General features: G+C 37.9%; 1 protein-coding gene, 2 long non-coding RNA genes and 2 other non-coding genes across 5 annotated transcripts; 3 read left to right on the top strand and 2 right to left on the bottom strand.

The window, feature by feature from the left end:
- Nucleotides 1-22,140: 22,140 nt before the first annotated feature.
- LOC141628938 (uncharacterized) lies at nucleotides 22,141-43,403 on the bottom strand. The gene is made up of 7 exons (XM_074442022.1): nucleotides 43,316-43,403; nucleotides 42,529-42,787; nucleotides 41,680-42,006; nucleotides 41,037-41,248; nucleotides 39,947-40,251; nucleotides 38,768-38,828; nucleotides 22,141-22,346 (listed from the first exon to the last, which is right to left on the bottom strand). The coding sequence occupies exons 1-7, from the start codon at nucleotides 43,401-43,403 to the stop codon at nucleotides 22,141-22,143; spliced, it is 1,458 nt and encodes a 485-aa protein (XP_074298123.1).
- A 2,883-nt stretch (nucleotides 43,404-46,286) lies between these two features.
- LOC141627130 (uncharacterized) lies at nucleotides 46,287-55,585 on the top strand. The gene is made up of 3 exons (XR_012536690.1): nucleotides 46,287-46,600; nucleotides 48,816-48,878; nucleotides 55,295-55,585. It is a non-coding gene; the product is annotated as an uncharacterized LOC141627130 (long non-coding RNA).
- A 1,720-nt stretch (nucleotides 55,586-57,305) lies between these two features.
- LOC141627541 (uncharacterized) lies at nucleotides 57,306-60,752 on the top strand. The gene is made up of 2 exons (XR_012537049.1): nucleotides 57,306-57,633; nucleotides 60,572-60,752. It is a non-coding gene; the product is annotated as an uncharacterized LOC141627541 (long non-coding RNA).
- A 3,049-nt stretch (nucleotides 60,753-63,801) lies between these two features.
- LOC141635089 (small nucleolar RNA R71) lies at nucleotides 63,802-63,908 on the top strand. Its single transcript, XR_012539795.1, has one exon. It is a non-coding gene; the product is annotated as a small nucleolar RNA R71 (small nucleolar RNA).
- A 15,704-nt stretch (nucleotides 63,909-79,612) lies between these two features.
- LOC141635838 (small nucleolar RNA R71) lies at nucleotides 79,613-79,719 on the bottom strand. Its single transcript, XR_012540496.1, has one exon. It is a non-coding gene; the product is annotated as a small nucleolar RNA R71 (small nucleolar RNA).
- Nucleotides 79,720-144,179: the final 64,460 nt, after the last annotated feature.

Raw genomic sequence — 144,179 nt, forward strand, 5'->3', positions numbered from 1 at the left:
AGTAATTTAATTAACTCGTATCGTCATACGATCAATTAAATAATCAATTAAGAGTGTTACCCTTTAGGTATGACCTAAGGGGATCAACTGATCACCACCGCATCATACAGTAATGTCAAACTCTAGTCAGCCAATCATAACCGATATATGTGGACCAGTTGACTGTAAATATTACATCCCACATGTATTCTAAAAATGAGATTTAATAATGATATTTAAATCATGTGATCGCACTATTGTTGAGGACACATTTCCCAACAGTACCCATAGCAATTTAACTGTAATATCGACTTAGTGGAGTGCACGCTTCTAAGTTATCTTTAATCTGGTTAAATTTACTCCTGGATCGGAAGATTAGATTAAATAGACCTGCTATGAACAGTAGACTACCCTCACGAGGACGGAAGTTAATTTAGTGGAATTCTAGGATAGAAAGTGGACCGGAAGGACATTTCCTGTATCCATCTCACAGTAGGTTGTCCAGGCTATTTGCAGCTAAGTCGATAGACTACCATGATGAACCGAAATGCTGGCATGCTTTCTCTATTTGATCAACTTATTTATAATTCTCTCACCTTTATTGCTCTTAATTAATTTCTCTTTCCCTTAATCCTTATTTAGTTTAGAAATCAATAATCAAACCCCCCATTTTGTGACCTAATAGACGGACCTTTAATAAATATCTTGTCTCCCTGTGGAGATCGACCCTGCTTATCACTAGCTTCTTTGTTAGTTTTAATTTGGTTTATTTTTGGTACCAAACGACAGTATCAAATTTTGGCGCCGTTGCCGGAGAGGCAATTAGCCTGTTTATCTGTTCATTTCGTCTGTCTTGTGCCTTAAGGGATTTATTCCTTGAGGCATTTCTTATCTTTTTCCTTTAGTGTTGTTTTGATAGGTCCTACAGGTTCTACCTAGACAGGATTCTAGGAGAAAGATCGTCAAAGGAAAGGCTTGAGTAACTTTGATTCTTCTACCAAGATGTCTAGCGTCTCCAGAATTATAGCACAGTTTGAAGCTCGGAATGCAAGATCTAACCAGATGGAGAATAGACGATCTTGGGGTAGTCCACCTCAGTCCCATATTATGGCGCAGCAGGTGGTCCATTGTAAGAGATGTGGTGCTGTGGGAGACGATGCTGTTACTTGTTATGCGGAGAATGACCGAGTCTATGCCTATCGACAATATGGACAAGGTCGTTATGGTTCTCAAAGTGGGGGTTACCCAAACTATTCTCCACTTCCGCCGCAGAATTACTATGTGCCGACACATCCGATTCAGCAGCAAGGCTTTCAAAGTCCTTCAATTTCTTTTCCGCCAGAGCAAGTTCTTCCCTCCACTATCAACAAGGAAGAGATTGCTGAATTGAAGTCTTTAGTGAAGGCACTTGCTCTACAAGTGCAAGAAACTGTGCAAGCCAAAGATGCTTCTATCAAGAGACTTGAGACTCAATTGGCTCAAGTAGTTGCCGAGCAAGATGCTGATATGTATGACTCGGAAATTGATGATATTGTCGAAAATGAAGCATCAAACGAAGACTTCAATGTTGTTCCGTATGAAAAATTCAATCAAGCTAGCTTCAGTATTCGATCGAATGACTTGTTTGAGGAGGAGCTCGATCAAACATATTCTTTTTTTTTATCGAACAGTTTATTCGATGAGGAACTGGATCGAACAGTTACAGAGGCTGTTCGATCGAGCACTGCTGAGGAAAAAGACCTCGATCGAACAGTCACAGGGACTGTTCGATCGAGCAGTTTGGGTGAAGAAAGCTTTCGATCGAATTTATTAGCTATGGACAGTGTTGATTCATCTTTCATGCCTATTCCGTATGAGGTTAAAAAGTGAAATGAAGACCAATCCTATCCGACTAGAGGTATTGCTATTCCTTTAGTTGATTCCGATAAGATTCTTTCTATTCCTTCCGTTAAATCATTATTGCTGTTGTTTTAACGCCTCCGCCCTAGTTTGGGAGCAATTTGGAGGAATGTTGTCGTGTTTCTTCTTATACAGGTCTTGACAGGTTAGAAGACCCGGGAGGAGGATTTGAAGGATTTATCCCGCGTAAGAAGAAGGCGCGAGAGAAGGCTAATAGTGACGTCTATGATGCTGTAAAGAGCCGCTGTTTTTCCGTTGTTGTGCTGTGGAGGCCGGAAGTATAGTTGATAGACGCTGAAGCGACTGCATCCAGTTAGAAGCCTAGTGGTGGGCCATTAATTTTAGCTGGGACCTGTCTGAAACTAGCGTTGTCCGGGAGGCAACCCAGAGTTTTAAAATTTTTAGTTAATTTTTCAAACATTTCAATTTTGTTGGACTTGTAATAATGGGTTTTCAAACGATAAATTGGAACGCTTAGACTTGCTTCGTCAGTTCTTTGGGCGTTTATTGCGTATTTGCAGGTAACTCACGGGGATCACTCGATCGAGTACTTCTTGTTCTCGATCGAGCAACTTCTGCAGGCCATTTAATTCGATCGAGTGCTTTTGTACCTCGATCGAATATTGTTGCTGTGACCTGAGCCTTGTTATGTTATTTGCGACCTCCCTTGTTGTTGGCTGGTTTGGGGAGGTCCCCACTTCGCTTTATCTTGCAAGTTTTCCGCAGCTTCACTCTCTTATTTTCAGTTTGCATTTCCTATCCTTATTTGTGGGTACAATGAGGGCATTATACAATTTGGTTTGGGGAGGTTGTGCATCCATATCTGTGTCTGCATGTTGCTTTTATTGTATTTCTATTATCACGTTTAATTACTGTATGCATTGTTGTTTATTTTTATAAAAAATAAAAAATAGAAAAAAATAGAAAATTTCAAAAAATCAAAAAATATTCACGTTTCATTTTGCATATAGGTTGAGTCGGAACGGTAGATTTTCGTGATGAAACTGCACTTTAACTTGTCATTTTTACTTGAGCCTTTCATCTAATTGACAGTTATTAGTTTAGTCATGTGCATATCTACGAGTTAATGTTGAAAATATAGCTGACTATATAGACTTGACCAGATAAATTGGCAACCTACTTTACAATTTCTAAGTTTTAGAGCCGTATAACTGGTGACATTCATGACCGGTTCATGTAGGAATTGAGAGTAGTACTCCTTGCATAACATGTTTCATCACTTTTGCACTTTTATGAAATTCGATTGCTTGTTGCTTGCATACATTCGGGTTTGTGGTCGGTGACACATGCAGGGAGGTGCTTACAATTTCCCTTTCTTATATTTTCACCCATTTAGCTCCACTTTAACCAAATATAGCCTTTTTGACCCATTAGCTACAACCAAACTTTAGCCTGCCAGTCAAGCTAGTTTAGTGTGACTTTTGTGGTATATTTATCATTGTTGCGAGTTTGGCTCATTTGTTATTTGTACGGAGTTGGTAAGAAAGGAGAGAATGAGGAAAAGAAAAAAAGAAAGAGACGTGGAAAGAATGAAAAAAAACAAGAAAAAGAAATGAAAAAAAAAAAAGAAAAACGTGATACAGAAGGAGAAAAAAAAAGTTAGTTGATTGGAAATAAAAAAATGAGACCTTATTAGAAAAGGGAAGTTAGTGACGGTCTACTCCTCTGTTCTTATTTATATCTTTTTGAGGAGATAGTGTATTGGGTAGTGAGTTTAGTGCCAAAGAAGGGCACTTGTGCTTTATTTTCTAGACTGCTGAGATTCAGATGGTCTTATTTGGTCCTGTTTAGGTGCTAGCTTGACGCTTTACCTCCACATTTCCATAATCTATTTTGCCTTTCTCACATGTAACCTCACTTTCCAATATCATTTGTAAGCCCTCGGCTGTGACGGACATTGTTGGTTGGAATGTGTGTATGGTACTTGAATCGTCTATCATTTTTGTCGCATGCATGTTATGTAGGTCGCAGTTTAGGTGAGTGACTGTTCTATCTTTCTCTCTTACACATTTATATTCAGCCTTTGCTTCATGAGAGAAGAGTGACCCGTGAAAGTCCGATTTTGTTGGTCTTGCAAGGTCGATAGGTGAGCTATATTTATGGACATCATACAACTCGTTTGCATATTGACTGTTGTAGTTATGACTGTTAATTTTCGATTGCATTAAATTAGTTCAAGTAGACAAGTTATAGCTAGCTTTTAGTTTTCATTTCCATTCCATTAGTTTGCATTTAGTTTACTCGAGGACGAGTAAAGGTTCGGTTTGGGGAGATTTGATACGTGCATTTTATATAGCCTTTTTAGTCTTATTCTGCACGTATTTCTATGCATTTTTATAGCGCTATGTATTGCAAAATGCCCCGAATTGGCTACTTTGGTTTATTTAGTCTGAATCGCAGAAATGAACCTGAAAGTGGTGAAACCGTACTCTTTTCGTCCTATTTAGCATGCATATTGAGGAGAGGGGAATGTTAGAACGAGAATTATGCCTTAAAGTGCGTGAAGGGTGGTCAACGAAGCAGTCAAAGTAAACTTGAGAAGCTAATATGAATAAAAGCACTCGATCGAGAGGTCTTGATGTTCGATCGAGTGGTTTGGAGGACACGAGAGGTCGATTGAGTACTTTTATTTACTCGATCGAAATGCTGGAAATTGGAAGTCCTCGATCGAGAAGGATATTTACTCGATCGAGAGGAATAGCTTGATAAGACCTCGATCGAGTGGTTTGAATCCACTCGATCGAGAGGTTTTTGGTTTTATGCGGGCTTAGTGATCCGTGATTAGTTTTATTTCGTTAAGTTTTGTTTTCCCTATTTAAGCATTGGCTAATTAGGTCATTAGTACGCTTTTTTCATATCTTAAAACTCTCTAATCTTTCCTTCACACTCTTTAATGTAAACTTATTCTCTCTTCCTTGAATCTCGTGCTTGGATATTGGATTGATCTTTATGCCGGATTGCTTGAGATTATAATCATTCTCTCCTTATTAATCTTAATCTCATTGTTTCTTTGCCTTAATTCCTGTTTTCTCCTTAATTGATTATGCCTTAATTTAGTTTATGCATAATTATTGTTATTTCATTATGTCTTTGATTAGTACGCTTTATATTATTATTGTTGACGCCATTAGTAATATGAGTAGCTAATTTCTCTTATGTCGGGACTAGGGAATCCATGGTAGGATTGTGATGATGTAGCGAATAGACTGGATGATTTATTTGTGAGAACCTGTACCCATATCAATTTAACTGTAATATCGTCTTAGTTGAGTGCACGCTTCTAAGTTATCTTTAATCTGGTTAAATTTACTCCTGGATCGGAAGATTGGATTAAATAGACCTACTATGAACAGTAGACTACCCTGACGAGGACAGATGTTAAGGTAGTGGAATTCTAGGATAGAAAGTGGACCAGAAGGACCTTTCCTATATCCATCTCATAGTAGATTGTCTAGGCTATTTGCAGCTAAGTCGATAGACTACCATGATGAACCGAAATGCTGGCATGCTTTCTCTATTTGATCAACTTATTTATAATTCTCTCACTTTTATTGCTCTTAATTAATTTCTCTTTCCCTTAATCCTTATTCATTTTAGAAATCAATAATCAAACCCCCCATTTTGTGACCTAATAGACGGACCTTTAACAGATATCTTGTCTCCCTGTGGAGATCGGCCCTGGTTATCACTAGCTTCTTTGATAGTCTTAATTAGGTTTATTTTTGGTACAAAACGACAGTATTAACCATCTTCATCGATGTCTTGATTCTATATAGACTTCAGCATTATCCTGTATTTGGTTTCAGGCTTGGATTCTTGGTCTAGAGTATATCTCGGCTTTTTGCTCAAATTCTTTATTCAGTTTTTTTTTAAAGATAACTTTGACTTTGGATATTTGACATTGACCTACTTGATTGAGCTTTCTTCTTTTGACTCTTTTGTCTTGGATATTGGTCTTGGTCATTTCTCTTGATTGAGCCTTTGTCTTTGATCATGGCTCGTATCATCTTGGATTGGCTTGCTACCATGGATTTGGGGCAGACTAGCACCTTTGGTGTGAAACAGGTTGGTCTTTAGTAACACGGGTTGTTTATTGTGGGGAATGGGCTTGTCTTCCATCATGGATCGTTAACAAGGGAGATGGTATGGATTTGTCCTAGAATCTCTTTGATAGGTTCGTCCAAAACTAGGGTTATAGTGAGGTTTCTGTTTCCAGACATGGAATAGGTAAGGAAATGGACACGGAGTTTCGGGTCCTCTACAACTTGGAATGGAACATTGTTTAAGTGCACTCACATTGACTGTCATGCATTGTTTGTTGTTCGTTTTAAAATGTCCCAAATCAATTCTTGTTACCACAGGAAAAGGGAAGAGATAGGATAGAATAAGTGGATTGAAAAGTGTACTTTTATTGAAATGAAGAATGAATGTATAGACTCGAGAAGACATGTAACTCGTGGGACAGCCCCCATGTTATCACTAGAAATGGAAATGGACGCGAAGAAAGATACTAGAACAATTATGGGACAAAAAGCCTAAGACTCGAACTCGAATTCAAATTCTGACGCGGTCTTAGATTCAGACTTGTAATCATCGGCCCATGCTTGAACATTTATTCTTCTGGCAACTGGCTTTGGCATCTGACTTTGAGCATTCACCCATTTGAGCACCTCGTCCTCATCATTGGGAACACTGGAAGGATAACGGTCAAGAAGAGTTTCCTGATAAATGGTATGTCCATGAGGATTGCCTAAGCTGCCTTTTGGGTTAAAGGTTGAGAGGGACAATTTCCCACTTTCAATCATATCCTGAATGACATGTTTTAATTTGAAACATTTCTCTATATCATGCCCTTTGCCTCTATGGTACTTGCAGTAGGCATTCTCATCCCAGAACCTAGACTTCTTTTCTGGATCTGGTGTAGGACCGATAGGCTTCAACATTCGTTGTTCTATGAGTCTCTAAAGGGCATCGGTGTATGTAATACCAATGTTGGTAAATTTCCTAGGAGGTGTATTCTTCTTGTCGGAAGCCTTTGTGAATGACCTTGGAGAGTTGTTAGGTTTCTTTAACGAAGGCTCCATGAGGTTTCCTTTGTTCGTTTTGATTCCTGGATGAGAAGAACTAGGAATAGATTGCTCACTTGTTGCTTTCTCCTTAGGACTGTCAGATTGAGGGTTTGTCGGGACACTCTTCATCTTGAGAGGTTGGGCATCAAGCTTCTTACCCATTTCATCAAACTGGTTCTCCATCTTAGAAAGCCGAGAGTTTAGATTATCAATGTCTCCCTCTATCTTGGAGAATTTATTGTTGAAGGCAATGGAAAGCATGAGCATTCCACATTGGATATCATCATCTTTGAGGACATTGATTTCTTTATCGTCATGAGGAGCGAGGAGATGAGAACAATCTAGGAATGAGTCATGGTCATGTTTAATGATATTAGACCCAAGAGGGTCGATCTTCTTGGATTGCTTGACGGAAGGTGGCACAGGAAGCTTGCCATCCTCGATCATATCCTGAATAATATGCTTTAGACAAAAGCATTCCTCTGTATCGTGTCCCCTACCTCGATTGTACTGACAATATGAATTGCCCTTCCACCTAGGCAATATCTTTTCAGGGTCTGGGGTTGGACCAATTGGATGAAGTTTTCCCTGGGAAACCAGTCTTTGTAGAGCTACTTCATATGTGGTTCCGAGGTCAATGAATTCCCTATGAGCTCGTCCCGGCCTTCTGGGTGGAGTTTCCAAGAGGTTGACTCCCTTGTCTTCATTGGCCTTCTTAGATGGGCGAGTTGTGTTGAAGCTATGACCTGGCCTTGAGGTACGAGAAGATGGTAAAGGTTTCATCATGTCTATCTTGTTTTCCATATTGATGACACAAGCGCTCAAGTCTTCGACGGTGGCCTGAAGCTTAGTGACTGCAGTACTTAGTTCTTTGACGTCGACAGATAAACGTTCTTGAACATTTTCATTGGAAATTACAGAATTCCTACCGAGAAGAGAATAACGCGCGTTACAACTTGATTCGACATGGGATCACGCATACTAAGGCGACAAACAAAGGATATACGACAAGACGAGATGACTAGACTCTTGACTTGTGAATCCAGGAAATGTCGTGAGTGACTTCTCGTGTTTGGACTCACGGTGTTTGACCTTGACCTTAGACTCCAGTGTTGACTTTGACTGAGTGACATTTATGTGGTTGACTTAATTGACGGGATTATTAACACGTGTTGATTCTAAGATGTGTGTTTTAAGATAGACTTGACTCAAGGTTCGGGTATGTGTGTCCCGAACATGTCATTAGGAGAATTCGAGAGACGGATTTTGGAATGACTTGACGTGTTAGCCTCGAGTGTGTGAGTCGAGGTGTGGAAATGTTTTGATCCTAACTGAATTGGGGTAGGGGGTCCATAATGATGGCATGACGCCTTAGGACTTGACTCGAATTTGAAAAGACCCAAAATGTAAAGGAAGACGGGTTTATAACTCGATAGAGTTCCGACTAGGCCATAGTCGGTTTGAATTTTGACTCTAATTTAGCCCAATTGAATTTACATATTTACATTTGAAAATACTTTGGTTTAAAACTTTTTTGTCTTTTTGGATTTTTTTTTGTGCGGGTTTTGTAATGGGTTTGAGGCCCAAAGTTTGACTCGACATTTGGATAGAGTTTCGGCTTATTTTGCGTTGTTTTGAAAATGTTTACATTTGAAAAAGATTTTATCTTACAAAATTTTGTCATAGTTTTGTTTACAAAAGGTGATCACGTATACGATACATAAACATGGGCATTATAACGGTATGCTGAGTGCATTTAAAGGGTTTTGGCTTAAAAAGGTGGGTTGCCATACCAAGCAATCAAACCCTGGTCTGTGGAGAGGTTCGTGTCCGTGCCAAACAAGAATAAGGTCGGTACCTAGTCCATTTCCTCGAGTAGTGAAAGCCCTTGATACAAACAAGAGTATGTACCACGGTATGGGTGACGTCAATCGCTATCCATCTTTAGGCCCAGATAAGAATTTGGACCGTCCAGACGGGATGATTGGTCGAATGGGTTAGGTTGGGCCTAGGAAGGCCGAATAAAATGACCTAAGAAGGTCAAGTAATGAAAACCGACAACTGTCTCATATAAACTATTCCCTAACCTTGTTCAAGTTTCAGCCTGGGTAACACGTAAGTGTATCATCCCCAGCGGAGTCGCCAAACTGTGGACATAAGCCACATCGCGGCGCGCGTGGACGGCGCTTGAATAAGCGTGCATTTGTGGAGTCGCCACCAATTTTTATGGGAAATTGGAATCGTTCGAATACCTCGTGTCATGTCAAAGTAGTGACATGAACAGTAAGAACTCGTTACCCTTAGCATTCTATGTCTAGAATGACTCTCGTGGATGCCAATGAACACGGATGTTCACAAAGATCTGGAGTAAGGGGTGAGAGTACGTATTAGGAAGTCCTTTTAATGAACATCTAATCCCGCCCGTCTCGATAGCGGCCTCTACTAATGATTGGGGAAGTCGTTCATAGTTGATATGTCGTCGATTATATGCATGCAATGGAACATCCAACGTTTAATCCTAGCATGTGAGATTAGACTATGTTGGTGAACAAAGAATTTAGTAATTAATTACGTCGAAGTTGGAATTTAGATTAATTTACATGTGAAAACCAAGTAAATAAATCATACAAAATAAATACGAAATAAAGAAATAAATTACAACTGATAAACTTGAATTTACGTCATAAACATGCTTAAAAAGGATTTGGAAAGAAAAGAATAAAGAGATCAAAGCAAATAGAAGATAGAAGATATAAGGAAATTAAAAGAAATAGGAAATTAGAAAAAATAAAGAAATTGGAAAAATAAGGAAATAAAGAGAAATTAGGAAATAAAATAAATTAGGAAGATAAAAAAAAGGAAATAAAAAAAAGGAAATAAAAATAAAATAGAAAATATGGAAAATATGTCGAATTATGGGGATAATAAGAATAATAGTCAATTAAAACCTAATTAGAATGCCTACGTCAAAACAAGACGAGTTCAGAGGCAGAAACCACCTCAGAACAGGCGCAACATCTGCTGCGTCCCTTAGAAGAGCCACATCAGTTCATGCGACTGTTCTTGAATTGGTTTATGACTGTGAAAGTCATACTTGTTAATTGTTATCGTTGGTTGTTTGATTAGGATAGATTATTGATATATAACTCGAATGAAAGTGATTTAGATAGATTATATGCATCAGGAACCGTCACAAAATGATAAAAACGGATTGAAATGAATTATTACAAGTTAGATATTATTTACGATGTCTAAAACGGGTTTATATACAAATTTGAGGTTAGAGGCGGAAATTAAAGATTAAGAATTGATGAAGAAAATAGAATTAAAACATATATCATAGACGAAATCAAGGGGCTTGATATGAATGAATCGAGCCTCTTAAATCCGGGTTTGAATAAGATGACGAAAACCTGCAAATATTGATTATAAGGGATTTAAGTCGAGATTAAACGTTATAATTTGAATAGGAATTATTAAGATGTGATTACATATTAAAACGAACAAAAGAAACAAGAAATAAGAAAACGTAGAAAAGTTGCAGAAGATCGAGGAAGAAGAAGAAGAGCGGGAGCAGCAGCAGCCTCTGGAAGAGGCGCAACAGATGCTGCGATCCTTCGAAGAGGCACAGCTGCTGCTGCGTTTCTTCTCGACGTCTGATTTCCACTGTTTCGTAAAAACAGTTTATAAAAGGGGTTTTAAAATTGGTTTCGAGCATGCTTTTGACGTAAATTTATATCAATAAATACAAAATAAAAGTACAATAAATAAAATTGGGATTTTACACCCTCATACTTACATGTTAGCGTCGCGAGATTTAACTAAATCGGTTTTTAGTGGTAACTCGACTCAATCTATGCAAATATGAAAGTGCCCATGAAAAAGGAATTAAAAAGATTGATTAATTATGGTGTAGTGGTCAAATTGGTCGGTCATGCAACGTGACTGGTACTTAGAATGATCCGAGCTTACGTGGTCGATTGATCAAGCACGTAGGTGTAGAAAGCTTAGAGCAAGGTCTTAGAATGCAAAGGGAGAAGAGAAGGGCGAACACTCGCGTGAAAAATATGTGAGGCAAAGGCTTCTATTTATACTAATCATATGGAGGAATTATGATAAGGGTAGAATTTGGAAAGGAATAAGAAAGAAAGATCCGGAAACAATCGACTTAGTTTAAACGCGGAAACTTGGACAAAAAGAAACCCTTGAGAAAAGGCGCAGCAGGTGCTGCGTCCCTTGGAAGAGGCACAATACTTACTGCGTCCTTTCTCAGGTAGGATTCTTCTGCGCGAGAAAATGAGTTTGGCAGCCTGTCGTATTTTAAGCATAACTTTCTCTATAAGACTCGGATTAAGGTAATTATGGTGGATTTGGAAATCTAAGAGAAAGATCTAGAACTTTCTGTGAAGTAGATCTGACCCAAAAAAGTCGTTATCACCTCGTAAAACGGGCCTAAAGGTCGGGTTGTCATTTTAACTAAATGAAATGCACATTTTGTAATGTAAACTTTAAGTTTAGCCCAAAGAAGTGATATGAGACTCGAAATGAGATATACGCACAACATTTTATGACATCCTAACCTTAGGTAGACAAGCACATTGCTTTTTGACTCAGGATTTGACGGTTTTAGGAAATGAAGACAGTTTTTGACCTGGACCCCAAATGAACTCTAATTAATGCCAAAACGACCGTAATGACACCTATATGACAACCATGAGGTAGACACAAGTGTATGAGTTACCGTTTATTAACAGATTTACAAAACGTCATAAAATCGCGACATATGCTAAACATGCGGCCCAATCATCACTGGGTGTTTGGCGGGAGGTGCATAAACGAGGTATCTACACTATGTCAAGCTACTATGGAGGAGGTATGTGCTTATCAAAATTTTAGACAAAGTTCTTATCCACCGGGTAAATTTTCCAATACTTATAACCCGAACATAAAATTTCACCCAAATTTCTCTTACGAAAGCAACAATGTGCTTAACCCTCAACCCCAACAAAATTTTGTGCCTCAACCTCAACAACAAAAAAATGCCTATGTTCACAATGAAGGTTCAATCATCCACCGGGCTATCAAAATCAAAACCACCAACAAAGACCACCGCAACAAAACTTCCAACAACCACAAGGTCCACCACCTAAAAATGCCCAACAAAATGACCAAGGAGGCAAACTTGAAGCCTTGGTGATGCAATTGGCTAAGGGTCAATCCGATTTGATGGCTCACTTACAAAAGAGTGATAAAGCCCACACTACCGCCATCAAGATGCTAGAGAATCAAATGGCTCAACTAGCCGCATCTAGCTCTTCAAAGAAGACCGGCCAACTACCGCCCCAAGGTGCGTAACCACATGAGACCGTTAATGCTATTTCTTTGAGAAGTGGTACAAGTTATGATGGACCATCCATGACTTTGGATGATGAAGTGGTTATTAAAAAGTCTAAGCTTGGGGGAGATGCTCAAAAGAAGGCTAGTGAAGAGCCTTCTATTAAGGTTCGTGTGCCATTTCCTCACCGTTTATTAATGCATAAGAGAAAGAGTAAGCTTGATACCAATGTAGTGATGAGGTGATTGTTGAGAAATAGATCTCTCCTAATGCTAAGGAGGGTGATGCCGTTTCAAAGAAGGTGGATGCTCGCTCCTATAGAGGTTGAGAAGAAGAAAGATGTGAAGGATGCTCCTCTAAGGGAAGTTGTAGAAACTCAAGTGCCGTTTACCCACCGTCTAGCAAAGCACAAGGAAGAGAGTAAGTTTGGTAAGTTCTTGGAAGTTGTTAAAAATTTACAAGTTACCGTCTCATTTATAGAATTGCTTACCAAAGTCCCTTCTTACTCCAAGTTTATGAAGGAAATCCTCTCTAAGAAGCGATCCTTCAATGATGTTGAGACTATTGCTTTCACCAAAGAGTGTAGCGCACTCTTACAAAACAAGTCTCCCCCGAAACATAAAGACCCCAGTAGTTATTCTATTCCTTGCACTATAGGCACATATACCATTGATAAGGCCTTTTTCGACCTAGGTGCTAGTGTAAGCGTCATGTCCTATTCCATTTGTGAAAAACATAACATGGGTGCTTTAAAATGCACTAGTATCACTTTGCAAATGGCGGACTGTTCTTTAAAGCGATCTTTAGGTGTCTTAGAAGATGTGCCCGTCAAAGTTGGTAAGTTTTTTATGCCCGTTGATTTCCTCATACTTGATATGGCCGAGGACTCTCAAACCCCAATTATATTGGGTAGGCCATTTTTACACACCGCGGGTGCGTTAATCGATGTGAAAAATGGGAAGTTGACTTTGGAGGTGGGTGATGACCGGGTTACCTTTAGCAAGAACAACACCATAAGAAGCCCAATGTTACAAGAGTCTTGTAATTTATTTAGCACTGTGGACTCTTCTAATGCCTCTACTACACTTCGATCCTTACTGATGGATCCATTGGAGGAATATATTGGTGTTGATTGTTTTGTTGGTGACGATTCTAAGGGCACTAATGCTAAGAGTGCCAAAAGGAAGGGGGAATTTTCTTGGAAAAGCTTGAAATGGATGCGGAACGTGAAAGGAGCTATGAAAGGAAGCTCGGAAGGTGGCGAACTCAAGGACGAAAATTGATCCAATAAGCTTCTTACGTCGTGCGGGACGTGCGGGACGTTAAATCAGCGCTTCTTGGGAGGCAACCCAAGCTTTTATTTGCTTTTGTTTTTAATTTTCCGCAATAATTTAATGTTTTTCGTAGAATTAGAAATAAATTACTAGACTTGACGGTGTTTATTTTTGTGATTTGTAGGTCATAAATGAAGAAGAGATGAGTCGATGAGAAAATTCACGCTTCCCCATGCACGAAACCCCGTTCGGGGACGTAACTTTCAAAAACGGGACGGGATAAAAGAAATACGGAGGAAGCGAAAAAGTCAACCTGGATTCGGTCAACCCCGATCGGGGTTCACAGGCCCCGATCGGGGTCGTGTGATTTTATTTTTTCGGCTTTTTGGGTGACACGGGTCAGAATAGCATTTTATTCTACCATCTCCTTCAACCCCGACGGTACACTCCTCCTTCCTCTATCATATTTCTTCACTTTTCTTCACCTTAAATCACAACAAAACATCAATTTCTTCATCATTTTTCAAGATTCATTCAACCTTTCACATCATCAAGTAAGTATTTCTCCCATTTCTCTTTGATTTCATCCATTTTAATCAATTTAATCAAGTTTATCAAACCCTAACTCAAATTGGGGGAAATTAATTTTGTGTTTATTTGTACTAGAAATTGATTATATTATGCTATATTGATGTTTGTAGGATTAATTAGTTCACTAATTTGTTCTATTATACTTGTTTGGATGGATTTTGGTTTGCCTTAAGATGAATTTTTGTCTTAAAATTTCAGAAAATGGCACCTAGAAAAGCTCATATCCAAGGTGCTACAAAGAGAAGAAGAGGTGATGCGGAGTCCTCCCAAGCTACGGAGGATGTTCAAATGCAAGATACAATGGAGTGGCATGATCCTACCTTTCCCCGAGTCATCTTCAATAGTAAGAAAAATTGGGATAATTGGGGCATCTTACGCAACAAAGGTATGAAAGCCACTAAGTTTATCAATCAAGCTTCTTAAAAAACATTGGAATTGAGAAAAATGTTAAGACTTTGTTTAAGAACCTTGATATGAAAGCTTGTTACAATATGAATTATAAAACCTTTCCCGAACTCACCCTTGAGTTCTTGAGTTCTTTCGAGTTTCACAAATCAAAACAGCAAAGTTTTATTCATTTTGTAACTTTCCGGTTGTTTAACAATGACTATCGTTTGGATTTAGCGGATTTTGCCGCGATATTTGAATTAAAACATGAAGGCTTGCATATTGACTCACCCGCAAATTACAACCCCAAATTGACTTGGGAATCCATTTCTCACTACCCATTTAATGTTTGGGATCATATCCCTCACCAATTCATACACTACCCAGAAATACGTATTTGGCAAAGGTTCATGGAGTGGACTTTCTTTGGGAGAAATGATCCTCACTCGGTGAGGAGTATTGAGGTTGAAATTTTGGGTGCCTTTCTAAATGTGAATGCTGATGAAAAGTGGGGGTCAATATCCCCTATAACTTTGCAAACCACTTGGCCAAGCAATGCTAAAAATAGTTCTATTGTCATAGGTGGGTTGGTTACTAGAATTGCACATCAGTTATGCCGCTTTAACCAAGAGACCACCGACTTGAGACCTTTGGATGGTAGGTAAAGAGGGGATAGGCTTGACTATGAATACATTCTATCTTGTAATTGGTTTAGAAATTCTCATCCACACATGTTTTGGAAAATTGGTAGTAATGATTCTATTAGACTACCGGAAGAGAAAAAAGAACTAAAGGCCTTAGTCCATACCAAACCCGTAGCAGTAATGCCCTCTTTACACGCCCCACTTACCACTTGCTTCGTAGAGAAGAGACACCCTCCACCGTTGAGCGCCGTCCAAGAGGTCAACCCTCTCAAGCACACCATTCTACCTCCAGCATAGATATGATGGACATGATGCGTGACCTTAGTCTTAATATTATTGCCATTAGTGATGATCAAAGACTTGCATTGCATCCCATTTATGATCATTTTGCTAGACAAGGAGTAATCCGATCCAAGGGACCACACCCATCATTTTATAACTATCCCCCGGGTGGATTTCCTCCTCCTCCTCCTCCCCTTTCTAACCATGATGCAGGTACTTATACTACTTATGCTCCCGATCCGGATTTTTGTGGTTCAGATTTTGGAGTTGAGGCATTCAATGGAGGATATGGAGGATATTGTAGATATGTTGGTGGATATGGTGGTGGCTATGGTTGTTATAGTAGCTATGGAGATGGACTTGGAAGTGGACAAAACATTGGTGAATATGTCACTCCTCTCCAAAGTGGTGAACCAAGTGGAAGTGGTGATGCATCCGGAAGTGGTAGTGGTAAAAAGAAAGGTAGGAAGGGCTTCAACTTTTGACCCTTTTCTTGAATGAATGATGAATGGAAGTGGTAGTGGTAAAAAGAAAGTGGTGATGCATTGTAGTGTAGGTTGCATTTAGAAAAATCTGAAAATTTTGAAAAATTGTGTGTTTTTGCTTGCTTATAGCCTACTTTTGTCATAAAAACGCTTTTTAGCCCTCTTGCTTATCCTAATCATAGCTTATAGCTAATGATTTATTCTTATTTGATGGATAGTTTCTACATGGGGATGTCTTGACATAGTAGGTGGGAGATGGAAAATGAACCGAATAGGCTTGATTTTGACTATTGGCAAGCTACAAAATGGTAAGGTAGAACCTCCTTGGACCGGTACATCTATACCCGGTTTTACTTAGGTGAGTTTAGGTCTCCTTATGGCGTGTGTTATATCAATAACGCACAATTATGGTCTTGATTTCATCTCTTTATAAGCATGCATTCATTTATTTTTAGCATTTTGGAGCCATTCACATGATTAAATTTGCCCTTTTGAACCCCTTCACAAAATTTATCCTTAGTTACATATAAAAATTGCCTACCTTGTTAAGCTAGTAGCTTTGATTAGTTGTGTTTGGTGCTCATTTGGGATTTGTTCTATCTTTAAATATCATTGTGAGCTTGGTCTTAATGCTCTTGAAGAAAAGAAGTGAGAAAAGAAAAAGAATTGGAAAAAAATGAAGAAAAATGAAAAAATGAAGAAAAATGATGGAAATGAATTGAAAAAGAAAAGATGAGAAAGAAAGGAAAAAAAAACATGAAATGAAAAAGAGAAGCATGATTTATATTTTGAAAGAGAAGAAGAAGTTGGTGTAAGAAGTTCTCATGTCTTATTTATATATTTTGGAGAGCATTCTTATGATTTGTAGCGGAATTTTTGGGAATAGTTTTGGGGATTGAGCATCCTTGCATATAGTTGTTACTATCTTGACTTAGCTCCACATACCATAAATCATTTGTTCCCCTTTCTTACCCATTACTTATTTTCCTTCTTCTTACCCTTGGCTTCCTTTACATGCTTGCATTTGAATGTTTTTGGCTTATAGTTTTGAAATGATCACCATATTAGATTGCGGGCACATTCTCATGCGTCAAGGATAGGTGAGTATTTTCACACAAAATGTCCTTTCACATACAAATGAGTTTGAGTGCATCGTGAGAATCCATTAGTCAAAAGATCATGCAAGAGCTTGAAGGTTTGTTCAAAGTCTTCCATGCTACGCCGTCATGTAAATCTCATCCATGTTTTTGTATTATTCCTTATGCCCATGTTGTCTCGCGTTTTGAATCATTACGCTTAGCTTGTTATAGGATATTGCAACTAATGGGATATGGATTCTTGCTTAGGGACAAGCAAGAGTTTAGCTTGAGGGAGTTTGATGTGTCCATTTTATATCTGCTTTACCCCATATTTTTGCTCAAATTTATATGATTATTGCACTAAACTTAGTGATTTTATGAGCTAATATTGTATTCTATTTGTCTTTGCATGTTTTGTCACATTTTGTAGGAAGTTGAGCTTTTAGAAGCATATTCCATCACTTGTGCAAGTAACTAGAAGCAAGGCTAAGTAAAGAAGCAAACATTGGACCAACCTAGAAGTGTTACATGGATTTTCATGCATAAAAATATGGATTAAAATGAGAAATGCAAAATAAAGTCTTATGCAAAGTCAAGCCCATGATTTGAAGTCCAACTAAAGTGGAAATTTTGGATGCTTAGTAAATCTTAGGATGCCAATTGAAGAGCTTAACTGGGTGATTAAACAAGGCATTAAACACCAAACTTTGAAATCCTTGAACATTAACTAGGGGAATTAAGAGGATTGAGCTGGAGAGCCACGACCCCAATCGGGATTGGCATCCCCGATCGGGGTTACCTTGTCCTAGGCGTTTACATTTCAAGTCATAGCTCCCTATAAATAGAGAGCTAGGTCCGATCTAATTAGCATCTTATTTTCATCGTACAATATCTCATTTCTTGTATTCTTAAGCACACAAATATTCTCTTAAGTTTTCATAGTTAGTTTACATTTACATGTTATAAACAATTTCCTTTTTAATACAAGTTCTTATTCAAGTTTCATTTGGTTATTTCATTGTTTTTCAAGTTCAAGTTCTATTCCTTATTCGGTAATTCTAATTTTAGTTTATTTAGTTTACATTTCTATTTTAGTTATTACATAGCTTTATCATTAGTATTTAGTTTAACGTATTTTAATTCTATCACATAGTTAATTCTCATAATCCATAGTTCGCCCTTTAGTCTATATCTTTTATATAATCATGTTTAGAATTTCATACATCATAGTTTGTAGTTCACATTTCAGTATGAGTAGCTAAATTTCCTTAGTCTAGGGACTAGGGAAGCCGTGCAATTATTAATATATGTAAAATGATAAACTAGGTTGATGTAATATTTGATAATTGTTTCTATCACATGTTTGTATCGTCACGATTAGTCTTTGTTTAGTGGCCATCTTCATCGATTAAGTTTGTTAATTCGTTCTATAAGTCGAGAGGCACGGAATCGAATTAGACTAGGTATGTGTAGTAGGACGACCAAATCATAACGAGAGTTCTCTAGGACCCGGTCTATGGTTGACACTAATATCAAGAGGTGGGTGTCTTTAAGCAGGGGGCGAACCCACCTTATAGAATGGTAATGCAGTTGCTACACCAAATGTCAGAAAAGTTTTGAGAAAAGAAGATTTTTGCTACACCATTTATTACTTACTCCGTATTAATTGCATGTAATCCTGTACCATTCTCTGCCTACAACAATTCTAGCGAGTAAAAAGTTGTCCCTGCACTTGATTTCATTATTACTTTTCTTGAATTTGACTCCTAATATTCCACTTTTCATATGAAAAATAATTACCCCTTTGTTTTACCCTCACAGAATTAATTATTAATCTTTGTTTACTCTAATTAGTTTTATTAGCATTTAATGATTGGTTCTTTGTGTCCTTAACTTTTACATTAACTTGTTTGTTTATTTCACTAATTGTGTGAGACGGTGGTGTAAGACGATCCCATTGTGTTTATTAGTATAAAAGAATATCTCTTTTACAAAAGTAAACCGTCTTACTGTATAAATCGTCTTGTTTTATAAATTCTTTGTTAATTAGTTTACATTTCATTGTGATAATCTATCGGAAACGATAAAACATGAAATTTTCAATAGATCTTATTCATGTTTTTTGTTTTCATTAATACAAAGTAGAATCATATGTTCTCTTTACACTCGTGATTATCGAAAACGTAGAACTTATAAAAAGAAAAAAATATATAAAAGTTTTGCTACACCGAAACAAATTTCCTGGGTACGCCCCTGTCTTTAAGCCTAAACAATTGACAATGTTATTTATTCCGAATTTAACATGAACATATATATACAATTGCACGTGTGACCCGACTCCCCTAAACTCCTTTAATCATATATTTTTACTCCCTCCAATCCACACCAAACTCCCCATTTGCTTTTGGGTGGTCTTCGAGGCGACGCTTTGACCGTAGTTTTCGTCCTTTAAACGTATAAATTTTTCACAAAAAATATAATTTTGTGAAAGATATTTTCATAACAAAACTAAATATGTAATTTTTATTTTTCAATGATTTATAGTTTTGAATGAATTAACGGTCAAAATTTTCGAAGTTTGACCTCCAAAAAGTGAATGGGGAGTTTGGTGTGGATTGGAGGGAGTATATCGTTTCATTTGCTAATCATCAAACCAATCACACCCCCCTCTTGAGTATTTGATAAGGATCCATAGACTCTTTACCCTTAACTAGTATAATAGATTTGAAATACTTTAGGGCGTATCTCTTTGGTGTAAATCAATCGACCTCTTAGAATCAGCCTGGACGAGAGCGTGCATTTGACCACCTTTTCCATCTCCTGTGGTGTTATAATTCCTTGATCGCCATGTGTCTAGCTAGGTGACCTCTAGGTTTGGAAACTCAATATTTTTATCCGATTTATCAAAATTCTCCATATTTTAAATGACTGCCAAATAAGCACAACTCTCTATCTACCAAATTCGTCAAATTTTCATATTTCAAATGACTACGAGTTAAGCACAACTTCATAAGATTGTTCATTTACAAATTTCCTATTTTATATGGCCGACTGATTATCCAAATATTGTCCTCGATCACAAGTCATACATAAAATAACAACAAAGCCGTAATTTATGCCTATCACTCTACTCCAAATTCACATGGAATGAATTACACGTCCATCCCATGCAATAAAATAAAAGGCTTTCAAAAGTGGGTTGAGAATCCAAGATCAGTAAAACAAATATGGGGGATAGAAATTGGTGGAACGACCAGTATTAAATTTGTTAACCGAGTGCATGAAATGATGAATTTTTAGCTCAAACATATTCAGGTGACGGAACAATATATAATTTCAAATATACACACATCCCGTGTCGAAAGCTCTCAAAAGATTTACAAGACAAAAAAAAATCCCAGTCAAATTTGCAATCAAATTTCAGAGTAGTCATTTTCTATTTTTTAGACGAGTCAATCTACAGTTACCATGTCTCCATACCTTTTGGGACGATCCTTTCATTCATTTAGGTGAGTGAGAGAGGCACACAATTCTCCAGTATCTTCTAACACCATAGAACCTTCTACCCCACTCCATTTATCACCCTCGTCCAGCATCTAAGAATTCGGGGGATGTACACTAAATTTATAAGGTCACAAAAGTATTTTATTTCTATGGTATTAGTTTTGCTTAATTAGTAGATTTTGTTACTATAAAGAGAGCAGAACTCATCAAAATATAAGTCAAATTCACATGTCAAATAAAAATTATAAACATTCTCCATACCAGAGATACTTCCATAGTATCTATGTCCATTAATTCTACTTGGATCACATTTGGGTCAGACCCCGTCTTTTTCAACATATTTTCAAAAATAATTTTTTTTAATACTCGTTTTAACTATTTTCGAAAATACTCCATTTTTGCATTCATATATGCATCATATTTAGGACATGCATTTGCATTTTAGGTGTCATATATTTTTCACTAACTACTCCAGTTTTTTCACTAACTATTCCCGGACTCCAGTCGACTACTTTGTCATTCATCTTCCAGATTCATCCAAAGTGAGGGCTTTTCATAAAGTCCCATCTTCCCGTAAAATAAAAATTTTGCGAATTTCAAAATCAAAGATTGTGAGAAATTTCAGTCTAATCTTTATGCGAAATAAAATTTTGCAAATTTCCAGCTCATTTCAGTCAATGATTGTAAAAAAAAAAATTCAATCTAATATTCTTGCGAAATAAAATATTGCAAATTTTCCAGCCCTTTCCGTGAAATAAAGTTTTGCGATTTTCAAATCTAGTTTTTTTCAAAATAAAATTTTGAAATTAAACTTGGTCGGCAGGCCCTGAGATGCATCTGATTTCTTAAAATTAAATTTTCTGAACTTTGCCTTTTTACGAAATAAAATTTTGCAATTTTCAAATCCATCTTGGTCGGCAGGCCTTGACATGCATTTGAGTTCTTAAAATAAAATTTTCTGAACTTGCCTTTTTGCGAAATAAAATTTTGCAACTTTCAAATCAATTGGTCGGCACGCGCTCACATGCATTTGAGTTCTTAAAAGGAAATTTTATGAACTTGCCCTTTTGCGAAATAAAATTTTGCAATTTTCAAATCAATTGGCCGAGAGGCCCTGACATGCATCTGAATTCTTAAAATAAAATTTTATGAACTTACCCTTTTGCGAAATAAAATTTTGCAACTTTCAAATCAATTGGTCGGCAGGCCCTGACATGCATTTGAGTTCTTAAAATAAAATTTTCTGAACTTACCCTTTTGCGAAATAAATTTTTGCGATTTTCAAATCAATTGCTCGGCATGCCCTGACATGTATTTGAGTTCTTAAAATAAAATTTTCTGAACTTGCCTTTTTGCGAAATAAAATTTTGCAATTTTCAAATCAATTGGTCGGCAGGCCCTAACATGCATCTGAGTTTTTTAAATAAAATTTTCAGAACTTGCCTTTTTGCGAAATAAAATTTTGCAAATCCTAGTTTGTAAAATCAGATTTTACATTCTACTCCCCTTTCAAAATAAAATTTTGAATTTCTCGGTCGGCGGGCTCTGACACACATTCGAGCTTGTGAAATCAAATTTTGCAGGTTCACTCTTAAGTGAAACAAAGTTTTGCTTGGCCGGTTTCCAGACCAGCTAAACAAAGTTTAGCTTTACCAGATTCAAGACCAGCAGCAAAACAGAGTTTTGCTTTACCAGACTCTAGACCAGCTAAACAAATTTTGGCTTTACCAGATTCCAGACCGGCAAAACAAAGTTTTGCCATGCCAGTTTCCAGATTGGTGAAACAATGTTTACTAGCTTCATTCCAGATTAGTAAAACAAAGTTTTGCTAATCCAGTCCCAGTTTCCAGCTACTCCAGAGAGGTAACATAAGAGGCCCAGGTACGTTTCTTATCCTTTATCTGTCCCGACCAGACTACTTTGACATTCGTCTTACTCAGGCTCGATCAAAGTGGGGGCTTCTGTAGACACCTCAAAATTGTCTACTTGCCTTAAGGGTACCCGATGATGAGGTTAAAACTAAATAACTAAATAAAAATTGACAATGTTGTAATTAACGGCGCTTTACGCTAATTTCTCGAGAAATCACTAATGCCCATAATTTCTTAGTGCGTTATTAAATCAAATTTAATAAGTAAGAATAGTCGAAAGAGTCCTTCCGTGCTACGCATGAGAATGAGAGGATAGTGAATTCCTTAGGTTGATCAAATAAGTAAATCATATCACATTCTTACGTAAGCAATATCATGGTAAATGACAAAGACTATATTGGTCTTTCCGAAACCCACAACTAATCAAATTCTATGTGAGATTACTATAAATACTCTTGTTAAGACGGACAGACAAGGGAAGAGAGCGACACACATAAAATAAGACCAGATCCAATAATTCAACACTCTCTCATATACCGTATCAAATATACTATTCCAGTTTCAAAATCAAACTATACACATTAAATCGTCTCAGTTCCATATAAGCGCATAAGAGCCGTTAAATTACGACAAAATCGAAATTCATTAATAGTCAACATCCAGATAGGTCTGAGGGTACCAATATCAAATAAGTTTTCTTTACTCTCTCTTTTTATTTAATTCTTTTATTTATTTTCTCTATTTATATTTATATATAAATTAACCTAGTTAATTTGCCCTTGTATATAACTTATATCGTCTTGTGTAAAGTTAGTTTTTTTTTAAGTTTCTTTTCTGTCTTAATTTCGTCAAATATATAATATTACAAGTAAATAGTGGAGGCCGTCGGTTTGATGGGCGGTCCGGGTGCCTAACACCTTCCTTCACCGTACCTTTACCCCTGAATCCGCAATTTTTGGTTCAGACCGGAGTGATGGATCAGTCCCCATACCAGGGATCAAAAGGGCATTTTCCGTTAAACTTATTTTTGTATGTCTTTTTATAAAACCTACTGGGGACTCCCACCTCCCTCCATTCTATTATTTATTTTAAAAATGATATTTTTTCAGGGATCTCACAGTGTTACCCTCCATACTAGCATGTGATTAACATTTTTCTATTTATAAAGAACTCAACTTAACATATCAACATGCCCACATATAAACATCCAACATGCTTCATATTGGCTTAGCTTTACTACTTTTAATCACACCATGTGCTACCAATCATGAATCTATCTTATAAACAACAAAGCAAGAATATGCACAATCATATGCACACAAGTACGTCCCATTACCCTGCGCGTTGTGACCAACTCGAGTTAAAAGGATAAGAGTACAAACTTGGGACGTCTCCCAAGCTTGTCACGAGTTCCCTACAACTCAAACCAGGTTCATTTTAATGGACACACCTAAGTTCATTGGTTCATTAGTTTAGGCTCTAAAATCGTCACTCTGATGCCACTTTGTAACACCCCTCATAAGTCGGGAGCCATTCCTCAAGGTCATCTTAATCCATGGAGATGTCACATGACTCGGTTTCCCAAGTTTGTAGTGCAAACAAACGAAGTAAAGAAATTTAACATAGATAAGTTTAATGTTACAATAATTAAGTTAAGTTACAAGTTAAGATATTCAAATGGCAATCTCAATATTACAACCCAATCGAATAAAAGTGGAGTCTAATAATGTCAAAAAGCTAGACAACAAGAAATGGCGATAACTAAGGCGAAGACCGCTCCCAAGCCTCCAAGACATATATGAACATGCAATATGTCAAGCCACTACTCCTCATATGAGCGGAAAACATTATATGGTTTACCACAGATATTTGAAAACGCTTTGGTTAGCTCCAATAATACGAATGCTCATTAATGCATGTGAATGTGAAAGACTAAATGATTATGATATGAAATGATGATGTAATAGTGCAAGTTATCAAAACTCCATAACTCCTCCATATTAAACCCGGTGATGGCATCGCAACAACGTCACCAAACCGCCGGATCGCAGTCTGTAACCAAGTACTAGAGATACACCCGTGGTACCGGACCCGGGCTCTAACCGGATCCCTGCCAGACGTCGTGTCCATCCACACGAGTCTTTCCAAACTCGAATCATTAACGTGCACGTCCCTCTTGGAGTGGGAAACTCTAAGAGGCGACCCAAGTGTAAGACGGTTTTCCAACCGCCTTACGTCTCCTCAACAACAACCAACATGATACTCAAACCATCCATTCACCACCTCCAACATTCACAATAAACCAAGTATGGACAATATACCAAGTAAGACTTTCCACATAATAATGACCTATCTTATGAAAATAATCCACATGTTTACCAATAAGCTAACTAATTAATTGACAAAATTCTCAATTCATGTTATAATGCAACAAGGTGATATCATAATGCCAAATCCACTTACCCAATCACAATACATGAATAAACACCCTACATTAGTATGCCATTAAACCCTAATTACCAATTCATGATAACCAATGCACAAACGAACATCCATATTATCAAATCTAAGTAGGGAAAACTACCTCTTGCTAACCTCCAAGAACTCAAGCAAGCAAGGAAGAAGGACTCCTTAATGAAGTCTCCGTCCACACAAATTATGACTAACTATCACAACAACATACTATAACAATAATAATGATAATTAACCCTTTAGTTTACCTAATTAATTAATCAAAACCCTAATTAAAATCCTATAAGACAACCCACTAAAGAACTAAGGTTTACTAATTAAAGAATAATGGAAAAAGGATAAGAGTATACTTACAAGTGTAAAAAAATGAGCAAGAATAAGAATTAGGAAGAAAATCTCCAAAAGTATGGTGGAGATCTAAAGGATAAGGTATGGAGTATTTTGTGGAATTTTGAGAGATATGGCGATAAGGTTTTGTGAGGAATAAGTGGGAAATCTGAAAAACAGAGTTAAATGGCTAAGGTCCACACAAAAAGCTTGCACGCATAATCATGGACAGCGACACATCACTCGGTCGAGCCAACCTTGGATTGCTCACACCTCATCCTGCCTATTGATGACGAGGTGAATGCCTTGGAAAAGGATACCCAAGACGGGATGTTCGTATTCAGCGCCGCGAGTTTAAAGTGATTACATCAAAACCGACTGTAAAGTAAAGTACATCTGTTCTAAAACCAAAATACAACTAAAGTAACAAAAGTATTATGATAACACGGCGGAAGACTACTATCAGACTCGTGGCGACTCCATCCCCAGCTAATTCGCGCGTATCCACAGTATACCTGCTAGACAACTGCTCACCACCCCCGAATGGATCACCACAATTTTTAAAACATTTAAACGGGTCAGTTACTGATTACACAAAACAAGATACACAAGATACACACGATACAACACAGATAACCCAAACTCCGTCATATCTCCACACACCGGAAAGCAAAATTTCAAAAGAAAGCTATTTCTGTTGATGATTTCATCAATAAGTCCGTGACTAATCTTGTGTACAATTGTCCCTGAAATATTAAGAAAAAAACTATTTTAACGTACTTGGTATAAACAAAAACAGTTAAACGATAATAATTAAGCTGATTATAGAAAAAGAGATGTCTACGCATCAGAATAACAATAACAATAACAATAAGAAAATAAAAATAAAAACAAAAACAAAAATTTAACATTAAAACCAAGGATAAATAATGAAGAGTTAAAATTAAAATGCGTCCTTTTATATAGAGATCAGTGTGTTCTAGTGTATTCCGACACAAACTCTGTGATCCTGATCAAAACAAAGTCTTATAATTATCTTTTAGGTAATTTATAAAAAGTACCTAATTGTTTATTTGTAGAATCATATGTTTATGATAAACATTAGAAGATTAAGATCTATTTTATAATACATGTAGTTTTTATCATATAAGTTTGCCAATTCATAGGACTTCTTTAAATCTTAGGAGACGTTATCTAATAGATTATTTAATAAATTAGCATTTTCTAAAAATTAGACACTCTATAATCGCTCGAAAAAAGTTTTCCTTATTAATGTAGATAGATATTGATGATTATTATCAATAATATTACTATATTATTTATTATTATTATTATTATTACTACTATCTAGCCTATAAAGGGGATTACCTTTTAATCATGAGGATTTTCATCGTACGTATTAGTATTCATTTTATTAGAAAATAACCTGTAATTTTGGGGGAGAACAGAAAAACCCTACTTTTATTCGTCTTATGCAAACTATGGGGAACTAATCCTCCCTTCTCGACTCAAAGTACTATGAAACTTTTATTTAATTAAATGTGAGATCGTCTTAATCCTTTACTGTATTACTTGAGTATTATTTATTCTCCGTTCTAATTATATAATTGTTGTATGTTTAATTGATTTGGCCAATTTATTTCATCCTTCAATCTATTGGAATTTTATATGTTTGAAACCGTAATTTCTCAATTCATTAGATAAAGTTTCAACCTTTAATCCAATTATTTGTATGAGTTTCATCGTAGTTGGGTAAAAGAGGGAATAAATATATAATTCGAACCAATAACCGCGTGTGTTAAATATCGTTGTTTCCGTTGATTGTTATATTCGTTCATGCTATTAGTTAATCAAATCTAGACGTTTAGATTAGATTATTCATTAATTAGGTTGCTTAGTATTGAGTTTCGAACTGAGTAATATATCTAAGGAACATTTAAAACTCTTCTTTTACAACGGGATGCTTAAGGGATAAATTGGGATTAGCAGTCGATGATCAGTTGTTAACTAGTTAGAGGATAAACCTTGACTGGGGACTTTCAGCCATCTGAATTCATCTTATTTACTTATTGTTTTGTCTTTTTAGTCATTAGTTATAATCAATCAATATAAACTCGTCTAAGGAACATTTAAAACTCTTATTTTACAACGGGATGCTCAAAGGATAAATAGAGATTAGTAGTCGATGATCAGTTGTTAACTATTTAGAAGATAAACCTTGACTCGGGACTTTGAGCCATCTGAATTCATCTTATTCACTTATTGTTTTGTCTTATTAGTCATTAGTTATAATCAATCAATATAACACCCCCCCCCCCTCCCCCTTTTCTCTTGTTATTTGTACTCTATAATATTTACACATCAATTACATCGTCTTCTTTGTGAATCGATCCTTATTACCCTATACTATATTAGTTTAAGGTTTTAAGTGTTATAAATATTATCCGACTTTGGCTCACCAGAAGCCAATAAAGCCTTGAAAGTGTTTGTCCGTAATTGAAAGCCTCCATCACTTATCACCACTCTCGGAGCTCCAAACCTTGGAAAGATCATGTTCTTGAAAAGCTTGATTACTACTTTTGAGTCATTAGTTGGGAATGCTACGGCTTTAATCCATTTTGACACATAGTCTACCGCCACCAATATGTACTCGTTTTCACAAGAGGAGGGAAATTGTCCCATGAAGTCTATTCCCCAACAATCAAAAATCTCGATCTCAACAATGTTGTTTAGTGGCATCTCATTTCTCTTCCCAATATTTCACGTTCTTTGACAAGCGTCACAAGATTTGAATAGGAAATGAATATTTTTGAACATAGAAGGCCAAAACAATCCGCTTTTGAGCACCTTAGCTATGATCCTAGATGTAGCTAAGTGGCCTCCATAAGCCTAATTATGTAGTCGATCCACAATCTCCATGCCTTCCTCCTTAGAAACACACCTTCTAAACCTGCCATCACTACACTTCGGGAAAATAAATAGGTCATCCAAAAAATATCTCGTAGCATCATGCTTCAACTTTCTTCTTACTCTTTATCAAGCTCGTCGGGTATGAACCAACTCACCTAATAATTCGCCAAATAAGCATACCATGGCACTCTTGCATTCACTTCCATCAAGCTATCTTCTCTAAGCCATTCATTAATTGGCCCACAATCATCTTTCACCCCATGATCTTCAATCGTCAATCTTGACAAATGATCCGCTACAACATTCTCAGATCCCTTTTTGTCTCTAATCTCAAGATCAAACTCTTGAAGTAGAAGTACCCACCTAATAAGTTTAGGCTTGACATCTTTCTTCAACATGAGTTGGCAAATTGCGGCGTGATCCGTATACACCACAACTTTTGACCCAAATAAGTAAGGTCAAAACTTCTCAATGGCATGCATAATTTATAACATCTCCCTTTCCGTAGTGGAGTAGTTGCATGGTGCTTGCTCAAGGGTCCTGCTTGATTAGTATATGACGTGGTGCCTCTTGTCAAGAACTTTTGCCAAAACCGCTACAACCGCATAGTCAAAAGCATCACACCTAATCTCGAAAGATAGATGATACCGTCGTGGAGTATCAAAGATAAATTTATAATCCAAACTACTACTATAGCTAGTGGCAGTCAGGGTCGAACCACGGAGAGGCGATGCAATTAATAGTTGTCTAATTTTAGCCTAAAGTAACAATTGTGAGGGGGGTTTGATTTGAACAGTTCTATAACTAAAGGCAATCAAATTAAAATTAAACTTAAAACAAATAAATGAGCAGTAAATGAAAACAGATGAAAACAAATATTAAAAGAATGCTAAGATGGTCGGTTCACTGTAGTTTCGACGGCGGCAACTCTAAGTAAACTGTTTTAAGCATGTTGGACGGGAAAATAAAAAGTCCTCTCGGTCCAATTTAACAGGTAGCAACCTTTCGGCCTAAGCTACGGGTCCCTAAATCTAATTAATACTAACTTTCGTTCTTGATTAATGATACTTAAAGCCTAAATTGACTTACCTCTCGATCTTATTAATTTAGTCATCTTAATTAAGTAGTCTATTTCCTTCCCCATCTTTCGATCTGTCGGATCGGTCAATTCCTAAGCATTCAACTAGTCGCGTGCACTCGATTCGTCAAATATAGCAATTAAATTAAATAAGACGCAGCTAATCTAACACGCGGCGGTCGATCGACCATGTAGGTCGGTCGATCGACCAGAGCCCGATAACAGGTCGCCTAAGTCAAAACCGTCTAACCTACAGATCCCCTACATCTTAACACAAAGGATTTAGCTACTCATGATGGTGATAATAACAACAATAAAATTAATAAATAAAGCAATTGAATTCATAATTGAATTAACTAAATAGATAACTAACATGAAACGATAATTTGGCTTTGGGAAATCTAAACTAGTAATTCTAAACTACGGAAGAATTAAAGCAATGAAATTGAATAAAGGAAAAGAGGAATACCGTAAAGAATAATTGAAGAGAAAAGACCAAACTCAATGCCAAAGAAAACATTATTGATGAAAATTAATCTCAACTAATGAAAATAATTAAAATTCAACTTTTGTGTATTGAACCCTAATTAATTCGATATCCTAACCCGATGCCTATTCTGAAACATAGGGTTCACGTTATATAGGAATATAGCGTGATTCTTATTCTTAAAACCTAATTACAATTGGGCTTCTAACTTCTCGTCCTTTTAATTTGCGTCAGATTAAAATAGAGGTCGATCGACCACTATGACCGGTCGATCGACCAAGATGCGCTGTACAGAAGCTTCTGATCATCGTGCTCTGGTCGATCGACCCAATGAATCAGTCGATCGACTGCTTCTCTTTCCTGCAGACTTCTGTTCAGCATTCTGACAGTCTATAGACCGCGTAGGTCTGTCTATAGACTGCTGTAGCTGGTAATCCGCTTCTGAAACTCTCGCAAATCTATCTTTCAGGCCTTGATACGCGCACCAAGTTCGCTTCCCGAGTCAAATCTTCATGTCAAATCCCATGCCAAGCACTTAGGGACGAATTCGGCTCGGATTCCGCTGGATTCTTCACATTTCTGCAATATTACACAAAAACACGAAAGTAGACGGAAATAGGGAAAATAGTAGCATAAACTACCTAATTGAGCTCTGGAATGCGTGTAAAAGAGGGTGTAAAACATCATATTTAGGACACGCATCAAACTTCCCCAAACCAAACCCTTACTTGTCCCCAAGCAAGAACTAGACTCGATCTTAAAACCTAGTGGAACGAGTTCAATCTGAGAGCGAAATGCAACTATAAAGCCTAAACCAGTTTAATGCAACAACTAACAATCAGTTAGCAATATGAATCATGCAAACGAGTTATGTAGTCGTTAAAAACTGCTGAACCGTTAACTATAGAGACTTATCATTATGGACTCTCACGGGTCGCTCATATCACACAAATAAGCATAGGTGAATCTATGTAAAAGATAGAAAGAAGTAATTTTCTAATGACACTCACCTAACTACGACCTATAGAACATGCCTGCAGTTTAATATGAAAATAATCTCTACAACCGTACATATGCATTCCAACCATTAAAGACCATGACACATGCCGAGGTACAATTTGGATATGTGAGGCTATGGGTAAGAAGGGGCTAGATAAATTTGGAATAGAGGATTTAAAGCCAAGCTAAGAACTTACTAAACACCAAATTATAACAACATCCAACTTTCTTACTCAAGATTCAACAATAAAACCGGTGCTAATGATTAGCACTAATCTCACAATCTCCATACAAACTTAATTCCCCAAATGATATTAATCGCAACATGGGAATATAAAATCACCAACTAATGAAGATTCAATCATGTGATTTTTTTTCGAATCATTTCTTTCGCTACTGCAGCAAGCAGTCGATCGACCAAGTGGGACGGTCGACCGACTGATCCTCTTTTTTTCTCGAATCATTTTTTTTCTTTCTTTTTCTTTCCCATCAATCATTTCACCAACATTCTCAATAAGAGACATAAAAACCAAAATGCAAGAAAATATTCCCGAACGACTACCAATACTAGCTCAGTAAGGGTAGGCTAAATATGGAATGTAGCTTATGGGACAAAAAAGGCAAATTTGGCTTTTGTGGGGCTTATGGGTAAAATGGATAAAAGGGAACCTCTTCCACATATGTCAACAAACCACAAACCCGAATGCATACAGGTATTAAGCAGATTAGTTCATATTTATGCCTATTTATGTAACATTTCTTATAAGGAGTACTACTCACATTCCTAAAGAAACCGGTTATGGATGACACCAGTTATAAGCTCTAAACCTCAGAATATAATGTAGTTTGCCAAAAATCTAAGTCAAGTCTCAAGATTCAGCAAATAAATTAACGAAAACTCGTAGATTATGCATATTTGATTCTACTAATAACATGTCAGTTAGCAAGGCTTAGGTATAAAACAGCTGAAAATGCAATGTCATCATTGAAATACTACCGTTCCGACTCGACCTATATGCTAAAATAAACAAGCATTTTTTGGATTTTTTGAATTTTTGAATTTTTTGAATTTTCTTTATATAAGAGGAAAATAAACAACAATGCAACACAAAAATGTAAACGTGAACGCAAAATATAATGAATGCGACGCAAAACCCTTCCCCAAACCAAATCACAGAATATCCCCATTGTGCAAAATCATATAATGAAAGATAAGCAAAGGAAATTGGGATTTGCGGAATTATAACTAAAATTGGCATAAAAGAAAGACTCGGAAACTCACAAGACTTTAAGCGCAGCAGGAAACCTCCCCAAACCAGCGTGAGCTAGGAGGTTTCAGTAGCCAGCAATGCTACCATAAGTACCTGAAAAGAGACGAAAGTACCACGCGTAATTTCGAGAAAGAAATTTACGAAACGCAAAATTATGTGCAAAATAAAAAAAACAGAAGAAAACAGAAATGAATCGGAGAATAAGTGGAGAAAAGACTCCCTCAACTCCACAAATCGACCAAACACAACAGGGGAATGGTCGTGAACAGGTACAACAGCGAAGGTGGTCGATCGACCATACCAGTCAGTCGATCGACCAGGGTGATAGGAACAGAAGCCCCTGGAGTTCCGGCACAGTCGATCGACCACACAAACCAGTCGATCGACTGAGATACCTGCTGTAAGTTTCTGATTTCTTCGAATTAGCTCAATAAATTGAGCTAATGTGGTCTATGAACCTACAAATACACATAATAACGCGCTAAAAATTGCGTAAAACCCAAAGTAACAGTCTAAAGTCTTTAAATCCTAAGCAAACTTATTAAAGCGAAGTCTCGCGCACACCAAAGCAATAAAAAGTCTAACAAAAGCAATAACATGTTTTCAAAAAGTCTTAATCAACTAATAGTTGATCAAGAATGGCCACGGAATGGCCCACTTGCTCGGCTTATGGCTACAAGAGGTAGCCTCTACAGTACTCATTTCCTCAGCTGCACTCCTAACAACTCCGATATCCGCAGAACTCAACGGATCAACATCTCTAACATCTTCCCAATCAATGACCTTGTCTGGCTCGTCAAAATCCAAATCGGACTCCGTCACCTTGACTGGCTCCTCATCAGGCTCCTCATCTGTGCCATAGCTAAGACATCCTAGACCGCCTCTTTGAACGATTGGCTCCTTCGCAACTGGAGTAATATGCGGCTCTAACTTCCCCAAACCAGGCCCTACAACAGTCAAAACAGAGGGATCTTCCTCCAATTTGCTCCCAAACTGGGGCGGAGGTGTTAGGAGCGCAAAAATAGGCATAGGGGCAGGCATATCAGGCAACACAACATAAGATTTAGCTACGTTGCAAGTTACTGGGTACATAGCAGCCTTCTTCTTATAGGTCTGGGCAAAAACAATGGACTGTTTCCCCACCTTAAAGGTCAATGTCCCTGAGCCAACATCTATAACTGCACCAGCAGTGTGCAGAAATGGCCTACGCAAAATGATAGGGATGTGAGCATCCTCGGGTATATCTAGTACAACGAAGTCAATTGGGAAAAAGAACTTTCCTATTTGCACAGGAATATCCTCTAAGACTCCTATGGGCTGGACCGCAGAACGATCAGCCATCTGTACTGTCATGTTTGTGATTGCAAACTTAGTCAATTTCAATTTTTTAGCAAGACTTAAAGGCATAACACTAATACTGTCCCCTAGGTCATACAAGGCCTTCTCAATAGAAAAAGTGCAAATATTACATGGGACTGAAAAACTACCTGGGTCTTCTAACTTATGAGGTGCAGTATGAGTCAAATAGGAACATGACTCCTCAGTTAGTGCGATAGATTGCACAGTATCAAGTGACTTATTTTTAGACAACAGTTGCTTCATAAATTTCATGTAAGCAGGCACTTGATTAACTAATTCTAAGAAAGGAACTTGCACATTTAAACTACGAATAACATTTTCAAACTTGTTAAACGATACCTGTTCCTTTGTCGGCACCAATCTCTCTGGGTACGGGGCTGTAACAAGCAACGTAGCCCTCTCCTCTAGGTCTCTCATACCGGCATCAGTGGATTTAGGCTGAAAATCCGCTACTTTGTACTTGTTGTAATTCGAACCTTCTTCAGACCGTCTCAGGAATGAACCATTAACCATCGTAGGGTCGTACTTTGGAACCGAAACTGACCCATCAGCATTTGGATCTTGCCTCGATAATTTCGTAGTTGTCGTACCCCGAAATAAGTAGTCCCTCAAGTTATCTGAACTGGTCGATCGACCAGGTGTGTCAGTCGATCGACTGATGTACCTGCTGATCGTCTTTTTCTTGCTACTGTTCATTCCAGCCTTTTTCTTACTCGGTTCCGCCTCATCTTTTCCAGTAACATCTTCGACCATAGTGGGCCCATCAAGGGTAGACCCACTCCTCAAAGTAATCGTATTTAGAGTCTCTTTTTGATCCGGCTGCGACGGTAAATGCCCCGGAGCTCTAGTTGCACTTTTGCTTGCCAATTGGGCAATTTGACTCTCCAACATTTTGTAGAAGTCTCTCTAGCTAGAGACTCCTTTTGCAGCAAACCCGATAAATTCTGAACTATGTTTTTCAATTCAGAAATATCGGAACCTTGAAATTGCTGCTGCTGAGGCACATAGTAAGGCTTTTGATATTGCTGCTGCTTATGAGGGGGCACATAGCTTTGCTGCTGCTGCTGCTGCTGCTGTGGACCTGGATTAAGGACATTCTGGTTAGTCCACCTCAAATTGGGGTGGACATTAGAGGGATCGGGATAAGTACCAGTCTGCCTAAAGTGTTGAAAGGCCGCACATGTTTCATTCGAACTAGTACAAGACTCCAAAACATGTCCCTCTCCTCCACATCTTTTGCATGTAAAGGGACCGTCTAAAACTGCATTAACTTTATATATCCCACCTTTTTGGGATCCCCCAAAATCTAATTTGTCAAACCTCGCAGTAAGGGCCTCTATTGCAGCTACAGCAGGAGATTCAGCCGATCTTCTCTGATTTCCTCTAGAATTCCCATGCTCAGCTTTATGGGTGGCCAGGTCATCGATGATTTTCCACCCCTTTGTCTCACCACTATTTTCTTGAAATCTCCCATTAGCTGCAGCATCTAGAACAACTATCTGATCATCATAAAGACCATTATAAAACTGGTTGCACAGAAACCATTTCTCAAACCCATGGTGTGGAATAGATCGCACCAGCTTTTTGAAACGGACCCACGCCTCATGAAAATCTTCATCAGGACCCTGTTTAAAGCTTGTGATCTAAGCTCTAATCGCATTAGTCTTTGATGCAAAGAAATATTTCTTATAAAATTATAGGGCCAGTGAATTCCAATCAGTAATCCCATTGGCAGCTCGATCCAGATCTCGGTACCACTCCCTAGAAGCATCGCGAAGCGAGAATATGAACATCTTCTCTTTTATCTGGTCCCGGGTCACACCTGCTGGTGGGGGTATGGAACAACAGTAGTCAATGAATATCTCCATATGTTTAGCCGCATCTTCATTCGCAGCTCCCCAAAATTGGTTTCTCTCAACCAAGTTGATGTAGGACGGTTTTGCTTCGAATTTTATTTCCGTCCCGACTGGAAACGCGAATCCCTTATAGAGATTCTCAGCTTTTGGCTCGGAGTGATTGGCTATACTTGCTTCTTCAGCCATATCTGGAGATGTAACGGTCTCAGCTGAAGAAGTAGAAATAGGAGACGAAGGTGGATCCTCCTCAAATTACTCGTTCTCGTAGTAACTGGACAGAGTACTCAGCTCTTCCTCTGTCGGCAATACTCTAGATGATCATCTCAACTCACGCAAAGTCCTTTCGATCTCAGGATCTAACGGTCGTAATTCACCACCCTGTGACCTGCGCATAAGAGGAAACTACAAGTAGAATATGAGAAGAGTTTAAGGAACAGATGTCCCTTAAACTAAGATAAAGACTAAAATAAAAACAACTAAAAATTTAAACAATTGCCTCCCTGGCAACGGCGCCAAAATTTGATACCGTCGTGGAGTATCAAAGATAAATTTATAATCCAAACTACTACTATAGCTAGTGGCAGTCAGGGTCGAACCACAGAGAGGCGATGCAATTAATAGTTGTCTAATTTTAGTCTAAAGTAACAGTTGTGAGGGGGGTTTGATTTGAACAGTTCTATAACTAAAGGCAATCAAATTAAAATTAAACTTAAAACAAATAAATGAGCAGTAGATGAAAACAGATGAAAACAAATATTAAAAGAATGCTAAGATGGTCGGTTCACTGTAGTTTCGACGGCGGCAACTCTAAGTAAACTGTTTTAAGCATGTTGGACGGGAAAATAAAAAGTCCTCTCGGTCCAATTTAACAGGTAGAAACCTTTCGGCCTAAGCTACGGGTCCCTAAATCTCACTAATACTAACTTTCGTTCCTGATTAATGATACTTAAAGCCTAAATTGACTTACCTCTCGATCTTATTAATTTAGTCGTCTTAATTAAGTAGTCTATTTCCCTCCCCATCTTTCGATCTGTCGGGTCGGTCAATTCCTAAGCATTCAACTAGTCGCGTGCACTCGATTCGTCAAATATAGCAATTAAATTAAATAAGACGCAGCTAATCTAACACGCGGCGGTCGATCGACCATGTAGGTCGGTCGATCGACCAGAGCCCGATAACAGGTCGCCTAAGTCGAAACCGTCTAACCTACAGATCCCCTACATATTAACACAAAGGATTTAGCTACTCATGATGGTGATAATAACAACAATAAAATTAATAAATAAAGCAATTGAATACATAATTGAATTAACTAAATAGATAACTAACATGAAACGATAATTTGGCTTTGGGAAATCTAAACTAGTAATTCTAAACTACGGAAGAATTAAAGCAATGAAATTGAATAAAGGAACAGAGGAATACCGTAAAGAATAATTGAAGAGAAAAGACCAAACTCAATGCCAAAGAAAACTTTATTGATGAAAATTAATCTCAACTAATGAAAATAATTAAAATTCAACTTTTGTGTATTGAACCCTAATTAATTCGATATCCTAACCCGATGCATGTTCTGAAACATAGGGTTCACGTTATATAGGAATATAGCGTGATTCTTATTCTTAAAACCTAATTACAATTGGGCTTCTAACTTCTCGTCCTTTTAATTTGCGTCAGATTAAAATAGAGGTCGATCGACCATTATGACCGGTCGATCGACCAAGATGCGCTGTACAGAAGCTTCTGATCATCGTGCTCTGGTCGATCGACCCAAGGAATCAGTCGATCGACTGCTTCTCTTTCCTGCAGACTTCTGTTCAGCATTCTGACAGTCTATAGACCGCGTAGGTCAGTCTATAGACTGCTGTAGCTGGTAATCCGCTTCTGAAACTCTCGCAAATCTATCTTTCAGGCCTTGATACGCGCACCAAGTTCGCTTCCCGAGTCAAATCTTCATGTTAAATCCCATGCCAAGTACTTAGGGACAGATTTGGCTCGATTTCCGCTGGATTCTTCACATTTCTGCAATATTACACAAAAACACAAAAGTAGAGGGAAATAGGGAAAATAGTAGCATAAACTACCTAATTGAGCTCTGAAATGCGTATAAAAGAGGGTGTAAAACATCATATTTAGGACATGCATCAGTAGACTCCAATCCGGTGACTTAATTATAGGAGCTGATACAAGTTCCTTATTCAACCTATGGAAAGCATCAAGACAGGAGTCGTCAAATACAAAAGGAGCATCCTTGAGAAGATAAGAGGTCAATGGCTTGGTCATTTTTGAAAATTCTTGGATAAACCATAGAGAGAATCTGACGTGACTTAGAAAACTTCTCAACTCTTTAACATTGGTAGGTGGTTTGAGGTTTTCTATCACGACAACCTTTACGTTATCAACCTCTATGCCTCTCTTGGACACGATGTGGCCGAGCACAACCCTCTCTTGTACCATGCGTTTTTTCCCAATTTAGAATGAGGTTCTCCTCCTCACATCTTTTAAGAACACAAGCAAGATTTGACAAACCATGATCAATGTTGTCTCCATGGACACTAATTAAAGTCGTCCATGACGACCTCCATACTCTTCTCAATAAAGTCAGAGAATATTGCTGTCATACACCTTTGGATGGTGTCAAGTGCATTATAAAACCCGAAGGGGATCCTTCTATAGGCATAGATGCCAATAGGGCAAGTAAAGGTTGTTTTATCTTGGTCATCGGGATGAATTAGGATTTGAAAGAATCCCGAATAACCTTCAAGAAAGCAATATCACTTATGCTCGGCCAAACGTTCAAGCATTTGGTCTATAAAGGGGATTAGGAAGTGATCCTTAAGGGTGAAGGCATTCAATTTCCGATAATCTATGCACATCCTCCACCCGATCACCGGCCTAGTAGGTATGCAAGTTCCATCCTCTTGTTCAACTATTATCATTCCCCCTTTCTTGGGGACAACATGGACATGACTTACCCACTTACTATCGGTGATTGGGTAGATTATACCCGCATCAAAGAGCTTAAGGTCCTCATTTTTGACAACGTCCCCCCATCTTGGGGTTTAGACGTCGTTGACCTTCAACCGCAGGCCGATTCCCTTCCTCTAAGGTAATTCTATGCATACAAAAGCTAGGACTAATCCCCTTTATGTCATAAATGCTATTGTAACACCCCTATCTACCAGAGTGTCTTAAGAAGGCCTATCTTAGCAAATGAAAGTACTACCATCTCGGTTGCCGAAGATAGAGTATATCAAATAGACCATAAAAGAACAATTAATTAAAGTGAATAAAAGTTTAATCGAATACAAACAAGAATACCAAAAATCCAAAACTGAAAATACAAATCCAATAAAAGTGATCGTCTAATGTTGACACAACAGGGCTAGCTAGACTCGGCGATCCTTCCATCCATACCGCGATAAGCTCAATCAACCAAAACCCACTAGATATCCGCTCACCATCCCCCAATGGATCACCGCAGGTTTTGCAATAATGAAAAGGGGTCAGTCAACTGCACAATAAAACATGACTACAACAACAAAAATAAACCATCCAATTCAATCCTGTAACAATACAATCTCTAACCTCCAAGTACGTTATCTGAACCGCAGCCCAGATCCACCAGGTTACCCATCGCAATAGGTACCTACACCACCAGTGAGAGACAATAACCTCGCAACCTAAGCCACACTCATTCTAATGAGTGCACCCAGATCATTAATGTGCACATCCCCTTGTGATGGGAGCCACAAGGTGCGAGCATGGGGGTGAAGACCATCTCCCGAGAATGGCTCCACAATCAATACCAATGATACAAATAATACAAAATCACCACAATACTATCACAATAGGAAATCATACAATCACCATATCACCGAACAACAATCGTACAAGGACTGAGTAGGGAAACCCTACCTTATTCGCGAATTCCAAAAGACAACAATCACGCAAGATAGAACTGCTCCTCTACGAAATCGTCACCTAACAACGATCTGTAATTTAAAATTTAGCTTAAAAGTGGGGGTGTTACATAACCAAATAATACTAATCACAACCAACATCAATCAATCTGTATCCCCCAATCTAACCCAAATTAGGGTTTACATAAACACCTAACGATAACCATAAACTGATTAAGGAAATACTAGAGACTTACCAAAGTAATCAACGCAGAAAACGAGATGCGAGAACTCACAATCGATTGGTCCAGGTTTAGGAATTAATGAAGATGATTAGGGGAGTAGTGAACGTAAATTAGGTTTTGTAAAAATGTTTTAGAAACTGATTAAGCGAAATCTATACTCCTCTAATAATTTTAATCAAAACCGCTGAAATATAATCCGACAGACCGGGTACTCGATCGAGTACATGACATACTTGACCGAGTACGCCCTACTCGACCGAGTTCCTCACGTACTTGGCCGAGTACACCCAAGACAGTAGCCTATCTAAAAACACTCGACGACCCACTCGGTGGAGTATAGCCTACTAGACGGAGTTCACTGTGCCCAGAAATTTATGGCGTTATAGTCTTCTCTCCTTAAAAGCGAACTTCATCCCCGAAGTTCACACCATACCTGTTAGAACCATGCATAATCCAACCTACTAACCACGCAACTAGAAAAGATCAAAAAGAAACTTACGCCCAACCATAACCAAACTATAACCACATAATCAACCTGACCTTTAAACTACCCAAAACATATGCGATTATCGCCCACCCCCCTTAAAAGACAAAGGTTATGACCCCTTAACTAAACATACCTGATCAAAAAGATGTGGATAAGGCTCCCTCATTGCGTCTTCCGGCTCCCATGAAGCCTCTTCAACATTGTGGTTAGACCATAACACATTAAGCAAGATGGTTTCATTGTTCCTTATCTTGCGCACCTTACGATCCAATATCTTCATTGGCACCTCCGCATAAGTAAACGCTTCATTGAGCTCAATATTCTCCACCTCAAGTACATGAGATGGAACACTCACATACTTTCGAAGTTGTGACACATAAAATACATTACGCACCCGATCAAGAGATGGTGGCAAAGCTAGCCGATAAGCTACTTCACCTATCCGATCTAAAATCTAATATGGACCTATGAATTTATGGCTCAACTTCCCTCTCGTGCCAAACCTCATAACGCCGCGCATAGGTTACACTTTCAAAAGAATCTTGTCACCCACCTCGAACTCGATATCCCTGCGATGCAAATCTGCATAACACTTTTGCCGATCCTGAGTTGCTTTCAATTTTTGTCGAATCAACTATACCCGCTAAATCATATCTTGCACCATTTGTGGTCCTAAAACCAGAGCTTCAGCGCTATCTTCTCAACACACTGAACTCCTACATTTCCTCCCGTACAATGCCTCGAATGTTGTCGTTACAAGAATCGTGTGATAGCTATTGTTATATGAAAACTCAATCAAATTAATTCAATCTTCGCAACTCCCACCAAACTCCATCACACAAGCTTACAACATATCTTCTAAGGTTTTGATGGTCCTTTCAGTTTAACCATCTGTCGCAGGATGGAACGCCGTGCTCATCTTTAAGGTAGTCCCCATTAAATCCTGCAACTCTTACCAAAACCGTGATATAAACCTCGCATCTTTATCCGACACGATATTCTTTTGTACCCCGTGAAGTTATACCACATGCTTCCGGCATCCATTAGCCAGCTGAATCTTACTCCAAGTATCTTTTATTGAAATAAAATGAGCTGACTTTGTCAGACGATCGACAATTGCCCAAATCATGTTATGACCCTGCTGAGTTCTCGCTAACCCCCAATAAAATCCATAGAAATCGATTCCCATTTCCATTCGGGCACCTTAAGTGACTAAATCTTACCTAGTGGTCTCCGCTTCTCCCCCTTGACTCTCTGACAAGTCAAACACCTAGTCACAAATTCTGCTATCTCTTTCTTCATATCGGGCCACCAAAACGTCTTCATCAAGTTCTTATAGAGCTTGTCACCTCCCAGATTTACCGAATAAGAAGTGCAATGAGCCTCTATCATAATCAGTTTCTTCAACTCAGCATTATTAGGTACACACCACTTCCTATTGAATCAGACACTCCCATCTGTATGGATAAAAAATCTCGAAACCGTACCTTTATCCACCCCTGCCTTCCACTCCCGAATTTTGGGATCAAGTACTTGTTTCCTTTTGATGTCATCATAAAGTTCGGGTTCGGTGGTCAAATCCCCAATGGTATCTCTCCCTTGCGAATTATATGAATCCCCATCTTATTTATTTTATCTTTCAATTTCATCAATGACATGACAGTGCATAACGAATGCATACTCTTCCTACTCAAAACATTTGCAACCACATTAGCCTTCTCCTCATGATATATGATCTCTATATCTTAGTCACCAATCAGTTCTATCCATCTCCTCTGATGCATATTCAACCCCTTTTGAGTGTAGATGTGCTTCAAATTCTTATGATCTTAAAACACATTAAAGGTTGCCCCGTATAGATAATGCCTCCAAATCTTCAGAGCAAATACAAGCGCACCCAATTCCAGATCATGAGTAGGATAGTTTTCTTCGTATGGCTTCAACTGTCTCGAAGCATAGGTAATGACTTTTCTATTTTGCATCAAGACACACCCCAACCCATTTTTCGAAGCATCAGTATAGAATTCGATTTTCTCAATCCCCTCTGGCAAAGCTAAGACGGGAGCTATAGTGAAACGCTCCTTTAATGTTTGGAACGCCGTCTCACAACTCTTATCCCAACGGAATATGGTCTCTTTCCTTATCAAAGCTATCATAGGTCTAGCAATCATGGAAAAATCCTTCTTGAACCTCCTGTAATATCCAGTCAAACCCACGAAACTCTGAATTTCAGAAACATTCTTCGGTGCTTCATTTTTTGACACCACCTCGATCTTACTAGGATCCACAGCTACACCATCCTTTGAAATCACATGGCCCAGAAAGACCACCTTCTCCAACAATAACTCACATTTGGATAACTTAGCATATAGATGGTTGTCTCGCAAAGTTTGCAATACCAACCTCAAATGCTCCTCATGTTATTTCTTAGTCTTGGAATAGACTAGGATATCATCGATGAAAACCACCACGAATCTATCCAGAACTGGACTGAAGATCTGGTTCATAAGATCCATAAACACTGTCGGTGCATTTGTCAACCCAAAAGGCATCACCACGTACTCATAATGGCCATACCGCGACCGAAAAGCTGTCTTGGGAATATCTTCATCCGCAATCTTTAACTAGTGATAACCTGATCTTAGATCAATCTTTGAAAATACCCCAACTCTACTCAGCTAATGAAAAAGATCATCAATCCTCGGTAAAGGATACCTGTTCTTCACGATAACATGGTTTGGCTCTCTGTAGTCGATGCACAACCTCATACTATCGTCCTTCTTTTTCATGAATAGAACCGGCGCACCCGAAGGCGATACACTAGGTCGAATGTATCCTTTATCCAACAACTCATTCAGCTGATTCTTCAGATCTTCCAACTCTTTTTGTCCCATACGGTACGGAGCCTTTGATATAGGTCCCTTCCCTGGTTTAAGCTCTACACTGAAGTCAATGTCCCTCTTAGGAGGTAACCCTGGTATCTCATCCGGAAAAACATCATCGAACTAACTCACAACCGGTATCTCTGCTGCTGATGGCTCCTCCACCCGAGTATCCCTCACATGGTAAAGGATCATAGGACACCCCTTTCTCAAACATGACTTTAAAGTCATTGGTTCAATCATATTTACCTTGGATTTTACAACATACCCCCGATATGACACTCTAATTTCTTTAGGACCATTTAAAGACATCTTCTTTTGACAACAGTCTATCTTCATCTCATACTTACCCAAACAATCCATCCCGACTATGACCTCAAATCCATCCATAGGAAACTCTAGTGAGTTAACTGGTAAGTCTACTTACCCAACCACCATAGACACCCTTTTATATAACTTATGACATGACACTGACTCCCCCGATGGTAAAAACACATTATCTTTTACCAACTCATACTCCCCCAAACCCATTGTTAAAGCATGACCTCTAGACACAAATGAATGGGTTCCCCCTGAATCAAATAAAATAAAAGTCGGTTTATGATTAACAAGGAAAGTACCAGTGACGACTTGTGCATCATCCTCACCCGCCTGTTTACCCATGATGAATAGTTTACCACTACTCTTCTGCCCTCCCCCTTGTACCATAGTTGCCGAGATAGTAGGCTTGGCCACCGAATTTTGATTCACACTGTTGTTCGGGCGGTGATAGGATCCACCACTGTGGCGGTTATGGCCGCCATAGTTGCTCTAACCTCCTTGATTATTCCATGACCCACCCGGCCTATTACTCACCAGACTCTGACTCAGAGTTTGCGAATGGTTCCCCTGATAAGATCGCGGAAAGCCTCCTCCCCCAGCACTCTTACACTCAAACCGCTTGTGGCCTATCCCGCCATAGTTGAAGCATTCTAAGGTAGAGTTGTTGTTCGTACTCTGATCACCTCTTCCCCACACACGAGATCCCCCACTAAAGCCACACCCACCAGAATAAGCTGTAGCCTGGTTATGGTTACCACGCTTGAAGCTTGATTGGTGCCACCCTCATTCTCAGCTTTTCTTTTCTTACTTCCCTTTTCTTTGGCAACCTTGGCCATGTCAACCAATCTCTCCGCATGTCCTACTCTCTCATAGACTTCCTTTAGATCCGAAATCACTCCATCCGGTAGCTTCTCCATAATATTCAGCGATAACCCCCTCTCGAAACGGAGAGCCAGACTCAGCTGACTTAACTTCGTATCCTTCGTGTAGCGTGCCGTTCATTGAACTTGTGATAGTACTCAGCCACAGTCATACTATCGGTCATAGCAAAAGTGTCAAACTCGGCCCTCAACTTGCTATAGATATGTTCCGGAACGAAGTGGTTCCTCATTGCCTTCTTGAACTTTGCCCAAGGAATCGTAGGTTTACCCATGTTCTTGTAATATTCCCGTGCAACCTCTCTCTCACGGTGCCACTACACCCCAACTTCATCTCTCAGATATAATGCAGCCTATTCCACTTTCATATCCTTTGGACAGTTAACAACTTCCAACACACTTTCCATCACCCGGTGCCAGTTATCGAGCAATTTGGGCTCACATGTGCTTTCATAAGTAGTAGGGTTGAAGCGGGAAATAGTGGTGCTCATCCGGGTTGCATCAACAACTACTTACACTCCCTTCCCTACATTTTATAGGGCCTTAGTGAGTGCCTCTTCTTGGTCGATAATCCTAGCAATCTCATCTAAGCTTATCTCAGAAGCATTGATATATGCAGTAGATCTCTTTGGCGGAATATTGAGCTTTAATAACCAAGACAAACGTAAGCACATAGCCTATGACTCAAAATAAATATCACATCCGGTAAAGAGGTACTCGGTCGAGTACACATAGGTACCCGGTCGAGTACAAGCAACTCGGCCGAGTATACTGACTGCTTGGCTGAGTGTTCAGACTCCAGTAACTGATCAAAATGTCACATAGAGCACACTCGGTCGAGTAATTCAGGTACTCGGTAGAGTACGCCCTACTCGGTTGAGTACTGTCTATACTCGGCCTAGTAGTCATGTTCCAGTAGCTACTGCTAAAATCACAACCCCTCCTACTCGGTCAAATGCCAGGATACTCGGGTGAGTACTCTGCTACAGTCGGCCGATTCATGCAAAAATGATTCCCAATCACATTCCCAACATCATATACTGGCAATTAAACTTCCTATTCACATGCCTTTGTATCCAACTTCTAAAAAAAAGTTTTGAACAATTAAAACATATAACATGCCAACACTAAGTCACATCATATATTTCACACCACTTCCTTCCAATTCAAGCCATAATTCCTCCCAATCACAAATATACACATCCACTCTATTCACGCATATATAACACCCACACACATAACGATCCCCATGACGCACCCCGTTGTGACCGGCTCGAGGTTGTGATGGCAATTTTGCGGTTTCAGGAAGTCTCCTAAACCTTTACGATAGCTCCAACAACTACTACCCGGGTTCATTTTATTTAGACGCCCTATGTTCTGTTTTTTTGGTTCATTGGTTTTAGGTTCCAAAATCGTTGCTCTGATACCACTTTTTAACACCCCCATCTACCAAAGTGCCTTACCAAGGCCTACCTTATCAAATGGAAGTGCTATCATCTCGGTTGCCAGAGGTATAGTGTATCAAATAGATCATAAAAGAACATTTAATTAAAGTGTATAAAAGTTTAGTTGGATACAAACCACAATACAAAAAATCCAAAACTGAAAATACAAATCCAATTAAAAGTGATCGTCTAATATTAACACAACAACTGAAGCTAGCAAGACTCGGCGATCCTCCCATTCATACCGCGATAAGCTCAATCAACCAAAACTTGCTAGATTTCTGCTCACCATCCCCAAATGGATCACCGCAGGTTTTACAACAATGAAAAGGGGTCAGACAAATGCACAATAAAATATGACTATAACAACAACTATAAACCATCCAATTCAATCCTGTAACAATACAATCTTCAACCTCCAAGTACATTATCAGAACCGCGACCCAGATCCGCCAGAGGTTACCCACCCCAATAAATACCTACAATGTCAGTGGGAAACCACAGCCTTGCCACCTAAGCCCCGCTCATTGTAACGAGCGCACCCAGATCATTAATATGCACACCCCCTTGTGACAGGCGACACAAGGGGAGAACATGGGGGTGAAGACCATATCCCGACAATGGCTCCACAATCAATACCAATGATACCAATAATACCAAGTCAACACAATACTATCAAAGTAAGAAATCATACAATCACCACATCACTTAATAACAATCGTACAAGGACTTTGTATGGAAACCCTACCTTATTCGCGAATTCCAATAGACAACAATCACGCAAGCTACAACTGCTCCTCTATGAAATCGTCACCTAACAATGATAACCTGTAATACCCCAAATATTTTTTATATTTGACTTTTATTTGACTTTTTTAAAAAAAATTATATATTATTAAATAACAAGTCCAATTTGTGTGGTGGCATTCTTTATCAAATTACAAAACTCATTTAAGTATCTTTATTATTCAAGACACTAAACCTAACCCTTGGGATATGTTACCAAAAACCAAGAGTTCTTGTTTTGGGCGTAACATTTATCCGCCCTCTTTTTTTTCTTATCTTCACCGATTTTGTTTATGATCGAAATCCCAACTCAAGCTATTAGTCTTTATCACCGCAATTATTTGATTGCCTCATCTTATTGATTAACCGTGATTTTGGAGACTCCACCTATCCTGCCATTTATCAAGTTTTTCTTCCTACTTTAAATTATGGTTGAGGGTTGCAGTGATTCTTTGGAATAATTTTGCAAGTGGAGGTAACACGATTTTACCGATGCTAATATTTTAATTATTGTTCGGAGTTGTATGAATCTATGTTTGTTGTATATGTTTTATGTCATAAATTGATTGTTAAAGATAATATATGGTTAATTTTAGATTTATATATAACATAATAGCTCTTTCAATTTATGTGGTTAAGTTAATTGTTGGAATATGGGTTAAATATGAGTGTGTTAGAATGAAGTTATTGTACAGGGGAAAAGGACTTGGAATTTTAGGCGATTTGCAGTAGGTTCAATTTGGAGTGGTATTATTGTTTGAGGATGGTAAAGGGATTTGTTAATGCTTAGCATGATTGGTGTAATCTAACTATAGTATAATAGGGAGTGTTCTTAGGGGTGGTATAAAACGTTACTGGGTATATGTTTCCTAGTATGATGTATGGAGGGAGATAATCCTACGCCTGCTACCTTCATGTATGAGTTGATTAGTGGCACGGAGTTTGATTGTGATTATGGATCCCGTATTGTATTTAACTTGTTGATTCTTTGACCGAGACACGTGGGTGAGTAGCTTAGAGCTTATACTCTGAGTGTTGAGCATGATTCTTTGAATCTTTCACAATATCAATATTGAAATTGAGATGAATAGTGGTTACTGGTATTGAGTTATTCGGGCCGTTGTGCCGAGTTATGTGTTACGGTCCAGTGTGATGGTTACTGAGTTTATTGAGTTTGAGATCGATATTGAGATGGAAATATTATTTTGCGGTTTTATCCCGCCAGTTCACTCACCCCTTGTCCCTGGCTTAGATTCGACGATGAGAAGACGAGAATTGCGGTGATTCATTTTGGAAGTGAATAATTAGTAAAGTTGGGTAATAAAGAGAAAAAGGCAGAAAGATGTAAGGGTTCGTTTAAGAGTGAATGACTAGTTATTGAGATTGACGTTATTTGCTTATCACAACAAGATTTGTTGTCATTATTTGGTCAACTAGAATATTTGAATGTGGGTGTTGTTTTGGAATTGAGAACGAGAGATTATGATATTAAGAATTTCTATTTGAGTATTGGTATTGGTATTTGTATTCTTGCTAGTTTCAGTTAGTATAGTATTCAAGTTAGTTATCTTTACTAAGCTCGTATGGAATTGATCCATTAATTGAGGTGAGGTAAATGGCATCAAGGATAGTTTGGCGTGTGTAGTTATAAAATTTGAGCATAAGACATGATTAATATATACTCATCTAAATTATAGCAATATTGTGAGACCAAGCTTTATTCTCAATTAAGTGCAATAAATGCAATTGGAATGTTAGGAGTTACTTGTAATGATTATCATTTAATTTGAATGCGACTGAGGATCAGTGTCTTACTTTTTGACTTGGAGCAATGAAAATTATAATTTGGTAAGTTTGTAACCGGAGCATTGAGAGTATATTGCTAGTGTGAAGAGCCGAGTTTTAGATGGATAGAAGTAGGAATATGGTCTTTGAATTATTTGAAAAGAGCTTGGTAAATAATTAGTTAAATTATTTCATAATTATGAACCGAAGTGAGTATATGTGATTTGTCAACTTGAGATCATAATTTGTATGTGACTTCTAAGTCACAAAATGGAATTTAACCAAGAGCTAAAGGTAATGGTTTAGTATGGAGAAGGTGGTGTAGATTTATCATAATTGCTGGAAACATACAACAAAACTCGAGGGAATATCATTACTTAGGAAATATCCTTATTTAGAGTCGGACACCTTGAATTCATATATATTGTTTGTTTTTGTAACACTACGGATTTTCATAAGCTAAATACTCTACTCGACCGAGTAGTGTCAAGGGTGTAGTTTGTTTGGGTTCTGCCGAGGAATACTCGGCCGAGTATGATGAATACTCGACCGAGTAGAGGATACTCGGCCGAGTATGCCCTATACTCGACCGAGTATCCGGTCTGGCGAGTAATATTTCAGCGGTTTGATGCGGGAGTGTTTGGGGTTGTTTTATATTTAAAGGCAGTTTCTAAAACGTCATTTCAACCCTAATCATTTTACGATCTCTCTAATCACTCCCTAATCATTCTCTAATCTCTTTGTGTGTGTAATTGTCGTAATCTTTGCGCATAATCTCTCATCCTACTGTTGGTAAGTTTCATTCCCCATGTCATTTATGTTCTTTTAGGGTTACTGTATATATGGAATTTGGGGAATAGGAGGAATTGTGCAATGTGTGATTGTGTTATATGGTTATTGTATAGGAGAAGACTTCATAGAGGAGCCTTTCTGATTGTTCGGTTTCCGTACTGCTGTTGATTGCTAAGGTATGGTTTCCCTACTCATTTCTGTTTAATTAATTGGAGATGTTGTGATTGTACTGTGTATAATTATTCTTATCTGTTGATCATCGGAGGTTGGGTGTTGTGGAGACGTTGTTGGTGTGGTGGTGTTGTGACGGTTGTGGTGTTGTGACAGCTGTGATGCTGTGTGTGTGGTTGTGGTGGAGTCACTTGCGGGATTGGCTTCACACCCTAGTTCACCCTCCGTGGAACCCGTCACGGGAGGGGATGTGCACATTAAGGGACAGGGATTGTTAGTCGCTCGTTGATGAGCTGGACTATGTGTGGATGGGCTGCGGTCACCCACTGGCGGCGAGGATTACATGTTGCGATGGGTAATCTGGCAGGGCTACACACTTCGGTGTGTGGTCGGTTACTGTGTGTGAGATCGATGATCAGCTGGTGGTAATGTTTGTTGTCTTATATTGATTGAGTAGTACCGACCCCGTGTTGTTGTTTTGTAAAACCTGCGGTGATCCATTCGGGGATGGTGAGCAGATTGTGACAGGTGATACATTTATTGAGCTTGGGGCAGTCATGGGAGAGTCACCACGCTGGATTAGATGACACCATCACGAGCCTTAGTTATTGTTTTGGTAGTTGTTGCCCTTTGGATAATTCCTTTATTAGATTTTGGAGACTATGTAACTTTTATAACTACCGTACATTAATAAATGTGTTTGGACTGTTGCTTTTGATATATACTAACCTCGGGCAACCGAGATGGTAACAACCTTTCATGCTGAGGTAGTTCTAGTAAGGTACCTTGGTATGAGGGGGTGTTACAAAGTGGTATCAGAGTCGACGATTCCGGCACCTAAAACAAATGAACCCAATGAACTTAGGGAGTCTAAATAAAATGAACCCGGGGAGAGTTGTTTGGAGCTACCGCAAAGACTTGGGAGACGTCCCGAAGTCGCATTAAGGCCCTTACGATCTCAAGCCGGTCACATGGGGGGAAACTGTTGTATGTTTGAGTCATGTGAGTTTGATATTTATAGTTTGAATCTTGTGCATGGTTGGATGAAATGATGAAAGAAGTGGAATGTGATGGTTGTTGAAAGATGCATCGAGGATTGTTGACGTTAAACTTTGAGCATGAATATGTTGGCATGTTAAGTGTTGGAACATGGTAAAATATGAAAAGTGAATTGTGAAATTGTATCTGGTTGATATTGAGCATGAAGAATGTGATCATGTTACCTGTTTAATACAATGTTGAACATGAAGTATGGTAGTGGTACATGTGCATATGAACATGATGATTTTAATGCTTGATTGTTGGTAGAAGCATGTGATTAAGGTCATGCGTCTATATATGTGAATGTCGTGTTTAATTTTCATGTGAGTATGATAAGAGTTCACTTGTGTACTGGTTTCTTGGAGTTTTGAGTTGTTGTTGTTGCTTTATGCATGTTCAAATTGTTTTGGTTTAGGAAATTTGATTGGTATGAAGATCGATTACGAAAGGGTTGTCTTAAAACTGTCATAAGTCGAGTTTTAGAAAAGATATTGTTGTGATTCCAAGTTGAGGTGATAGCTTGTCCTCTTACTATTCTAACGATAAGTCACACGCCCAGAATGACCAAGTAACGAGTGAGATATGACTGTTTTACGAAAACTGGACGTTCTTTGAGAATCGCTGCTGATACTCGACCGAGTAGTCCCTACTCGGCCGAGTATCTTTTATACTCGACCGAGTATTCCATATTCGGCCGAGTAATCTCTCTGTGATAATACTGTTTAGCGTCTGGAGTCGTGAACTCGGCCGAGTAGTCTTATACTCGACCGAGTATGGTCTACTCGGCCGAGTATTCCCAATACTCGACCGAGTAATCCTTCTGCGACAATTGAGTTTGCTTCTGGAATCGAAAACTCGACCGAGTAATATAGTTACTCGACCGAGTACCTTGTACTCGACCTAGTATGTTATGTACTCGACCGAGTACCTCATTGGGCGGCCACTTTGAGTCGGTGGCTATGTTCTTACTTTTGTTTTGAGTCGGTGGCTATGTTCTTACTTTTGTTTTGAGTCGTAGGGTATATACACATGTATGTTTTGAGTCTTAACGCATTCTTTTATATGTGAGACGGTCTTGATACGTAAGTTACCGGAAGTTATGACATGGAGAATGATGGCTTATGAGGGACATGTGTTGGGTAAGGAAGACATGTGTTAATGTGGTTGTGAAGGATAGTGGAACAAGAAAAGAGTAGATTGATGAGCTAATCAAGACAAGGAGCATGTTTTGTGGGATATGATGAGTGATATAGTCGTGGGTTGAGTAATATAAAAGTAAGTGCATATGGGCAAGGGTGATGTAAGTGTAAAGAAACGTGAGAATGAAAGATTGAGATGAGGGATACGAATAGTGGCGTATTGGGAGGTGTAAGGATTTATGGAGGGAGACGGTTTGGATTGAGTTGCTTAAGGTTATATGTGATAAAAGGTCGCTATAGAGAGATGGAAACGAATAGTGTATAGTGAGGTCAAGTTATGCCGCGATGAGTAGACAGTGGTTGATTTGGGAATTTGGAATATCAAGGGGTTAGCCTAGTGTGTAATTCCTTGGGAAATTAACGGTATGAGGTAAATTTTTGGTCTTCTAGAGATACGAAAGGGAGATACGACTAATTGAAGAGTAACTGTTAGTGTGTGGACTTGATGGTGACAAGGGAAGTGAGAAAAAGATAAGAGAGGATAAATGATAAGAAGAATGATAAGATATTGATATGAATTAAGGGAATTAGAGTTGTGGAGCTATGGAAAAATAAACAAATTAGTAAAGAGTTAGGTAGGAAGAGAAAGGAGATGAATTATTAATTGGTATTATTGAGTAAAAGGGGGGAAATAAGGATGGAAGTAAGTTGAGAGAATGTTGACCGGAGTTAAGGAGCATGAAGGTAAGAAATTATGGAAATGTACGATAGTCTCACTAGAGGGTGTGAGTTAATGATTATATAAGAGAGTAGGACGACATGTTAGCCGTGAGTTTCGAGGTATTAAGGGAATAAGGAGCTTGTAGAGTGTTTGCACGATCTGAGATTTTGGTGGAGAGTTAGGTAACGATATGATAAAGGATAGAATTGGGAATAGTGTTGAGGTAAATCTTGTTGATGGATTGGATGTTCGTTATTTGGGATGATAACCAAAGAGATAAAACGGATTGTTATATTAAGAAGTGATAGTAAGAGAGTAGTCACATGAAGGATGTTGGTGTCATAGTAGTGTCACTAGTGGTGAGGATGATGTTACTTTGGGGGAGTTAGTTGTTCTAATGAGGTTGATTTTGTGGAGGTGGTTAGTATGTTTAGTTGTGAGGAAGTATAAGATGTGGATATACGAGGTGTTATTTGGAAGTTAGGTGCGATGTTATGGCTACATTTGCCGGAGGGGTGATAATTGTGTGTAAGAGAAGATATGTTAGGAAGGGCACCTGAGTTAAGTCCGGATAAGAGATATTCATTGTCAAGTGGTAACTTACGTGATCAGGATTGACTAGTTGGATGTGATTATGGGTCTATGATGTGTATAAATGTTTGTGTGAGGTTCTGACCTCACGAGAAGCGGTATGGTGTGATAGTCATAAAGTTGTTATATGAATGTTTGTGATATATGTTGGGTACGCCAATCTAATGGAATGAGGTTAAAAAAGTAATAATTTGATTGATCTGGCATGGATAGTTAAAATCGTAGGTGTATTGATGATACATGTATATTCCGTGAAAAGGTATGGATGATATGCATGAGATTCTTGTATGTTTATTCCGTATAAATGTTGTTGTGTTATGGTCGAGTAAAGCGGTTTTGAGTAAGTTCTCTTGTCCAGGAGAGTTATACTAAGTCAATGTTTGTGGGAATTATATGTGGGCGTGATGTTTATCGATGTGGTTGTTGTTCCTCGGGTGGTGATCCGGGCATGGTACTTCGTATTGTGATGCGGACATTTTCGCGCTACGGTGCGGCTGTTGGTGGCGGTGTTGCGATGCCGTCACCGGTTGTGGTGGAGTATACGGGGTGGTTACGATTTGAGTTTCAAAGTACTGAGACCGATTATGCATGATTGTTGTTTTTTCTTTGTTGTTTCTTGTGAGTTTCGATTAGACATGTAGACTGTTGTTTTCTTTGTTGATGTTTCTTACCAGTTTTGGTTTGGGAATGAGGGTAGAGTATGATATGAAAGAGAGTTGTATATGTTTTCGTTGTTATCATGGTATAATGATATTCTGTTGATGGGACACGGATTGTGATAGGTTGTTCTGATAATTTTGATCTTGTTCTAGATGAGGCTTTGGTAGACATGATAATGATCTGATATATGCAAGTGATTCGTAGAACATGTGTGGTAATGATCGATATATGCGAGATGGTTCATAACTCTTTGTTGAGACAGTGAGTGTAGGGTGTTGGGTATTTAGTGTCGTGTTAAGTTATGTATGAGTCTTGCGGTAATGAAAGAAAGGAACTTGAGGATCTAGTGTGAGTGTACGTAACAAGTGTGGATCGTGAATTATGCTTTTGGCGATAACAGTTTTATATAGTTTATATAGAGAGGTATGTCGTGTTGCGGTAATGTGGAAGAGTTAGAGTGTTTGTTATGATCAGGATTGTGTGGTATTGGTTAGATGGAGTGCAGAATGAGTTGAGGTATGAGAACTGTTTAAGTAAGAGAGCCTTGGATATAGGAATAGTAAGTGTTTAGATTATAGGCGGGTATATTTCACATGTGGTGGTGATGAAGATAATGAGAGGTATAGCTAAGGATCTAGTATTAGTGAGTTACGAGGACGTAACATGTGTCTTAAGAGGAGTAGGATGCGGCAAAGAGCGTTTGAGGGTTGTGCATGTCGTAATATTATTGGACGTAGAGTGTTGGTGTAGCATAAGGAATGGATGGGTACATATAGTGGTTGATAGTGTTAAAAGGCCATGGCTGTGCTTGTAGTAGTTCGATGTTTAGGAGTGTGAGAATTTTTCGATAGTGTTCATAAAAGTGGATGATGATATTTATGAGTTCGAGAGTTTTGGCGTTTGGATGATGATGTTGATGAGTGTGAGTAAACTTCGAGGACGAAGTTCCTTTTAAGAGTGGTAGAATGTAACATTCCGTTTTGATGGTTGATCTTCTTTTGTGGATTGTCTTGGTATTGAGTGCTATTGAGTGTTATGGAAGTGAGACAAGATTGGAAACATTATTTTGTGGTTATTCGATAATGTTATGGAGTCAATATCGAGAGGATATGTTATCTAGTAAGCGTGGTTAGTGGAGCTGGTGTTAGGTGTCCATGTTTTATAGGTTGGGTTGGAACTTCGGGGACGAAGTTCTTTTTAAGGGGCGAAGATTGTAACACTACGGATTTTCATAAGCTAAATACTCGACCGAGTAGAGCCTACTCGACCGAGTAGTGTCAAGGGTGTAGTTTGTTTGGGTTCTGCGAGGAATACTCGCCGAGTATGATGAATACTCGACCGAGTAGAGGATACTTTGAGTATGCCCTATACTCGACCGAGTATCCGGTCGGGCGAGTAATATTTCAGCGGTTTGATGCGGGAGTGTTTGGGGTTGTTTTATATTCAAAGGCAGTTTCTAAAACGTCATTTCAACCCTAATCATTTTACGATCTCTCTAATCACTCCCTAATCATTCTCTAATCTCTTTGTGTGTGTAATTGTCGTAATCCTTGCGCATAATCTCTCATCCTACTGTTGGTAAGTTTCATTCCCCATGTCATTTATGTTCTTTTAGGGTTACTGTATATATGGAATTTGGGGAATAGGGGGAATTGTGCAATGTGTGATTGTGTTATATGGTTATTGTATAGGAGAAGACTTCATAGAGGAGCCTTTCTGATTGTTCGGTTTCCGTCATCTTTGTTGATTGCTAAGGTAGAGTTTCCCTACTCAGTTCTGTTTAATTAATTGGAGATGTTGTGATTGTACTGTGTATAATTATTGTTATCAGCTGATCATCGGAGGTTGGGTGTTGTGGAGACGTTGTTGATGTGGTGGTGTTGTGACGGTTGTGGTGTTGTGACAGCTGTGATGCTGTGTGTGTGTGGGGTTGTGGTGGAGTCACTTGCGGGAGTGGCTTCACACCCTAGTTCACCCTCTGTGGAACCCGTCACGGGAGGGGATGTGCACATTAAGGGACACTGATTGTTAGTCGCTCGTTGATGAGCTGGACTAGGTGGGGATGGGCTGCGGTCACCCACTGGCGGCGAGGATTACCTGTTGCGATGGGTAATCTGGCAGGGCTACACACTTCGATGTGTGGTCGGTTACTGTGTGTGAGATCGATGATCAGCTGGTGGTAATGTTTGTTGTCTTATATTGATTGAGTAGTACTGACCCCGTGTTGTTTTGTAAAACCTGCGGTGATCCATTCGGGGATGGTGAGCAGATTGTGACAGGTGATACATTAATTGAGCTTGGGGCAGTCATGGGAGAGTCACCACGCTGGATTAGATGACACCATCACGAGCCTTAGTTATTGTTTTGGTAGTTGTTTCCCTTTGGATAATTCGTTTATTAGATTTTGGAGACTATGTAACTTTTATAACTACCGTACATTAATAAATGTGTTTGGACTGTTGCTTTTGATATATACTAACCTCGGGCAACCGAGATGGTAACAACCTTTCATGCTGGGGTAGTCCTAGTAAGGTACCTTGGTATGAGGGGGTGTTACAGTTTTATTGAAGGAATTATCTTATATAAAAATAGCCACATATTTTCAACCTTTATATTGAACCCCTTGGTTATAAAGGGATTTGGGAAGATGCAGAGTTACGTAGTGAACAAAGAACAATTGGCTTTGATCAATGTTCGTGGAGGTTGTTTGATATTGGGACAGTTCGATACATATACTTGGAAGCATTGACTAGTTTGCACATCATGGAATCAAGGATATAATCTTTGCAAATGTGACTTAAATTTATCAACAATGTAAGAGTGATCCAAGTTTAATAATTGTTAAGTGCTTCGATGACATTTGTTCATTGGGATGGATATTTAGGAATTGGTTTTTATTTTGTAACTTCGGCAATGGTTATCTTGTTCGTTGTTTAGTTGCGTATTTATTTGTCAAGTTATTTATTTGAGAGATGGGTTATCTCAAATCTTAATTGAGATGATGTTTACGGGATTTAGAGTTACTGTATTAGTATTAATTCTATTGTCATATTGTCAAGACCTAAGTTAATAAAATTTATAAGATCAACAATTGGCGATTTACTCGTGAGTTTGTAGCTATGAAATTGCTAGTAGTGTTCTTGTTGGCTCATGATATCATAGGGAGGGTAGCACTTTGCTTTTACAATGAGAGATCAAAAATTGTTATTTGACCTTTGAGCTACAAGGTTATGTCTATTAAGAGTGATAATATGAGTTGATTTTGAGCCGTGATTATTTTAAGTGGGCTTTGTTATTATCTTAAAAGAAATTATACTGTTTTCTTTACGAAATGCCGAGAATTATAGTTTGGCTCATAACCCGCAGTGGCGAGCCGGGCATATAAAAATGCCGAGTAAGATTAGAGTTTGGCTCATAACCCGCAGTGGCGAGCCGGGCATATAAAAATATTTTTGCTAGTCGTATAAGGTATAGTGAATCCTACGACAGCCAGTCATTATATACTCATGTACTCTTGACTTGACCAGTCTTGTTTACCTCTTAGTCTCGAGGAGGTACTTGAATTGTCTTCTCTTCTGACCAACCATTTTGTAGAGACAAAGTTAATTCATTTGTTTTATCATTGGAAATATAAAACTAAAGAATTCTCGTTTTCTGTTCTATTAGTTCTAATGTTTAAATTTCCATGAGGTAGTGTAATGTTACAGAGCTCGGGTTTGTCTCATTTGGGCTACCTATCATGGCGATGGTTTATTTTTAGGTCTTGTGCTGCCGCTCAAAAGATTTTCAAGTCAGAGCTTTTGATTAAAGACTTTATAAAAGTTTTATTTCATTTTGTATAAAGAAAATGTAATTTGTAATGATAGACTTTGTATTTAATTATGATATCCCCGTATTTTGGCAAATTTTAATGTAAAATGTAATTTATAATTTAGCTTAAAAGTGGGGGTGTTACAATTGGTATCAGAGCGGTTTTTTCTTGTTTAGGTGTTGAAATCGTCACATCTTAGCACCACCCGTTTTAACTTTTTAAACTTTTCTTAATTTTTGAGTTGTCATTTTATTCATTTTGAAAAATTTACGTTCGAGGACGAACTTTATCTTTAAGGAGGATGGAGTGTAATTATAGTTTCTTTATTTACTATATCTGAACTTCGAGGACGAAGTTTCTTTTAATTGGGGAAGATTGTAATACCCCAAATATTTTTGATATTTGACTTTTTAAAAAAAATTATATATTATTAAATCACAAGTCCAATTTGTGGGGTGACATTCTTTATCAAATTACAAAACTCATTTAAGTATCTTTATTATTGAAGACACTAAACATAACCCTTGGGATATGTTGCCAAAAACCAAGATTTCTTGTTTTGGGCCTAACATTTATCCACCCCTCTTTTTATTCTCATCTTCACCGATTTTGTTTATGATCGAAATCCCAACTCAAGCTGTTAGTCTTTATCACCGCAATTATTTGATTGCCTCATCTTATTGATCAACCGTGATTTTTGAGACTCCACCTATCCTGCCATTCATCAAGTTTTTCTTCCTACTTTAAATTATGGTTGAGGGTCGCAGTGATTCTTTGGAATAATTTTGCAAGTGGAGGTAACACGATTTTACCGATACTAATATTTTAATTATTGTTCGGAGATGTATGAATCTATGTTTGTTGTATATGTTTTATGTCATAAATTGATTGTTAAAGATAGTGTATGGTTAATTTTTAGATTTATATATATAACATAATACCTCTTTTAATTTATGTGGTTAAGTTAATTGTTGGAATATGTGTTAAATATGAGTGTGTTAGAATGAAGTAATTGTACAGGGGAAAAGGACATGGAATTTTATGCGATTTGCAGTAGGTTCAATTTGGAGTGGTATTATTGTTTGAGGATGGTAAAGGGATTTGTTAATGCTTAGCATGATTAGTGTAATCTAACTATAGTATAATAGGGAGTGTTCTTAGCGGTGGTATAAAACGTTATCTGGGTATATATTTCCTAGTATGATGTATGGAGGGAGATAATCTTATGCCTGCTACCTTCATGTATGAGTTGATTAGTGGCACGGAGTTTGATTGTGATTATGGATCCCGTATTGTATTTAAATTGTCGATTCTTTGACCGAGACACGTGGGTGAGTAGCTTAGAACTTATACTCTGAGTGTTGAGCATGATTCTTTGAATCTTTCACAATATCGATATTGAAATTGAAATGAATAGTGGTTACTGGTATTGAGTTATTCGGGCCGTTGTGCCGAGTTATGTGTTACGGTCCAGTGTGATGGTTACTGAGTTAATTGAGTTTGAGATCGATATTGAGATGGAAATATTGTTTTGCGGTTTTATTCCGCCAGTTCACTCACCCCTTGTCCCTGGCTTAGGTTCGACGATGAGAAGACGAGAATTGCGGTGATTCATTTTGGAAGTGAATAATTAGTAAAGTTGGGTAATAAAGAGAAAAAGGCAGAAAGATGTAAGGGTTCGTTTAAGAGTGAATGACTAGTTATTGAGATTGGCGTTATTTGCTTATCACAACAAGATTTGTTGTCATTATTTGGTCAACTAGAATATTTGAATGTGGGTGTTGTTCTGGAATTGAGAACATGAGATTATGATATTAAGAATTTCTATTTGAGTATTGGTATTGGTATTTGTATTCTAGCAAGTTTCAGTTCGTATAGTATTCAAGTTAGTTATCTTTACTAAGCTCGTATGGAATTGATCCATTAATTGAGGTGAGGTAAATGGCATCAAGGATAGTTTGGCGTGTATAGTTATAAAATTTGAGCATAAGACATGATTAATATATACTCATCTAAATTATAGCAATATTGTGAGACAAAGCTTTATTCTCAATTAAGTGCAATTAATGCAATTGGAATGTTAGGAGTTACTTGTAATGATTATTATTTTATTTGAATGCGACTGAGGATCAGGTCTTACTATTTGACTTGGAGCTATGGGAATTATAATTTGGTAAGTTTGTAACCGGAGCATTGAGAGTATATTGCTAGTGTGAAGAGCCGAGTTTTAGATGGATAGAAGTAGGAATATGGTCTTTGAATTATTTGAAAAGAGTTTAAATAATTAGTTAGATTATTTCATGATTATGAGCCGAAGTGAGTATATGTGATTTGTCAACTTAAGGACATAATTTGTATGTGACTTGTAAGTCACGAAATGGAATTTAACCAAGAGCTAAAAGGTAATGGTTTAGTATGGAGAAGGTGGTGTAGATTTATCATAATTGCTGAAAATATACAACAAAACTCGGGGGAATATCCTTACTTAGGGAATATCCTTATTTAGAGTTGGACGCCTTGAATTCATATATAGTGTTTGTTTTATCGAAGGAATTATCATATATAAAAATAGCCACATATTTTCAACCTTTATATTGAACCCCTTGGTTAGAAAGGGATTTGGGAAGATGCAGAGTTACGTAGTGAACAAAGAACAATTGGGTTTGATCAATGTTCGAGGAGGTTGTTTGTTATTGCGACAGTTCGATGCATATACTTGGAAGCATTGAATAGTTTGCACATCATGGAATCAAGGATATAAACTTTGCAAATGTGACTTAAATTTATTAACAATGTGAGAGTGATCCAAGTTTAATATTTGTTAAGTGCTTCGATGACATTTGTTCATTGGGATGGATATTTAGGAATTGGTTATTATTTTGTAACTTCGGCAATGGTTATCTTGTTCGTTCTTTTATTAGCGTATTTATTTGTCAAGTTCTTTATTTGAGAGATGGGTTATCTCAAATTTTAATTGAGATGATGTTTATGGGATTTAGAGTTACTGTATTAGTATTTAATTCTATTGTCATATTGTCAAGACCTATGTTAATAAAATTTATAAGATCAACAATTGGCGATTTACTCGTGAGTTTGTAGCTATGAAATTGCTAGTAGTGTTCTTGTTGGATCATGATATCATAGGGAGAGTAGCACTTTGCTTTTACAATGAGAGATCAAAAATTGTTATTTGGCCTTTGAGCTACAAGGTTATGTCTATTAAGAATGATAATATGAGTTGGTTTCGGGCCGTGATTATTTTATGCGGGCTTTGTTATTTTCTTAAAATAAATTATATTGTCTTCTTTACAAAATGCCGAGAATTATAGTTTGGCTCATAACCCGCAGTGGCGAGCTGGACATATAAAAATGCCGAGGAAGATTAAAGTTTGGCTCATAACCCGCAGTGGCGAGCCGGGCATATAAAAATATTTTTAGTAGTCCTAGAAGGTATATTGAATCCTACGACAGCCAATCATTATATACTCTTATACTCTTGACTTGACCAGTCTTGTTTACCTCTTAGTCTTGAGGTACTTGAATTGTCTTTTCTTCTGACCAACCATTTTGTAGAGACAAAGTTAATTCATTTGTTTTATCATTGGAAATATAAAACTAAAGAATTCCCGTTTTCTGTTCTATTAGTTCTAATGTTTAAATTTCCATGAGGTAGTGTAGTGAGAGCTCGTGTTTGTCTCATTTGGGCTACCTATCATGGCGATGGTTTATTTTCAGGTCTTGTGCTGCCGCTTAAAAGATTTCAAGTCAGAGCTTTTGATTAAAGACTTTATAAAAGTTTTATTTCATTTTGTATAAAGAAAATGTAATTTGTAATGAGACACTTTGTATTTAATTATGATATCCCCGTATTTTGGCAAATTTTAATTTAAAATGTAATTTATAATTTAGCTTAAAAGTGGGGGTGTTACATAACCAAATAATACTAATCACAACCAACATCAATCAATCTCTATCCCCCAATCTAACCCAAATTAGGGTTTCCATAAAACCCTAACGATAACCACAAACTTATTAAGGAAATACTAGAGACTTACCAAAGTAATCAACGCAGAAAACGAGATGCGAGAACTCACAATCGATCGGTCTAGGCTTACGAATTGATAAATATTATTAGGGGAGTAAAGAACGTAGTTTTGGTTTTGTAAAAATATTTTAGAAACTGATTAAGTGAAATTTATACTACTCTAATCATCTTAATCAAAACCGCATAAATATAACCCAACATACCGGGTACTCGGTCGAGTACCTGACATACTCGACCGAGTACGTCCTACTCGACCGAGTTCCTTGTGTACTCGGCCGAGTGCACCCAAGACAATAGCCCGTCTAAAAACATTCGATGACCCACTCGGTCGAGTGCAGCCTACTCGACTGAGTTCACTTTGCCCAGAAATATGTAGTATTACAGCTATACCCCAAAGCCTTTTTGTGAAATTTAAGGACTTTCAAAAGTGTATTCACTTTGTCATCATTGAGGTTAGCATTTATTATCAAAAGTGATGACTCTCCCTCTCCTAAAAAGGCATATTTAAGGGAGAGGGTAAGGGCTTTAGTTGTACCGTGGGAGGGAGAAATCTCACTACTTTCTCAACCACTTTGTCTTCTAGATCAAGCTTATCATCAATTTCTTCATCTTGAGCTTCAATTTTACGGGCTTTAAATCCATCAAATTCTTCTTCTACCATGTCTTCAACTATCTCATCCATTACCTCAATCCCACAAGCTTGCTCTAGAATAGGCCTTTTCAAGATGTTCGGCAAACTAAACTCGACTATATCCTCCCCGACATTGAAGGATAGTCTACCATTTTTCACATCAATCAATACACCACCGGTAGCCATAAAAGGTTTACCAAATATGATTGGTGTATGATTATCCTCCAGAATATCAAGGACTACAAAGTCGGTCGGAATATAGAATTTACCAACCTTGACGGGTACATTCTCAAGCACCTCCAAAGGGCGTTTGATGGACCTATCCTCAAGTTAGAGGGTCATTGAGGTAGGTAATAAATCATTCATACAAATCTTTTGGGCAATGTTCAAGGGTAACAAACTCACACTTGCCCCTAGGTCACATAAGGCTCTTGTAATCGGAACACTGTCAACCACACATGGATTAAGAAACAACCCGAGTCACCAAGTTTGGTGCGCATTTTTTTGAATAAGACCGCAGTTTATTCTTCAATCAATGCCACCAACTCTTGGTTGCCAAGTGTTCTCTTCTTAGTTAAAACATCTTTTAGAAACTTTGCATAGGTTGACATGTTCACAATTATCTCGGTAAATGGAAGAGTAACTTCAAGTTTTTCTAACATTTTCAAAAATTTGGTGAACTTGAAGTTCTCTTTGAACCTTGTCGCCCTAGAAGGGTTAGGAATGTGAGTAACAAGTTGAGAATTAGGTGATACCTTAAAACTGGCGGTGCCACTTATTACCTTTGAAGAAGATGGTTGCACAAGTACTTCTTCATTAGTATTCTCTACCGGTTCCTCATAAGGTATGTCCTCAACATACCCATCATCATTCTCGGTCAATATAACCTTCCCATTACTTGCTCCCCCATTAGACATTTTACTCTTCTTTGGGTAACTTATCCTAGTGGAAGGAGTTATGGGAGAGCTATCTCGCCCATCATCCATCTCAATCTCTTTCTCTTGGGTTCTAGGTCTACTTCAAGGTCCCTGTAAGGATCCTTCAATTCCAAGTCACTCCTCAAAAGCACCGCATGTGCTTGGTGATTTCATATAGAATATCTTGTGTTTTGCTCTTTCCCAAGCAAACACCAGGTCGTTTAACTAGGTTAGCAAGAGCTTGGGAAGCCACTTGGGCCTCAAGATTTCTTTGGGAGTCATGCATTTGTTTACAAGCCTCTTGAGTTTGTTTCAAGGCCTATTTATTGTTGTTGGTTTTGGTTGCCAAGTCACCAATTAACTTCACAAGATTGTTGTATTGTGCATCTCCCATGGACCCACTTGGTTGAGGTGATTGGTGTTGGTATGGTTGGTTGGCTAATGCTTGAGGAAAGCCATAATTGTATCGAGTGTTAGACCCTTGATTGTTGCCTTCGAACCCTTGGTTATTTCCTTGATTTTGATTGGAAAAACTTTGGCCTTGGTTGTTGTTTTGATCATTTTGGCCATTGCTGTTGAACCCCTGGTTGTTGTTATTGAACCCTCGGTTGTTAAATCCTTGGGTATTGTTGTTGAATCCTTGATTGTTGTTATTGAAGCCTTCATTTTTGTTGTTGAACCCTTGATTTTGGTTCCCAAAATTGTTCCTTGAACCTTGTCTTCTTGCTTGGTTGAATCCGGAAGGGGTCGTATTTTGGGCTTGTGGTTGCAAATGTGTTGGCTTTTGCACGTTTGTGCTCTTGTAGGTTATAAATTGGTGGCTTCTCAAACCCGGATGATAGTAGTTTGAGTTTGCGTTATAAAAATTTGAGTTGTTGTTGTTAAAAGGACCTCTAAATGGTCGGTTTAATGATTTGTTGAATGCTTGGAAAGCGTTCACATCTTGCATGTTTTCTTCATCCCCTATATTGTTGTAGAGATTGTTGGTACACACATCATATATATGACCCATCCTATCACATGCTTCACATGTGGGAGAAAACATTGTCTCCTCCAAAGCTGGACTATTTGAAGTGCTAGCTTGGTGAACTCCCTTCATTGCCATCTCCTCAAAATTCTTTGTGAGAGCATCTATTTTGGCATTAGTCTCTGCATTAGAACTTGAATTATTTTCCGGAGGGTAGTGGCTACTCTTCCTCAACACATCTCTTCTAAGGCCATAACTTGCCTCCGAATCTACCATCTTCTAAATCAAAGCGGACCAATCGGCATCTCCTAGGTGGTAAAATCCACCTCCTGCCGAGGCATTGACCATTTCTTTTGTCTTAGGAAGGAGGGTTTGGAAAAGGCTTGTGTAACATACCAAGCTGGAATTCCATGATGAGGACATTTTAATATCAAGTCTTGGAACCTATCCCATGCCTCTCAAAGTTAATCTCCTTCTTCTTGTTGGAAGGTGGTGATCTCACTACAGAGCATCGTCATTTTTGCGGATGGATAGTACTTGGCAAGAAAAGCCTTGGCTAGGTCATCCCATGTAGTAAAGGTGTTTCAAGAGTGTACATTTAACCACCAGTCGGCCTTGTCTTTCAAGGTGAATAGAAATAACATAAGCCTCAAGTTGTTCTCGGACACTCCATTCCTCTTTATCATAGCCACCTCGCTCCTAAATTTACGTAGATGAGCAGGCGCATCTTCGTCAACATTCCTAAGAAAGCTATCCTGCTCTATTATCCCAAGTTGTGCGGGATGTATTTTGAAATTATTGGGTGCCAAGGTTCCAAAGTTTATCGGTGAAGAGGAATCATCCGGGTTAGGGATGTTGTGGTCTCTTAGGGTGGCCATGTTTTGTGGTATTAGAGGTGGTAAATTTAGTGGTGAATTGGTTCTTAGAAACTCGTGAAAGCAATTAGTAAAACTTGGATCTATGATGTTGTTTGTTGGTTGTTGAGTTGTGGTTTCAAGGTGAGTTTGGGTGGATGTATTTTCTTAGTTTATAGTTGCTTGAGTGGAGTTTCGAACCTTGTTATCGTCCTATTCCTTAAAGCCCGAAAAAGTCTCTTTGAGAGGAATCGTAGAACAAGGCGTGGTTGTTCCTCCTAAACATACAACTTGGCAAACCGTACGTCTCCTAGTTCTTTTAGACACTAGGGTTAGGCAAAAACACACTCACTCTACAAAAAACAAGTTACTAATCAAGAAAACAAACAACTATTTAAGACTAATCCTAAGACTCTTACTCACTAAGTTTACCCTAATGAAATCACCGGTAACGACGTCCTTTTGATAAGTGGTTTAGTCGCATTCCCAAATATCAAACAAGATTTATAAACCCAATTAATAATGTAGTAAAATTCGGAGTCGAATACAAGGATGGGGAGAGGTTACCACTTAAATTGTTTTAAACCTAGTTTAGTTAATTAATAATATTTAATGGATTATTAAACTAAATGATTAGCTAAAAGATGCAATAAGATGCAATAATTAAAGCTAGATTGGGTGTTTCATTAATTAAAAGAAGTTTAGAGTCTTTGGGTTCACTAAGGTAAGGAGAGAGAGAGATACAAATATCAACAAGAATAACTTGGTAATGAATAGAGTCTCGGATTAATTTTAGGATTTTTTGTGAAACACGACCTTTAAAAAAAAGTTTTTTTCCAAACACCGCCTTTTAAAAAAAAGTTTGTAAAACACAACCTTTAATAATTTTTTTTGTCAAACACGATATTTTAGTTGGAAGACGCAACATTTTGCAATGGGGTAACTTTCAGTCGATATTTGGGATAGCAAACGAGGTCTGTTTGAGGTGTTCTTGGACTTGGAAAGGTGGAAATACAAGATTTCCAGGGGTTATAAGCACGATGGTCAAAGGTGGCCTTATGTGGGATTCATTGTTATGTAAAGTAAGGTCGGTCGGAGAAGGTAACTATAAAGCAAGTGGTCATGAGGTTTTTTCGTGTGTCTTTAAATGGGGTTAGGATATTTTGTTTGGTCTAAAATTTGGTATGTAGGTAAAGGGGAGTGTAAGCTAGGTCATGGTTATATTCTTTGTGGTGGTTGTTGGTTGCAATTGGTGGTTTGAGGTGAGTGAATTGATCCACGAAAAAAATCCTACTTTGGTTTTCTAATGATTATTTTTTTACCTCCAATTTACTCCCCTCGAACCACCATACGCAACCAACAAGAACCACAAAAAATACAACTAAGACCTACCCTGAAGTCCTCTCTACTTATATACCAAATTTCAGACCAAACAAATCATCATACTTCCATTTAAAGACCCACGAAAAATCCCATTACCACTCATTTTACAGTTACCCTCTCCGACCAGCCTTACTTTACATGGAAATAGACCCCATATAAGGCCACCTTTGACCTTCGTGTTCATAACCCCTATAAAGCTTGTATTTCCATCTTTCCAACGAGTCCAAGAACACCTCAAACCGACCCGTTTACTATCTCAAACATCGACTGAAAGTTACTCCTTGCAAAATGTTGCGTCCTTCAGCCAAATGTCGTGTTTGACAAAAAGAAAATTATTAAAGGTTGTGTTTTACAAACTTTTTTTTTTAAAGGTGGTATTTAGAAAAAACTTTTTTTAAAGGTTGTGTTTCACAAAAACCCTTAATTTTAATTTCTTAGGTTTACCTTAAGTCGAGGCTAACAAGCTTTCACATGTATTAGCCTAAACTCATCACAAACATTCCATCTAATGATATTCTTTTACTTTCACTCAAGGAATAACTTAGCAAAGAGATAAAGGTTCAAACACTACACCAAATATGGCAATCAATAAGGAGCGTATCACAACGGTTTAATGCATTTAATAACGACACTTAGATTACCGTCTTCCAAATATTGTCGAAAACCTAGACCGCGCTAATAGGAATTATTGTTTCCCTCGAAAAACGTTGTTATTATAATTTGACAACGGCTGATTAACAAACCGTTGTCAAAAACTTTTAACGGTTTCCAAAAACTCGTTATAGAATCACTCTTATGAACGATTGTTAGAAAACCGTTACCAGTTTAAGATATCGGCATTTCGAAAACCGTTACTAAATTAACACCAACAACGGTTTTTGTTACCCGTTGTTATGTTATTATTACGGATTTTTTGTAACCGTTATTATTGTCTATTATGAGATAACGGTGTTTCAATTCAACCGTTGTCAGTATTTGATTAGATTTTTCAATTTGATTACTGCATTCAAAACTGAACTTTAATAAATATTCAATTTGACCAATAATATTCAAATTGACCAAAATAATTCTATAAATATATCTTCATAATGTTTTAGGTCAAATTCTAAATTATCAAACATTTACTCTCTAATTTCTTTCTAAATATCTCACTAAAAAAGATATGGCTGGCGAGCTACAATCACGTTCTCGTTACGTACAGCCTTTTACTTGCATTCTCCATTATCTCCCGGTTCATTATGGTGTGAAGGGAAAGGGTTTAAACCCTAATTTTGGGTGGTTGACGCAAATGCTTCATAACTCTGGTTTCACCGCGGTTAAAAAAGTGTACCCTGTGTCTAAAAACAAGCAAGGTTTTGTAGGTTTCGCTTTTATCGTGTTTGACGAAGCCAACTGCCATGATAGTTTTCGTTACGCAAGAAAATTAGGGGCTAGATTTGCGGGGGAAGATGCGGGAAAGAGGACTTCTATTCGGATGATAAACAACAAGGCTCTTATCTATGGGTTGCGACCTATCTTGATCATCATCTGTTGAAACATTGCAGGAAGCATCACATTCTTGCCACCATGCCTATGTCATGGGAGAGAGAGGCCATTCCACATGCGCTTCCCGGTGATAATGAAGGGCCGATCTACGACTTGCTCTATACCGAAATTCATAATGAGTATCCTAATACTTCATCAGATTCTAATAATTAAGTCTTTAATTATTACCTGGCATTGTAAGTTGTATTTGGATTGTGGTGGTGGTTTGAATTAAAGTTTAATTATTTATGTTTTTTGTTACGTTTTTTGTCACCCCATCCTCTGGAATTCAGAGACAATATCACCAGAAAAATATCAAACTTTTATTATAATGACTTAGGTTTTTAGGAGTACATTAAAATATCAAGCTAAAGAAAAAAAATCGCGTAAAATAGGCGTTGACAAACGTGAAAAAAGCAAATGTGTAGTGTGGAGTTGAATGGAGGGAGTATGTTTTTTGTTATCCCATCCTCTGGAATTCAGAGACAATATCACCATATATATCTCTTTCACCTTCAGCCCAATCCACACAGTCATTTTCCCATTGCAACGGCACTGTCCCCTGCACGGCAATGCGACCTTGGCGGTGCAGAATCGGAAGTAGTAGGAGACGGTCATATTCATTCGCAACCCATAAATATGGGCCTACCCGCTGTTCATCCTGATCAAACCAGAGTCTCGAAGAGTCATTGTTATTGAATGCCCGCTCAAGTTTGCGAGCCTGACGAAAGCATTCCCGCTCCTCACCCCCGCCAAACTCGATGAGGGCGCACCGCCCGAATCCACGATGCGCATCATTGTCCGGGTAGATAGTTTGAACCAAATTCGAGCCGGCTAGTCAGACCTATTAACCAGTCAAGGCTATACGAGAGTATAGCCTTTCCATGCCCGTCCTCTGTATACGGGAGATTGTGAATGATGCACGTAAAGGGTTTAGCGTACATAAATCTACGTTGGGTCCTACAAGAGGTTCATATGATGCTTCATCATCATCAGCGGATGAATAATATGAACCACTATAAGTTGATGAACTTGACGACATAATCGATGTGGAAAATTAATGGAGGACTTAACAAGTTAAGAATTGGAAAGTGCAAACGGTACAAGTTAAGATTGTGAAAATTAAAATTCTACTTATAATGAGTTTGGGTTGTATTGGAAACGTTATAATAAGATAGTAAGAATAATTGGAACCGGTATAATAATAAGATAAGAATTGGAAACTTAACAAGTAAGAATTAGAAAGTGGAAACGGTACAAGTTAAATAAGAATCGGTCAACTCTACCGTGTTAAAAATATTTGCTTACAAATGTTATCAAAAAACCGTTGACCAGTTAGTAAAAACACAATGGTCCAATTACTTAACAAGACTAATGCATGCCTTGTAATTTTTACTTTTTCTGATTCAAAGTTGCAGTATTGCATGTTTGACCATATGCATAACATAAAATGATAACGATTCTTTGTTAAGCCGTTATCATATTACACATATCAACAACGGTTGGACAGAATCCGTTTTAAAAAAAATTGTTTCATTATCTGTGATGTTCCAGTGTTTGTGATTTGACTAATGCATGCCCTGTAATTTTTAATTTTTCTAATTCAAAGTTGCAGTATTGATTGTTTGACCGTATGTATAACACAAAAATATAACGGTTCTATGTTAAGCCGTTATCATATTTCATATATTAACAACGGTTATTGTAAATCCGTTGTCATATTACACCAATAAATAACGGTTTTTCTTATAACCGTTGTAAATACAGATCCACTGTGAAAACTGAAAAGTTTGTGGTTTTACCAATGAATGCCCTATATTATTATTGTTTGTTTGACCATTATTCACCACATGCATGCATGCACAATTAATGCAAGTTTGAATGTAACATATGGATGAAATTAATCTAATTAATTATAGCTTTATTATACTATAAATAGCATCACATTTCCAGTAACAATAAGAATCACTTTATTATTACTAACCTTTCTACTTCACTTTTTAAATAATCTACATATACATACATATCATAATTAAAATAATGTCATCGTCTTGATCATCCGCAATCGCACCTCCTCAGCAATCGGTAACCCGCTATGCCAACCCAATTACGTGCATAATTCATAATCTCCCAGTCATACGCGATGCTGCTGGGAAGCCAGCTTCTAAGTCTCTTATCCCATTGAGGGACATCCTCATTGAGAATGGGTTTTCAAATGTTAGGGCAATCTACCCGGCTTGGAATTCTAGTCGTGGGTTTCTTGGATATGCTCTGATCGTGTTTCGAGAGGATGGTCTTGACGATTTTCGCCAAGCAAAACAACTCGCTGCAAGGTATGCATCACGTGACCATCAAAGGGGTAAAAGTGACTATTATAGCGACCACCCTAGGGATCGTTATGTTCACGCTGGGCCTCACTTATGGGTTGCCACCGCTGAGGATGCTAATCTGATGAGAAGAATCATTCCGTACAATTTTATTAATGTACCGAAATCATGGGAAGACGAAGAAGTGCCTCATTTTAATCCACGTCTTGATGCCGATGTAGTACGCATGATTTATAATCATGTTTATCCTCAGTACCCACCTCCTAGTCAAACTCCTGTTAGGGTGTTTGATTAATGTACTAATTAGTTAGCTGTTTGTTTTTGTGTTTTTTTTTATTTTTTATTGTGTTTCTTTTTTTTCCCGCCGTTGTACTGTTTTTTTTTACGCTATTGTATAATATGCTCATTTTAATATACTGTTCTACTCTTTCTTACATGCAAATGCTTATTAACATAGATTTTAAATAACTTGCGAATAGACAAATGAATGAAACAATAACATATAATATAATGACTACGGTAGTGCATAAAAACCGTGTTAGTTCACAAACACCTCTAAAAATAAATGGAAATTCGAAGAAATTAATAAGATAATTACAACGGTTCTTATAAGTACCTTGTTAAATTATGCAATTGCTGAATAACATTATTGTAAATAACCTTCTTTCTTTCTTTATTTCTTCATTTCTTTCTCTCTCTCTTTTTCTCTCTCTCTTTCTCTCTCTCTCTCTCTCTCTCTCTCTCTCTCTCTCTCTCTCTCTCTTATTACTCAAATTATGTTAAGTGGTAGCTCTTCTTCTTCCTCTATTTCAACAGGGACATGTAATTGCTCAGTTCCGGCAGTATTGCGGAGTTCTTGGACTTTGCAAAATCCGGGAAGAAAGTTTCTTACATGCAAATTCTATAATCCCGAGACTAAAATGCGTGGATGCAATAACTTCAAGTGGGTTGATGAACCAATGGCTGAGTGGCAGAGGAAGGTTATAAATAAGTTAGTGACTGATAAAAAGAGCATGGATATCGAGATTACTCAAGTGAGAAGTATACTATATCAATTTGAAGAATCGAAGCGGGGAAATGACAGTGAAATATTGAAGGCAAAAGAAGAATGCAAGAAGTTAACCATGGATATCGTAGAACTCAAAAATAATGAGGCATGGCTTAAGTTAATTGTCAAATTTCTTCTTCTAATTGTTATTTACCTAGTTTATTATGTATGGTGGTTGTTTGTACTCTTTGTGTAAACTTGTAATCCTTTAATTTAAAGGAAATAAGCAAGATTTTCGAAGAAACAATTGTAATTAGCTGGCATATACCAAATGATGCTTTATTTCTTAACGGTAAAATCAAACACAATAAATATAAAATAAAACGGTTATACCCAAACCGTTGTTAAGGACATATACAGTTATAACGGTTAAGGCCGTTGTTATGTATATAAAAATGATGCTTTATTTCTTGGCGGGAAAATCAAACAACATGAAAATATTACTGACAACGGTTATTTCTGACCCGTTGTAGATAGTATGAATCAATTACGGTTTCAAACAAAACCGTAGTCTGTTTGGGAACAAAATATAACGGTTTTTCTTATACCGTGCTTATTAGTTTCCAGTAAACAAGGTCTTGAAAGTGTTGTATTATTCACACATATATACTCTGAGCTTCCCCCCCCATATAATATTCTCAAACATGGAGCTTCCCCTCTACCATCAGCCTACCCCATCGCCGTCGCAGTCATCGTCATCGTCGCCATTGCCGCCGCCAGATCAATCCGGATTCTCCTCTTTAAAGAAGTAATAAACCCTCCTCTCGATAGATTTGTTTGTTTTTATAAGTATACATTGTTATTATTTGTTTATTAATTTCTGCATTAGATATGGTCCAAAAGCACAAAAGAAATGATGGAAATGTATCAGGCGACGACTCAGGTGATGAGAATAATTTGCAACACACTTCGGATCGAATGCGCCACAGGGTTTCCCTAGAAGCAATAAATTCAAAGATACCTAATCCTTTACAATGGGATAAATATATGGGGCTGCCATATGGTGAGTATGCCGGGTATTTGCGAGTTGGATTGGTTGTTGTGTAAGACAGTATGTGCCTCTCGGTACACCGCGTATCAGTGAACTGAGTAAAATACGGAACAACATGCTAATAAGCAGAATAAAGGTATGTATATACAATAATAAATGTTTTTGCTGAAATTAATTTACTACTTGATATGTGTATTAGCCGAAACACTTGTACCAACTATGCTCATCATATATGCAGTTAGCTTACGTTGTCCCCGAAAAGTATGATAAGTACCTAAAAACAAAGACATGGAAAGCCCTCAGTTCTTAGAAGTTAAAGATGGCTGAGAACCACTTGTTCAACAAGGAAACCGGGGAGATGAACAAGAACCCACCAACAAAGAAGTATCCGTATGTCAGTCAAGACCATTGGGATAGCTATATCGCTTATAGGCAGTCTGACAAGTTTAAGGTAACTTAATAATAATAAGTAAAGAAGTATACTTAGTTTAATGTTTGGTCATGCTTACGTTTCTTGATACAATTTATTTGATGAAGGCTATGAGTGAGAGGAACAAGGCGAACATTTCAAAGAAAAAGACCGTCTTTTACGGTTCCCGAGGTGGTTATAGATTGATTAAGAAGAAACATGTAAGTACATAATTCTTATAGTATTAGACTATTAGGTGTTTTAGTCGGATGTTATATATGTTCATCGTAATCATACATATTTTGAGAGGATATCAATGTGATGAATGAATTATAGGAAAAGCTTGGAAAATTCATTCGTCACGACGCTTGGGTGGAAGGTCACACTTCTAAAAATGGAAAGACGGAAACTGAATATGACAAGGACATTAAAGAGAAAATTGTAAGTTTGAATAAATATGTCACTCCTACCACTGGTAGTCAGAGTTATATAATTGTGTGTTGCTTAATGGTTTTATGTGTATGTAGAGGATCTGTGAGAAGGAGGTAGTGGAAGGAAAATGGAAGCATGATAACGTGATGACATTCTTGCTAGGGCAATCGGCAAAGCAGAGCATCCTGGTCGTGTGAGAGGGGTAACGACGCATGTTGGTATCAGTAAGTATTTTGGGAAAACTACTCGAAGTGGTGATTATTCCAAGAAGGTAATCTATAAATACTGTATTTGAACCAACGTAATTTACAACTATATATGCTGACATTAATTTCTACTACACAGCTACATAAAATAGCCAGGTTGATGATGAGAATGTTGGAAACTGGGGAAAAGCCATCAGAAAAAGAGTTGGATATGGTTCAAGAAGTCATAAAGAAAGCAGATGAGGAGGAGAAGGAGGAGCAGGAGGAGGAGGAGGAGGAGAAGGAGGAGGAGAAGGAGTAGGAGGAAAAAGAGGTAATAATAATATTTATGTCTTATATATATACAATGTGTTATATGATTTGGAAAATCAGTACGTGTTATGTGGACAAGTGTTAATGTACAGAAGGAAGCCGAGGCGGACATGGCAAAGGAGAAGGAAATGGCAAAGGAGACTCAGGTGGGAGCCGAGGATCGATATCAGGCAGTTGAAGAGGAAGAGGAAGCCAGTAAGGTCCTGACACAGGAAGAGATTGAGGTAGTTGATGATCAGACGTTCTTCTCTACACCGAAAAAGGTAATAGCTGCTAGTTTATAATTATTCATCTCAGTACACATTTTTTACTTATGAAATTTATTAAAGGTAGTAAATGTATGTGTACTAATTGATTAAAGCTGTCGTGAAGGGCGATTGCAAGGTGTCTTGTCATCTGTTCTATTTACAGGGGAAACAGAAAGTTGCTGTTGACAGGGGATACGTGTTCGCTTACGACCGACTTCAACAAGTTAAGGTTCATGGTATAGCTCTTCGTCACAATTGCAGTAAAGTGGAAGTGTCCCAATTATATAAAGACGAGTATGGGGAAGTAAAAGTACCATTTACTACTAAGGAGGTCACGTATTTAAAAGAAGCCCTGAGCTCTTAAGTGCAATGGCCTAAAAACCTCATCAATGTTGTCATCCCCGAGGTACCTATACGTAGACGTTAATTATTACTTATTCTTTAAATATATTAGGGTACGAATATTAACACATCGTAAGTACTTTAATCTTTATATTTTCAGAAGTTAAGCAAAGCCATGGCAGCAGCTAAAGCAATTACTACTACGTAACCGGAAGTTGTTGCAGTCAAGCCTACTTATGATTCTTATTATGAATCGTGTGAATATAAGAAAAAAATGAAAACTGCTTCACTGATGGCTTTGCACAACCTGGCTGTAAAGAAGTCACCTAGAGGGGATGTAGTCTGATTAACATTGAAGAGGAAATTATGGGCGCAATTGGTGATGTAGCCAATCTTTGGACCAAGCAATCGATGGAATTTCTCGACCTTGACAATTTAGATGCTGTTCACATTTTAATTTGGATGAAGTAAATTTTATTAATAAAATTATTTAGTCATTTTCATTTTCGAATAATGATGTTTGTTTAAATTATCAATTACAATAACATTCTTCGTTCCATGTGGCGTAATAGGTACTTGAATAATCAGATCGCTGAGTGGAAGGTCTCATTTCACGCCTACGGATTCTTGAGTCCTAAGGCGTTCTCTGTGCACAGAATTTCATACGAAGAACAAATGAATAGTATCGCTCGTCGGTTGATGTCGTCCAAAAAACTATGGCTTGCCCTTAAAATGAGAATATGTATATATAGTACGTGATTATTGTAATGAATCACGGTTCTATAAATTTATTACTAACATGCTTAAATGCGTGTAAATGAACTAACAGTTCAATGTCCCAAATTGAATAGGAAGCATTGGGTGCTACTAGCAATCCAAGTGGAAACAAAAACAGTGTACTGGATTGAATCTCACGAAGGCAAACCCTCTGACAGTTGTGTAAGCATGATAACTGAGTAAGTTTACAACCTTCAATAATGTCATTTGTTATTGTATGACCTGAGACATATATATATATATATATATATATATATATATATATATATATATATATATATATATATATATATGCAAATAATAATGGCATGTGTGTATATTTATGATTTAGTATTTTTGAAGCAAAAAAAAAGATTATTTCCTCTTGGGAAATATGAAAGCGACGCTGTTCCCATTTTTATCACGCTATTTATAAGTGTATTCTTAATAATTACTCGTATCATTTAATTAATGTCGCGAGAGGTTGATTATCTAATTCAACTGATTTGTGTTATTTATATAATAGTCTCCTAAGCACCAGAAGACAAACAATGCGGTTTTTACTTTTGCCAGTCCATGTGGGAAGTTATCCACAGAAAACTATCTACCATTCCGATATGGGTTAGTGTGATTTAAAAACTATTTCAGACGTAAATTGAGTTCAATTCTGTATACTTCCATGTATTATATCTATTTTGATTATGTATATTTTGAATTGTAGTTTCCACAAATACTCAACAAAGCCCCGAAATATTCGCCAGAGGACATCAACCAGATAAGAAATATGTGGGTTAGTTATGTTGTTTCATTAGCGAGGTCTCAATAGTTTTCTCATGCTTTATGTACGAGTGTGTATATATAGATCCATTGTGTATTGGTTTCTTTTGTTTTCTCAATAGCAGTTGTGTTTTTAATCTGGGTTTAATTGATTGTGGGGTGTAATATTTTGATACAGGATTGAATTTTTGCACTGCACAGCTGCTGGAATGCTATTTTTCAGCAGCAGCTGAAAAATAGCATTTCAGCAGCTGCTACAAACGCAGCTGAAAAAATAGCATTTCAGCAGCTGCTAGATAAGGCTAAAATCATTTTTTTTTAAAAAAATTAAAAAAACGATAACGGTTAAAAACAACCCATTGTAAACAATTATTTGACAACGGTTTTATTTAGATAAATAACCGTTGACATATTTTCCCTCTCATTCAAACCGCCAAAAATGTAAGATAACAAACGATAACCGTTGTCGAGTTCAAAACTTTTACAACGATTTATTTAAGCAGAACCGTTGACAAAATTTCATCAATATAAATAGATAACTGTTACATACCATTGTCAACCGATAAATATAACAACGGTTTTGCACGCAATAAAGCCGTTGTTAAATTTTGACATTCAATTAAATAAGACAACGAAATGAACCGTTATCATATATAATATTTAACAACAGTTTTGGAACAATAAGACGTTGTCAATAGTAAACTACGACAACGTATTTGATACCGTTCTTAAGATTTAACAACGGTTCTTGATGTTATATAACGGTCGCTCGTTATTTGTACAACCGTTGTATAAATTTAACAACCGTCGTTGTAATAACGGTCCCGTGTTTCTATTTAAAAACTGTAATTTGCATTATTTAACCGTTATTGGATGTCTTATTAAGCGTAGTGAAACTTTCATTCGAACAATTCATCAAACACCTTTTATGCATGTAGGCAAAGACTCATCAATTAGCTAAATAACCAAATGTCAACAATTCATTATCATCCCTCAAGTTTACCTAAGATTCCCCTAAACCCTAAAATGAAACTACTCATACATGTTTAAGGAAATGTAAATAAATGAGATTGGAGAAAACACAATTGAAATAACAAACAACATAATGCAAACTATTGATATTAAAATGTAAACTAATGTTAAGTAATGAAAATAGAGAAGAAATCATACCAAAAAGATTAAAGGTGAACACTTAGATTGATATAAATGAAGTGAATCTCTTTGATCTCCAAATACAACCCAAATAATAAAGGTAAACTATCCAACTAAACATGATCTAAGCAAATTTGTATAGTAATTAAGGTTTAATTAAGGAAAGATTACAACTTGATTAACAAAGGATTCCAACTTAAACAAAAGAAATTTTAGATATCAGGACTTTTTTGTACAAAAAGAATTAACCTAAGGTATATATAGTGTTCTCCCAAAATTAGGTCATAAACAAAAAAGAGCCAAAAACACGAAGATGGGGTCTCGGTCGGTGGACCGTCCGCCGGTTAAGGGACCGGCTCATACCCAGCTATAACTTTTATTGCAAAATCGACTTTGACTTGAATTAAGGAGGGATCAGGAACGGTGGGCCGACCGCCAGTCATCGGATAGGCGCATATCCTGGTGTAAGTTTTCTAGCAAAATCTCGTCCAAGTCATATGAGGGGCTCCCACACAGTGGACCGGTCGCCGGCCATACCATCTCTAGGTCCTTTTTTGCTTCCTCTTCTTTCCCTCACGCTTCCTAGCTTCAATTTCCGCTTTGCTCGTGTTGCTTTTCCTCTTTCTTCATTCAACACCTACAATTCAAGGTCGATGGAGGTAAAAGCCGAAAAATAGGCAAAATGATGAGTAAAGCGGTCTAAAAACACGTGGTATATGTTCAAAATGCATAAAGATAAAGGGATAATCGACATAAAAATGGGGCACATCATCGATTTGTTTATAACACCTATCCTTTCGCCAACCAATCGACCACCTCATCCTGCTTACATCGATTGAAAGGTGTCAGATCACCAATCCTCTACTCTCTGACCCCTCTCTAGCCTCTCCTGCCACACTATGCATCACTACTCCAGCGTCTGCTATGCCATATACCCCCTCGAGTGCCCTCCATGCCACTACTCCTCCACATGTCCTCTCCCCTACGGCCTCCTCCCACCAGCCCTTCCCCTGCCATCACCATATCCCCCGCCTCTTCTCCCACTCCTCCACATATCCCTCCTCCCACGCACACTCATGAAACCCGGGCCTCTCACAACATCTATAAACCTATTGACAAACTTCACCACACCGCTCAACTACAAACCCCCGAACCCAAAACAGGTAAACAAGCCCCAGTCGACCCTGTTTGGCGTGCCGCCATGGAAGCTCAGTGTAACACCCCCATATAACATGGTGCCTTACCAAGGACCACCCTAGCATTTGAAGATGCTACCATCTCGGTTGCCCGAGGTAAGTATATCAAAAGTAACCATTCAAGAACAATTATTAAAGTATAAAGTTTAGTAAATACATCATCTCAACTGAAAACTAAAGTAACAGTATATAAATCACAATACATCAAAATAAGGTATCTAAACTCGTGACAGCGGACGCTAGAGTCAAGGTGATGACATCCCATCCTCGTCCCCGCAGCTATACAACAAAGGCAAAAAAACTATACAACCATTATTGATGTATCACTTTTATATACACTTTTATAACTCCTTTCATGTTTTTGGTACCATTTCCGCGCCTATTATATCATTTATATGCCTTTATTAGTGAAATGTCGATATTGCCGCTACTTTATGTTTTAATGCAGAAATGACGCATTACGAGGTGAATCAAGTAAAGATGAGCACTGGGGATATGGCATAGCGGAATAAACGAGGCATGGCATGACAAACGAGGAGACTTGAAGATAAGAAGAGAAGTTGAAGACGAAATCAAGCTGAAGCACTTAGTTCCTCGATCGAGTATATAGGGGCTCGATCGAGTAACTTGTTCTCGATCGAGTATGTCAAGGCTCGATCGAGGATCCTCTTTGTTTGATTGATTTTCGTATTTTCCTAAAACACGTCTTATTTGTAATATATATTTTAAACTCGTAAGAATTATTTAGGTTATGCTTTTTTTTTACTTTCATACCGCAAAAATACTCCTAGAATTGGTTGGCTAGCATACTTTTGGATCTTAATCTTTCCTCATTAATTGTTAAGGTATTTAATTGGTCTTCATTAATTATTATTCAAGTTTATGCTTTTAATTCATTGTTGATATTTTATGTCTTCAATCATGTTTTCATCTACTTTTATTATTGTGAATCAATTTACTATGAGTCGCTAAATCATTCATCTAGGATATAGGGAATCTAGGTTGATTAGAAGGGGGGTTATTAATTGTTTGTTAGTAATATCGTATAAACTATCATTTGATTATTATTCTTCTTCTAGTTATATGATTTAAGCCTTGAGTCTATAATTAGTGTAGAGAATTAATACTTTCACCGACAGGGTTAGAATTAATATAGGCTGCGATAATCAGATAGATTGCATTTAATTATAGCGATTGCATGTTAGACTTAATCTAAACGACATAATAGAATTAATCAATCTTATGACCTTAGATATTTTAATTGACCTAACAATTGATTAATATACACCCCGTATAATTGACCTAGTGAACCGGAATCCTAGAATTCTTTATTATTATTGTTAATCATCTTAAATTCACTTGCTATAAGTTGTTAGAAAACAAACAAACCAAAGCCCAAGAAATCGGTTACTTTAAGACACTTTAAATATTAACAAACTGAATATTACCGCCTCCCTGTAGATTCGATACCTTTGTTGCCACTAGCTATTTTGTTAGTACTGAGATGGGATTACTTTGATTTAGCTGATACGACTTTAGCCTTAAACAATTTGGCGCCGTTGCCGGGGAGGCAACAACTTTCTTGTTTGTTTTTTTGTTTATTTTGTCTTTTTGTCTCAGGGAACCTAGTTCCTTAAGACCGTTCTCACATTTTTCTTGTTAGTTTCGTGTATGCCCGGGTCAACAAGGTCCAAGATTCTTCCAATAGATCCTGAGCCAGAGAAGACTTTTCGCTACAGACAAAAGTTTAAGAAAGAAGTGGGTCAAGTTGAAGACATGAGTATACTTGACGTTGAGACAGAGCAATCTATTACTTCAGAAAATTCGTCCTTTGAAGAGGACACTATTTCTGACCTTGATATTCCAATTCCTGAGATTACCATCATGCCTACTTTAGCCAGTCATTCCGAGCCTACTTTGGCTTCCATCCCTAAAGGATTCAAGCTCCCTACCACAAATGATAGAACATTTGAAATTCGTCCATCTTACATCAATTTGGTGGAACAAAATTTATTTGAAGGGGGAGCTACTGAAGACCCTGCAAAACATATGGAGAAATTTATTACTTATTGTTGTTCCATCCCTTTAACTGCTGGGGTTACACAAGATCAGGTGAAGTAGGTGCTCTTTCCTTTTTCTTTAAAATATGGTGCTGCGGAGTGGTTGCGAGATTTGGATATGGAGGATCAGGGGGTTACTGATTGGAATACTCTAGCCCTTGATTTCTATAAGAGGTACTTTCCACCACAGAAAACTAATGCGTTGAGAAGTCAGATTACCAGTTTCAAACAAGCAGCTATTGAAGATTTGAATGAGGCATGGGTTCGCTTCAAACGTTTGGTCCATTCGATTCCCCATCATGGCTTTCAAAATTGGTTTCTTTGCAACCAGTTTTGCAATGGGTTGTATGATGATCATCTTGCTTTGCTATATTGTTCAGATAATAGGAGGTTTCAGGACAACATAAATGATGATACCGCATGGAAGCTAATTGATCAGATTGCTACCCATACTGCTAAGTATAGAAATCCTAGGGGAAGTGTCCGTGGAAGTGGGGCAGATAGCGGTATTGCGGCGCAGTTAGGGGCTCTTTCTGCCCAAATCGCTGAGATGAAGACTACCCAATCTTTGGGTAATAAGGAGGTAGTCCATGCTATCAGTCAACAAAAGGAGTCTTGTGCTAGATGTGGTATGGATGGTCATAATGCAGCTGAGTGTTTGAGCACATTGGAGCAGGTTAATGCCTATCAGTTTTTCAGGCAAGGTACACCTTTCTCTAACTTTTACAATGAAAGAACGAAGGAACATCCTTTCCTTCAATGGTCTAGTCAGAATGTGCAAAATCCACAGCCGCAACAACCATAGAAAAACCCATATATTGTTCCTCAGAACCGGGGTAATCAAGCACAAGGAGGATATCAAAGGCAAAATCAAGGAGGTCAGCAGTTTAATAATCAATATCAACAACTTTCTCTACAACCTCCTTAACAAACTCTTCAACAAGCTCCAAATAATGAGATGGCAGAGTTGAGAGCTCTCTTGCAACAAACTTGTCAATGCAACAAAAACAGACGGCTCAAATTTCTGAGTTGATTGCCCATGATAAGATGTTGGATACACAAGTGGCTCAGAAGGCGGTTCATAATTCTTCAAAACAGCCCGGAAATCTTCCTCCTCAAGGTAAGCAAGCTCATAAGCAAGCTAATGTCATTCAATTGAGGTGCAGTACCACATATAAAAATTTGGAATTGCCAAGTAATGAAGAAGAATTGCCCATTAATGAAGATGAGGTACCCTATATGCATCCTAAGAGATTGAGTAATTTGGACCTAAGTGACGATGAAACAGAAGTTGACGAAACTGAAACACGAGATGAGAATAAAAGCGAGAAAAGCGAAAGAGACAGATCTGCCAAGGTTCCTTGATCAAGTAGCCACAGGCTCGATCGAGGAACTTCAGTGCTCGATCGAGTATTACCCAGGCTCGATCGAGGCACCCCCCTGGTCGATGACGATGTTTCAAAAATTAATTCTAAAGCAAAGGAAGCCGAGCCGATTACTATTGCACTACCTTTCCCACATCGTCAACAAAAATCTAAGCTGGACAAGCAGTTTGGAAGGTTCATGGAGGTAGTAAAGAACTTGCAAGTGAGTGTTCCTTTTACTGAATTGATCACTCAAGTGTCGGCTTATGCGAAGTTTATGAAAGAAATATTTACAAGGAAGAGGTCATTTGATGAAGTGGAGACAATTGCTTTTACTCAAAAGTGCAGCACCGTGTTGCAAGCCAATTCACCACCTAAGCTAAAGGATACAGGGAGTTTTTCTATCCCTTGTCATATCGGTCATCTTGTTATTAGTAAAGCTCTTTGTGATCTAGGAGCTAGCGTTAGTGTCATGCCTAATTCAATTTGTAATAAGTTAAATATGGGTCAAATGATTGTTACTAATATGACTTTGCAGATGGCTGATCGATCTATTAAGCACCCCTTGGGTGTGTTGGAGGATGTTCCCGTTCGATTTGGGAAATTCTTCATTCCCGTTGATTTTGTTGTCTTAGATATGGCGGAGGACAACCAAATTCCTATCATCTTGGGTAGACCATTCCTTCACACAGTGGGGGCGGTTATAAATGTTAGGAGAGGGAGAATGACTTTAGCTATGGGGGATGATACTATTGTTTTCAATTTAGAAAAAGCTTTGAAACATCCCATAATAGAAGAAACTTATCATAGTATTGATGTTGTTGATTTTACTATTGATGAGTGTCTTGATATGTGTTTAAATAGGGATCCTCTGGAGATTGCCCTTGTTTCTGATTCAGCTGCTGAGACGGGTTCATGGACTCAAGAAGTGGATGAGATTGAGAAGTTGCTCACTGGAGAGGAATGCCCAAAGCAAAAGGTATACAGTTTAGGTAGCCCATCCAAGGTTACCGAGGTAATGAAACATGAACTAAAACCCCTTCCTTCTCATCTTAAGTATCAATTTTTGGAAGACTGTGAAATGAACCCAGTAATTGTCAATGCTTTCCTAACTGAAGGCCAACTTTATGCTTTGTTGTCCGTTTTGGAAACTTATAAAAAGGCCATTGGGTATAGCATTGATGATTTACAAGGTATTAGTCCTGACTTTTCTATGCATCGTTGTTAGGCCCAGTTTAGCCTGGTCTGACTCTAACCTGGCCTGACCTTACTAGGCTGATTCAGGCAACCAGAGACCGGACAAATCTAAATACTATTTAGCATAGCAAGCAGGCTACTAAATACTGGAAGAGAAGCCTGATGGTAAATGCAGAATAGCCTGGTAGGGCATTAAAACAGGCTGGATTAAGAAGATAAACAAGAAAAGCAGTTGTTGGGAATGAATAATCATGTCCTATTCTCAAGGAAGGCCAAGTCCAACTATAAGACTATATCATCCATGAATCAAGACGGGTAAAGGAGAAAAAGCTGAAGATTGGTTAAGAGTAGAATAAGTCAAGCGGATTAATAAGGAGCATGCCCTATTAATCCGGCAACAGCTCCTGCAATTGGGAAAGAGGTTGAAATCATTGTAACGTTAATATTTAGAGAACTATAAATAGCATTTGTAAATAGATAATTGGGGATCAATTACTCCTTAGTTATTCTACATTTTTCCTCTCATTACTTCCCAAATATTCGATCGTATACACTAATTTGTACTCAACTTATCCATATAATATAAGCAATATTCTCTATACTTAGTCTTTTCTTATTATTTACTCGTTAATCTTTTCCAAACATATAGAACTAGATACCCAAATTACTCTCTAATTAGGCCGGATTCATTCAGGAAAATCCTGCTAAAACAATTGGCGCCCACCGTGGGGCATCTAGTTCTTTAATCAAAAATTCCTTTTACCATTCTCCATTTAATATTCACATACAAAAATGGTGGAACTCACTCCAAAACAACAATTAGAGGCTGCCCTGGCTAAAATCAAAGAATTGGAGGCAATTCAAGAGAAGGCAGCCCAAGTAGAAGCAGAAATCAATAGTCAAGGAATCGAGTCTAGACGAGGAAAAATTGGAAAATCATGCTTCAGGCTCCAAGACCAGATTCGAGCCAGGAACCCCATTCTCATCCATTATCAAAAACATTGACTTTTCCAATTTTGGAACCCCGGAGAAGGATACATTATCCGGTACCCCAATCATTTCCAATGATGAAACAAACAAGATGAAAAGAATAATGATGGCTATGCTTCGGGAAATTCAAAAACTCCACAATAAAATAGAAAATATACCTAGAGTACAGACCGTGGCCGAGGTAGAAGTTGATGACTTTGCAGATTCACCCTTTGCAGATGAAATTGCAAAGATTGATCTCCCCAAGAAATTTACCGTTCCATCCATGAGAACTTATGATGGGACCTCTGATTAACAAAATCACGTTGCCATATTCAAACAGAAGATGTTGGCTGCCTCAATACCCAGTGAACTCAGGCAGGTCTGCATGTGTAAAGGCTTTGGTACAACCCTGACCGGAGCAGCATTACAATGGTTCATTAATCTCCCAAATGGAGGTATCAAGAATTTTGCAGAATTGATCAATGCCTTCAATCAACAATTAAAAGGCAGAGATATGGCCAAGAGACCCAGTAACCTGTTCAGGGAAAAACAACTCCCTGAAGAATCTCTCAAACAATTCTTGGCCAGATTTGTCAAAGAGAAGGTGGCCATTCCCAGGTGTGACGAAGAAACAGCAGTAGAAGCCTTCAGGCAAGGAGTCCTGCTTGACAATGACATCTATGAAGACTTAACCAAGAAAGCCTGCCCAACCTTTGCCACTGTTAAATCCATCGCCTTAGAACATGTCAGATTGGAGGAAGATCTCAATTTCAGGACAAACTCATCCGGAGGAAAACAAGGCTATGGTAACACTAACAGGAAAAGCTCCTACCAGAAAGGAGGCAAGCCCATATCAGCACCCTATTCTCCAGGCCTGAACGATCTGAAGTCAACATGGCACAAGAACACAAAGGTAACCTTTCTAGCCATCCAACTATTCCTGAACATAACTTCTCTATTAATACTGCTGGATTAATCAAACGCCTGGAAAACCTGGGAGATGCGGTCAGATGGCCCAAGAAATCCGACAACCCCAGGAAAGATCCAACGAGATGGTGTGATTTCCATCAAGACATCGGGTACACCACAGAAGAATGCATCCAACTCAGGAAACAGGTGGCATATCTCCTAAAGAAAGGCTATTTGAAGGACTTAATCCAGCAGCCAAAGAACAAAGATGAAGGATAAAACAAGAGAGATTCAGGGAACGGCAGAGATCCTCCTCCTCCTCCCCCCATCTATGAAGTCAAGTTCATAAATGGAGGATCGTGAAATCGTGGTCCGACCGGCTCTACCGCCAAAAGAATATCCAGGAGTCTAGACTTCACCCCCTTCCAGGTCCAAGTCATTGCCTGCTATTACTTTTGATGACTCGGACCTGCAGGGAATATCGGATCTACACCATGACAGCTTGGTAATCACCATGCAAATTGGCACAGCTAAGGTATCAAGAATCCTGATAGATGGAGGCAGTTCAATCAATTTGGTGATGCTTGACGTCCTCAAAGCTATGAAGATAGATGAAGAAAATATCATCAAGAAATCCAGCGTCCTGGTTGGATTCAGCGGAGAAACAAAGAACACCCTGGGAGAAATTAGCCTGCCAACCTATGTGGAAGGCGTGGCTTCGTATGAAAGATTCGGGGTAATGGATTGCCTATCCTCATATAATGTAATCTTGGGCAGACCATGGATCCACAACGTTAAAGCAATCCCATCAACATACCATCAATGTGTGAAAATACCAAACGAATGGGGGATAACCACCATCAGGGGAGAACAAAGGACGGCTCAGGAATGCTACACCAAGGCTTTGAAACCCTCAAAGTCAGGTAAGTCCCTTGCATAACAATTAAAGTCACCTGTCAGGGAAGAATATATTGCACAAACACAGATGGAAACAGGAGAGGTCATTTTGGACCCAGAATTCCCTGACAGGAAGGTACTTGTAGGGTCGATGCACGGACTCGGTCGGACCCAATCAGTCGACTTTCTCAAAACTAAAATGTCTGTTTTGCTTGGTCACATTTTGATATGACTGGTATAGATGCTTATATTATAACTCATAAGTTGAATATTGACAAATCCTTTAAGCCTATACAAAGAAAAAGAGAAGAAAATTTGCTGCAGAGAGGCATGAAATCATCAACCAAGAAGTTGACAAGCCTCTTTGGACATGGGAATGATCGGGGAAGTAATGTACCCTGACTGGCTTGCAAATGTAGTAGTCGTCCAAAAGAAAAGTGGCTAATGGAGAGTCTGTGTAGACTACACCGACGTAAACAAAGCCTGCCCAAAAGATCCATTTCCCCTGCCACACATCGATGCAATGGTGGATGCCACTGCAGGCCACGAGATGTTAACATTCATGGATGCCTCCAGCGGATTCAATCAAATAAAGATGCATCCTGCAGATCAGGAAAGCACAACTTTCATCTTGAAAGAGGAATATATTGTTATACTGTTATGCCCTTTGGATTAAAGAATGCAGGTGCAACCTATCAAAGGCTAGTCAACATGATGTTCAAAGACCAAATAGGAGATACCATGGAAGTATACATAGATGACATGGTAGTCAAGTCAAAAAAGGCAGAAGATCACGTCAAAGACCTGGAAGTAGCCTTCTAAATACTGGAGAAATTCAATATGAAGATCAATCCACAAAAATGCCATTTTGGAGTCTCAGCAGGCAAATTCTTGGGCTATATGGTGACAAAAAGAGGAATAGAAGCCATCCCTGAACCGATCAAAGCTATCCTGGAGCTAGAACCACCAAAGACGGTCAAAGACATACAAAAGCTGACTGGAAGAATAGCGGCCCCTGGCAGATTCATTTCAAGATCGTCGAGGAGAGGTGCAAATCATTCTCTAGTCTGCTAAGGAAGAACAAAGACTTTCAATGGACCCCGATCATCAGCCGCCTTTGAGGACCGAAAATATATCTATCCTCTCCTCCTGGCTGGCAAAACCAGTCAAAGATGAACCCCGACGAGTATACATCGATCACGAAAAAACCGCGTCGGTGCGGTCTTGGTCAAAGAAGCAGACGGACAACAACACCCTGTCTATTATGTAAGTAAAAGTCTACTCGATGTAGAAATCAGGTATGGCCTGCTTGAAAAGTATGTTTTAGCTTTAATTATGAGTTGCACAAAATTAAGACCATATTTTGAAAGCCACCCTATAATAGTCAGAACCAATCTTCCTATCAAGTCTGTACTTAGGAAGCGGAATCTGTCCCGGACGAATGTGCAAATGGTCAGTCCAGCTAAGCACATACAACATAACATTTGAACCAAGGACAACAATTAAGTCACAAGCACTAGCAGACTTTGTGGCTGATTTTAGTCCAACCCTAGAACCCGACCTAATAAAAGAGGTAAATAAACTGACCAGCGACCAAGCAGACCTAGAATGGACCCTATTTGTCGATGGTGCAGCCAATATGAGAGGCACAGGCCTGGGGGTAGTACTAAAATCGCCACAGGGGGATAAGATAGTACAAGTTATAAGCTGTGCATTTGAGGCTACCAACAATGAGGCAGAATATGAAGCCCTAATAGCTGGATTAAAGGTATGTATTGACCTTGGTGTGCAAAACCTAAAGGTACGTACTGATTCCCTTCTTATTTCCAACCAAGTAAACGGAATATATACTGCAAAAGACTCAAAAATGATGCTTTATTTGGAAGTTGTTCAGATTTTAAAAGAGAAATTCCGCAATTTTAATATTGACCAAATTCCCAGGGACTTGAATACCCAGGCCGATGCCTTAGCCGGCCTAGGATCCAACTTCAGTCCCCTTGACTTCGACAAAATACCCATCGTACATTTATTAGAACCTGCAATAAATAAACAAGATGAAAGTTTCCCAATTTACGTTGCCAATTCTTGGACAAAACCCTACTATGACTGGCTACAACAGGGAATCCTTCCCCTAAATAAGCAAGATGCCAGAGCACTAAAAATAAAAGCTGCTTCTTATACTATTATTAACAACGTGCTTTTTAAGAAATCGCAGGCTGGGACGTACCTCAGATGCCTGGAACCACAAGAAGTGAAAGATATTATCGAGAAATCCATGAAGGATACTTGTGGAAATCATAAAGGCGGAAGAAGCCTGGCAAGCAAGGTACTCTTAACGGGTTATTATTGGCCCACCTTGAGGGTCGATTCCCTGGAATTTAGCTCTAAATGCAAAGCTTGCCAGATTCATGGACCATATATCCATCACCATCGAGGAACTACATTCCATATCCGCACTGGCCATTTATGAAGTGGGGCATGGATATAGTAGGGAAACTACCTCAAGCACCGGAACAAAAAGTTTTCATGCTAGCAATGACTGATTACTTCTCCAAGTGGATAGAAGCTGATTCATACAGGCAAGTCAAGGAAAAGGATGTCATAGCATTCATCAAACACAAAATCATATGTAGATATGGCATCCCCTCTGAAATAGTATGCGACAATGGCACGCAATTCGTGGGAAAAAGAACTGACCTTTTGTGCTCAATGGAACATCAACCTGGTAACCTCCACACCAGGATATCCAAAAGCTAACGGTCAGGCGAGAATCCAAGAACAAAGTAGTAATCATTTTGCATAAAGAAGAAGCTAGAAAGAAGGAAAGGCGGATGGGCTGAAGAACTCCCCTTGGTCCTCGGGGTTTGTGAACCACGCCTAAAACATCCACAGGCCAAACCCCTACTCCTTGGTCTATGGATGTGAAGCGATGATCCCGGTGAGGTCGACATTCCATCAGCCGGATGCGGCTGAACACAATAACAAGCAATATACCTCTAATGGAGGACAACCTGGACTTAACGGAAGAGCTAAGAGATGCAGCCAGCATTAGATTGGTAGCATATCAGCAAAGAGTTGCCAAAAGCTACAACAAGACTATCAAAGCCAGGGTATTCAGGGTAGGAGACCTTGTCCTCAGGAAAGTCTTCCAAAACACAAAAGAAAAGAATGCTGGCAAATTGGCCCCAACCTGGGAAGGTCCCTACCTAATTGACTCAATAGTCGGCCAGGGAGCTTATAGATTACAAACCCTGGACGGCGAAATGATCCCAAGGGCTTGGAATATTGCACACTTAAAACTATTTCACATATAGAATATATCTCCCGGTCCAGGTATAATTTTCGTGTTCATATTTCTTGCCTGACCTGATGTGAAACTAAATGTATGATACTTGCCATTGTATGAATAAATGCCTTATATAATTTCTTCTATTATGTGCCCAAGTACTTATCAATATTCTCATATTTATTTTTACCAAGTAGAATCTTCAATACTTGTTTTACATACTGCATTTTATTTAAAACAAATCTTAAAGATTGGGGGCCACCCCACCAATATCCAAGCGATACCCAATTTTCGATTTGCAAAACAGCCTTAAAATATTGAGCTCCATTTAATATACAAATCTGGAAAACCTCTTCCTGACTTGTATAACATAGATGGGTCATAAGCCCTCCAGACAGGCAGGGGACGTAAGCCCTCCAGACAGGCAGGGGACGTAAGCCCTCCAGACAGGCAATAAGCCCACCCATAACACGATGAAGCGCGGATCCAAAGACAAAGAACGCCCGATCCGGTCGAATAAGCGGCCGACCAGTGAAACATCCAATACTACAAAAATACCTTGTAGAAACACAAAAAGGAACCAACAAAGACCAAATATTTACTCATCCAAAATAGCTGGCCTTGCCACATACCTAATAATTATCCATTCTAGGGACATCCCCCCTGATTGGGCCAAAAAATACCTAAATATTCATTCCAGGAACACCCCCCCTGGATGGGCCAGAACAAAAAATTTTTTTAAAAAAAAAGAAACTTCAGTCTAAGTAGGCTTCGAGCCAGTAACCGACTCACAATCATCCACCATTTCCTGATCACCAGATTTCTCCTTGGAAGGAGGAGAATCTGCCTCGTCTTCTTGACCCATACTGGCCAAATCCGGATACTGGGCGTCTAGAGCTGCCTCATCCCGGTCCGGGTCCCATTAGCTTGGGTCGGATTCCGGATCCCTCATAGCATCAACCCGGCCTTTCCCAAAGAAGTGCGAGCGGCATCGCAAGCCGCGCCTCCACTAGTTCCCTTTCAAAGACCAAGCTCTTCATTTTTTCTCAGCTGATCTTGCATTGCCTGCTTCTCGGCATCCAACTCTTCCTTGACAGTTCTCAGCACTTCCCTTACAGCCTCCAACTCTTGCCTGACAGCCTTCTCAGCGTTTTTTGCAGCCACCTCACAAACTATAGCAGCCTTGAATGCCTCTTTAGCTGTCCCCAGCTGAGATTGAAGTACTACCTCATTTCCCCTGGATGTGAGCAGCTCACGGTTAACTTTATCCACTTTCTCTTCCAAGCTAGAAACCCTAGTCTGGGCATCCCCGAGCTGACAAGCGGTAGCCAACCCGGCATCCAATCCCTACAAGAAACAAAAGAAAGTCAATCAGCCAAATGTAAAGCAACACAAAAAAACATATGACAAACAAAAATCCCCTGACAACTAACCTCCTTGGCTTGAGAAGCAAGCTCAGCAGCCTTTGTCACAAGAGAAGACAAGATAGAAACCACTTTAGTAGAAGACTCAAGAGTATTAGAAGATAAAAGCTGGCTGCCCATCCTAGCAGAAAACTCATTTATCCGTGCCCGGGCAGCATCCATATCATCAATCCTAGCAGACACATGCCTGATACTCCTGATCGGTTGAGCTTGAATAGGCTCTTTCTCTCTCTCTCCTCCTCTTCAGGGACGACATCTTCCCTTCTTCTCCTGGAAGCTTGAACAACCTCCGGTGATACTAGCCTGGGTGGATCCTGAGGAGGCTGGACATCAGAAACCAAAATATCAGGTGTCTTATCACTCCCACTAGCCTCCTGGCTCTTGGACTGTTCAGCAATCCTAGCGACCCCAACTTTCAAATCTTTTGTAGAAAAGATGGCCAACCTAGCAGAAGACCTGAATACTGAATATACAGAGAATATACATAAATATCAGATGAGAAGCGATAAGAAGACAACAATTGACATAAAAACATATAGAAGACGTACAGGAAAGAGCAGTGGAGCCAGGCTTGCCTTTGGGTACTTTGACCACATTCAGCTTGGTCTTCATATACCGGGGCAACAATTCCCTGCCCAGACTAGTAGGCCAGGCCCTCTCTTCCTCAGGAATAGCAAGGAAAGCCTCTATCCTGGAAATAGCTTCCTCGTCAAGAGGATCATAGTTCCAATCAGGAGCTGCAAAAATCAACAAAAATATACAGGTAAGACTTCAAACATCCTAATTTGGTATAATATATATAGTAAACTAAGAGTACAGGAAACCTACCGCTCTCCAAGGGAGGATATCTCAGATAATCAAAGCCTGATCCCAGACTCTCAGTCCGGATGAACAGGAAAGTCTTTGCCCAACTTTTATCATCTCCAGAGTCCAGGTTAGTAATTAATGGAGACATTTTCGACTTGATTCTCAAATTAAAACGACCATTAACAGGATTCTTCATATGATATATTGCCTTGATATCATTAATAGTAATTACAAGATTGTGTTTAGTACATAAATTTTCAATAGAATGAATGAGTTTCCAAACCATTGGCATAATCTGAAAAGGTGATACTTCCATAGCACGAATGGTATCAATCATTAAAGGAGTAAAAGGTAACTTACAGCCTGCTTTGAACGCCCATTCAAAAATACAGAACCAACCAGGTAACACCCAGTTAGCTCTAACTGGGCAAGATTCAGGAATCCATACCTCAGTCGAATCAGGAATAATATTTTTCTCCCTTAAAACCCTATCATAGTTTGTTTTCAATAGGTTTTTTCGGGAAAGTAAGGATCCGAGATTGAAGAGCGAAAAAATAGAATCCACGATACTTGAAAGCTATAGCACGAGCAGGAGGATCAACTTCAATCACCTCCTCCTCCTGGACGTCTTTGGGTTCAGATTCAGCAACAGCCTTCTGGGAGGCAGGACACTTTTTGGCTCTCATATCCTTTAATTATTTAGTTTATTGTGATGAATTTTATTTTATAAAGTTGGCAGAATGGAGCTCCTGAGAAATAGGGGAGAATTTTGGAGAAAATTTAGCAAAGAAAGTGGAATAAATTTGGTGAAGAACAATCTCATCACAAATACCGTATTTATAGAAGAGAAATAACGGTGCAAAAACCCTAGAAAGAACAAAACTGTCAGCATGACATCATTAGCCGTTATAGTATTTAATGGTAACTAGGAGTCTAAGAGTCATTGAGCAAATATAATTCTCTTTATTATTTAGCCCGGTAAAATTGACATCTCACCCCTGGCCTGATCTAGCACGGGTAAAATGTCAAGGGGCAATTGTTAGGCCCAGTTTAGCCTGGTCTGACTCTAACCTGGCCTGACCTTACTAGGCTGATTGAGGCAACCAGAGACCGGACAAATCTAACTACTATTTAGCTGTTGAAGAATATTATAGCAAGCAGGCTACTAAATCCTAGAAGAGAAGCCTGATGGTAAATGCAGAATAGCCTGGTAGGGCATTAAAACAGGCTGGATTAAGAAGATAAACAAGAAAAGCAGTTGTTGGGAATGAATAATCATGTCCTATTCTCAAGGAAGACCAAGTCCAACTATAAGACTATATCATCCATGAATCAAGACGGGTAAAGGAGAAAAAGCTGAAGATTGGTTAAGAGTAGAATAAGTCAACCGGATTAATAGGGAGCATGCCCTATTAATCCGGCAACAACTCCTACAATTGGGAAAGAGGTTGAAATCATTGTAACGTTAATATTTAGAGAACTATAAATAGCAGTTGTAAATAGATAATCGGGGATCAATTACTCCTTTGTTATTCTACATTTTTCCTCTCATGAATTCCCAAATATTCGATCGTATACACTAATTTGTACTCAACTTATCCATATAATATAAGCAATATTCTCTATACTTAGTCTTTTCTTATTATTTACTCGTTAATCTTTTCCAAACATATAGAACTAGATACCCAAATTACTCTCTAATCAGGCCGGATTCATTCAGGAAAATCCTGCTAAAACAATCGTATTCACTTGGAAGAAGGCCACAAGCCTAGTGCACAAGGTCAGAGACGACTAAATCCTCCAATGCAGGAGGTGATAAGGAAAGAGGTACCAAAATTACTTGATGCTTGCACTATTTACTCTATATCTGAATCTAAGTGGGTCAGTCTTGTCCAAGTTGTACCTAAGAAGGGAGGTACTACAGTAGTTAAGAATGATAAAAATGAATTAATTGCTAATAGACTTGTTATAGAATGGAGGATGTGTATTGATTATAGGAAGTTGAACATAGCTACTGAGAAAGACCACTTTCCACTTCCTTATATTGATCAGATGTTAGAGAGACTAACATGTCATAGTTACTTATGTTACCTAAATGGCTACTCCGGTTTCTTTCAGATAGCCATTCATCGTGACGATCAGGAAAAGACCACTTTCACATGTCCATATGGTATATTTGCTTATAGGAGGATGCCTTTTGGTTTATGTAATGCCTCAGCTACCTTTCAGCGTTGTATGATGGCGATATTTTTTTATTACATTGAGTCTATTATGGAAGTCTTTATGGATGATTTCAGTGTTTATGGTACTAATTATGATGTTTGTTTGAGAAACTTGACTAAGGTTTTGCTGCGCTGTGAGGAGAGCCATCTTGTGCTCAACTGGGAGAAGTGCCACTTCATGGTTACTGATGGGTGGTACTTGGTCATTTGGTGTCAAGTAAAGGTATCCAAGTGGATAAAGCTAAGGTTGAGGTAATTGAGCGATTCCCGTACCCGGTTAATGTTAAGAGTGTGCATAGTTTTCTTGGTCATGCAGGGTTCTATCGCCGCTTTATTAAGGATTTTTCAAAAATTTCTCAACCTCTAACCCAGCTGCTTCATAAGGATACACCTTTTGTGTTTACTAATGAGTGTGTTAAGTCTTTTGACAGGTCTAAACATGCTCTTATCTCAGCTCCTTTAATTCGATCTCTGGATTGGAGTCTACCTTTTGAGATTATGTGTGATGCCAGTGACTATGCAGTTGGAGCTGTGTTGGGGCAAAGAAACGATAAGATGTTGCATGCTATTTATTATGCAAGTAAGACTTTTGATGATGCGCAGATGAACTACGCTACTACGGAGAAGGAGCTTTTTGCAGTTGTCTATGCTTTAGACAAATTTCAAGCTTATCTTGTTGATTCTAAAGTTATTGTTCATACTGACCATGCAACATTAAAGTATCTTTTAACTAAGCAGGAAGCTAAACCGCGACTTATTAGATGGATTTTATTATTGCAAGAATTTGATTTAGAAATTCGTAATAAGTTAGGTGCTGAAAATGTTGTTGCGGATCATTTGTCTCGTTTGAGATTTCTAGGAAGAGAGATTTTGCCTATTGATGATTCTTTTCCAGATGACCATCTTCTAGCTATTGCTGCGAGCACTCCATGGTTTGCAGATTATGCTAATTACTTGGTTGGAGGTATTCTTTCTCCTGACTTATCTTATCAACAGAAGAAGAGATTCATGTATGATGTGAAGTGGTATTTCTGGGATGATCCATACATGTTCCAGGAGTGCACAGACGGTATTTATAGACGGTGTATTCCAGAGGGTGAGGTACATGCCATTCTCTCTCACTGTCACTCTTCTTCTTATAGTGGTCATCATGGTTCTTCTAGGACTTTTGCTAAGGTATTGCAATCGGGTTTCTTTTGGCCAACTATCTTAAAAGATGCTACTACTTTTGTCTGTTCTTGTGATGCGTGTCAAAGAACAGATAATATTTCGCAAAGGCACGAGATGCCTCAAACTGGAATCTCAGAGGTAGAGATTTTTAATATTTGGGGTATTGACTACTAAGGGCCATTTCTTACTTCTCATGGGAATCAATATATTTTAGTAGCTGTAGATTATGTTTCTAATTGGGTGGAGGAAATTTCCACCCCCACTTGTCACGCTATATCTGTTGTTAAGTTGTTTCAGAAAACCATCTTTCCACATTTTGGAGTGCCTCTCGTGGTGATTAGTGATGGAGGCAAGCATTTCAATGAACGTCATCTCAACTCCTTGTTGAAGAAACTTGGCGTTACACACCGTAGAGGATTGGCATATCATCCTCAAACTAGTGGACAAGTGGAGGTTTCCAACAGAGAATTGAAACAAATCTTGGAGAAGGTAGTGAGCAAGAATAGAAAAGATTGGAGTCGTAAGCTTGATGATACTTTATGGGCTTACCGTACTGCATACAAGACCCCGATTGGAGCATCACCTTACCGATTAGTCTATGGCAAATCAAGCCATTTACCTATGGAGCTTGAGTACAAGGCTATGTGGGCCATAAAAGAGCTAAATATGGATCCCTCACTGGCGGGTAAGAGAAGATTGATGTAGTTGAATGAGGTTGATGAGTTTCGACTGCATGCATATGATAGTGCTCAAGTATACAAGGAACGAACAAAGAAGTGGCATGACAAGCATATCTTTCAAAGAGAATTCCATATTGGTGAAAAGGTATTACTATTTAATTCTCATTTGCGTTTGTTCCGAGCTAAGCTAAGGAGTAGATGGTCTGGACCGTTTACAGTTGCTGAGGTGAACAAATTTGGGTCAGTTACACTGCAAACTGACAAAGGTGAGACATTTAAAGTGAATGGGCAACGATTGAAAATCTACTATGAAGGTGCCCATGTTGGGTTGATAGAGGCCGTTGACCTCTTCGCCATTGATTCCACTTAATGATGAGGTATTACGGTCGTGTGGGACCACTTAAACCAGCGCTACCGAGAGAAAGCTCGGAGTTTGCATTGTAATAATTTGTAATTTAGGAACTTAAATTTCATTAATCGTATTTCAATTATGTTATTTCCTTGGTTTGAGTGATGTGAGGGAGAGAATTTAACGTATTTCAAAGTATTTTTGCAGTTAAGACGGATTTCAAGCCAGCAAGTTAACATATTTGTGAGAATAAGGACCGAAGATTGGTGCCTCGATCGACTAATAGGAGGCTCGATCGAGGACTTTTCAAGCTCGATCAACTGTCATGAGGGCTCGATCAAGGAACCAAGCAAATTAATTAAATTGTCAAATGTCGAGAGTTGGGTAGTTTGGAAATTGGTGCCTCGATTGAGTAGGGCCAGGCTCGATTGAGGAACCAAACTGGACCGGATTTCGCGAAAAAAAAAAACCCGGCTACTTCTTCTTTTCTTTCTTATGTTTGTTCTAAGTCATTGTTAATTCCGTCACCTACTATCATTCATTCTTTCATTCTAACTCATATATTCATCTCTAAATCTTCATATCATCATCAAATAAGTGTATTTCATTGCTTATTTGTGTATTTCATTGCTCATAATTAAACAAGTAAGTCATATTTTCGGCTCTATTTTGGTCCGAAATTTGCACTTTTATTGCTCAAATCTTGTGTTTATTGCCTTGAATCTTCCACTGCTTATATACAATTGCTATTTCCTTGCTTTTTAATCCTCTAATTGATGAATTAAAGGCCTAATTTTGAAAATTTGGCAATTAGGGTTCATAAATTCGGGTTGACAATTTGCATTAAATTAGTTAGAAATTGTCTTTATTTGCTTGGAATGTTCACTTTTTGTTATATAATTGCAATTCCCTTGCCTTTTACATGGTTTATGTGTGATTTTCGACATTAAAAATCGAATTTTCTGACTCATGTGGTCTTAAAACCGTGAACTGTTCTGGCAATTAAATTGGTTTGTGATTATATACTTCTCTTTTTTCAGGTATGTCGACTAGTGGACAAGTAAACAAGAGGCCACGACAGAGGTGCGCTCCCGTTCGTCGGCGACTACCGAGGAGGAAGAGGAAGAGCTTCTACCAATAGACGAGTTTCCTTTTGTTAAATTTCGTGATAAGGAGCAACGGGATAAATTTTTAGCATTGACGAATACAAAAACAATGCTTCCTACTAATTGTGTGGCCCGAAGTATTTTGCGTACTATGGGTATTGCGACGGCCATGTATGATATGTTCTTTCAAATTGGGTTGCAAGGTGTCTTTCTTTTGCATGAAGTCTCTCATCGTGCTTTGACACTTGAGTTTCTTAGCTCCTATGTCTATCTCCCACAGGACCACTTGATTCGATTTAGATTGTTAAATGTTGAACATTCTTTTATATTTGATCAAATTTCTGAGTACCTAGGCCTAGGTAAGCATTCTGATGGGGATTTGTATAATGCTGCTGTTTTATCTAATGTTCAATATTTTCCTTTGTTTACTGGTTTTGGGGATGCAGATGGTAACTGTATAGCCTTGCTTGATGTGCAAAATGTTTGCCTTAGGCTATTTTTGAGGTACTTCAATTTTTTTCTTATTTGGGAGGCATGACAAGAGTAAGGCTCAGTCCTTAGAGGTGTTCATTCTAGTTAGCTACTTGAACCCTTATCAAGAGGAGACCTTCCTGTTTAGTCCACCGGCCCTTGTTTGCCAAGCCTTAGACCGCATGACTGGGAAGTATGCGGATTTAGATTGTTGGGCTATTATTGCTAGGATTGCACGCCGTTTGTGTGATTTTCAGGGTGATGCTCCTTATGAGCCGATGGAGGATCCTGAGCCCTTGAATGATGACGATTATTTGCACTATGGTATCTCCTACATTGATATTATTGGTGGTAAGGACCATTACTGGAAGGTGAGGGATCACTTTTACATCTTATTGCCTAACCCAAATTGCCAGCTATTTCAGCTCTAGAGGAGGATGAGTCTGAGGAGAGACCTACACCCCTTACCTATTTGATTCCTGATGAGCTCTTGGTCACTTTACCTGGTTCCAGCACCACCGCTGCCACTAGAGGGCGCCGTAGGCAGCGCCATAGACCTCCTACCCACTTACCTGGTTCTTACCAGCCACAACCTTCTACTTCTTCTGTTGCCTCTACTTCCCACTATGGTTACCATTTTGATCCTGCTATTGAGAGGGAAGTGAGGATTCACGAGGGGATTAACACTGCCTTGACACAGATGTGGTTATGGGAGCAGATGGATGCTATCACTATGTCTGTGGGAGGTCAGTATACTGGTACTGCTCTGAGGTTTTACACCACACCTGGTGATGACAGTCGTGTTTTCTATCTCTATGGTGTTACCCCTGCAGAGTATGGGCAGTTTAGTATGGAGTTTGGTGCTCTAGGTCGACCATTCTACACCCATATTCGGCCTCCCCAGCCTTTCAGTTGGAGGCCATGTTTGAGGAGATTGATGGGTACAGTGAGGCCATCCATGGTGGCAATGATGATGATGATGGAGGACCGCACACTAGTACGAAAACGTGGGATACCGACGGAAAAAATCAGGCCATACTGACGGCTTTTCCGTCGGTATTTCCATTTCCTGACAGAAATTCCGTCAGGAACCAGGGTCAGCTTATTTCGTCACTAAAAAACCTATCCTGACGGAATTTTCGTCAGTAAATATAAATACTGACGGATCACTGACGGGAAAACCGTCCTTATTTCTAGCTGTCAAGTGACGGAAATTCCGTCAGGAAATGGTAATACTGACGGAATTTCTGTCACAAAATGACATGTGGCATTTTTTTTGCACCCATTTGAAACACATAAAAAAGATGGAAGTGCCGGAAATTCCGTCAGTTTTTTGGCATTACCGACGGAAATTCCGTCGGTTTTGTGGACACGTGGCATGTTCTGATTATTTCTGAAAAAAATGGGGGGGAGGGGGAAGCAGTGACGGAAATTCCGTCGGTATTTTCACATTACTGACGGAATTTCCATCAGTATGGGGGACACGTGGCAGGTTCATGCTAATTCTGGAAAATTGGGAAAAAAAGGCACAGACGGAAATTCCGTCGGTATTTTTGCCATTACTGACGGAATTTTCGTCAGTTTTATTAAAAAAATAGGCCAGGAAACAGCAGCCTGCTGCCCAGCCACGATGCATTTTTGCATCATTTCAAATACAGCCACGATGCCTATTTGCATCGTTTCATATACAACCAAAACCTACAAAACACATAAAATCGTCGACCGCCAAGCGGGAGTCCATTTTCACGTCGACCGCTATTGCGGGAATCAAGAGACACAACAAAAGAGAATTGAACGCAAATGTTTTACATAAAAAGATAGTCAAATTCGTACATTGTCTTACTAATTAAACACGAATCACCATGTTTTCCATACTCCCTACATAATAGACAACAATACTAACCCAACTAAAGGCTCTAACCTAAAGGCTATAACTTATAGGTTGAATAAAACTACCACCTTGTCAAAACCTGTGTCCATCATCCGCAAAGTCATCCCGCCTATCTGGAATAAATTGTGAACACGTGTTTGGGGGTTGAGATGCATGCATATCAGCTCAAGCCTTTTGCATTGCTGCCATTTGTTCAGCCTGTTCAAGAACGGTTTTTTCAAGAGAAATTCGAGCGGCTCGCTCATCATTCATTTGGATTGAAAGCTGTGAAATCATGCTAGGAGCATAAGAGAAAGACCGTCGACCAGCTTTGTTAGTAGGAGGATCATACCATATTTAGGCCCCTTTTTCTCCGGTCCCAAATATCCGGTTCTTCTCGTCAAAGCCTCCTACAGCCTTGTAGTACGCCCGGATCTCGTCGGGAGACTGTCCAGGTGGCAATGGTTGACTCATCTCCTTATGGTAATCATGCTGAAAAAAGAGACAAAATCGTCGAAATGATATATATATATATATATATATATATATATATATATATATATATATATATATATATATATATATATATATATATATATATATATACCTATCTCGAATAAGAAAGATATTATCGTTCTTTCTAAGAAAGATATTACCTTTCTTTGTAATAAAATAAATCTTAGATTGAATACAAAAACTTACGTCAATCTCAGCAGCTCGAGGATTAACCCACTCGCCCTTCTTATTTTTCTTCGTCTTCGTAAACAACTTGTAGGGAGTGGCCTCTTGACCCTGAAATTAGTATGGAAACAAGTAAAATCAAGTATATATTTGTCAATCATATATATTAACCACTTTTTAAAAGCAATATAAACAATACTTACCAATTCCTTAAAAGCAGCGGAGCAACTCTTCCGACCAAGAGTGTGGGTGCCCAATGCTTTCCCGTCTTTACCACCCGACTTCCTATTTTCCGTGTTGATTTTCGAATGTTTGGCAAAAGTAGGATCTTGTGGCCTAGTCTTAAGGTTATCCCACCAAGTATCAGGCACCCACTTTGGCTTTTTCTTATTATATTTTAGTCCATTAATAAGAGTGGTAATCTGCCTCGTTACCCTCGAATGCCACTCAGGCGTAGGATCATAGCCACGATCGATGGATCTTACATGAGTCTGTTTTAAAAACAAGTGTGATATTAGTTATATAAAACTTAAGAAAATTATTATAAACTTAAGAAAATTATTATAAACTTAAGAAAATTATTATAAACTTAAGAAAATTATTATTGAAAAACATAATTACCGCAAAGTAATTCCACATCTTCTGGTGCTATGCATGACTCGCTTCACCCCACCTAGTGAAGTACTCATCTCCCGTGTTACGGGTGAACGACCAAGTAACATATTTCTTGATCGGTTCATCATCCCACCTGAAAAATACATAAATATTTGAAACTAAAACTGTAAATGTTATATATATATATATATATATATATATATATGTATGTATATACATATATATATATATATACATATATATATATATACATATATGTATATGTATACATATATATATATGTATACATATATATATATATATGTATACATATATATATATATACATATATATATATATATACATATATATATATATATATATATATATATAAGTTTTAAAAATAAAAAAATTAACATAAACTTACCAAAAATGATCTGGCCGAGCACTGGCTGATGAGAGAGTCACCTGCATGCCCTCCTGTCTTCGTGATGGAGGTTCAGGATCGAACTCATCCTCAACCTCCTCGTCCTCCCGATCATGTTTGAGATGCATTACTATTGCTCCCAAAAACACGGCGAAAAATGTTAGGTATAATCACTGCTTGAAAACAATTCAAATTGTTAGTTCAAAGAAAAAATCGTTAGTTCAAATCAACCATTTCTGCAGGGTATATATAAACAATTGAAACAAACACTAACTATGGAAAACAGGGTATATGTCGTTTTAACTTTATTCACACAAATTAAGATTTGCAACTATACTACTTTTTATTATTATTGTTTTATTTGGTGTTCATGTGTGCTATGGAAAACTGTGAACTAATTACCACTTGCCTCTTCTTTAATGCATTTTATTGGCTGAATTGAGTGGTTTCTTATAACCAAACCTTGGAAATTGAAACACACTATTGATATTAAGCTAAAACGACATGTATAAAATAAAAAACCAAATAGGCTAGAACGACAAGTAATAAAAACGGAGGGGGTATTATTTTAAACAATGCAAATTTTATAGAAAGTTTAAAATTTAAATTTTTTTACAAATGTATTAATAATTGTACAATGACTACTAGTCCTCCTCACTATCACTGTCACTACAAATCAAAAGAGGTTCATCATCTGAAAAAAACACTCCTACTTCTTCCTCTGATTCCTCATTTTCGTATCTATTAAATTCTTCAACTTCGTATACATCTTCATCCTCTATATCTTCCAACAAAATCGGTGAAATTGAGTGATCATTCACAACCACATCTTCTTGAAAGACACTTTTTTCAATAGGAGAATCAACTTGTGATCTTGCCTTGGTTTTAAAAACCGTGGACCACTGAATACCTTGATTACCTTTCTTAATGGTTGGATAAGCAGCATAACAAACTTGATCGACTTGAAAAGCTGCCACAAGTGGGTTATGTCCACGATGTTTCTTTTTTCTCGTTTACATCTACAAGTCCATAAACCTTATGGATACTAAGTCCTTGTAGGGAATTATCAAACCAATCACATTTAAACAATATAACCCTATAAACTCTTTGCTCGGCATAATAAGAAAGCTCAATTACTTCATTTAGGGTTCCATAGTAGTCCAACCCTTCAGTTGAATTCACATAAACCCCATTGCTTAACGTAGACTTCGAAACATCAACTCCCTCCTTAAAAGCTCGAAACTTATAGCCATTGATGGAATACCGTCTCCAAGACTTCACCGGGTTACTAGGATCCAATGCTAAAACTATTATTAGATGATCCTTCAATCTACGAACCTATGAATAAAAAAAATGTTCATTAAGTTGTTATATTTTTTTCAATATCTAATAAGAAATCTAAATGTGTAGTTCAATTTCAAAGAAAATGTATCATCACTTACTTGATTTCGGAACCATTTCGGAAAACTTTTGTCATGTTTTGCCCAAACATCATCAGAGGATGTGACATCAGGAAAATTGATTTTGATATGTGTCTCAAATTCCCTATAAGTAAGGAAAGCATGTTTTAGTTATGTATTACCTATAAATTCGATCTAATTTGATAATTAAAAAACAATTGAGTAATGATGAAGTATTAACTTACTTTTCATAAGTCTCTAAAAAATCTCCACAGTTCCTTAGCACATAAAAATGAGCTTCTTCATACTCTTTCTCAGTTAAGTACCTCTGTATACATTTCCCGGTTGTAGTTCCCATGTCATCCTTGAATAACTCAGGTAAATTAGATTTTAACTGGTCATCGGAATTTACACCAACATCTAAGTCTTTTGCTTTTGTGTCAATGTGATCTTCGAAATAAAAAGAACAGAAATCTGAAATTTCCTCTAACAAAAAAGCGTTGCATATTAAACCCTCCACCCGAGCTTTGTTGCCAATCTTTTTTTTTAAATGATTAAGAAATCTCTCAAATGGATACATCCATCGATATTGAACAGGTCCTCCAACTTTCGCTTCATAAGGTAGGTGAAGAGGCAAATGCTCCTTGGAACTGAAAAAAGACGGGGGAAATATCTTCTCTAACTTGCATATTATCTCCGCAATGTTTGACTCCAAACGTTCCATAGAATCAACTCTAATCGTAGAAGTACAGAGGTCTCTAAAAAATTGGCTTATCTCAGTTATTGCATTCCAAGAACCTGTCGGGAGCAACTCTTTTAAGGCAACAGGGAGTAGTCGTTCCACAAAGACATGACAATCATGACTTTTCATGGAATGTAACACCATCTTTTTATGGTCAACACACCGACTAAAATTTGAAGCATAACCATCCGGGAATTTTAAATTAGCAACCCAGTCATATAGAGCCTTTTTCTCCGCGGTCGATAAAACAAACCTAGATGATATGGGCCATTTATAGCAAAGTTCATTAAAGTCTTCTTTACCCTTAGGGCCAAATTTAGTTTTACCTGGTACATCCATCATGGTGTTGATAAGTTGTTCCAAAATTTTTTTCTCAATGTACATAACGTCCAAGTTGTGTCAAATCAGCAACGTTTTCCATTAGGGAAGTTCCCAGAATATGGTTTGTTTCCACCAACCTTCATTCTGATCTTTCAATCTGTTCAATTCTTTATCAGAAGCATCAACTATTTTTGGCAAATCTTTTACGGAATCCCACACTTCATCACCCATTAGTTCGATGCGGCTATGCGATTCTCAGTTCTTCTGTTTTTAAGAAAATGCTTACAATTGTCGCGGAAAGAATGGTCAGATCTTAAGAACTCACGGTGACAATCAAACCAACAAACCTTTTTGCTATTCCTATGCCAAAAAGATCTATGATCATTTTCTGGACAATAAGGACAGACACGATAACCATTTGTTGACCAACCAGAAAGCATGCCATATGCCGGGAAATTGTTGATCGTCCATATTAATGAAACCATTAATTGAAAATTTTGTTTCTTAGAGACATAGTAGGTGTCCACGCCGATTTCCCAAAGTTTTTTCAACTCTTTGATCAACGGTTGGAGGAAAATATCTAAATTTGACTTAGGGCTCTAAGGACCGGGAACTAGCACAGATAAGAACAGCAATTGTCTCTTCATGCATAACCAAGGAGGTAAGTTGTACGGAGTCACAATCATGGGACAACAAGAGTATTTTGTCCCGAACTGCCCAAAAGGTCAAAATCCATCCGTACACAAACCTAGCCGAACATTCCGGGGTTCACTTGCAAAATCTGGATTCTCTCTATCGAAATGTTTCCACGCTTCTCCATCACTTGGATGTGCCATTGTCCCCCTTTCTCTTAATCTAGAGTTTTTGTAGTACCAACACATCTCACCTGCTATGTGCTTGGTTGTATGTAGTCGTTGTAACCTTGGCGCAAGTGGGAAATAAGTTACTGGTTTACATGGAATTCGCCTCCCATTTGAATACTTTTTACCTTTATACCGAGATGCACGACACTTTGTACATTCTTCAAGATTATAATTTTCCTCCCAGAAAAGCATACATCTATTGAGACATGCATCAATCATTTCAAGGGGTAGTTGGAGTCCCTTCATAACTTTTTTAATCGCATTAAAATTGCGCGCCATTTGATTTTCCTTTGGAATTATGTCACCAACGAATGACACAAAACCATTAGCGCATCTAAGAGATATGTTGTTCTCACATTTGAGTGATAACAACCTAGCAGCTGCTTGCAACAAACTCATATCACTTCCGTCAAACACCGGCTATTCGGCTTGCTCTAACATTTTAAAGAACGGAGAAACTCTGGGGTTCGGGGTTTCATAACGCACTTCTTCATCGGTAAGGTCATCAGGATTAAGTCGATCCTCCAAAATTTGGTCAACAGTATCACGCAATGGATTTTCCACGAACTCACGGTAAGGATTCTCACTAGCTTTTGTACTAGGTAGTTTCTCACCCTGATATGTCCATACATAATAATTATCGGCGAAACCATTCGACCAAAGATGATTTTGAACATCTGCTTTCCTTTTAAAACCTAGGTTTTTGCGCTTCTTACACGAACACCTCATTTTACCTAAATTCTTGTAGTCACTACTTTCTTCCGCGAATTTAATAAACTCTTTCACCCCCCTCTGCAAATGCTCTCTTGGGTTTCTTTTTTTCGTCTAATCTTTCATACATCCACTGCCGTTCTAATCTTTTCATGTTATTATGTATCTACACATTTATATATGTCATTAAAAAAGATAATAACCTAACAACAATCACAATCAAGAATAATACACAATAATTTAACATTTTAACCAATATAAATATTGTATTTCTTTGAATTGGGTCCTTATCACTCCAACCAAAACCAATCAATGTACGTTTCAAGTCACTAGAAAACATGTACTTGTGATTTATTAATGAGGAAAAAAATTCGGCAGCAATTCCCATCCGTCCTCCAAATACACAATGTAGAATAAATAATTATTCCACATATGCATTTAGAGAACATTAAAGGAATTGTCACCAAACTCTTTCCTCATTAACAAATCACAAACACATGTTTACTACCTAAGTGACTTAAAACGTACAAAGACAGTCCCAAAACGGGGACTATTCAAAAATTACCCCTAGTGAGTAATTTTTGAACGGGTACTAGGTCAATATGAACAATAATTTTAACAATATTAAAAAGAAAACATACAACAATGACTACTTTTTCAATTAACAAAAACTAACATGACTTATTTTTCATTTTACATATCTAGTCTAATTCAATCTATTATAATTAACATTTAACAAAATTTAACAATAATCTAATTTACAAAAATTCCAATTTTTAAAAATATTACTAACAATAATTCAAATTTTTAACAATAAAATTACATAGCTATCTTAAGTTAACATGCATACATAAAAATTTAACAACATACATTTAAACAAAATTGGCTTCTATCCTAAGTCAACATGCATCAACACCAACAATAATTCAACAACAATTAAAACAATAACTAATAATCTAAATCAATTAAACTAATTAAAAAAAATTAAAAGGAGAAATACCTAATTAACTTGACAAAGGGAAAAAATTAAAAGGAAGGATTAAATAGAACAAGGGAGCCGGCAGGGGCAGCGGCAGTAGGGGCGGTGGCGGTAAGGCTATGAACAAAAAAAAATTAAAAACAAGAAAAGGAGAAGGAAAAAGATAAAGGAGAGAGGAAGAAAATATAAAGATAATTACCTTATAGTGACGGCGATGGCGTGGTGGTGTTGGTAGTGGTGCTGGTGGCGCCGGAAGTGGAGGAGGGTGGTGGTGGTGTCGGGTTTTAAGCAGGTTAAGGTTGGGTCGATTTTTAATTGATTTGGTGGAATTTTAATAAAGTTAGGAGAAAGTGTTTGCGTGTTTCAGTTAATAGGGACATATGACGGAAATTCCGTCGGTTAAATTGAAATCCTGACGGAAATTCCGTCGGTTAAATTGAAATCCTGACGGAAATTCCGTCAGTATTCCTATTTTACTGACGGAAAATCCGTCATAAGCAACTTTATCAGAACAATAATGCAAGTGACTGTACACGTCACAATAATTGATCTACTGACGGAATTTCCGTCAGTTTTTTCAGATTACTGACGGAAACTCCGTCAGTGGGCCAATTATTGTGACAGCCTAGAGCACACAGAGGATTCAAAAATTTGATACATCTGATGGAATTTCTGTCAGATATCTTAAATGACTTACAGCTGGAATGCACTGTAGCATGTGAGTCCCAACGACGGAAATTCCGTCATTAATTGTAGGATACTGACGGATATTCCGTCACATGTTTTTTAGCGCCATTGACTTTGTCAACGCGCCAATCACAACTGACGGAATTTCCGTCAGGAAATGATACCGACGGAAATTCCGTCAAAAATCCGTCAGTAACCCGTGTTTTCTGACGGCCTATTTTTTCCGTCGGTATGCCCGTCACTAAGCCGCGTTTTCTTTGTAGTGGCAGTAGTGACAGCTGGTCACTACATCCCTCACTTTCCAGCTGGTTTGGAGGAGGTTTTGCTACACAGCTGGTACTATCTTTCCTTGTATTTATTTTATTATATTTCTTATTTCCCTCTTCCCTTTGTTAGTAGTGTCCTTTAGGTTGCTGGATTTTTGTGTGATTGCTATGCTTTAGGCGTCACAATGAGGACACTGTGACATTTAGGTTTGGGGGAGAGTATTTATTTCTGTTGTGTGATTTCCTTTCAGTTGTGTGCTTTATTTATGTTGGGTGTTTTAAAATCAAAAATCCATAAAAATTAAAAAATTTTAAAATACAAAAACATGTTCTTCTTTATTTTAGGTCGAGTCTTGGTGAATTGTTTAGCAATGATGATAATTTGCTTTGTCTTTGCATTTGAATCCCATCTAAGTTGTCCATGTACATTGTTTTGACATGTTATTTTTGATAAACAAAGATCATAACTCAAGTCTTGACTGTCACAATATGCCTTATGCCAAGTAAATTTGACAATATTATGTTGTTAAACCACTTACATTTCTAAGGTCTATAGAGCTTCCTAGGCCAGGAACATTAATAAACTGGTCTCAGTTGTCAATTAGGCTAAAGAGTGTGGTCTCCTTGTGGAATGTATAATATCAAACTGCATAAGGGTGACATTAGTTTCTTAACTTTTTGCGCGTTCATATGATTAAGTACATGAGGAAAGGCGGTTCTTACAGTTCAAATAAGCCATACATTACCTTATTTTGTTAGCCCGTTTGAACCTTGTACCCATTTAATATCCTATTTTCATAGCTACAATCTAGAATTTGCCTACCTTTTCGGGACAGTCGCAGTTGCTTGAGTCTCATGTTATTTTAGCTACTTTGGTTGGGATTGGGACTTTTATGTCATGTGGGTGGTAGCTTTTATTTTGTAAGCAATTGTGTTGATCTCCTTGTTGGAAAAAAGAAACAAATTACGGAAAATTCACGTGGTACCCTCGAACTTTGCCGTTTTGCACGTGGTACCCAACTTTTTAAGTTTGTGTACATGATGCCCTCTCTATGTTTGATTTTCGTGTACAACATGCTATTTTTGTCGCTATAAAAAAACTCAATTGCTCATAACTCCTAGACCGGAATTCAGAATCGGACAATTTTTTTTCCTAAAATGATTATCTCTTCATAATCTACGAGTTGAGGAAAAAAAATTGTCGACTGACATTTTATAGGGTTTTTTAAACGAAAATCTCAAATCAAACATATTTTCGATCTTAAATTTCCGATGTTTTATCAATCTATAGATCGCGAAGAGATAATCAATTTGAAAAAAAAATTATTCAATTCCGATTTCTGGTCTATGATTTATGCTCAATTAAAAATTTTAAAAACGATAAAATGAGTACATTGTGCTTCAAAATGAAATCTCAAGGATAACATGTGCACAAACTTAAAAAGTTGGTTACCACGTGTAAAATGCCAAAGTTTGAGAGTACCGCGTGAATTTTCCGAAAAAATTATGAAGCATAAAAAGCAAAAAAAAAAAAAACGAAAAACCAGAAAAAAAAGAAAAGGGAAAAAAAAAGAAATTGCTTCATTCGGTATTGTTAGGAGATCATAAGTCGTGTTTACTAGAGTCTAATGCATTTTTGGAGAGTCTTTCATTTTCTCTCATATGTTGTCAAAGTTGAGATAATTTCTCTAGTTGGGATGGTTATATTTATTTTTGTTAGAATTGGTTATTGGTTTAGCGTTGCAACTACCGTCATTGCCTCACATATCCATACGTGTTTCGGCATAAACCACTTCTATACCCTTGCCCATTTGCCACCCTATTGTCTTTGATACATGTACTTAGTCTTTATTGTGAATGCGTAGTAGTTGGAGAAATTTCTATCACATTAGACTGCATGCATGTTTCATAAGTTGAGTGAGTGTCTTAATTCTTTCTATCTTACATATATCTCACCCCTTATGAGTTCATGACTGAAACCGCGAGAATCCAACTAATTTGTCTTACAAGATTGAAAAGTATTTGGCTCAGTCAGGGTATCATGTCACATCTTGAGTTGAGCTGTGTTATTCTATTACCCGTGCCTTTGAATTTGTTTCATTGGCACAATTTTTGGTCATTACCTTGTTATAGATATGGATAGCTTGAGATTTGTATATGCTTTGACAATTGCTCTGAGTTATTCATTCACGATTTTTATGTTTGTCTTTTGTATGGTGTGATTGCTTTGCTTAGGCACAAGCAAAGGTTTGGTTTGGGGGAGTTTGATGTATCACATTAATATACACTTTTATAACTCCTTTCATGTTGTTTTTGGTACTGTTTCCGTGGCTATTATGTCATTTATATGCCTTTATTAGTGAAATGTCGATACTACTGCTACTTTATGTTTTAATGCAGAAATGACGCATTACGAAGTGAATCAAGTAAAGATGAGCATTGTGGATATGGCATAGCGGAATACACGAGGCATGGCACGAGAAACGAGGAGACTTGAAGATAAGAAGAGAAGTTGAAGATGAAATCAAGCTGAAGCACTTTGATCCTTGATCGAGTATATAGGGGCTCGATCGAGTAACTTGTCCTCGATCGAGTATGTCAAGGCTCGATCGAGGATCCTCTTTGTTGGATTGATTTCCGTATTTTCATAAAACACGTCTTATTTGTAATATATATTATAAACTCGTAAGGATTATTTAGGTTAGGCTTTTTTTTTTTTTACTTTCATACCACAAAAATACTCTTAGAATTGGTTGGCTAGCATACTTTGGCTCTTTAATCTTTCCTAATTAATTGTTAAGGTATTTAATCGTTCTTCATTAATTATTATTCAAGTTTATGCTTTTATTTCATTGTTTTTATTTTATGTCTTCAATCATGCTTTCATCTACTTTTATTATTGTGAATCAATTTACTATGAGTAGCTAAATCATCACAAATTCTTGTTTGTGACGGCACATATCCGTCACTCTTGAGTGACGGATACCATTTTACCTCACAAAGTATCCACTTTTTCTCTCTCTGCAACACTATTCATGTGGTCCCCTTTCTCTACTAACCCATTTTGTTACCATTTTAACTCACAAAATATCCGCCACAAATGGTAACCCGTCACAAGGGAGATCAATTGCTAAATCATTCATCTAGGATAAAGGGGATCTAGGTTGATTAGAAGGGGCGCGAGGGGGGTTATTAATTGATTGTTAGTAATATCGTATAAACTATCGTTTGATTATTGTTCTTCTTCTAGGTATATAATTTAAGCCTTGAGTCTGTAATTAGTGTAGAGAATTAATACTTTAACCGACAGGATTAGAATTAATATAGGCTGCGATAATCAGATAGATTGCGTTTAATTATAGCGATTGCATGTTAGACTTAATCTAAAGGACATAATAGAATTAATCAATCTTGTGACCTTAGATAATTTGATTGGACTAACAATTGATTAAGATACACCCCGTCTAATTGACCTAGTGAACCGGAATCCTAGACTTCTTTATTATTATTGTTAATCATCTTAAAATCACTTGCTATTAGTTGTTAGAAAACAAACAAACAAAACCCCAAGAAATCGGTCACTTTAAGACACTTTAAATATTAACAAACTGAATATTACCGCCTCCCTGTGGATTCGATGCCTTTCTTGCCACTAGCTATTTTGTTAGTACTGAGATAGGATTACTTTGATTCAGGTGATACGACTTTAGCCTTATAAATTCTCCAACTCTAACCACTTCTCATATCCGGCTACACACTTAAGTGTGTAGCCCTGCCAGATTACCCGTCGCGACAGGTAATTCTCACCGCCAGTGGTGGACCGCAGCCATGCCCACCAAAGCCCCGCTCATCGCAACGAGCAACAACCCATGTCCATTAATGTGCACATCCCCCTTTGTGACGGGAACCAAAAAGGGCGAATCAAAGGCGTGAAGCCATTCCCGAAAATGACTCCACTCAGCCGAGGACGTACCTTGCAACACAGACAAACAACAATAATTCAAACAACCAATAAAGACAGTTCCAACAATAATTCCAATCATGCCAATACAACAATGAACACTGTCTTAAATCAATTAAACAGGCAATTGAGTAGGGAAAACCCTACCTTATCACTGATCCGAATCACAAGCACACAGCTGAAGCTAGAATTGTTCCTCTACGAATCCTTCACCTAATAACAATCACAACAATACTAATCATAAACATGCCAATCAACCTTTTCCCAAAATCTAAGCATTAGGGCAAAACTCTAAAAGACAATACTAAACCAAAGATAAGGAATTAGTGACTTATTGACGAACTCACGCGAAAGAGATGAATAAAAGACTCACGGACGATCAATTGCCTTGAGAGTGATTAAGGATGATTAGAGAAGCGTATAATGTAATTAGGTTTTAGTAAAATTAATAGAAACTGTAAAAACAAGATTTTCACAACCTTTAATCATCCTTAATCAGACCGCAGAAATAAATCCCTTCAGACCGGTTACTCGGTCGAGTACTAAGAGTACTCGGCCGAGTACCCCCTACTCTGCTGAGTATTACACTACTCGGCCGAGTGTTCCTGGACATCAGCCTGACCAGAAAACACACGACACTTTACTCGGCCAAGTTAGCCCTATTCGACCGAGTAACAAGACCCAGAAAGACGTAGTATTACAGTCTTCCCTCCTTAAAAACGAACGTCGTCCCCTAAGTTCACACCCATACCTACATGGCAAGCATACATATCACTCCACCAACCATCACCTCACCACACAACTCTAATCCTCCATCCTCGACACTAACTCACCCAACAACACCTAACGCTTACCTAAAATCGCAGCTCACAACAAAGGATCAACCATAGAGTAGCCCACCTAACTCCATAACTCTATATAATACCAACAACAAAAGCGCCGCCAACTTTGTCTTACTTCCATACCGGTCACTAGCAAATCCAATATCACCAACATCTACCGAGCGAGTTGTTACATTCTACCACCATTAAAATGAACTTCGTCCTCGAAGTTTACTCACACTCATAACATTACCACCCAAAACTGTCAACACTATCGTAACCATACTTACCTACAGCGTTACTCCATAACCATACACATAAAATACATACTACTACAAGCATAACCTCCACCTTTTATAATATCAACCACAAGTCCATCCTGTATTCCACATCAAGACTCAACACTTCCAAATATACCATCATACGCATAACCATCAAACTCTCTTTTTCGTATCCTACTCCTGTTAAGATAAATGTTACGTCCTCGTAACCCAGTTAGTACCAGATCCTTAGCTATTCCTTCCCCTTATCACCATCTCATGTCACTGATAACCGACTATAACCCCAACACCGATAACCATTCCCAATTCCAAGGCTCTCTCTCTCTCTCTCTTTCTCTCTCTCTCTCTGTAATTCCATACTCCTAAGCATTCCGCACACCATCTAACATATACCACAAAATTCTCAACATAACCACTACCACAACTCCCCACATTGCCGCACAACCACCTTCTTTTCTATTCACGTGTCTATCCCCACCATCTAACTCACGACCCAAAATTATTACACATCCACTTGATCCTAAAGTTCCTCTTTTTATTGTCATCAAACTTGTCCATAACTTAACATAATACTTACTACTCCGATAAAAGACTATGAACCAACTGCAACTCCCAGTTTGAGTACCCACATGTTCCGCTAATTACTTGCCACAACTATATCAACAAAAGTCTCATCTAACGTAAGATTGAAAGTGTTCCAAACGCCTCCCACAGCTATGTTTATTCAACAAGGTATCACTATAACTATGACAACATCGACCACATGTGCAACTCTCTTTCATTATACTCTACTCTCACCCACAAGTCAAAATTACAGGAAACAACAATAAGCAGAATAACAATCTATATGCTCATACTAGACTGACATAACGTTTCAAAAGTTCATCTCACAAGTACCATACCTACTCCACCAGAAACGATGACGGCATCGCAACACCGCCACCAACAGCCGCACCGCAACGCGAAAATACCTGCATCGTAATACGGAGTACCGTGCCCGGATCGCAACCCGAGACACCACAATCACATCGTTAATCATCGCAACTTATACAATCTCATAATTACTGACTCATTACCACTTCCTAGATAAAAGAAAACTTTCTTAATACCGCTTTACTTGATCACCAACATAACATATTGCACGGAATAATTAGATAACAACATTATGAACATCATACCATACTACTACTCATGAGGTCAATACCTCACACAATCACTTTCACATATCACAGACCCATAATCATATCTAACTAGCCAATCCTGAGCACATAAGTTACCACTTGAATATAGATATCTCTCACCCGAGCTTAACTCATATGCCTTTTATAACATATCCTCCCATCCACACAGTTATCACCACCCGACAAACGTAACCATATCATAAGTACCCAACTACCAGGAAACACCTCCTACATCCACATCTTATACTCCCTCACAACCATACATACCAATCAGGCCTCCACAAAATCAACCTCTTTGGAATGGCTAACTTCCCTATTTAACATCATCTTTAACCACCAGTGACAACACTACGACACCACCATCTTTAATATAACTACTCTCTTACCATCATCTCTAAATATAGCAATAAATTTCCTCTCTTTGATTATCATCCAAAATAACGAACATTATGTCCATCAGCAAAATTACCTCAACAACTATTCAAATTTTATCCGTGATTATATCGTCGCCTAGCTCACCACCATGGTCTCACACCATGCAAATACTCTACCAACTTCCTACACCTTTAATTCCTCAAAACTAATGATTAACAAGTTGTCCTGCAATTTATATATATCCCTTAACTCACACCCTCATATAATATCACACAACTCCATGATTCCTTACTTTCGCGTCCCCTAATTCTTGTGATCATTCACTCAACATACCAATATCCTTATCTTCCCATTACCTCCAAAAATGAAATTATATTTGCCTATATCATTATCTTTCATTCGTTTCTTATCAACAATCCCTCTCATCATGCTTCTCACTTATAGTCCTCACCGATAGATCCACCCACTCAAAGATTTCTCCTTAATTGTTTACATCTTCTTTTAATAATTCTAGAAAACCAAGATTCCCTTCATCCCATGACCTCCCAAATGTATACACTAGACTCACCTTCTAGTAATACAAATCTCCTTAACGACTACTACATACAAATCCTCATTGCGGCATCCCTCGATCTAAGCTCACTAGACAACAATCTTTTCCAATTTTTTTTTTTTTCACAACCTTCCATTACACATCTCTTCACCCAACATCGTCATAATCATCTCTTTCCAGAAATCACTATATATCCTAATTTAACATAATTTTCACATCCCTCATTTCAAACTTTTCTTTATCACATTCCTCGAATTTACATTACCACTCTCATCATCACTCGACCATATACGGTCATCGCTACACCACTTAAGCCAATGACTAATTCACTCACCAGACCTCACAGAATGTGCTCCTTATCTAAATAAATCGTCATCTTCGCTTATTCTTTCCACCATCCATCACAACCACGTGTGCTCAATTCCTCCCTAACAAACACATATCCTACATAAGCTGGTATTCTCCACAGCATAGAATCTGGTAACTTACGTATCAAGACTGTCACATATATAAAAGAATGCTTTAAGACCCAATACATACGTGTGTACAGAAAGATTACTCGGCCTAATACGGGTTACTCGGCCGAATTCTCAAACTACTCGGCCGAGTAGGCCCTACTTGGCCGAGTTCCTGCACAGTTCTCAGCAACGTCCAGTTTTCGTAAAATAGTCATATCTCACTCGTTACTTGGTCGTTTTGGGCGTGTAACCTATCGTTAGAATCGTAAGAAGACAAGCTATCACTGCAAATTGGAATCACAGTAATACCATTTCTATAACTCTAATTATGATAGTTTTAAGACAGCCCTTCCATAATCGGTCTTCATACAAATCAATCTTTCTCAACAAAACAACTTAAACATGAATAAGGCAAACAATAGCGACTCAATATTTTTTTTTAAAAAAAAGTACAGAGGTGAACTTTTATCATACCCACATGTAAATTAAACACAAGATTCATATACTACACATGCTAGAAGTAACGTTCATTCTTTCTTACCACATTCATGCTCATACTTCCAAACCGAATAATACGCGTCGCATCTCAGCAAAATTAAATTCAAACCAAACATATCACAATTCGGTACTATTTATGTTGTTCCTCCACTCACCCATGCCAATTATATTACTCGTCAAAATCACCACATTAGTCCACACACCCATATTAATGCACATAGACTACCACATAGTACAATTTCCAAATCACTTCTAACCAAGATACACATGTACCACTGTATTCACACACACACACACACACACACACACACACACACACACACACACGCACACACGCACACACACACACACATACACACACACACACACACACACACACAAAATGATCCCCTAGACTGTGACACCCCCATAATCCAAGTGCCTTACCAGGACCACTTAAGGTATATGAACGCCACCATCTCGGTTACCTGAGGCAATGATAATCAAATAGACAATAACGAAACTTTATTAAGTAATAATAAGTTTAAGTGATACAACCCAAAATCCAAAACTGCTAAAAAGAAATACAAATGTTCTCAAAATCCAAACGACTAAAACAACTAGTTCGAGACATAGCGGAAGACTCTAGACCACTTGATGACTCCATCCCAGCTATCCCTCGCGTAAGCCATCATACCTGCTCAACAACTGCTCACCATCCCCGAATGGATCACCACAGTTTTTTAAAAAATTAAACGGGGTCAGTACTGATTACATAAAACAACAGCTACAATGAAACAGTATTACAATCAACTCAATCAGCACAACTCCATCTCGTCTCCTCAATCTGACTACACACTTAAGTGTGTAGCCCTACCAAAGTACCCATCGCAACAAGTACTCCTTGCCGCCAGTGGGGGACCGCACCCGTTCCCACCTAAGTCCCGCTCATCTCCATCGAGCGATAAACCCATGTTCATTAAGAAAATCACCAATATTACCCAATTAGAGTTTAACCAACTTTAACGAAACATTAAGAAAATTATATTAAAAGCTTACCCTCGACACAACGATCACAACGGTATAAAGAACGAGATGACCCGACACACCTAGCCATGGGATTTGTTAACAATGCGAAGAACACGAACTACGTAACTTCTCTTTTTTTTCAAAAAGGTTTCTAGAAAGATTAACAGTGATTAAGAATAGTGACGACCACCCTTTTATATTAATCTTGCATCATTAACAAAACCCGGCTAATCAACCCGTAAAACACACTTACTCGATCGAGTAAGTGACTTACTCGATCGAGTGGCCCTTACTCGATCGAGTCCCCAACTTACTCGATCGAGTACCCTACAGGCAGCATACTGTTTTACGCGGAAAAATACTTACTCGACAGAGTAAGCCCCACTCGATAGAGTACCCATAGACACATAAAACCATAGTATTTCATTGACACACCCCGTAGTGACCGATTCGAAGTTGTAAGGGCAATATTGCGGTTTTGAGACGTCTCTCAAACCTTTGCAGTAGCTCCAAACAACTCCTACCCGGGTTCATTTTAATTAGACTCCCTATGTTCATTTGGTTCATTGGTTTTAGGTTCCAAAATCGTCGCTCTGATACCACTTTATAATACCCCCACATACCAAGGTGCCTTACCAAGGACCACCCTAGCATATGAAGATGCTACCATCTCGGTTGCCCGAAATAAGTATATCAAAAGTAACCATTCAAGAACAATTATTAAAGTATAAAGTTTAGTAAATACATCGTCTCAACTGAAAACTAAAGTAACAGTATATAAATCTCAATACATCAAAACAAGGTATCTAAACTCGTGATAGCAGACGCTAAACTGAAAGTGATGACATTCCATCCTCGTCCCCGCAGCTAAATGTAATCATCACCTGTCACAATCTGCTCACCATCTCCAAATGGATCACCACAGTTTTATAAAACACAACGGGGCCAGTTCACTGAAAAATCAAGATAAACTAATCGCAAAGAAACAACCAGGGTAACCTGTGACACCCCCACATACCAACGTGCCTTACCAAGACCACACTACCATGAGAGACCGTCACCATCTCGGTTGTCCGAGGTCAGTAGATCAAAGTTAACAATCCAAACACAATTAATAAAGTATAAATGATTAAAGTTTACATGTTCTCCAAAACCAAAACCAAAGTACAACTGTGAAAGTTTAACAACTAGAAATGAAAGCCAAGTCTCTTGATAGCGGAAGTTAGACTCGAGTGATGACTCCCCATGACTGCCCCATAGCTAAAGAACTTCATCACCTGTCACAATCTGATCACCATCCCCGAATGGATTGATACGTGCATTTTGTATAGTCTTTTTAGCCTATTTTAGCACGTATTTCTATGTACTTTTGTACTGTTTATATTGCATTTTGCCCCCGAATTGGCTACTTTGGTTCGTCTTGACTATTTTGCAGGAATGAACATAAAAGTAGTAGAATCGTACTATTTTCGTCCTTTTTGCATGCATTTTGAGGAGACGGGATTTTTCAGAGTGAGATCTTGCATTGGGATGCGTGAAGGAATGGTCTACGAGGCAGTCGGTCACGAGTTTGAGCTGATTTGAAGGAACAATACTCGATCGAGCTGTTTTATCACTCGATCGAGTGGTTTCTATGGCATTGGATGGTTGATCGAGTAATATTTTACTCGATCAAGAAGCACTGAAATTAGAGGTTACTCGATCGAGTAACAATTCTACTCGATCGAGTAGATTATCTGGAGAAATGCTCGATCGAGTTGTTTCAGACTACTCGATTGAGTGGTTTTGGCTGTCGTGGGCTTTAATTAGCCCGTGAACGTGTTTTAGCTTATGGACTTAGTAGTTTTTCTATTTAAGAGCATAATAACTAGGTCATTAGCATCTATCGATTCTATCCAAGTTTTATCTATCATTCATCTTTCACAGTAAAGACTGCGCTTCTCTTTTCCCTTCACTGTAACTTTGTTTTCGGGGTTATTTTGCTCGGATTTGTTTGTTCTTTACGCCGGATTCTTGCGATTGTAATATCTTTCTCCCTTTTAATATTAATCTTTCTTTTAATCATCTTAATTACTTGCTTTACTTCCTTTTAATTTCTACCCTAATTACTTTTTATGCAATTTAATTATTGTTTTATCATGTTGAATGCTGGTTTATTCTTTGTTATTAGTATTGACAATGTTTATAGCATGAGTAGCTAATCTGTTTCATGTTAGGATTAGGGAATCTACGGTAGAAATGTGACGATGTAGTGAATAGGTTAGATGAATTATTTGTGAGATTCTGTCCCCATAGCAATATAACTGTATTTACCGACTTAGTCGAGTGCACGCTTCTGAGTCACCTTTTTAATCTGGTTAAATTTAATCCTGGATCGGAAGATTGGACTAAATAGACCTGCTATGAACATTAGACTACCTTGACAAGGACGAAAGTTAAGTAAGTGGGAGTCTAGGGTAGAAAGTTGACCGGAAGGACCTTTCCATATCCGTCTCGCAGTAATTTATCTAAGTTGTTTACAGTTGAGTAACTGGACTACCGTACTGAACCGAAATCGTGACATGCCCCTTCTCTATTGATAGTTTATTTCTATTTTGTACCTTAATTGCTCTTTCCTTATTTCTCTTGCTTTAAAGTTTTTAGTTTAGGAAATCAAATTACAACCCCCCCCTATTTGTGACCAAATAGACGGACCTTTACAGATATCTTGCCTCCCTGAGGAGATCGACCTGACTTCCCTAGCTATATAGTTAGTTTAGTTAGTTATTTTTTATAGGTATACGACAGCCCTGTCAAATTTTGGCGCCATTGCCGGGGAGACAATTGCCCTATCTGTCTTTGTTTCGTTTATTTTATCCGTCTCAGGGAATTTTTATTCCTTGAGGCAGTTCTTATTTATTTTCTTTCAGTGTTGTGTATGCCCAAGTCAGACAGGTTTGAGTTAGTTTCAGCTGATTCTGAGCCAGAGAAACTGTTCAGGCGTAGACTCCGTCTGCAAAGAGAATCACGAAAGGAAGACTTGAGTACTTTCGAACCAGAGCTTCAACATTTCCTATTTACAGAAAATCCATCTTTTGAAGAAGATACTTCCAGTTCTGTAAACCAACCAGTAAAGATGCCGAACATTGCTAGTCATTCGGAGCCTAAAGCATCATCAATTCCAAAGGGTTTCAATCTCCAGACTGAGGATGGGAATACATTTGACATCCGTCCTTCCTATATCAATCTGGCGGAGAGAAATATCTTTAGAGGTGTGGCAGGTGAAGACGCGAGGAAGCATATGAAGGTCTTTATGGACTACTATTCTACTATCCCCGCCACAAAGGGGGTAACTCAAGACAAGATTAAGGAGGTGTTGTTTCCTTTTTCTTTAAATCGATTGACCAGGGGGAGTTCTTGATGATTTGGACCGCACGGCACGCATGGGGGTCCTGACGGGAGACCCTTGCTCTTACTTTTTATAAGAGATATTTCCCTCCGCAGCGCACTAATCAGCTGAGGGCCAATATCACAAGTTTCAAACAGGCATCGGATGAAACTTTATATGAAGCTTGGTGCCGTTTCAAGAGGTTGGTGAGGTCTATTCCTCACCATGGTTTTGATCCATGGTTCCTGTCCAATCAGTTCTACAATGGGCTATACGATGATCACAGAGCCATACTTGATGCATCATCCAACGGAAGATTTCAAAAGAACACCGACGATGATAAGGGATGGGCTCTTATTGAAGAGATGGTGACCCATTGTGCTAAGTATGGAAAACCGAGGGATGGTATTAGAACAGTTCATGCAGAAGATAAGCAAGTTGTGGCTCAGCTGGAAGCCATGAATGCTAGGTTTAATAAGTTGGAGTTACATTCTACTGGGGAGCCTCAAACGGTCCATTTGTTTTCTAGAGGGGAGACTGTCACATGTGAGAGGTGTGGGAGCAACGACGGTCACACTGTTGTTGGCTGTCTTACAGAGAAGGAATAGGTCCTTGCTTTTCAACAATACAGGCAAGGAGGGGATTCCTATTATAACAACCAAGGGGCAGTCCATCCCAATTTAAGGTGGACAAGTCAAAATGTGCTCAATCCTACCCCTCCTCCCCAGCAGTAGCAACCATATGTCCCTCCTCATAAGACTGAACAAGGCTTTCAGAAGCCTCCTTCCTTTCCTACACCTAATTAAGGTGAATCATCTTCTGGTGGGGTAAGTGAGCTAGGTGAGTTGAAGACGATGTTGCGGTCTTTTATGAAGCAATGGCAATTGAGTGATCAATAAAAATATGCATCTATCAAGGCACTTGAAACTCAAGTTGCCCAGTTAGCCGCGAACCAGTCCACAAGGAAACCGAGATATTTACCATCACAAGCCGATAATAATCCACATGAGACGGTGAATTTAATCAATTTGAGGAGCGGTTATTCATATGAAGGACCAAAATCAGACCCGGGGAAGGTAATCACTGCTGATGAACAGTGTTCTGTCGAAGAAAAAGAGCTGACAACAAAGAAAGTACTCGATCGACTAATTTCTGGGGTTCGATCGAGTGAAAGTGCTAAAGAAAGGACTCGATCGAGTAAAATTTCTACTCGATCGAGTGATCGGGAAAAAGATTTTAATCGATCGAATGAAATTTTTGGTCGATCGAGTGATTTTGTTGAAGAACCTGCTCGATCGAATGGTATTTTTGGTCAATCGAGTAATGCTCATAAAGAACAGCTCGGTCGAGAGCCTGCTAGTGCGCAGTCTGAAAGAAAAGTAGATCTATATACTTAACATACTCATATATGTTTTATTTTGATTTGTCATAAAATTAATGAGTGATCTTATGCATGCAAACTAATAAACAATATAAAGAAGAAACCATCATCTTACATTGTGATTTTCGGATTTATGGGCACAAGTGAGTTCACCTGCTCACTTGTTCTTGAGCTCTCCAAATGGAAGAACAAGGATTCAAGTATAGAATCCCTCCCAAAAGCATATACCCAAGGAAATCTCTTAATAACTAATATTATTTAGATCTAGTAATAATATTAGTTTTACTATAAAATTGACACAAATAAATTGTATTTTACTCTTGAAAATCTCGGTCAAGAGGGAGTATATGTGAGTTTATTTCTCTAGAATTATCATAAATTGTAGAGAGTTTTTATTGCATTTTCTTACTCTAGAAAATTAGATGGGAAGAATGAATAATAATGTAAAAGTGAAAAGCTCTTCTCTCTTTCTTGTGGGTGGCCGAAAAAGAGCATTGGGTAGTATGCCCAATGCCTTTTGTTTTTGCTCTTCTCAAAAGCTTAAGCTTGCAAGGCTAGTAGGTAGTCTTTAATAATTATGTTTTCCACTAATATGAAAACACAATATTAACCCAACACTCCCTCTAATTTCGGCACTTTCATAATAAAATGGATGGTCCATTTTATTTTGTCATTTGTCAATTTTGTCACATGTAACATGTTACATGACATGTCACAATGTAATGTATTTTTAACATATTAAAAATCAACATACTCATAAAATATGTCATTTACAAAATTGACTAGTAATTTGTAATTACTCGTGCCAAAATGTTTCCAAACTATAAATTACAACATTCTGTATTTATAATGATTTATTCATTCCGTTCCAATTTTTTCTGTAAACAATGATTTCATCTAAGTAATAAAACAATTCGATTACTTAGACCGTGTCTCATTTAATCATATTTACAATAAGATACGTAAATTATACTCACAAAATCATCCGTCAATTTTAAGCAATTTAATTAACTCGTATCGGTATACGATTAATTGAATAATCAATTAAGAGTATTTCCCTATAGGTATGACCTAAAGGGATCAACTGATCACCACCGTCGCACGACAGTAATGTCAAACTCTAGTCAGCCAATCATTACCGATATGTGTGGACCAGTTGACTGTAAAATATTACATCCCACATGTATTCTTAAAATGAGATTTAATAATGATATTTAAATCATGTGATCGCACTATTGTTGAGGACACATTTCCCAACAATCTCCCACTTGTCCTCGACAAGTGTGCGTCACCAATTCTCTTGTCCTATTACTGTCTCCCACTCAATGCAAGGTGTCTTTCAGGTCGTACTTGCAAGTGATCATATCGAGAGTGGTTTCCTCGATCTGGAGAATAACTGATTGACCGGATTTATCTATCATAGATACCTTCCGAGCGTGGCCACGCATTTCCAGTTCATTACTCCTCGAGTGGCCCTGAGATATTGTTATAACCCTAACAAGGGGGTGGACAATTCCTATCGCACTTATTCCCTTCGACTAGCCACAGCCATCATAACCCAAAATATGCCCATTTGACCCCATTTACAAAGGTCGTAGTAACACAAATCAAAGTTAATCTGAAACTGTGCCATCTTAGGCGAACAGTCTTTAGTCAAAATAATCGACTCATTAGAATACTATAGCAGCTCTCGCCACGACCAGGCTATATAAATTTCCAGAACTCTATAAGCGGTCATAAGGCCCGACAAAATGTTCCTAACAATCTGCCTATGTGATCGACTAGTCATCTCACATGACTGTATGGCACTTGAACTTGCCATCAATCGCATCACACTCTAGTCACTTCGAGACGTCACCTCATACAAGTGACTATGGGCGAATACAATGCTAATCCGTGTTCACTTTAACGGGGTTCAATGTTGTCTCTACAACCCGTTTGGATGTAACAAAGTATAATAAAAGAGTTTTAAAGTAAAACTCGAACGACAAATGCGATTATTACATATGAATAGTCAATGCCTGATTACTATTTCATATTCTATAATCTAATTTGACCTTGTATGTAGTTGTTGATTTCAACTCAATTGAAATGACATGACTCATCATGTTTAGCCTTTGAGAAGGCTTTGGTTAGTAGCTTTTATCAATTTTTTGTACCTTACTCAACCCTACTACATACTCGTTTTCCTTTGTAATGTATACATTTGCATTACAAAACTTTCTGAGTACGTGTCGAGATCCAATCAAGACATAGGCCCTTTAGCCCATGAACGGCTTCCCTTTGTTTTCACGGTGTGCGGGACTCATCCTCTTGCACATCTCATGATTGCAAGTGTACTCAATTTCCGTTATAAATATCTCTCATTGTTCTTTATTTCCTAGAACGATTCTAGAAAATCTACTTCTTAATTAACATAGCCACAATGGTATCTTAACCATCTTAATGTGTTTTGATTATGGTTTTGTCGGAAACCATGCGCGATCTCAATTGTCAATTGTCACTTGTGTAACACCCTTACACAATATTGCATCATAAACACTTTGCTTTATAGCCTTAATGCTTACGTAAGCACTTAAGGGTAATCTTTATGGCTTACTTGGTAAAGATTACTTAAATTCGATTTTGAAAACAATTCATCATACTCAAAGTATATGAAGTGTTATACATCTTTACTCATTTAATTGATCCGGCAGCGGAAGCAAATGGAATCAATCAAATATGTTCAATTAATTGAACTAGTCATGAATCTTATCAACGTAAGACTTCTTATTGATGCTAATATCATGTGGATTTATCTTCATAAAACCGGATATTCAAGATGTATTATAATACTCCAAAAGTCTTAAATCATTCTCAATGATCAATATGTCATCCACATATCGGACTAATTAAAATTCCGTAACTCCCACTAAACTCCATGTATAAACACAACTTCTCGACTTATCGAGAAATGTTTTACCACATGATCAAAATGTTGATTCTATCTCATTGATGTCCTACTTAAGACCCTCTCTTAAGTTGCACATTATCTTAGGATTGCAAGAATCTATAAAACTCAAGACATGTATTGAATACATTCCTTCTAATTGAAGAAGTGGGTTTTAGATTCACTCGCTATGTATTTCATAATAATGAAACACAATTCCTAAGAAGATCCAAATAGACTTAAGCATTTCAACTGGTGCAAAACCCTTTGCAACCAATCTTGCTTTGAAATATCTCTTTATTAGTGCAAAACCCTTTGTCACTAATCAAGCCCTTTTGTTTCGGATTTTCATGGCTCTAAGCCTAGTATTGAGTTGTGACTTAAACTCTCTTATGTAAGTCATATGTTCATTACTTTCTAGAAGTAATCAACTTGAATCAAACAATTTCTTTTGTAAGTTATAAGCTCTTTACTTTCTTAAAAGTAACATGAATTCATCATTTTTAACAAGTGACGAATTTAACCTCCTAGGTTTTGAAGAAACAATGTCTTACACAAAACGTCTCATGTAGCCAAGAAAGACCAGTTTCTTGCGACATAACATTCCCTGTGGCATTCTTTGTGGCTCCTGAATAATTTCTCCCACTCTGTCTTCTAGAAATAAACTTGTATTTTAGAAAAAAACTGACTTCACGAGCCGCAAACCCGTCGTACTCGTGATAATTAAAAAGGGAAAAATGAGCATTTGTTTCTTGTGAAAACTTACAAACATGGTACCCTTACCATTTCATATCTCATATGATTCGATTTAGTGGAAAAATAATTTAGACAAAATGATAAAATCCCCAAAAGGATCAAGTAACTCAAAGTAACTTGATTGAAGTCCAAACCATATCGAATAGCATTTGATTTCTTATCCAATCACACATTATTTCATAATGCGTGCTAAGAGAGATTAACTTGTGATATTAGATCACATTTCCATTGGTTTATATCAAAGTTTTCAGTTTGATAATCCCATCACGACTAAATCGTGATTTCTTTAACTCTTTAAACTTCTTTAAAGATTTTTCTATTTACCTTATTAAGTTAACACATTAGCGTCAACTTAAATCGTTGGTAAAAGAGAATGATCAACCTATTATGGATCAATGATTTATAACCTCGATCTCCTTTTCAACCAAAAGGGACGAGATATCTTGCTTTGAATACAAGATACGCATATACCATTAACAATCTAATGGTTTCAAGAGTACTCGTTAACTCTTTGCGTTCATCATTCCAAAATTTTAAGGTTTAATCTTGGGTTACCAATTTGAGTCTTGTATCATCTTCATGATATATTATTCTAGTTTGGTTTAGAATATAATCACCTTGATGATCGGCTAGCCATACATCAAATCATGGTGTATAGGGTCACAAAAGTGAAACCTCTTTTGTTTCTTTAACAAATTGTATTCTTATTTAGAGTTTATGTAGTACTTAATAGTCAGAATTAAGTACAACTCCAAACCGAAAACTAGATTCAGTACACAATGACTCTATCTCTTGACTTCATTGTTGCTAGTCGTCATATTCTAATCATCCTATGTATCAAACATAATGATGAAAACCACCACCGGTTTCTAATATTGTGAAGTAATACTAGCAAAATAAACATTTAACGAAGAAGGTCACATTAGATGTCCCACAACTAACTTGTTGATTCTTCAATAATTTGGGGTAGTTTCCTTTCTCGTGTCTAACATTTAAGACAATGGAAACTTTATCGGTCGGGATTGATAGGTTTAGTATCGTCATTCTCAACAACTCTACCTTTAACATTACCTTGTATCAATTCCATTATAATCTTTACTTCTTGGACCTCGTCCTCATCTTAATGGTTTAAGAGAATGCTCCCACTCATTTCAATGAGTCTTTGCTTTGAGAAGCAAAATTGAATTCATGAAGATTACTCTTCATTTGTTCGTTTTAGTCTTAAAACTTTCATTGAAGTGGTTGCGTTATTTTGGTCAATTACGAATTCTGACAAAACTAATTACCAAAATAATTTATCGCTTCAATGTACTTAATTCATTTAAGTACATGAAAAACAATCCATTGTAAGTAGATGTGTTAATCAAGAATCAAAAACCTGTTTGATAATGAATAACTTTTATCTATACTCTTTACAAGAGATCCTTCCAATGGATAATATGAGGTTTTAGAAGAAAATTCATATTTGTCTTTAGTTACGATCCTTTAATGGAGATTTGAATCAAAAATCGAAATGATATCGTATATGAATTGTGGTAAAGAAATAGAACAATATGATAACGCAATAATGAAAACAAAACATTCATCGTTATATTAATACTTGTAAATAACAAGTAAAGCATTTACATAGTGACCTCTACCCAACTATGATAAATGATTCCGAGATCCAAATTCATATTAACTTGGGCACGGGGTAGCCGATGAAACCCTTATCAATATAACTCGGTGGATTAACTCTTTAATCGATTCTACTTTTAGAACTCTCGGTCGATAAAATTACTCTAATATTTATCTATAGCCCAAAACACATCAACAAGGGCACGGGGTAGCCGATGAAACCCTTATCAATTACTTTTGTTGAGTTCAATCCAAATTTCGAATAAATGTATCCATTATCCAATCCCATATTAACTTAGGCACGGGGTAGCCGATGAAACCCTCATCAACATGAATTCGGTGGATTAGACATTTATCACCCACTTCCCCTACGTAACAAGGTTTGTACCCCGGGGTAGCCGAGTGCACTCCCTCGCGAAATAGGTTTTCATGGTTTCTACTATTTGGTAAGGCTATGTCTCAATTAATTGTTTTAGCGAGAGGTCATGTCAATTTATTATCTATCACGTTTTAAGTGAACTAAAGCGGTGAACTACGATAATCTTAATTGACACGGTCGATAAACTCGACAAAAGAAGATGCATGTTTTAGTTATGGCGATTTAGCGATGCATGTGACATAAAATAAAATGCAAGCATAAAAATAAATAAATAAATCCTAGTATGGCCTTTCCTAAAATAGAAAAACTATTTAACTATTACATATTCGGAAACCAACTCCATTGGTCCCTTGGACTTCGGTTGTGGCACGCATCTCGAGGTAACACCGTCTTTATGTATCGTCATTCTTGAAGAAATCCGTCTTTGGGAACTCCGGAATGAATAAAATTACATAATTCAAAAATTACATAAATTAAAATTATGACAATCATAAAGAAAATGCAGCATTATTATATGTATGAACATGCCCAATTTTATGATAAATCGCCTTTAATTAGCCAATATCGTATATTACTCGGTTTTTACGGATTTGCGTGATTTCAACATTTTATAATCACAAAAATTACATAAAATCATATTTATGCATAAGTTAATTACCCTAGCCTCTTAGGACTCAAAATATAGTCTTCACTAATAATTTGATCATAATTAACTCATATTTATAAAATTGTTCATTATTGGACTAAAAATTACAAAAATAAGCTATAAACTTCAAATAAATCACAAAATTTCAATTAAATTCAAAATTTGAAATTTAAACTCATGAACATTCTGGAAAAATACCATGACACTCATAATGTTCAAAATCTTAGGTTAAAAATTTCGAAATTTTTCCGTAAAAACAATGTTGCGGTTTATCGATTTTAACTAAAATAATCATAAAAACATGGAAAAATTATATTCATTAACTTTTCAATTTTAGATCTGAAAAAGATAATAAAAAGCAACATTAGACGTTTTTCCTAAGTCATAGATTATGTTTTATTAATTTTTCACTAATAATGTCACTATATATATTATTTTTCTTCGAAATCCATAAATCATGCAAAAGGACTTCTTTATAGCCAATTATTTTACACACATCTTGTAAAATTACATGTGACAACATATTAAATTTCTATGACCAGATTCGAAATTTAACTCATATTAACCTATTTTTCACTTAAATCCGAATTTAATAATAAAAAATCCATTTTTCGAGCATAACAAGTCCAAAAATTATGAAAATTTATAGGTTATCTCAAAATAATATATGTGACAACATATCCAAAAATCACTGGAAAATTCGAATTATAGCTAATTTTAGACCAAAAATGACATTTTTACTCATAAAATCATATTTAAATGCCATTATTGTATAATATGAACAATAAAAATCCGTAAAATTAACCAAAAAATCCTAAAACATTTTAGGACCAGAAATATTAATATGCATGAATTAATTTCCTGTTATATCATAATAACACAAATTTTACAAGTTTTATATGTTATTCTTATAACTCGGAAAAACTTTTAACGGATTTGCATGCAAACAACCATGGCTCTTGATACCGATTGAAAGAAAAGTAGATCTATATACTTAACATACTCATATATGTTTTATTTTGATTTGTCATAAAATTAATGAGTGATCTTATGCATGCAAACTAATAAACAATATAAAGAAGAAACCATCATCTTACATTGTGATTTTCGGATTTATGGGCACAAGTGAGTTCACCTACTCACTTGTTCTTGAGCTCTCCAAATGGAAGAACAAGGATTCAAGTATAGAATCCCTCCCAAAAGCATATACCCAAGGAAATCTCTTAATAACTAATATTATTTAGATCTAGTAATAATATTAGTTTTACTATAAAATTGACACAAATAAATTGTATTTTACTCTTGAAAATCTCGGTCAAGAGGGAGTATATGTGAGTTTATTTCTCTAGAATTATCATAAATTGTAGAGAGTTTTTATTGCATTTTCTTACTCTAGAAAATTAGATGGGAAGAATGAATAATAATGTAAAAGAGAAAAGCTCTTCTCTCTTTCTTGTGGGTGGCCGAAAAAGAGCATTGGGTAGTATGCCCAATGCCTTTTGTTTTTGCTCTTCTCAAAAGCTTAGGCTTGCAAGGCTAGTAGGTAGTCTTTAATAATTATGTTTTCCACTAATATGAAAACACAATATTAACCCAACACTCCCTCTAATTTTAAGCACTTTCATAATAAAATGGATGGTCCATTTTATTTTGTCATTTGTCAATTTTGTCACATGTAACATGTTACATGACATGTCACAATGTAATGTATTTTTAACATATTAAAAATCAACATACTCATAAAATATGTCATTTACAAAATTGACTAGTAATTCGTAATTACTCGTGCCAAAATGTTTCCAAATTATAAATTACAACATTCGGTATTTATAATCATTTATTCATTCCGTTCCAATTTTTTCTCGTAAACAATGATTTCATCTAAGTAATAAAACAATTCGATTACTTAGACCGTGTCTCATTTAATCATATTTACAATAAGATACGTAAATTATACTCACAAAATCATCCGTCAATTTTAAGCAATTTAATTAACTCGTATCGGTATACGATTAATTGAATAATCAATTAAGAGTATTTCCCTATAGGTATGACCTAAGGGGATCAACTGATCACCACCGTCGCCGCACGACGTAATGTCAAACTCTAGTCACCAATCATTACCGATATGTGTGGACCAGTTGTTTGTAAAATATTACATCCCACATGTATTCTTAAAATGAGATTTAATAATGATATTTAAATCATGTGATCGCACTATTGTTGAGGACACATTTCCCAACAATCTCCCACTTGTCCTCGACAAGTGTGCGTCACCAATTCTCTTGTCCTATTACTGTCTCCCACTCAATGCAAGGTGTCTTTCAGGTCGTACTTGCAAGTGATCATATCGAGAGTGGTTTCCTCGATCCGGAGAATAAGCGATTGACCGGATTTATCTATCATAGATACCTTCCGAGCGTGGCCACGCATTTCCAGTTCATTACTCCTCGAGTGGCCCTGAGATATTGTTATAACCCTGACAAGGGGGTGGACAATTCCTATCGCACTTATTCCCTTCGACTAGCCACAACCATCATAACCCAAAATATGCCCATTTGACCCCATTTACAAAGGTCGTAGTAACACAAATCAAAGTTAATCTGAAACTGTGCCATCTTAGGCGAACAGTCTTTAGTCAAAATAATCGACTCATTAGAATACTATAGCAGCTCTCGCCACGACCAGGCTATATAAATTTCCAGAACTCTATAAGCGGTCATAAGGCCCGACAAAATGTTCCTAACAATCTGCCTATGTGATCGACTAGTCATCTCACATGACTGTATGGCACTTGAACTTGCCATCAATCGCATCACACTCTAGTCACTTCGAGACGTCACCTCATACAAGTGACTATGGGCGAATACAATGCTAATCCGTGTTCACTTTAACGGGGTTCAATGTTGTCTCTACAACCCGTTTGGATGTAACAAAGTATAATAAAAGAGTTTTAAAGTAAAACTCGAACGACAAATGCGATTATTACATATGAATAGTCAATGCCTGATTACTATTTCATATTCTATAATCTAATTTGACCTTGTATGTAGTTGTTGATTTCAACTCAATTGAAATGACATGACTCATCATGTTTAGCCTTTGAGAAGGCTTTGGTTAGTAGCTTTTATCAATTTTTTGTACCTTACTCAACCCTACTACATACTCGTTTTCCTTTGTAATGTATACATTTGCATTACAAAACTTTCTGAGTACGTGTCGAGATCCAATCAAGACATAGGCCCTTTAGCCCATGAACGGCTCCCACTGTTTTCACAGTGTGCGGGACTCATCCTCTTGCACATCTCATGATTGCAAGTGTACTCAATTTCCGTTATAAATATCTCTCATTGTTCTTTATTTCCTAGAACGATTCTAGAAAATCTACTTCTTAATTAACATAGCCACAATGGTATCTTAACCATCTTAATGTGTTTTGATTATGGTTTTGTCGGAAACCATGCGCGATCTCAATTGTCAATTGTCACTTGTGTAACACCCTTACACAATATTGCATCATAAACACTTTGCTTTATAGCCTTAATGCTTCTGTAAGCACTTAAGGGTAATCTTTATGGCTTACTTGGTAAAGATTACTTAAATTCGATTTTGAAAACAATTCATCATACTCAAAGTATATGAAGTGTTATACATCTTTACTCATTTAATTGATCCGGCAGCGGAAGCAAATGGAATCAATCAAATATGTTCAATTAATTGAACTAGTCATGAATCTTATCAACGTAAGACTTCTTATTGATGCTAATATCATGTGGATTTATCTTCATAAAACCGGATATTCAAGATGTATTATAATACTCCAAAAGTCTTAAATCATTCTCAATGATCAATATGTCATCCACATATCGGACTAATTAAAATTCCGTAACTCCCACTAAACTCCATGTATAAACACAACTTCTCGACTTATCGAGAAATGTTTTACCACATGATCAAAATGTTGATTCTATCTCATTGATGTCCTACTTAAGACCCTCTCTTAAGTTGCACATTATCTTAGGATTGCAAGAATCTATAAAACTCAAGACATGTATTGAATACATTCCTTCTAATTGAAGAAGTGGGTTTTAGATTCACTCGCTATGTATTTCATAATAATGAAACACAATTCCTAAGAAGATCCAAATAGACTTAAGCATTTCAACTGGTGCAAAACCCTTTGCAACCAATCTTGCTTTGAAATATCTCTTTATTAGTGCAAAACCCTTTGTCACTAATCAAGCCCTTTTGTTTCGGATTTTCATGGCTCTAAGCCTAGTATTGAGTTGTGACTTAAACTCTCTTATGTAAGTCATATGTTCATTACTTTCTAGAAGTAATCAACTTGAATCAAACAATTTCTTTTGTAAGTTATAAGCTCTTTACTTTCTTAAAAGTAACATGAATTCATCATTTTTAACAAGTGACGAATTTAACCTCCTAGGTTTTGAAGAAACAATGTCTTACACAAAACGTCTCATGTAGCCAAGAAAGACCAGTTTCTTGCGACATAACATTCCCTGTGGCATTCTTTGTGGCTCCTGAATAATTTCTCCCACTCTGTCTTCTAGAAATAAACTTGTATTTTAGAAAGACAGCTTCACGAGCCGCAAACCCGTCGTACTCGTGATAATTAAAAAGGGAAAAATGAGCATTTGTTTCTTGTGAAAACTTACAAACATGGTACCCTTACCATTTCATATCTCATATGATTCGATTTAGTGGAAAAATAATTTAGACAAAATGATAAAATCCCCAAAAGGATCAAGTAACTCAAAGTAACTTGATTGAAGTCCAAACCATATCGAATAGCGTTTGATTTCTTATCCAATCACACATTATTTCATAATGCGTGCTAAGAGAGATTAACTTGTGATATTAGATCACATTTCCATTGGTTTATATCAAAGTTTTCAGTTTGATAATCCCATCACGACTAAATCGTGATTTCTTTAACTCTTTAAACTTCTTTAAAGATTTTTCTATTTACCTTATTAAGTTAACACATTAGCGTCAACTTAAATCGTTGGTAAAAGAGAATGATCAACCTATTATGGATCAATGATTTATAACCTCGATCTCCTTTTCAACCAAAAGGGACGAGATATCTTGCTTTGAATACAAGATACGCATATACCATTAACAATCTAATGGTTTCAAGAGTACTCGTTAACTCTTTGCGTTCATCATTCCAAAATTTTAAGGTTTAATCTTGGGTTACCAATTTGAGTCTTGTATCATCTTCATGATATATTATTCTAGTTTGGTTTAGAATATAATCACCTTGATGATCGGCTAGCCATACATCAAATCATGGTGTATAGGGTCACAAAAGTGAAACCTCTTTTGTTTCTTTAACAAATTGTATTCTTATTTAGAGTTTATGTAGTACTTAATAGTCAGAATTAAGTACAACTCCAAACCGAAAACTAGATTCAGTACACAATGACTCTATCTCTTGACTTCATTGTTGCTAGTCGTCATATTCTAATCATCCTATGTATCAAACATAATGATGAAAACCACCACCGGTTTCTCATATTGACGAAGTAATACTAGCAAAATAAACATTTAACGAAGAAGGTCACATTAGATGTCCCACAACTAACTTGTTGATTCTTCAATAATTTGGGGTAGTTTCCTTTCTCGTGTCTAACATTTAAGACAATGGAAACTTTATCGGTCGGGATTGATAGGTTTAGTATCGTTATTCTCAACAACTCTACCTTTAACATTACCTTGTATCAATTCCATTATAATCTTTACTTCTTGGACCTCGTCCTCATCTTAATGGTTTAAGAGAATGCTCCCACTCATTTCAATGAGTCTTTGCTTTGAGAAGCAAAATTGAATTCATGAAGATTACTCTTCATTTGTTCGTTTTAGTCTTAAAACTTTCATTGAAGTGGTTGCGTTATTTTGGTCAATTACGAATTCTAACAAAACTAAGTACCAAAATAATTTATCGCTTCAATGTACTTAATTCATTTAAGTACATGAAAAACAATCCATTGTAAGTAGATGTGTTAATCAAGAATCAAAAACCTGTTTGATAATGAATAACTTTTATCTATACTCTTTACAAGAGATCCTTCCAATGGATAATATGAGGTTTTAGAAGAAAATTCATATTTGTCTTTAGTTACGATCCTTTAATGGAGATTTGAATCAAAAATCGAAATGATATCGTATATGAATTGTGGTAAAGAAATAGAACAATATGATAACGCAATAATGAAAACAAAACATTCATCGTTATATTAATACTTGTAAATAACAAGTAAAGCATTTACATAGTGACCTCTACCCAACTATGATAAATGATTCCGAGATCCAAATTCATATTAACTTGGGCACGGGGTAGCCGATGAAACCCTTATCAATATAACTCGGTGGATTAACTCTTTAATCGATTCTACTTTTAGAACTCTCGGTCGATAAAATTACTCTAATATTTATCTATAGCCCAAAACACATCAACAAGGGCACGGGGTAGCCGATGAAACCCTTATCAATTACTTTTGTTGAGTTCAATCCAAATTTCGAATAAATGTATCCATTATCCAATCCCATATTAACTTAGGCACGGGGTAGCCGATGAAACCCTCATCAACATGAATTCGGTGGATTAGACATTTATCACCCACTTCCCCTACGTAACAAGGTTTGTACCCCGGGGTAGCCGAGTGCACTCCCTCGCGAAATAGGTTTTCATGGTTTCTACTATTTGGTAAGGCTATGTCTCAATTAATTGTTTTAGCGAGAGGTCATGTCAATTTATTATCTATCACGTTTTAAGTGAACTAAAGCGGTGAACTACGATAATCTTAATTGACACGGTCGATAAACTCGACAAAAGAAGATGCATGTTTTAGTTATGGCGATTTAGCGATGCATGTGACATAAAATAAAATGCAAGCATAAAAATAAATAAATAAATCCTAGTATGGCCTTTCCTAAAATAGAAAAACTATTTAACTATTACATATTCGGAAACCAACTCCATTGGTCCCTTGGACTTCGGTTGTGGCACGCATCTCGAGGTAACACCGTCTTTATGTATCGTTATTCTTGAAGAAATCCGTCTTTGGGAACTCCGGAATGAATAAAATTACATAATTCAAAAATTACATAAATTAAAAATATGACAATCATAAAGAAAATGCAGCATTATTATATGTATGAACATGCCCAATTTTATGCTAAATCGCCTTTAATTAGCCAATATCGTATATTACTCGGTTTTTACGGATTTGCGTGATTTCAACATTTTATAATCACAAAAATATTACCGATATGTGTGGACCAGTTGACTGTAAAATATTACATCCCACATGTATTCTTAAAATGAGATTTAATAATGATATTTAAATCATGTGATTGCACTATTGTTGAGGACACATTTCCCAACACAGTCGAGTGAAATGTCGCCTGAAAGACCTCGTTCGAGAGGAAAGAAGCGTTTGAAGGATTTAGAGCTTGATTCGGCTGATACATTGGAAGAGAGGAACAAAGGGCTCGAGATACCCATCACGGTGCCTTTCCCAATGCGTTTACAGAGTACTAAGGCTAACCAACAATTCGGTAAATTTGCCGAACTCCTGAAAAGCTTGCAAGTCACTGTGCCATTCGCCGAATTGCTGACACAGGTACCCTCTTACCTTAAATTTATGAAAGAAATTTTGTCGCGTAAGAGGCACATTAACGACCATGAGACGGTAACTTTGACCGAGGTAGGGACGGCCCTAGTTCAGAATAAGTTACCTCCCAAACAGTCAGACCCGGGTAGTTTTTCAATTCCGTGTCATATTGGTAAACACTTGATTGATAACGCATTATGCGATCTTAGCGCTTACGTGAGTGATCAGTCCGTTTCGTGTTCACAATTAAAGATGTGGTCGTTGGGTCACGGTCGAATCAAAACACAATTTATAACTTCACAAACAACTCTACAATTAGTAAAGAGGCAAGTAAAGGTTGGATCCCAAGGGACGGTATTGAAATGAGATTTCTATTGCAACTAGTGGTGTTTTAGGGGTGTCACAAATTGGGTTGATGTAGAAGGTCACTAAACTAAAATAGCAATGAAAATAAACAAGCAAGATGAATTAAAGGGCAGTAAACAATTGATTAAAAAGCACTAGGGTGTCATGGGATCATAGGGGAATCATGGGAATTTATCATACAAACATGTTCTCAAATTATAAGCAAGCAATTATTGTTGTGATGGATTGAGTTGGGTTATATCTTACAATCCTAGGAAAGTTTGGGTCCCGGAGCCGAATCGGTTAGATTGTACAACACCTACAAGTCGACTTAATCTTCCCTACTCAACAACATGCATGGTCTAATGAGACTCGAGTTGGGTTATGTCTTACAAGTCTCATTGAAAAGATAGAAGATGATAGTAAATGCAAGGATTCATAGGCTTAGCATTTCATCAAATATAACATGTGCATGAGTTGAGATCAAAACAAGCAAGTAAATAAAACATGAAAACATATTAATTTAAGCATGAATCATTCCCCATGTTGGTTTCCCCTAATCACCCATTAACCCTAGCTAAGAGACTACTCACTCATTATCATGTTGATCATGCTAGCAAGGTTGTCAATCATACCAACAATATGAAACATGATAAATAAATAAAAGTAATTAACAATAATTAAAAAGGGATTAAGAGAATTATACCTACTAATGATTCCAATAATAAAGCAAAGATAAAAGAAGTACTTGAATGCTTGATTGAGAGGTTGTCAATCTCCCAACAATAACCCAAATAATCTTCAATTACCCAAAATAAGGGATGAACAAAAGAGAGATTAAGGAAATAAAACTTGTATTAGAACTTGATTAATTGTTGATTAAAAAACTAAAGAGAGATTTGATTGATATTAACTACTCTAATTATTGATAAGAAGAACATGCTCCTCTAATTAGACTAATGGGTATTTATAGTGGAAATTAGGGAGGATGCATTAGGGTTAACTAAGGGCTAAACTAGTAATTACACTTTTTAGATTGAGCAAGGAGGAGCCGGTATTTTTCGAAGGGAGGGCTTCTTACTTTTTAACTTGGAGAAGAGGAAATCACGCTGTGCTGGAATCCGGGCGGAATAAGGTCGGGACGGGCGGATTCTGGCGATGGGGTCCGAGCGGATTCGAGGGAATCCGGGCGGATTGTGGAGGTGGAATACGAGCGGATTAGAGGAAAGCCGCACAGATTATGCAGCTGGGGGACGGCCGGATTGGGGACAATCCGAACGGATTGTCACTCAGCAAGACATCTTCTTCTTTTCTTCCCTTTTCTTCATAAATTCCTTGGGGATTTCCTTGGGGACTCAAGGATCCTTTCTCAACATTGCTCTTCTACTATAATATGTACAAAGGCCTTCTAATCTTGTCTCTCCTTGATGCTTGGTCATTGAATTCGATCAATTTAGTCTCGTTTTGCCATGAAAATGCAAGATTCTTACTCCTTTCCTACCAAGGGATCAAAATCTCAAAGAATATGCAAAACAAAGAACTAAAGATAAGAAATGACCCAAATATGCACTAAAAAGCATGGAAACAAGGCTAATTCGGGGGCTAAATATGCGCTAATTATGGTCACATCAAATATCCCCAAACCGAACCTTTGCTCGTCCCGAGTAAAGAGGTGACAAAGACTAGGACCAATACTAACCTATCCTAATAATATAGCCGATATGAGACAATTAGCGGGTCTCACTCCGCCCCTTCAACTCACAACAAGACAACCATGAGGTAGGATGCCTTCTTGCAAGGCAAGGTGGGTCTTGCTAAAATGGCGACACATCCAAACATTAAGCACACAAAATCACATAATGGATGCATCTACAAAAGGAATAGCCACTTCCTCATCAAGTGGCGGAGGCACTAAAGAGGAACAAATTTAAGAGCATGTAATCCTTCACAAATACTAGTTCAACAAATTACTAAGGCTAAGAGGATGGCACTAAATCACCTCCAAATGGTGTTAAACTAGACTACTTTCGTCCTCAATTTCCAAATGCTTTCGTCAAGAGCGATCGGATGGTGGTGGAATGATGATCCCTATGATGCTAGTAGCATATGACATGACAAGTCTCGAATTCTCTACAAAAGTAAAGGTCATGGATCGTCCGAAGCTCGACCAAGTGGCTTGACAAAAGGCTTTTTGGGAATGAAATGCTCAAATCTTTATTCACAACGGGTGGATATGACTAGTATTCAAAATTGTCCTCATTTCACTTTCACATTTCAAAAATTTAAGATGGGGTTTGTCCCTTCCGGGCTAGTGTCCTTTGCTTTCGCCAATCGCTTATTAGGCAACCGGTTAACCTCTAGACAATAGATTTTCGGGGTGATAGTCACACTCTGTCTCAGGCGGCCGAATTCACAACCGTATGGGGGCTCAATTCAATGGATCCCGCACCAAAGCACATCGAAGTGGTACGCCTCCATCAAAACAACTTAAATTTCTCAACTTTCAACAATTCATAACATTTGAAGTTCCTTGGCATTAGATTACTTCCACATGACAAAATTCTTTGAAATGAGCACTTCAAGCTTATTGATAGAAAATATTTTTGGGTTGCCTTACCACAAGGTCAATCAAGGTCACCTAGACAAGTTAACCAAGTCCACATTGCATCACGGGGTTGGATAGGTGACTCACATGCAAACCCTTGACTAGGCTTTGGGTCATGGGTCAAAAGACACTAGTATGACACTATCTAGGGTGTTTTACAACCATTCTAGTAGGGAAAGTCTTAAGTTGAACAAGTATTTGTAATGGCTTAGTTGCTCTTGTCAAAGTTCCTAAATAGGCATTTTTCAAAACATTTCTAACATGCAACTACATGCCATGATGCAACTAATATAAACATCCTAATGCAAGTGATTCTATCAACTAATATGACATATAAACTAAATGCAAGTCCTAAATTCACATTGTTATACCGCATCAATCAAAATAAAGCCACATAGTCATTAACATAAAGAGGAAAAAGGAGATTGGAAAGATCATACCATGCGGTCTTCATTATCCTCATGTCTCGGATGTGGCGTAGTCAATCAATGTGAACAAGGATAGAACAAACACAATATATACAAGACAATATATACAGAAGACTACAAAGGGAAATAAACATGTTTTTGGGTTTTCAATTTTCAAATTTTTATGTTTTTCGAAATCTTTCAATTTTTTGGATTTTTGAATAAGAGTTAAAATGTTAGAATTCCCATCCCCACACTAATATGGGCATTGTCCTCAATGGCCAAAATGATGGAAATTATGCAAAGATGATGCATGATTTCTATACTAAATGCAATCTACACTAAGCTACACTACATGATGCATGGTTTTTTTTATGACGGAGAGGATAATTTAGATTACCTCCCGTTGTGTGTGCATTAACTTCCCCAAACCGAGTGAGACACTATTGCTAATGTCCAAGAATGGGTGTAGTTCATGCACACACTATGCAATGCATGAAACTAATTTGTCATTTTGGATTTTGAAAATGGGAACAATAAAATGAGAACACCTCAATGGTACCGAGGTGTGAGTCCTTTATGGTGCTAGGACTACTCCAACAATGATCAAAATTATAAATAAAATACAAGGTAACAAGACACAAACTTCTTTTCATGAAACTTTGAAAAATAAAGAGGAGAGATGAGAAAACTTCACTTGAACTTAGGTGGGTGCCTCTTGCCCGCTCCACCTAGTGATGAAGTAGTCTTCTAGACATCGGCATCATCTCCCTCTACATCGCTATCCCAAATATCCTTTGAAGCATCACTCAAACTTGGGTCCATGAATTCGTCTTCCTCACTCTCAAGTTCCACCGTGTCACCTCCACAAGAATTGCCACTCTCCCCCTCTTGTCTACCGTTCGCCCCTTCATTAGCTCTCTCCGAGTTGGGGAAGAGCAAATCCATTTGAGCCCATGAGGGGAAAGCTCCTTCCTCACTAATCCGTCCTTTTCGAACCATCTCATGGTATTGGGGGTAAAGAGCATAGTAAGTGTCCACGGAGGTCTCGTATTGACGGTAGTGTAGATCTTCTAAGATTCCCGTGACAAAGTCGTCACGGGGGAGGATGAAGGGATTTGGATGGTTATACGGTTGGTAGGGAAAGGGGTAGGGAGGCACTTTTATCTTCTCATTTTGGGTTTGTTGTTCTTGTTGTTGTGGTGGTGGATTTTGGGGTGGTGGTGCTTGCCTCGTTTGACTTGGGATGAGGTAGGAGGGCATTAGGGACAAGTTTCCTCTTCTTGGGGAGATCCGTGGTAGATCGGTTATTGGGAGATAAATCGGATCGCTTCCTTTTGTCAACCACTTTATCCGCTTATCGACCCCCTCAAGGGTTATCCAATGGTGTTGGCGAGAAGGAGATCTTCATTAATTCTCGTGCTCCCCGTAAGTGGAGTGTACTCATTGTTCTCATTGAACCTTGGGTTGAAGTGCTTTGCAAGTCTAGTTATGAGTCCTCCATTCACTATGTGCTTCATTCCATCATCGTCCCCATTTCTAAACTTTGCCCATTTCTCTAGCAAAACTAGAGGTGCATTGAAGTGATACCCATCTCTCCCTTGAATGTTGAGGTAAGATTCCATAAACACAAGGTCTAATTGGTTCACGATGGCCGGATCTCGGCGGGCAAGTAGAGTGCCCGAAAGAAATCGATATGTAAGTCTCAAGATCGGGTTTTGGATATGAAAAGCAAGACATTCCTTGGTATGAATGAAATCCCGGCCCGTCATGGCCCTCCACAAAGGTGCAACACTATAATTTTTGGGTTTCGATGTTCGGGTAGGCGAAACATCAAGTCCAAACACATTTGCGAATTCTACAAGGGTCATCATCCTAGAAACATTCTCCAACCTAAACTCTATGCATATCACTTTGTTCAAGGTTGTAATCTTCAAAAAGCTCAAGAATTCAAGCACAAGGGACCGATAGGTTGGTTCATACATGCGAAAAAGGGTTGAAAGACCAAAAACCTCAAAGAGAGCTTCCACTTGGTGATAAATCCCAAGTTTTCTCAAGGTAGCATGACATAAAAATTTAGTGGGAAGAATATTTTTACTTAGAAGCCGGTGGAAGACTAATCTCTGCACATCATTGAGGAATTCCACATTTGAGAAATCATCAAGCCTTGTGAGATCTACAATCTCTTCATATTCCCTTCTAATGGTGTTGAGATGGGAGGTAGAAGAACTTCCCATCATCCTTGGTCTTCTTGCACTCCTAAAAGAGGATCTCCTTGGTGCCATTCTTGATTCTTTTGTTGGGTTCTTTTGATTTGTGAAAGGGTAAGGATGTTCCTTGTTGATTTAGTGTTGGAAACCCTAGAAAATTGGGGCTTTTTGATTTTGTGGGTAAAGAGAGTGATTTGGATATGTATGGGAGTCATAAGGAGGTGGGTTTTATAGTGCAATTGGAAGGAGTAGTGATGTGTCACTGTATGTGTGGTGGGGTGTATTTTAATTAGGGAAAATTCGGGTCAAAACACCGTGAGAAGACGAGCGGATTCGAGCTGAAGACGCTCGGATTCGTGCTCCTCGGGACGGGCGGATTCGGGCAATACGCCGGATTCGTCACAAACGAGAATTTCCAAAATTTGACGCTTCAGAGACGGGCGTCCCGAGCATGAGACGCTCGGATTCGTTTATGATGGGACGGGCGTCTTCTTCTGAAGACGGACGGATTCTTCTACAGAGATTTTCTTTGAAATGCAAAGGTAGAAAGACGGGCGTCTTTCTTCAAATCCGGCCGGATTCTACAAGACGGGCGTTTTTCCTCTTTGGACGCTCGGATTCAACCTCAGTCCAAAAATCTTCAAATTTTCAGCGTAGCTGGACGGACGGTTTCTCCTCAGAACGCCCGGATTCCAGCAAGACGGCCGGATTCCAGGGAATCCGCACGGATTCAGGCTGCGAGTTTTGACTTCTTCTCCTCTCTTAGATGCGTCCCCACACTTGAGAATTCGTTCCTTCCTTCATTCAAAATTCATTAGTAACCCTCCCTCACTTACGCTCATGAAAAGAGTTCAAGCTTTTTATTAAAACAAATGCAATAAATACAAGTTAGAGGGTTAGTATATTTACAAGTGGTGGTTTAGGGAGGACTCCACCAAACTCTCCCTTAGATGGTCCTATCAAGGGGGAGGAGGCCCGAGGTAGGTAGCCTCGACCTCTCCAACAAACGCTCCTTCATAGTATGGCTTCAACCTTTGACCATTTACCTTGAACTTGCTTCCATCTTCCGCCTTGAGTTCGAAATCTCCATATTTTCCAACTTCGGTTATCACATAGGGACCCATCCATCTAGAGTTAAATTTTCCCGGAAATAGTCTGTAGCGGGAATTGAATAGAAGGACTTTGTCTCCCTTGTGCAAGGCCTTTTGTCTAATTCTCTTATCATGAAGCAATTTCGTTCTTTCTTTGTAAATCTTCGCATTCTCATAGGATTGTAGTCGGAATTCCTCCAACTCTTGGATTTGAATCATCCTCCTTTGACCGCTCAATTTGAGATCAAGATTAAGTGCTCGGATTGCCCAATAAGCTTTGTACTCCAATTCGATTGGCAAATGACATGCTTTTCCATAGACAAGCTTGTAGGGGGAGGCTCCTATGGGAGTCTTATAGGCCGTCCTATAAGCCCAAAGAGCATCATCAAGCTTTGTGCTCCAATCTTTCCGAGTCTTGTTCACAACTTTTTCAAGGATTTGCTTGATCTCTCTATTTGAAATTTCCACTTGACCGCTTGTTTGAGTATGATATCCCAAGCCGGTTCTATGTTGGACACCATATTTGGTCAAAACGGATGCAAGTTTTTTCTCATGGAAATGCGTTCCTCCATCACTAATGATTGCTCTAGGAACTCCAAATCTTGGGAAAATTATCTTCTTGAAAAGCTTGGTGACCGTTTTTGCATCATCATTTGGGGTGGCGATTGCCTCCACCCACTTTGAGACATAATCTACGGCCACAAGGATGTACTTATTCCCATTGGATGTCACAAAGGGCCCTTGGTAGTCGATCCCCCAAACATCGAAGATCTCCACCTCTAGAATGCCCCTTTGTGGCATTTCGTTCCTCCAAGATATATTCCCCGTTCTTTGACAAGCATCGCAATGAATGATGAATTCTCTTGTATCTTGAAACATTGTAGGCCAATATAAGCCCGATTGGAGAATTTTTGCAACGATTCTCCTTACTCCATGGTGCCCACCGTAGGGTGATGAATGACATCCTTCCAAGATTCCTTGGATTTCCCATTGAGGGATGCATCTCCGGTAGAGCCCATCACTACACTCCTTGTAGAGGTTTGGGTCATCCCAAAAGTACCTCTTCACTTCGAATAGGAATCTCTTCCTTTGGTTGTGGTTCAAGTTTGGAGGGAGCACTTTTCCAACAATATAGTTAGCATAATCGGCAAACCATGGGGTGATGTGCCTTTCAAGTTGTGTTTGAATAGCCATCAAAATATCGTCGGGAAATGAGTCATTGATCGGGGTTTCTCCATTTTCATCATGAAACCGGATCCTTGACAAGTGATCCGCCACTACATTCTCGGCTCCTTTCTTGTCTCTTATTTCCAAGTCAAATTCTTGAAGAAGCAAAATCCATCTCAACAATCTTGGTTTTGCCTCCTTCTTTATCAAGAGGTATCGGAGAGCGCGATGATCCGAAAATACAATTACCTTAGATCCAAGCAAGTAGGAACGGAATTTATCCAAAGCATATACAATGGCAAGAAGCTCCTTTTCGGTTGTGTCATAATTCACTTGGGAGGGGTCGAGGGTCTTGCTTATGTAATAGATGGCGTGAAGAGCTCTCGCTACCCGTTGGCCAAGAACCGCTCCAACGGCGTAGTTGCTAGCGTCACACATAATCTCGAAAGGTAACTTCCAATTTGGGGGTTGGATGATTGGTGCCGAGATTAGTGCTTCTTTGATTCTATTAAAAGCTTCAACACACTCGTCAGTAAATTGGAATTGGGCATCTTTAAGCAAAAGTTGAGTGAGGGGTTTTGCTATTTTTGAAAAATCCTTTATGAAACGACGATAAAAACCCGCGTGACCGAGAAAACTTCTCACCCCTCTAACATTCACGGGAGGTGGGAGTTCCTCTATCACCTCAACTTTAGCTTTATCGACCTCGATGCCCTTTTCCGAAATCAAATGACCTAAAACAATTCCTTCATTGACCATGAAGTGACACTTTTCCCAATTTAAAACAAGACTAACATCTTCACACTTTTGTAACACAAGAGAAAGATTATGAAAACATGAGTCAAAGTCTTTTCCATAAACACTAAAATCGTCCATAAAAACTTCCATTATGGTCTCTAGGTAATCGGAGAAGACACTCATCATGCATCTTTGGAAAGTGGCGGGGGCATTACATAAACCAAAAGGCATCCTCCTATATGCAAAAGTGCCATAAGGGCATGTGAAGGTGGTCTTATGTTGGTCATCCGGGTGTATAGGGATTTGGAAGAATCCCGAATACCCGTCAAGGTAACAAAAGAATTTGTTGGAGGCTAACCTCTCAAGCATTTGGTCAATGAATGGTAAGGGGAAGTGATCCTTTCTTGTTGCGGAGTTTAATTTCCGGTAGTCAATGCACATACGCCAACCGGTGATCATTCTTGTGGGTATTAATTCATTCTTTTCATTTGTCACTACCGTAGTACCTCCTTTCTTAGGTACCACTTGGACGGGTCTAACCCACAAAGAATCCGATATGGGATATATGATTCCCGCATCAAGTAATTTCATGACTTCTCCTTTGACAACTTCTTGCATATGGGGGTTCAATCTTCTTTGGGGTTGAATGGTAGGTCTATGGTCTTCCTCTAGATGAATTCTATGCATGCAAAAGTTGGGACTTATCCCCTTAAGATCATCTAGACTATAACCTATAGCCTTCTCATGTTGTTTCAACACATCAAGCAATTTTCCCAATTGGTCATCATCAAGTCTATCATTAACAATCACGGGTTTGGTCTTTGATTCATCAAGGTAAGCATATTTCAAATTTGGGGGAAGGGGTTTCAAAGTAGGAGTTTGTACCTCACTCTCCTCCTTTGGAGTTTCGTTGAGAATTTGCTCCATCTCCATTAGACATTCCATTCTCATATCATATTCAACTTCATTTTCGACCTCATCATATTCAAATTCCATGATGGGTTCCTCTTGCTCTTGAGTTTGTAAAATCTCTTCTAGGATGGATTGCTCATCCTCTATGGGTTGACATGCTTCCACTAGAATGTTATGCACTAATTCGGATTGTGCACGAGTAAGTTCCTTGTTAGCTAGAGCGGCCTCAAAGAGATCCACCTCCAACTCCCAATACATGCTCTTAGCCTCACTTGCTTCCAAGGCTTACAATGCTTGCATGGGATCCTTGAAGTAAGGTATACTCAAGTGGTCCTCTACAAAACAATCTATTAAATCCATCTCGCAAAATATCAAACAACTTGAAAACGATTAGAGCAAACCTTGAGGAGTTTTACTTCCCCAAGGTGAAGAAAGACACAACTAATAACAATAAAAAGAAATCTAAATCAAGTAAACACCGTCCCCGGCAACGGCGCCATTTTTGATCGGTCCGTTTCGTGTTCACAATTAAAGATGTGGTCGTTGGGTCACGGTCGAATCAAAACACAATTTATAAGTTCACAAACAACTCTACAATTAGTAAAGAGGCAAGTAAAGGTCGGATCCCAAGGGACGGGTATTGAAATGTGATTTCTATTGCAACTAGTGGTGTCTAAGGGGTGTCACAAATTGGGTTGATGTAGAAGGTCACTAAACTAAAATAGCAATGAAAATAAACAAGCAAGATGAATTAAAGGGGTGTAAACAATTGATTAAAAAGCACTAGGGTGTCATGGGATCATAGGGGAATCATGGGAATTTATCATACAAACATGTTCTCAAATTATAAGCAAGCAATTATTGTTGTGATGGATTGAGTTGGGTTATATCTTACAATCCTAGGAAAGTTTGGGTCCCGGAGCCGAATCGATTAGATTGTACAACACCTACAAGTCGACTTAATCTTCCCTGCTCAACAACATGCATGGTCTAATGAGACTCGAGTTGGGTTATGTCTTACAAGTCTCATTGAAAAGATAGAAGA

This window comes from Silene latifolia, chromosome Y (assembly GCF_048544455.1).
Source record: "Silene latifolia isolate original U9 population chromosome Y, ASM4854445v1, whole genome shotgun sequence".
Classification (NCBI taxonomy): Eukaryota; Viridiplantae; Streptophyta; class Magnoliopsida; order Caryophyllales; family Caryophyllaceae; genus Silene; species Silene latifolia.

Excerpts from the sequence above, each read along its gene's own strand:
- LOC141628938 (XM_074442022.1), bottom strand. The coding sequence starts at position 43,403 with ATGGTACAAGGGGGAGGGCAGAAGAGTAGTGGTAAACTATTCATCATG. Across the intron at positions 42,788-43,315 it reads TGATGCACAAGTCGTCACTG|GGTTACCTCCTAAGAGGGAC; the intron begins GTACTTTCCTTG and ends ATGAGATACCAG. Across the intron at positions 22,347-38,767 it reads TTCAGATAACGTACTTGGAG|CTAGTAAACATTGTTTCACC; the intron begins GTTAGAGATTGT and ends TCTGGAATGAAG.